We start from the raw sequence: 144179 nt of genomic DNA, 5'->3' as shown, positions 1-144179 counted from the left end.
GTCAGAATTATTACTGTTAGGTTCTAACCACAAGCAAGGCTCTATCCCAGTGTAGAACTCCTCCACCTTTCCTGGAGGGGGAGTGCAGCTACAGCAAACGGGTTTGGAAAGCACTCTGATTTAACATGGAATACCTGAATTGGTGAAACAATTCATTTTAGTGTGGTCAGGATGATCTCTTTAATACCAATGCATAGTTTAAAAACAACTCGTCCTTGGCACTTTTTTGTGAAGCAATAAGCATTATTCCCATTTTACCTATGGAGAAACGGAGATGGAGAAATTATGAATTGCCCAAAGCCACAAAAGGAGTCATTTTCACATCTAGGAATAGAACTCTAGCGTTCTGGCTCCTAGTCCCAAATTCTCTACACTCTGCTGACAGTGCTGCCTTAATTTTCCTAATCTTTCTGTTCTACTGTAGATCCTGAATGAGGTAATGGCACATTTCACACAATGGCAAATGTCTTTGCTTTCATTTCAACTTTAATGTAGGAGTATGCGAGAGAGAATAGTAACAAGTTTTTTGAAGTGCCTCTTTCATAGAAACAACTCTAGTGCCTGGTGATAAATTTTCCTGAAAACTCTGATCCTGCTAGAATCCATAGGGCTCCAGGTGAATCTTGAGTTGCATTTCACTGTGGTCAGTGGGTAAAGGATCTCCATAAGATAACCACCTCTTGATGTATTTGTAGGGGAACCACCAAGCTCTAATATTTATTTGTCCGTTTCCCTCCTCCTTCCATCTGAAAAACAGATGTTTCTATGATCCCCAACCCTTTCTGTTCTCTCTGCTGTCATTTGTTTTCTTTAAGCACTTGGAAAATGAATTCCCACTTGATTTTTGTTTAAATGTGCTCATACTTGGGGATTAAAAGCAGCCCACGTAAAGTAGTTGTGGTTGGGAAAACTGCCAGAACTTTTCTTAAAGTAGGATAGCTTACTAAACTGATATTCTTATTATTGAGGCAAAAACGCCAGCTGACCATCCAGGTGCATTGTTGGAAAACTGGTTGTGTGTGTGGTCCACATTTAAAAAAAATAAAATGAGAAAAAATTTCCAGTAATGTGGTGTGTATTAGGTGGGGGTTGGGGATGTCAGTTTTTGAGAGAGGTGCAGAAGAGCAACTCCCGCATTACTTAGAGTCCTCAGATTTCCTCAACCCACTCTAGGTAATTGTTTTTGGCCTGTGTACAAGACTGCAACTTTTTTTTTGCATCAGTGTCTGATTGCCTAGAAATGTGGGGCCCTGGTCTAGGCACTATGCTAATACAAATAATAGATAAGTGTCTATATAGATGTAAAAATGATCAGTCAGCAGCTTTTGATACCACTGACTTGTGAGGTTTAGTGACATAATTGCATCTTTAATGTGGATGTAGTTGCTGTGGAGTGGCTCTACTCTTTATGAGAAGCAGATTTTGGGCAACTGCTCTTCTTCTTTTCTCCCTCTCCCTGTGTCCTCCAGACTAGAGTGCTCGCCTGCAAAGTAGCTTAAGGTTTATTTTGGCCCTTCAATGTATCTTCTAATTACCCTCTTTTAGTCATTGAACAATATGGATGACATGAGTTGTGGAAATTCCTGGCAGGGCAGTTAGATTTTGGATTCTCCCTTACTCCTCCCTCCTCCCCCCCTTTCTGTGTGGTTTTTATTCTGTACTGCACCTGGAGAATTGGTATGGTGTCTTATTAAATTAAAATAATAAAAAAGACACCAAGATATGTTGCTGCTAAAGATCCATTCTTCTGTCATATTTAATGAGTAACAAATACCTAATAAAACAAAGGGGATTTATTCAAAAATACAAATCATAGGCAGAAGTCAAGCATTGTTAAACACGAGTGAGGATGAAAACAGCTCTCATGGTGATGGTTGCTTCTGCTCAAGTTTGTTGCTACTGGGGCTGAATGGCACAAGGCTGTGAGAAGTAGTGATGAACTATTCAAGAGGAGCTGAAACTAGGATGCAAATAGAGAAATCACTGTCCATCACATGGGCAGTAGAATTTGTCCTACTTATTAATGTCCCTGGGATGACACATGCTTAAGTATCTGATTATTATATGCTACAAAATTAAAATCTTGCACATTAGGTTAGCCACATAGAAGTAAAGCTGTCTCAAATGCTGTAGAACCACAGGGATCAGCAGTCTTGCATACACATGTATCACTTCGTAGCATTGATCAGGAAAGTACAGAGGGGTGTGTTGTCTTGATGGAACAAAGCCACATCTCACAACACGACCTGGGGTATTCTAGTGTAATTACTGTTAATCTTTGCAGTGTGACCTGTGCATATGTTTTAAAGTGCAGCAGTTTGTAATGACTTGCACTGAACCTGTTCAAGTGCAAAACAAAATTGGTTGAATTTTTTACCTTCATTTTGGTTACACAACTGATACTTGCCTTTTGTAACAATTTCTCCACTATCTGTCTGACCACTCTGGGCAGCCCCAAGGGTTGCTAAATCAGCTGCCTTGTGGAAAGTGCAGGACAATGCTTGAAGCCACTTGGAGATGTAGATTGGTGGCCTCACATTTCAGACTTACCACCACCATTCGGAGCACTGTCAGTCAGGTTTTCATAGTATCTGAGCCCAGGCCGAGAGCTTCCTTTTCCCCCATTGACAGAGCTCAATCAGCAGAGGCCACCAAACTCCATTTTGCTCGTCTGAATTTGAAAGTGAGGAACCTTAATTTCCCAATGGAAACAAGGAAGGGATGAGATGGACAGACTTGTTACACTAATAGATGAAGGGGGTGGTGGTTCTTTCCAGAACAGGAAAATCTGGGTGGCTAATGGGTGGCAGGTTAAATGCCTTTTGTAATTATGAACTTAAAATACAATAGAAGAGAAACATGTATGGTGCCAGTGTTGAACAAACCACTAAAGCTCCATGGTCAATTGGTTTATTCTTAAAGAAACTGAATCCATTGCAACACATTTTATGTATTAAAGGGACAGTTTTGTCTTAAAAATCACTTCAGAGTTTTTTGCCTATACTGTACTATAATTAGAAGTAACATTTCTCTTTTCAGTTTCTTTCTGTCCAGCAACCTTCCCTGTTTCCTCTGTATAGTCAATTTCCTCTGTGTGCAGAGTAGTGGTGGGGAGGGGAGAAAAACACTTTCCAGCGCGGGATAATGGGGTTTTAAAACCACAAAGGTCTATTATTTGAAATGACTTTAACTTGTATTTTGAAACTGGCTAGATTTCGAGTTGACAGAGTCCCTTTAAGAATTTTTCATACTATGTTATCCCTCTAGTATACAGTATCTTCATGTTTTTGCTACACCAGAAGATATTTGTAGTACAATTCCTCTTGGCTGAGGAAGTGTATGTGTGAGGGTGGTAGCAGGAGCGGCGCCAGGGTTTTTGCCGCCCTAGGCGGGGGGTCCTTCCGCGCTCCCGGTCTTCGGGGCACTTTGGCGGCGGGTCCTGGAGCGAGTGAAGGATCCGCCGCAGAATTGCCGCCGAAGACCCAGAGCGCGGAAGGACCCCCCGCCACAGAATTGCCGCCAAGGGCGGCAAAATGCCGCCCCCGAAATCCTGCTGCCTTAGGCGACTGCCTAGGTTGCCTAAATGGAAGCGCCGGCCCTGGGTGGTAGATAAGCTTCACAAAGAATAGTCTTATTTCTGGGAAACTCTGGGGTCTATCCTGTCACAAGAATTTGCTGTGCGATCTGTTCTACTTTTCTAATGATCAGAGTAGTAGCAAAAGCGAGCACTTGTCCAAGTCCTAAGGCTAAGAGCCTTTTATTTGACTTGGCAGTGATTCAGTACATAAAGCCCTTTAGTCTGAATCTTGTTATAAAACTAGTCTGGCAGTGTTTGTGTGCTGCAGGGTGTAACCCACATTATTTTAAGACACTCAACTAGATCAGTATCTTGGAATTATATTTGTACTCTGCTTTAATTTAGATAATATCAATTAAGTTACAGTGAGGCAATGTTCTCCGGTTACTGCTTGCTGCAACCTGTATGTACAGGGTTTAATTGATTAGTGCTTTGGGAAGAATTAACTATATATCAAGTAAAGGGATCATGAAGTAGTTTAGGAGCAATTTAGGGTGCTCTGAGAATTTTTTAAAAAGCTGTCACTGAATTTGAAGAAATCCATCTTTTTTTCCTGTTGTCATTCCCCTCGGCACTGTTTCCAATATACATAGAATAGCTTCATCCAATTCAGAACCAGGGAGTGAATCTGACTATAAACAGAAAGGGCCTGATCCAGCGCCCACTTATGCCAGCTCCCATTGAATTATATAGGCTTTGGATTGGCCCCGATATGAGTGACTAGGCTAGTTTCACTGCCCAAACTGAGCCAAGGGCAGAATGTATCATAAACAGTGACAACTATGTAGAGCTACCAGGTTACTGTGATCGCAGGTATGGCTAATTTATTTTAATGTTTTTTTTATATACCTTTAATTTTGTTGTGGGTCATTGCTGCTTTGTCAAATTTCATTTTTTAAATCAAAAGCAATATTTAAATTAAGGTTGCATATAAGGATCTGAAACTCTAATGTGCGTTTTCCCGCCCTGTTATACGTAGAGAGTCCAAAATAACTTATTTTGATGAACTAGCTGATTCTTTGGGGTCCTTTTGAAAATAAATGTGTTATGTTTGAAACCACAGCACAAGTGTAAGTAGCAGTGTGAATGTGTTGCTGCTATAAATCTTTGCTCTGCTGGCTTCAAGCCAGGTACTGTAAGTATTGGCACAACAATCCAGTGATTGTATTGTACTTTTTTCTAACTATTTGCAGTTAGAACAGATTTCTGTACTGTTGATATTTTTGCATATCCCTAGTGTTTGCATAGGGTTTCAAAGTAATTCTAACTATTTGTGGTATATACAATATATGTATCCAGTTCAAGAGGTGATGTGAGCTTTGAGATGAGGGAGCAAGAGAAGAACACAGGATTCAGGGATGAGCCAAACTGCGGGGGGGAACCAAGAATTGCTTGTCAGGTGCTCTGAAGGCTGGTTGGTTTGGAAACTTGCATTTGAATTGTCTTGGACTACAAGAAAAGTACTGTCTCTCTAATTATCTGGATTTTCAAGTGAAGAGAACCGCAGGTGGTGAACTGTCACTCCTTTCCCCACCAGAAGAATGTCTCATGAAAGCAGCTGATCAGGATTAGAATTGTTCAGTTCTCTTGAAAGACATTTTTCTTTTCTGGCATAATTTGTACTAGCTCTGGAGCCAAAGCCAAACCTTCTATCAGATGGAGGAAATGTGTGTTGAGAGCTGCATTTGAAATGTTCGTAGTCAACAAAGCTGTTTCAACATACTCCTTTGTTTAGAGCATTGGCCCTTTAAGGTTGGCTTTACAGAAGTGGACTGACTGGTGTGAGCTTGAATTGGCAGCTACTTCACTCACCCCTACCAAACAGCTCTGTTGGGACTCTGGTAAAGAAAGAAAAGGAGTAGCAGCTCTCAGACTGAGCTGGCAGTTGGAGTAAAACAGTTGAGTAGGGATGGGAAACAAATTTATTTTAGCGCTTGACACATGACTGAGTATGAAATGGGAAGGAGAAAGAGACTGGGAGCCCGGGGAATTGTTTTCTGACTTAAAAGTACTCAAAGGGGCATGGTTAACATCATGATGGAGACAGAAAAGGACAAGAACATCATTCTGGAAGTGCAAATTCCTATTGGACAGTACTCAGTCTAGCTTTGTTATTATGGTTCCTATCTTCTGAGTCACTTCCAGCCACCAGAAGGGCGGATCTGCTTGGGTTTTTAATCCAGTGCTTCAGCACTGTGGTTGACTGAGATGGAGAAAATGGCATCTTGTGGCTGAAAGAGGTGGAAGAGGCTGATTGGAGAGTCTCTAGGAAGATGGCTTCCCCCTGGCTAGGCCAGCAATCTCTTGGTATGTATGCCCACCATGGGGCATGAGGGAAAGTCAAGTTGTATCTCTTCCAGTGATTTTCTACCTTATTCCATAAAGGAGCTGTAATTTTTATGTTTGGGGTGTATGGATTTGTGGAGGGGGGAAGGAGGAGCTGCTCTCATTCATGTATGGTCACAAGGTCATTATGTAGGGAGGAAGCATGTGGCACCCTTCTTTTGTGCACAGGAGGACCCAGGAGTCTTAGTTTGGAAATTTAGGGTATGTCTACACTGCAATTAAAAACGCACAGCTGGCCCCTGCCAGCTGACTCAGGCTAAGAGGCTGTTTAATTGTGGTGTGGGGGTTCAGGTTCAGGCTTCAGCCTGAGCTCTAGGGCCCTGCGAACGGAGAGAGTCCCAGAGCTTGAGTTGCAGCCCAAGCCCAAATATCTACACTATAATTAAACAGCCCCTTAGCCTGAGCCTGAGTCAGCTGGCACGGGTCAGCTGCGGGTGTTTTGCAGTGTAGACATAGCCTTACTGCTCACCTGTTGAGGAAGTAATCTCTCAAAATAAGGCAAAAAACAAGCATGGTTGTTAGCTTCAACAACCTTCTGCTGTATTTTCTGTAACTGGGGACTTCAAGATTCATCACTGAAAGAAGCGTTCAATTGTATTTTATAGTAAATGTTAAGTCAGCCGCTTGCTTCCATACAGAATTCCTGTGCACGCACAGTGGCTGTTGCGCAGCATTTATTATTGGACTATCAGGAAGTTTTCTTATGCAATGTCAGTGAATGGGAGCAATTCAGCTAGGAGCCACATGTACACATCTAAAGACAGGACAGTTCATATCCAAGTCTCTTATAGCATGAGTTCAATACCCATTCAAAAGGTACGAGTAAATTCTTGTGGATGCAGAGATTGATGTTTGGCAGCTAAAATTCTAAATAACAAGAATGATAGAAAAGAGGAGCAATCCATAGGCTGCAGCCATTGGTTAAAAGATCAGTACCAGTCCACTCAAAGCTATTCTCAGAGCTATCAGAAGAACAAGGAGTGTACTTTTTCTAGTGTAATATTCTGGGAGGTGTATTTAATTAGCAGAAATTACCTGGTATGAATTTCAGACAAAATTGTTGAACAATAGGAATTTTGGTTTGTTATGTGGTGGAACATAGAAACATATGTGTCTGCCCTTGGAGGCATCTGGCCTTTTGATTTCATCCTGAGACACAGGGCGAGTTGCTTTGTGTTCGGGAAGCACAAGGCTTTCTGTAAACATTGAGATTACATTTGATAGCTAGAAACTTGGGATAGAGTCATAGAAGTGTAGGACTGGAAGGGACTTCAGTAGGTCTTCTAGTCCAGTCCTGTCAGGGTTCCTTCCCCAGTCTGAACTCTAGGGTACAGATGTGGGGACCCGCATGAAAGCCCCCTAAGCTTATTTCTACCAGCTTAGGTTAAAACCTGGTACGCTGCCACCACCAAGTGATTTAACAAGAAACAGGGAAAGGACCACTTGGAGTTCCGCTTCCCCCCCAAGCCCTTACACCCCTTTTCCTGGGTAGGCTTCAGAAATATCCTAACCAATTGGTTACAAAATGATCAAAGACCCAACCCCCTGGATCTTTGGACAATGGAAAAATCAGTCAGGTTCTTAAAAGAAGGATTTTATTAAAAAGAAAAGGTAAAAATCATCTCTGTAAAATCAGGATGGAAAATAACTTTACAGGGTAATCAGATTCAAAGAGCCCAGAGGAACCCCCTCTAGCCTTAGTTTCAAAGTTACAGCAAAACAGGGATGAACCTCCCTCTAGCAAAGGAACATTTACAAGTTGAGAAAACAAAGATAAAACTAACACGCCTTGCCTGGCTGTTACTTACAAGTTTGAAATATGAGAGACTTGTGCAGAAAGATTTGGAGAACATGGATTGATGTCCGGTCCCTCTTAGTCCCAAGAGGGAACACCCACCAAAACAAAGAGCACAAACAAAAGCCTTCTGCCGCCCCCCCCCCACCCCAAGATTTGAAAGTATCTTGTCCCCCTATTGGTCCTTTGGGTCAGGTGTCAGCCAGGTTACCTGAGCTTCTTAACCCTTTACAGGTAAAAGGATTTTGGTGCCTCTGGCCAGGAGGGATTTTATAGTATTGTACACAGGAGGGTTGTTACCCTTCCTTTTATAGTTATGACAAGTCCCCTGCACTCAAGGCAGGACTATGTAATAACTAGACCATTCCTGACAGGTGTTTGTCTAAACTGTTCTTAAAATCCTCCAATGACAGATTGCACAACCTCCCTAGGCAATTGTTCGAGTGCTTAACCACCTTGACAGTTAGGAAGTTTTTCCTACTGTCCAACCTAAACCTCCCTTGCTGCAGTTTAAGCCCATTGCTTCTTGTCCTATCCTTAGAGGTTAAGGAGAACAATTTTTCACCCTTCTCCTTGTAACAAACAACCTTTTATGTACTTGAAAACTGTTATCATACCACCCCCCCCCCAGTCTTTTCTTCTCCAGATTAAACAAACCCAATTTTTTCAATGTTCCCTCATGGGTCATGTTTTCTAGACCGTTAATCATTGTTGTTGCTTCCTCTGGACTTTCTCCACATCTTTTCTAAAATGTAGCACCCAGAGCTGGACACACTACTCCAGTTCAGGCCTTATTAGTGCATCTCGTGTCTTGCTTACAACACTCCTGCTAATGTATCCCAGAATAACCATTGCTTTTTTGCAACAGTGTGACACTGTTGACTCATACAGTATCTAGCTTGTGATCTACTATAACCCCCAGATCACTTTCCGCAGTACTTCTTCCTACACAGTCATTTCCCATTTTGTATGTGTGCAACTTATTGTCCTTTCCTAAGTGGAGTACTTTGCATTTGTCCTTATTGAATTTCACCTATTTACATCAGACCGTTTCTCCAGTTTGTCCAGATCATTTTGAATTTTAATCCTATCCTATAAAGCACTTGCAGTCTCTTCCAGCTTGGTATTGTCCACAAACTTAAGTGTATTTTTTATGCCATTGTCTAAATCATTGATGAAGATATTGAACAGAACTGGACCCAGGACTGATCCCTGCCGGACCCCTCTCAATATGCCCTTCCAGCTTGACTGTGAACCACTGATAACTACTTTCTGAGAACAATTTTCCAACCATTTGGGATACTCATTTTTCTTACTTATAAGACACTTAATAATAGAAGTTAAAAATAATACTTATCCAAAAAACATATATACAAGTAATGAAAATCTCATTAAATGGGGACCTGGATAGTTAGGAGAATGAGTCTTTGACCTCAAAGTTATTAGTCTGTCTCCCAGGGCGGTTGTCAGGGGCGGCTCTGTTTTTTGCTGCCCCAAGCACAGCAGTCAGGTGGCCTTTGGCGGCACGCCTGCAAGCGGTCTGCTGATCACGCGGATTCAGCGGGGTTTCTGCGGGTGATCTGCCGGTCCCGCGCCTTCGACGTACCTGCCACCGAATTGCCGCCAAAACCGCGGGACCGGTGGACCTCCCGCAGGCATGCCGCCGAAGGCTGCCTGACTGCCGCCCTCACAGCAACCGGCAGGCCACCCCCTGTGGCTTGCCGCCCCAGGCATGTGCTTGCTGCGCTGGTGCCTGGAGCCGCCCCTGGCGGTTGTGACAGTCATTTCTCTATCACAGCTGTCAGATGGCCTGTTTGAAGCAAGTTGATATTTTGTAGTCCATTTGTGGTGGCTAGGTAATACGGCCATCATTGTCCCCTTGCCAGCAGACTTATTGGAGACCTATTCAGACTGCAGTGTTCTCCCCCCAGAGGTGGTTCCTGCAGATCAGAGATTAATCTCACTGGCAGAGATTAATGTGTCGGGATATCCACACTCCAGTCTGTGCTGTACCTTTTCTTTGAATACATTGGACTTCAGCTTTCAGAGGGCTATTAGTCCAGCACCTTTACCACCATGAAATTCATGTCTTTTTTATTTTTTTTAAATAAAGTTCTTCGCATTTATATCATCCTAGTTGAGGCTCTTGTGTCTAAGGGGTAAGGGGCATATGTATAGGGATCGCTTCGCTTATCACTTGTATGCAGCCTCTACTGGCTTGAAACATGTCAGCTCTTAAAGAACAACAACAGCGCGGATCAGTTTCGGTCAGGAAATAGAGTTCCATATCTGGTGGAAATCAGAAATACTTTTTGGGTATTTTAAGTAAACACTGTGCCACAAGAGGATTCCACTTGATTAACATTAGACTTTATTTTACTTCTTTTGGCCAGAGAGAACACACAACAGGTCACAAATCCTCAACAAGTCACTTTCAGTTACATGGATAAAATAAAACTTAAAGCCAACCTCCTCTATGCACATTATATAAAGTACTGTAAGTTCCAGCTGTGGGCTTTCAGAGGGCTATGAATATAAAGGCACTCTGTGCATTAGGTTAGGGTTAGAGTACAGCTGCTTACTGGCTGTACTGAACATTGGGTTCAACTAAAGCAAATGTACCTATAGCATTTTCTTTTCTCTTGCACTCTGCATCAGTTTAATGTGTTTAAAGTTTAAACACAGTTTAAAGTTTAACCAGTGTACTGTGGTTTTAGGGGTATTTTTCTGAGAGAAGTTGTTTGTCAACTTATTTTGCAATGCCAGGATTGTTTTCCTTAGCAATAGGAAATGATTTTGCAGAGCATAATTCATGCTGTTTGGAAGTGCTGTTTTTCCTAAAGCAAGGCTGAGATGCATATCTGGTGATATGACAGGCGAACTCAGCACAGGGTGCAGTAGTGCCATTCTGCCAGCATTCGCAAGGGGAATCGCCTTCTAGCATGTACTCCCTTGCGCCATTTCTGCTGGGCTTACGGCACCTTTATACAGTTGGAGCAGTATGAAGGATTCACAATGGAGGAAAGAATCCAGCTTTGTAAATGCAAACACTTGAGAGAAGAAAAGCCCAACGTCTGTTTTTCGTGTTTGAGCGGTTAATGAGCAACATGTTACATTATTCTCCTTTTACAAAAAGATTACTATCTAGGGAGGTGAAGGCAGAGTTTATTCTGGCAAATGAATTGCTTTGCTGTCTTCCCTGTCTGGAAACACCAGGCTAAGGAACCCGCTATCTTTCACCCGCTGATAACAGTAGTGGTTTGTTAACCCCTCTTTGCTTGGGAATGTTCAGCAACCATGTGCGGCTTCTGAGTTACAGTGCAAATGTTCCTTGTCACCCTAGCCAGAACTTTGAAAATGAAATACACTATGTATTAACTTCTGCTACTGAGCTTTCTGATTCAGGTGAAGTGAAGGGTTTAGGATTCTGTAAATGATTATGGGCAATACAGAAATTCTAGGTTTCAGAGTAGCAGCCGTGTTAGTCCATATCCGCAAAAAGAACAGGAGTACTTGTGGCACCTTAGAGACTAACAAATTTATTTGGGCATAAGCTTTTGTGGGCTACAGCCCACTTCATCGGATGCATAGAATGGAACATATAGTAAGGATATATATACACACACACACACACACACACACACACACACACACACACACACACACACACACACACACACACACACACACGACATGAAAAGATGGGAGTTGCCCTACCAACTCTAAGAGGCTAATTAATTAAGAGAGAGAGAGAACTTTTGTAGTGATAATCAAGATAGCCCATTACAGACAGCTTGACAAGAAGGTGTGAGGATACTTAACATGGGGAAATAGATTCAATGTGTTGTGTAATGGCTCAGCCATTCCCAGTCTCTATTGGGTTTGATTTTTTGTTGTTGAAGCTGGTTCCCTCTGAGTTTGGGGTGTGTGTGTGTGGGGGGGGGGGGTTCAAAATCCATTTTAAAAACATGAGCATTTTAGTATTACACTTTCATGGCATCTCTACAAGTAACCAGGGTGGATTAAAATCAATTGTTAATTTAAATCAATCTTGTTTTGCATTTGTGCTATTTTGTTGGTTTTCTAAAGAGGCTTAGTCTCTTTGTTTGGTTAAAACATGTTGACATGTAAGCAAATTGTTGTGGAATCTCCATCTCTGGAGATATTTAAGAGTAGGTTAGATAAATGTCTATCAGGGATGGTCTAGACAGTATTTGGTCCTGCCATGCGGGCAGGGGACTGGACTCGATGATCTCTCGAGGTCCCTTCCAGTCCTAGAATCTATGAATCTATAAAATGCAGCCTTTACACTAAATTTGGTTCTTTTTGCTAACTAGGAGGATACGTTATATCTATGCATATTTATTTAAAGCTGTATAATAGCTTAACATACATTTATTCAGATTCTTAATTTGTTCATTTTTTGGTTAGAAAACGAATGACGCATCACAACGTTACTAAATGATTTTTTTTTACTCATCATTCCTCATGCTACATTTGGATGGTAACTGAAATTCAATTCAAAATGCACAATAACAGCAATTTCAAATGGTTTTTAATAGCTAAAATAAAACTACCTCAAATGTACTGGATACATAAACTTATTTCTATCAACATGTTTTGTATTTAAAACAGATTTATTAAACAGAAGTATTAACGGTTAGTGAATTGAACTGATTGTTTACGGTCACTGTGTCCTTTAAAATTTTAGAATGAGTAGGTCTTATCCACTCGCATCTCATTTTTCTTTGTAGAGTGAAAAAGGAAAACAAGCTTTCCTGCTTTTTCAGCTCCCAATCTGTTTCTCAACTTTGAGAACCAGTCATTGAACTGAACTAGTCAAACTAAAATGAAGAAAGTATTGTCTTTGCACCTGCACAAAGGACTATTGCTGTCAAAAGTTGGTTTATCACTTTACAAAACTCTGGTTCGTAGCCAGTGACTTCCACCAGTTCAATGGTTTGATTTTTTTTTTTTTTTTTTTTTTTGAACTTTGGCAGCAGACTTGTAGTGCTTGAATATTGCTTTTAATTTAATTTAATTAATAGATGATAGTAAGTTTAGGCTTTAATAGGTGGTTATAATTTCAAATTTAATATTAAATACATTCATTTGTAAAGAGATTTAAATCCAGTTTTTAAAAAATCACTGATTTTTATGCACCCTGCAGGTAACTCTTTGAAATGCTGTCCTCTTATTTCATGTAACTAAATCACTGTTTTTGGCCCATATGATAGCATGAAATATATCACAGGAACAACAGCTTGTAAATGTGGGAAATCCAGTCAGATCCCTGGGCTAGAACAGGCAGCTGTCATACTTCATGTAGGCTTGCCATATTGAAAAAATAAATGTTACCTCCCTTCCTGTATGTAGGATACCAGGTCTACCATTTTATTCCATTCAGTTAGTCAGACTGGATTAGCACATAGTCAAACATCAATTACTGTGGAACATAGGTGTACACATTGGTGTCTTCAACCTTATACTATGAAACTATCTTTTGTTTTCCATTCTAGGTTCAGAGGCTGTAGCCATGAATAATAAAGGCTTTCGACGAGGGAGTTTCCAGAGCAGCACCAGTGATGAAGACATGGTGGAGATAGCAGGAGGAGCTCTGGATTTCTCCATCACAGATGATGATCCCCCGCTGGATAGAGAGATGTTGGGAGGTAATGCTCATGTTGCCGTCTCCATTAAATTCCTCATCACTAAAATCTTTATGTAGATAATTTCAGGTTAATATGTATTACTTCGTGTGACTGTAGCAAGAGCCAGTTTCTTGATGGAGTGCCCAGGTTGTGGTGTAAGGGCCATATGCTTTGCTGTGTCACTCCTATTGTGACCTCAACACAATTCTCTACACTGCACTATTTTCACCTGAGTGGCTTTCTGTACAGGCTGCTGTAGTACCATATAGCAACCAAGTGTGCACTCACCTGCTTCCATTGGCTTCTGTCACTATAAGTAAACAGTGATTGAATTAGGACTTGGGTGCAGCACAAAGTAGCCGAGTGTTTCTTTAAAAGAGAAGGTAAGAGAGACTACAGAAGGTAGACTAGTGACTATTTGTAGGAGAGAAGCCAGGGCGTCTCCCCATCACAGTAAACTATCTAATCCTGGCTGTACACATTTAGTGAATTGTCATACAGGGAAAGTATTTTCTCTTCTCAATATATTTTTCTGTTCGCGTGATCTTTTAGTATATACAATAAATTAGCCTGCACTCTTTTTCTGTGTCTTCAAGGACTTTTTTCCTCCCCACAGTCCTTTCTAGGCACTTCACATATCACCGGGGGCAAGCAAGCAATTAATCAGTGGCTTGAGGCAGCCTGGTGTATGAGTAAAAGCAAACATGATCCCTGGGACAGTTATGACCCAGAAGCTCTATTACTCATAATTGTTCAGCCCCCATCCAAAGATCTTGGCTGCTCTTCTTTATAATGCAGCTGTTATTTGAGGCGCTCTTCAATCTCAGCAAAGCCATCTGCTCTGGTTTACTGTTTTTTAGATGTTGAAAATTGGGAAGTTCCCCTCTATCTTGTTCAACTGATAAATACAATGTACCTTTCACTCAGGGTGAAGTGACTCATTGAAACAGTTTGCATGTAATCTGCATTGCTACAGTGCAGCCACTTCAGTAAAGCAAAGAGATAAAGGTGTTTTGAGGTTCATCAATTTATAGAATGCAGAATAAAGAACAAGGAGAAGAGGGGCCCTGTCTATAGAGGACTTGTTAGAGAGAGCACGTAGAATACTCTTGGGACCTCCATACCAAAAAGATGTGCACAAATTGGAGGGGATTTAGAGAAGAGCCACAAAAATGATAAAGTGGACAAAGAGACTTGAAAGATCTAATTCTATATATCTTGGCTGATCAAAAGCTAAAGGAAATGGGGTATAATGGTCTAAAGTATTTAAGGGGCAAAATGGTAGGGAGGGAGAGAAATTGTTCAGGATAGTTGACTGGGATGTAAGTAAGAGTAAGGAGACTGAGCCAAGGAAAATTTAAGTTCTTCAGAAAGTATCTGAACAGGGAAATCTATTAGCTTGTGCCATCCCTGTTGCTGATGTCTTTTAAAACTGGGCTGAAGAAAGGATTTGAATACAACTGTGGAGACCATACTGATACTGACTAGAGGAGTTGTCTAAATCAGTGACTTCCAAACTTTTCCAGCCACATCTTCCTTTTAGACCATCAATATTTTCCATTATCCCCCTCCCATGGGAACACAAGAATTGCCATATTAGATTAGATCCAGGGACTGTCAAGCCAATACCTTATCTCCAACATTGGCCAGCATCAGATGTTTCAGAGGAAGGTTTAAAATCCCACAGTAGGCAGATGTGGCGTAATCTGCCCTATGAAGATTTCAATATCATCCCTAATAGAGTTAAACTCTGAAACATGAGATGTTGCATTCCTTCCAAAACTTGTATTATCTATAACTCTGGATACTCTTGTTTTCCATATAAATATTCAGTTCATCTTTTAATCTTGCTAAATTCTTTGTCTCTAACATACAGTGGCAATGAGTTCCACAGTCCATGTATTGTGTGAAAAAGTATTCCATTTTGTTTTGAATTTTCCACCTTTAGTTTCATTGAATGCCCCCTTCATTCTTGTTGCAAGCCTGGAAGAATAGAAAGTGTCTGATGCACCACCTCTGTACCATCCATTATTGTATTTACTTTTATCATGGCCCCTCTTACCTCCTTACTAAGGTAAATAATGCCAATTTCTTTCAAGCACTCTTCATATAAATATTTCAATGTCTCTAATCATTCTTGTCACTTCTCTAAATCTTTCCTAATTCTGCTATATCCGTGGAGTGATCAGAATAGAATTCCAGGAGAAGGTGTAGTATTGATTTATATGATGGCATTATATTTTCCATATTCTCAGTCTTGTTCTGTAATCCTCAATCCCCAGTTCCTTACCCCACAAATAAATACCTAGCTCTTGTATAGCACTGTTCATCAGTAGATCTCAGTGTTTTACAAAGGAGGTCAATATTGTTAAACTCATTTTATAGATGGGGAAACTGAGGCACAGAGGGCAAGTGACTTACCCAAGGTCACTCAGTAGATGCGTGGCAGAGTAAGGAATAGAACCCGGGTCTCATGAGACCCAGTCCAGTGCTGTATTCACTATGGCACACTGCTTACAATTACTAGACAAGACTTTTTGTTCTGCATATTGCTAACGTACACAAAAATGTGCATTTGTGTACATTTTCATTCAAAAGGTACTTCAGTTTTTATTAAGTGTAATAACTTTCTGTATTCTTGTTAATGATAAGATGCATGAGTCTATGAGGAGTTGCAAATCAGTTGTAAATGCACCGTGAAGGTTGTCAGACCCAAGTAGCTACTTCTCAACATTCTGGGGTGGTGGTGCTTGGTTTTTAATGGCAGCAATTCTTAAAACACTGAAAACAGGAAGCAAACAAAAGTATTACTCTTAGAGCCTATGAAAAAAGTGATGGACATTCACATTTCACTGAGTACCAAAACTGATTGATGTCTTCCCTTTCCAACCGTACCTCCAGTGAGTCCTTGCAAGACAAGTCCGTCAATACAGCGTGCACATCTGGTGGCAGTGTGGCTCAACAAAGGGGTTTCAAATCAATCTCCTTCCAGTTTGCCTCATCCTCAAGGAAGCATTCTTTTGGTTTTGATCTAAAGTTGTAGCATGCAGGGCCTATATTGAGCTGAGTGGAGCCGTTTACAACTCCTGGAGCTGTGGTGTCACGCTATCTGCAGATTCAGGCAAGCATTACTACATTGTAAAAAGCAACAGAGGGTCCTGTGGCACCTTTAAGACTAACAGAAGTATTGGGAGCATAAGCTTTCGTGGGTAAGAACCTCACTTCTTCAGATGTTAGTCTTAAAGGTGCCACAGGACCCTCTGTTGCTTTTTACAGATTCAGACTAACACGGCTACCCCTCTGATACATTACTACATTGTGTTAGCCTTGTAAACATGAGTGGATCCTTATCTCCACAACCCTGGGGGGGGGGGGGGGTGAGGGTGTCTGCAACTCTTCTGAAAAGTGTTTGCAGTGTCCCAACCCCTCACCGGGGCCACCTCCCCCACTTTGGGACTGGTGCCCACAGTTCAAGAAGGAGATTGATAAATTGTAGAGGGTTCAGAGAAGAGCCTCAAGAATGTTAGAAAACCTGCCTTATAGCGACAGACTCAAAGTGCTCAGTCTATTTAGCTTAACAAAGAGAAGGTTAAGGGGTGACTTGACTAGTCTATAAGTTTCTACACGGGGAACAAATATTGAATAGTCGGCTCTTCACTCTAGCAGAGAAAGGTCTAACATGATCCAATGTCTGGAAGTTGAAGCTAGGCAAATTCAGACTGGAAATAAGGCACATTTTAAACAATGAGAATAATTAACCATCAGAACAATTCATCAAGGGTCGTGGTGGATTTTCCACAGTGACGATTTTTAAATCGAGATTGGATGCGTTTCTAAAAGATCTACTCTAGGAATTATTTTGGGGAGGTTTTATGGTGTGTGTAATACAGAAGGTCAGACTAGATAATCACAGTGGTCCCTTCTGATCTTAGAAACTATAAATCTGTGAACTAGGCCCCATGTCTTTTGTGCTATTCATGAATCCAGGACTATATGTCTATATTATGGCGACTATAACAGCATACTTATGTTGGCATAGCTCCATAGTGTAGACACAACCTACCAACAGAGAGGTTTTTTCTGTTGATGTTGGAACACCCCCTCCCCAAATGAAGTTAACTATGTTGACAGAAGCCCTCTTCTGTCAACATAGCTGTGTCTACACTGGGGATTTTGTTGGCATAGCCGTGGGTCAGGGATGTGGGTTTTTTTCACACCCTTTACTGACGTAGCTATGCCAATATAATTTTTCTATGTAGATCAGGCCTAACTTGTAGTTCAGAACCGTCTGTCTAATGTTACTGTCCTTCAAGGTGGATATGCACACTTATCATGCAGCATAGACTTCATCTCACCCACTGGTGTAGAACTATAATATCTCACTATACAGTAACTTAGTCTGACTCTCAAAAATAAGACAATCAGACATGTCAGTTTTCAAAAGCATCAAAAATGATGTGGAATAAAAATTCAGGCTATCAAATTTGCTTTAAGGAGTATACTAGATGCACTTTTGGTAACATGTACAGAATTTTAAAATATAAAATCTTCTACTGAGTTTGGCGGTGGATTTATAGGTACCTTTAACTTATTACTAACATTTACGAACCAGCATGATTTGCCAATGGACTTGTAAACACTGCTTCTTTCCTATATCTTGGTGCTGTTCCATCTATGTCCATACTTGGATTTCAGCAGATTTCAAAAATGAGTAACTCTCTTTAACTACCTCTTGCAGAGCTAATTTAGTGCCTCTCAATGGACTAATTTTATTCTGTCCAGTTGGGTCCAATTCAGAAAAAAAGAAGGTAGAAGGAATAAAAATATTGTAATGCTTGAGATGCATTAATATTCTGAGTGGCTTTCCGCCCCCCCCTTGCTTTCCTGCACACTGATGGAGATGGTCAGCTGTAACTACTGTTGTTTTTTCCACTTAAAGGAGTTGGCTTGTACACAAACCACAACTGGGTGGAAAACCATACAAGAGATCCATAGATGATTAATGGAAACACTTTAAAGAGGGTGTCACTGAGACTTATATTTGCTTAGAGCTTGGGATTAACTTTAAAATGTCCTTTAATGTTCCCAAAATGTTTTTCTTAGCGAGCCTTTTCTTTTCCTTCCATGTGTCCCAGATTGAGCAGTATCTGGTGTTTTCTCTGTGTGCTGGTACTTTCCTCAACTCATTTTGCCCATTGTGCATCTCCCATGTACCAGTGTATGGCAGCACAGGGGGAAGTGGATAATTTTTGTTTTCTTCTTCAATCTCTTAATTAAAACAAAACAACAACACCAGTCCATGGAGCAGCTGTCTGGGTACACAAACAGCAATATGGCCAAACTTCTTTGGATTTTTCTTGGCTAATGTCCCTTCTAGAGCTGGGCAGGGAACCACATTAAAGTACATGATGGAACTTTTAATGGAAGGCAGAATGGTCCACGTGGACATTTAGTGCATGGCAGGCTAATGTGAGGTGGATTTAAATCCCGGCCTGTTGCAACCTAAAAGTCGTTTTTGTGAAGACAGGCCCAAAGGGTGTGGTGAGAAATCTTATGATATTTTGATAACGTACATAAAAATAAGCTGTATAGTAGATACAGGAAAGATGTTTAGTAACAGGGCCATCTTCAGGCAGCAGCAGAAATACCTCACCTTGTTCTGCTTTTTGTTACATCTGTCGGATAATCTAGATCTTTTCCTCACTCTTCCCACTGAAAGAAACCCACTGTCGGGCACTTCGTCCCTATTAAATAAACAAGCATTTTTTAATTCATGGAATCCAGTCTGCACTGACCCCATGTTTGATGGTAGACAAGTTCTTCAGCATGATAAAATTGTAGTTTTGCTAACTCTTACCATTTTATTGAGAATCTTATAATAGGAAGAACAAGAGAGCTGCCATATTGGACCAGATCACATATTCTTGCCGAGTTTCCTGTCTCCAGCAGTTGCTGGTACCAGAGCTTCACTGGGAGTGTACTGAATAGGGCAACTCTACAATGATCCACCCATGTCTTTGTGACGTTGTGCAGTCTACATGGTTTTATAAAAAAATTGATAATAAGTGACTATAATGCAAATGGGATATGCTTTGTGCAAAAGGTCTCTTGTAAGGTATCATTACAAAGCTCATAATCTACTGAGTGTGATCATCCTATTTGTAGAAATGTACCACTCTTGTATCTAAAACTAGAAATATAAAATGTAACTCTGAGGGCCTATTGTAATTATGTAAAGTGTGGGCCATTAATGATGGTTTGGAATCTTGATGACTCCCATTACCAGGACCATTGTCTGCAGATGGTTGTGTTTACCTGTTAGTCTTCCTGTATATGTGTGTGTGTGCTGGCAAGTGAGTAATGAAGTCTTGCAGTGACATGTGATCATGTCACCTGAACTGGAATCCATCTTTAACCTGGTGCTTTTCCAGTGGGGGGTGTGTGTGTGTGTGTGTGTGTGTGTGTGTGTGTGTGTGTGGAAACCCAGAGGGACAAAGGGTTCCCGCCTTATGCAAAAGATATATAAAGGGGTGGAAGAGAACAGAGGGGGAGAGAAGCCATCATGAAGAATCCCCTAGCTATCACCTAAGCTGGAACAAGAGCTGTACCAGGGGAAAGAATTGTGCCCAGGCCTGGAAGGTGTCCAGTCTGAGAAAAACTTACTGAAGCATCTCTGGAGGGTGAGATTATCTGTATTTGGTTTGATTAGACATAGATTTGCGCATTTTATTTTATTTTGCTTGGTGACTTACTTTGTTCTGTCTGTTACTACTTTGAACCACTTAAATCCTACTGTCTGTATTTAATAAAATCACTTTTTATTTAGTAATTTACTCAGAGTATGTATTAATACCTGGGGGAGCAAACATCTGTGCATATCTCTCTATCAGTGTTATAGAGGGCGAACGATTTAAGAGTTTGCCCTGCATAAGCTTTATGCAGGGTAAAACGGATTTATTTGGGTTTAGACCCCATTGGGAGTTGGGCATCTGAGTGCTAAAGACAAGCACACTTCTGTGAGCTGTTTTCAGGTAAACTTGCAGCTTTGGGACAAGTGATTCAGACCCTGGGTCTGTGTTGAAGTGGACTGGAGTGTCTAATTCAGCAAAACAGGGTGCTGGAGTCCTGAGCTGGCAGGGAAAACAGAAGCAGGGGTAGTCTTGGCACATCAGGTGGCAGCTCCCAAGGGGGTTTCTGTGATCCAACCCGTCACAGTCTTTCCTTCCCAGCTTCTGGTAGAGAGGTTTAGGGTCTCCCCATGTGTGGGGTTGCGTCCCTGACCATCTAGGCTAATAGCCATTGATGGATCTATCCTCCATGAACTTCTGTAGTTTTTTTTAACCCAGTTATACTTTTGGCCTTCACAACATCCCTTGGCAATGAGTTCCACAGGTTAGTTGTGCATAGTGTGAAAATTTTCTTCATCTTGTTTGTATTAAATCTGCTGTCTGTTCATTTCATTCCTTGACCCCTGGTTTTTGTATTGTGTGAAAGGGTAAAGAGCACTTCCCTATTCACTTTTTCCACACCATTCATTGTTATAGACCTCTCATATCATCCTTTAATCAACTGTTTTCAGATGCACAGCCCTAATCTTTAGTCTCTCCTCCCTTGATAGTCCTTGTTGCCCTTCTCTGAACCTTTTCTATTTCTTCTACACTTTTTTTGAGCTGGAGCGACCAGATCTGGCCACAGTATTTATATAGTGGCATTACAATATTTTCTGTCTTAATTTCTATCCCTTTCCTAATAGTTCCTAACATACTGTTAGCCTTTTTGAATGCTGCCGCCCGTTGAGCGGTTGTTTTCAAAGAACTATCTGTGGTGACTCCCAAGATCTTTCTTGGGTGTTTACTACTCATTTAAACCCACTGTATATGTATAGTTGGGATTGTCTTTTCCAGTGTGCGTTTCTTTGCACTTGTCAGTGTTGAATTTCATCTGCCAGTTTTGTTGCTCATTGAGGAGGAGTTGTAGCCATGTCAGTCCCAGGATATTAGAGAGACAAGGTGGGTGAGGTAGTATCTTTGATTGAACCATCTTCTGTTGGTGAGAGAGACAAGCTTTCGAGCTACTCGGAGCTCTTCTTGAGGTCTGGGAAAGGTACTCAGAGTGTCGCAGCTAAATACAAGAATGAACAGATAGTTTAGCGTAAGTAGTTAGCAATTATTCTAAGGGACCATTCAAGGTGAAGTGGCCAGTTAACACACCCCTAAGTCATAGGACAAAAGGGGGGGGGGGTTAGTGGGTTACAGATTGTTGTATTAACCCATACATTCAGTGTCTTTATTAAGACCATGATTTTAGTGTCTAGCAAAGTTATAGCCTTGTGTCTCATTTTGTTGCCCAGTCACATGGTTCTGTGAGCTCCCTCTGTAGCTCCCTGAGTCTGCTTTGGACTTAACTGTCTTTAATAATTTTGTATCATCTGCAAACTTTGCCACCTCACTGTTCACTCCTCCTTCTTCCAGATCACCAATAATTATGTTGAACAGTACAGATCCCTGGGGGGCTTTGCTGTTCACCTCTCTCCATTGTGAAAACTGATAATTTATTCCTACCTTTTTGTTTTCTATCTTTCAATCAGTTACTGATCCATGAGAGGACCTTCCCTCTTATCCCAAGGCTACATAATTTTCTTAAGAGCTTTTGATAAGGGACCTTGTCAAAGGCTTTCTGAAAATCCAAGTACACTATATTGACTGGATCACCCTCATCCACATGCTTATTGACTCCCTCGAAGAATTGAAATAGATTGATGAGGCATGACTTCCCTTTACAAAAGCTATGTTGACTCTTCTTGGACATACTATGTTTACCTTGGTGTCTGATCATTCTGTTCTTTACTATAGTTTCTACCAATTTGCCTGGTACTGAAGTTAGGCTTATCGGCCAGTAATTTTCAGGATCAGCTGTGGAGCCCTTTTTAAAAATTGGCATTACATTAACTACCTTCCAGTCATCTAGTACAGAGACTGATTTCAGTGATAGCTTACATGCCACCATTAGTAGTTATGCAGTTTTGAATTTGAGTTCCTTCAGAAATCTTGGGTGAATAGCATCTGGTCCTGGTGTCCTGTTGTTGTTCAGTTGATCAGTTGTTCTAAATTCCTCTTCTTATTGACATATATATTTGGGACAATACTTTGGATTTGTTGCCTAAAAATAATAGCTCTGATGTGGGTATCTCCCCCACATCCTCTGCACTGAAGATCAATGCGAAGAATTCAGTTAGCTTCTATGCAATGGCCTTGTCTTCCTTGAGTGCTTCTTTAACACCTTTGTCAGTTAGTGTGCTCTTTCACCAGCAGAAGTTGGTCCAATAAAAAAATATTGCATCACCCACCTTGTTTCTCTAATGTCCTGGGACCAACACAGGTACGAGAACACTACAAACAACAATGAAACAGAACAGAAAGGCAGCTACGTTGCTGTGAAAAGGCAGAACTGAAATGGAATGTTTCTTTCCTACTGATTTTCAAAGTGGGGAAACATTCAATATTGAGTTATTTCTGCAGCAAGATTCAGCAAGTATTTAATATTTTTGGAGGAGAAAGTGGGTAAATGCAGTTTTGTTCTCAGTTGGTCCTTGTAAGGAAGCTTTTGTTAGTCCTGAGTTAATTGGGATGGTAAATGTAATTGTCTAAGTTTATGCAAATACTTGCAGCTTGCATGGAATGGTACTCAATTGTCCTCTTCCTTATTTAATTAATAGGGAAATTTACTTTCCATCTCAGTTTTGTCTTTTTAGGGGAACATGGCTGCTTCTATGAGGAAAGCTCAATGGGATCAATCACTTCCAGTGAAATGTTGAAGCTTCCATGGGTATATCTTTAATATTAGTTTTGGATGTGCGTATATAACATGAAAATATAGGACACTTAATATGGTATAAATGTGGTGTTAGCACTCATTTGGTATGACCTGACTGGAGCATTGAATGATTTTTAACTACACCTCTACCCCAATATAATGCGACCCGATATAACACGAATTTGGATATAACGTGGTAAAGCAGCACTCCGGGAGGGCGGGGCTGCACACTCTGGCAAATCAAAGCAAGTTCGATATAACGCGGTGTCACCTATAACACGGTAAGATTTTTTTGGCTCCCGAGGACAGCGTTATATTGGTGTAGAGGTGTACTTATTTTCTAGCATTTTGTAGCTTGTGTAGATGAGATGAGGAGTTTAGCAACTTCAACTCTAGGCCAGGATAGCATATATAATACATAGAAACTGTGTGCATTTATTTATATATTCCCCCAATAATATATAGATATAAATGCACATAGTTGTCCTGAAACTACTTAGGTTCTTATATAACCATCGCTACAGGAAATCAGGTGCTAAGATACTACAAAGAATTCTTAAATCTGGAGTGTGTTAACATGGAAAGAAATAAAGCAGTCACCAAGAGGGGATTTTAAATATTTTGGTGATTGTTAACTTTACTAGCTTGTCCATTGAATTCAGGATTTTTTTGTTTAGGAATACAGTGAGATGTTTGGGCACCAGGTATATAACCTACCCTCTAAAACTGCAACAGCAGCACGTATCTTTGTGAACTAGGAGTTTTAATTATTGAACCTCTGTCTTAGCAAACCACCACTTGCAGATACTGGAGAACGCAGCAGCATGCTTGCGGGCAGAATTGAGCAGTGGTGATAATAATATACTTATCCTGCACTCTGTGCTGGCTGCCTGTAAAGAGATGAGCTGTTGTGTTTTAAAGCTTCTTAATTTAGAATCTAACTGGTGTATCTTCTCTGACACCACATCTCTTTTTAGGGGTCTACTATTGCAAATTACATTGGCAAGTAATGAGATTTTTGCTATGGCAGTTCCTATGGTGAAGAACTTATCCCAAACATCTGCTTTAGGTCATCCTTCCCCCCCTTTTTTTTATACATATAAAAACACTGGAAACTGCCTTTTTTCCCCTCAGAGGTGTTTTAGTTATATGTAGGACCTACACTAAGTATCTCATTTATTATTTAATTTTCAATATACTGAATTGGAACAAGGCATTTCTAGCAGTTCTTCGAGTGATTGCTCCTGTGTATTACACAGTAGGTGTGCGTGCTCGCCACGTGCACCGGTGCCGGAAGTTTTTCCCTTAGCAACATCCATAGTGGGGGAGCACCGCTGTGACCCCTGGAGTGGCGCCGACATATCGCGCTATAAAGGGGGCTGCGTGCTCCCCCCACCCTCAGTTCCTTCTTGCCGCCAGTGAAGGTAGTCGGAACTTGTGCTCCAGCTTTGCTGCAGCAATTCTAGCCTTAGTGGTATCCAGCTTTCCCTGAAGTTACTTATTGAACTTTTCTCTGTTCGTGCTGGGCTCGGGGCATATCCCGTGGCCCAGGCTTCAAGTCGTGCGACTCTTGTCGCAATCCTATGCCCAGAAGCGATCCACATACTCAGTGTCTTCGCTGTCTGGGCGAGGCTCACATTAGTGAGAAGTATAAAATTTGCCACTCCTTCAAGCCCCAAACAAAGAGGGAGCATGAGATCTGACTCCGAGCTCTCCTAATGGAGTCAGCATTGACCCCGGCACCGGCGCGTCGAGCCGACCCCGCGCCGGGCACCTCGTCCTCAGCGCGCAGCGAAGCGCCCCAGGCGCTCTGTCCTGATTCCGCGCCCGGTACCACGTCGTCGGTGCGCAGCGAGGACCCGTCGACGAGCCGGCACCGCTCCCCTTCTAAGAAGCAAGGGAAGACTCAGCGGCGCTGGGAGAAAGATCGGGGTGAGGCTAGACCCGCGTAGGGCAGCCCACAATCCCCATCGGGACCGAGACCTCCGACTCGGGTAGAGCGGAGTAGTCCGGTGCCGTCCACGTGCGCCTCGCCAGAGGTGAGAATGCCTTCGACGCCGGAGGCAGCTCAGGCTGCGTGCGACATCATGACGCTTCCGGTACCGGGAGCGCCGCTCCAGTCGGGCCCCCGATCCCGTGGGAAGCCTACGCTCAGTGCCCATCGACCCTCTCCGGACGTCTCTGAGGTCGAGATACCGTCCCGAGTTCAAGGGCTGAGCCGCGGACCTCGGCGCGCCTCCACGCCGCGAGCAGGATCGTCTGCGAGCAAGCTTTCCACCTCCACTCCGGGAGACCATATGGGAGGCACTAAGAGACGGCGCCGCTCCTCTTTGAGCCTTGACCGCAGGGACAGGTCTCGTCATCATCGGCACCGCCGTTCCCGCTCCGGCACCCGCCATGGAAGGCGCTACGCCTGGAGCTCGTCACGGGAATCCCAGGCACCGAGGCGTCGTAGTCTTGGGCGCCGGAGGCACTATGGGGACAGCACCCCCGACTCCTACCTGTCCTCCTCCAGGGGCTGGAGATGTCATGTACGGGACCGCTCCAGCCGTTCGTACGGCACCGTCCGCTCATCCCAGACTTTGGCTTCGGCACGCAGCCACCCCTCGTTGAGTCGCTCGGTGCCGCAGGACCAGCCAGCCCTTCTGGGCCACCTCGCATCCCAGGGCCAGGAGGCCGTTCCCTGGCAGGGACAGTGGTGCCAGTGGGCACTGTGGCCCCAGGCACCGGCACCGCCGGGACCCCGCTCCGTGGCGGGAGCGTCCCAGGCCCAGCCTATGTCACCGCCTCGGCACCGCGATGAGGCAGTGGGCACCGACCCTCCGACACCGACTCAGGCCCCGGGTCAGGACGTCGAGCTTGCGGTACAGCCAGGTGCAGACGACACTGCGGCACCGACCTCCTCGGCGCCGGACGACTCCGTGGCGCCACCACCTCCGGTCTCTCAGGAGGATTTCAAGGCCCACCAGGAGCTACTCAGGAGGGTGGCATGAAACCTCCAGCTCCAGGCCGAGGAGATGGAGGAGCCATCGGACACATTGTTTAATGTCCTGACCTCCGCGACGCCGGGGCATGTGGCCCTCCCGCTCCATCAGGGGGTGGCCAATATTACTACTGGCCTCTGGCAAACCCCGGCATCTCTCTGTCCGATCTCCAAAAAGGCCGAACGGAAGTACTTTGTGCCCACAAAGGGGCACGAGTACTTATACTCCCACCCAACTCCGAATCTCTAGTGGTGGAGTCGGTGAACCACCGAGAGAGGCACGGCCAACCCACTCCTACCCCTAAGGACAAAGACGCTCGCAGGCTGGATTCCTTTGGGAGAAAAGTTTATTAGTCTGCGAGCTTTCAGCTCAGAGTGGCCAACCACCAGGCACTCTTGAGCAGATATGATTTTAACCTGTGGGGGTCCCTTGCCAAGTTTGAGCCCTCCCTCCTCGAGAAGGACAGGAAGGAGTTCCGGGCCCTTGTCGATGAGGGTGCGGTGGCGGCTAAAGCAGCGCTCCAGGCGGCCTCCGATGCGATGGACACGGCTGCTCGTTCGATGGCCGCGGCGATCTCCATGAGAAGGGCGTCCTGGCTTTCGCTCTCTGGCCTATCGGCTGAGTCCCAGTTGATCATGCAGGACCTGCCGTTCGATGGTCGGGCCCTGTTTGCAGATCAAACAGATACGCGTCTACATGGGATGAGACTCCCGTACTACCCTGCAGACGCTGGGCCTGTACGTCCCGCCAGCCAAGGACAAGCCCAGGCCTCACACCTTCGCTTCACAGGCTCGGGGTAGATATGAGCCCCTGCCTAAGAAGCAGCGGGAGCAGAGGCGCCGGTCACAATGCCAATCCCGCTCGGCCCCTCATCCGGGGCCCTCTAAGGCCAGGAGGCCAGGGAAGTGGCGTTTTTGACTGCTTGCGGGGGGGTCACCGGGCCTGTTGCCAGGTTAAACCCCCCCCCCCCCCCAGTTAATAAAGTTCAGGTTTGCAAATCGTTTACCTGCCTTCCGTTTGCAATGGTCCCGTATTACTACGGACCGCTAGGTCCTCAACACTGTATCCCTGGGGTACAGGTTGCAGTTTGTTTCGCCCCCTCCCAATTGCCGTCCGGCCAGGGAGTCGGCAGAGGACCCGGAACATGCGCTCCTCCTAGGTCAGGAGGTACAGCGCCTCCTCTCCCTGGGAGCCGTAGAGAGGGTACCTTGGGAATTCCGGGGCAAGGGATTCTATTCCAGGTATTTCCTCATCGCGAAGGGCGGGCTTCAGCCCATCCTCGATCTGCGGAAGCTCAACCAGTTCTTGGTACGCTGCAAATTCCGCATGGTGTCCCTAGCCTTTTATTCCCTCCCTAGACCTGGGGGATTGGTTTGCAGCGCTGGACCTTCAGGATGCCTACTTCCACATCCACATTTTCGAAGGTCACAGGCGCTTCCTCCATTTCCTGGTGGGTCAGGACCACTACCAGTTTACGGTCCTCCCCTTTGGCTTCTTGACGGCCCCGAGGGTTTTCACCAAATATATGGCGGTGGTAGCGGCCCACCTCAGGAGGAGAGGGCTGCAGGTCTTTCCCTACCTGGACGATTGGCTGCTCAAGGGCAAGTCCCGGTCCCAGGTGCAGCAGCAAGTATCCCTCTTGCTACGCACCTGCTCCGCTCTGGGCCTAGTGGTAAACGAGGAGAAATCCACGTTAGTTCCAGTCCAGCGCATAGAATTCATAGGAGCGCTGCTGGACTCCCAGGCGGCCACGGCCTCCTTTCCAAGGGACAGGTTCGAGGCGCTCAGAGGCCTTGTTGCCTCGGTCACGGCCTTCCCGGTAACCACGGCTCGGATATGCCTTCAAATCCTCGGCCACATGGCAGCATGCACAACAGTGGTGCGACATGCCAGGCTCCGGATGAGGCCCCTCCAACTCTGGTTGGCCTCCCGCTATTCCCAGGCCAGGGACTGCCTGGACAAGGTTGTCACAGTACCGCCGACGGTGGTTGCAGACCTCCAATGGTGGTCCCTCCCGAGCAAGGTATCCCCTTCCGAGACCCCTCTCCCTCACTAGATCTAGTGTCGGATGCCTCGGACCTGGGCTGGGGAGCCCACGTGGGGGACGTCAGAACCCAGGGTATGTGGTCACCCGAGGAACAGACCCTGCACATAAATGTCAGGGAACTCAGGGCTGTGCGCCTGGCGTGCCTGGCCTTTTGCCAGCACTTGCAAGGGAAGGTGGTCAGAGTCCTCATGGACAACACCACCACAATGTATTACATCAACAGGCAAGGGGGCATGCGCTCCAGGGCCTTATGCCAGGAAGCCCAACTCCTGTGGGAGTTCTGTATAGCCCACAACATCCTTCTCCGAGCGTTCCACCTACCCGGCGAGAGCAACACGCTCGCAGATCGCCTGAGCAGGGTGTTCTCACATCCATATGAGTGGTCCCTGCACAAGGAGGTGGCAGAATGGATTTTCCTTCAGTGGGGCACTCCCCAGGTGGACCTATTCGCCACCGCCCAGAACCGCCTGTGTCCCAGGTTCTGCTCCAGGGTGATAGAAGGCGATGGGGCCATGACGGACGCGTTCCTGCTCGATTGGTCGGGGCCCCTGATGTACGCCTTCCCGCCCTTCCCCCTCATAGGCAGGGTCCTACAGAAGGTGAAGTCGGACGGGGCGAGAATTATCCTGATAGCCCCGGATTGGGCCTGTCAACATTGGTACGGGACCCTACTGCAACTCTTGGCGGCCCCCCCTCGCAGGCTGCTGCTCCGCCCGGACCTCCTCTCCCAGGAGGGAGGTAGTCTTCTCCATCCCAACCTGGCCCCGCTCCACCTGACGGCGTGGCTGCTCCGTGGCTAGATGTGGAGGAGGGGAGGTGTACCGAGGCTGTTAGACGGGTCCTGTTTGAAAGCAGGAAGTCATCCACACAGAGGACCTACCTGGCAAAGTGGTATCGGTTCTCCTCATGGGCGAGGGAGAGAGGTTCCTCCCCCGCGTCCGCTCCGCTCCAGCTGGTCCCTTAGGACCCAAGGGCTAGCCCCCTCCTCGATCAGGGTGCACCTGGCGGCCATTTCGGCCTTCCACCCTCCGGTGGCGGGACAGTCAGTGTTCTCCCACCACATGACTTCCAGGTTTTTAAAGGGTTTGGACAGAGCGTTCCCTTATGCTAGACCCCCGGTTCCCCCTTGGGACCTGAACCTGGTTCTGTCACGCCTCACGGGACCTCACTTTGAGCCCTTGGCCACTTGTTCCTGGTTCCACTTATCTGAGAAAGTGGCATTTTTGGTGGCTATCACCTCAGCTCTCAGGGTTTCGGAGCTTAGGGCGCTGACCTCGGAACCCCCGTACACTGTCTACCATAAGGGGAAGGTACAGCTTCGCCCGTACCCGGCCTTCCTGCCGAAGGTGGTCTCGGCGTTTCATATGGACCCAGGACATTTTCCTGCCAGTCCTGTGTCCTAAGCCCCATTCCTCCAATGAGGAATGCCGCCTACACATGCTAGATGTGCGTAGGGCGTTGGCCTTTTACTTAGATCGAACAAGGCCATTTTGGGCATCCCCTCAGCTTTTCATTGCTACGGCCGAGCGCATGAGAGGGCAACTGGTTTCCACCCAGTGGATTTCCCGCTGGATCACCTCGTGCATATGCATGTGTTATGACCTGGCTGGGGTTCCCCCATCTCCTATTGTTAAGGCGCATTCGATGAGAGCCCAGGCCTCGTCTGTGGCCTATGTGGCTCATGTCCCTATTCAGGACATCTGCAGGGCTGCTACATGGTCCTCTGTCCATACTTTTGCATTGCACTATGCGATCGTCTCCCAAGCAAGGGATGACGCCGGGTTTGGTAGGGCGGTGCGCCGCCCGGGTAACCCGTAACTTTTATCATTTAGAACTCCTATCCACCTCCGTCAGGTATAGCTTGGAGTCACCTACTGTGGAATACACAGGAGCAATCACTCGAAGAAGAAAGGACAGTTACCTGTTCCGTAACTGGCATTCTTAGAGATGTGTTGCTCCTGTCTATTCCACATCCCACCCTCCTTCCCCTCTGGCCTGGTCCACACTAACCCCCCACTTCGGACTAAGGTACGCAAATTCAGCTACGTTAATAACGTAGCTGAATTCGAAGTACCTTAGTCCGAACTTACTGCGGGTCCAGATGCGGCAGGCAGGCTCCCCCGTCGATGCCGCGTACTCCTCTCGCCGAGCTGGAGTACCGGCGTCGACGGCAAGCATTTCCGGGATCGATTTATTGTGTCTAGACAAGACGCGATAAATCGATCCCAGAAGATCGATCGCTTACATCCGGACCAGGAAGTAAGTATAGACGTATCCTCTGTGTCAGAGTTGTCTGGCAAGAAGGAACTGAGGGTGGGGGGAGCACGCAGCCCCCTTTATAGCATGATATGTCGGCGCCACTCCAAGGGTCGCAGCGGTGCTCCCCCACTACGGATGCTGCTAAGGGAAAAACTTCCAGCACTGGTGCACGTGGCGAGCACGCACACCTACTGTGGAATAGACAGGAGCAACACATCTCGAAGAACGCCAGTTATGGAACAGGTAACTGTCCTTTTTTAAAGGCAAATTTCGATCTGGGGCCTTAACATCTTGATGGGGAAAAAACAAAACAACTTAGGTTCAAAATGTTTCAGAAGTAGAATACTGTTATGAGCTGGTCAGAACCTTGTTATGGGTTGCATTAAAACTCTTTAAGCAGATGTGTGAATGAGACCTCCATTTAAATCCATTGTAAGAGATGGGCCACACCTAAAACAAAGTCTAATAATCTGCCCCAAAACTAGCACCAGGTGGGCAAACTGTTTGCCTGAGTATAGTGACCAGGTGGGTAGGTGTGAGAGCGCGCACATATACACACTGAGAACAGGCTGAGAGAGAGAGAGAGAGAGCCTGGAGGAAAAGCTGAAAGCTTGTGGCTGCCCTGGAAGAAACCAGGGGAGCTTTTGGGGTTGGGATGCAGGCTGAAAAGACTGCTCTTGGTGCTGTGAGCTAAAGGAGGGCTGGTCTACACTACACAGTTAGATTGACATAAGGCTGCTTATGTCGACCTAATTATGTCAGTGTCTACACTACAGCCTTCCTCCCGCCAATGTAAGTGCCCTACTACACTGATGTAATAACTCCTCCTCCACGAGAGGTGTAAGGCTTATCTCGGTGTAGTTAGGGTGACTGTGTCTGTGTAGACACTGCATCCCTTACATTGGCGTTTAGCTGTCTTGTCAATTTCACAGCAGGAGCATGAAATTGACAAGAAAGCGGGGCTGCTAGTGCCCAGGTCTTCTGGAGAGCTGGGTGGCTGGACCCCTCTCCCGTCTGGGAGCCAGGGCAAGAAGCCCTGGTGGCTTCCCCTCCAGCCCTGGCTGGGAGCTGGGACCAGAAGCCCCAGCAGCTTCGGTGAGCTGTGAAATTGACAAGGCTGCCCAGCTGCCAGTGGGAGCAGGTGGGGGGGGGTGGGGGGGGCTGAGAAGCAGGGGCAGTTGGACCCCACTCCCCTGGGGTGAGAAGCTCTGGGTGGCTTCCCTTGGCTCCTGCTGGGGAGCAGGGGTGGGGGCAGCCAAATGAGAGCCCCAGAGCCTGTGTGGCAACCAGGCTCCTGGCAGGGAGTTGCCAGTGGAGCTGAGAGACCAGGCTCTCAGCTCCCCCACACTGCCCTTCTTAGGTTGGTGGAAGCGCTCCTGGTGAGGATCCAAGGAGGAGAGATGAACTGCAGTGGCTGAAAGTCAACTTAATATAGGTTGACTTACATTTCTAGTGTTGACATACCTGAAGCTGTTTCCTGCTTCTAAGTTCCATCTGTGTTCAGAGAGTCAGGACTTTGTATGTCCTTTGTAAACAAGCAAAACTGCATCAGTGAAATATCTGGCAACCACCAATTTCCACTCCCAGCTGAAACACCCACAGGGCCCCAAACTTTGACTAACCACTTGGGTTGCAAAGGGGCAGAAAATGTGTTAGTTTGTCAGATTTAAGGTTTCTAATGCTGCACTAGCTTTGTTGCCAAGAAGTGACTCAGTGATTATATAATTACTCTGACTGCACCACTGTGACCTGAGTGAATCCTGTAACTTCCAATTTAGACTTTTGTGCAGGACTAAAGAGAAACGAGCCACATTCTCCTTGATTACCCACTCTGACAGTGAAGTTATGCCCGAACTGTAACTTCTACATTTGTTCTGCAGAAGAACCCACAGACACATTCATCCAGTTGTGCCAAATTCTAACAGCGTTTCTCATACCATGTGGCAAGCGAATCTTCAGCTCTAATTAGTCTAAGCTGTTGTTTGCACCCCGGCAGCTGTGCTAACCTGCCAGGCAGAGGGTTAGATTTGGAATGCTACATATTTCTGTCCGCCTCTAATACTCCATTCAACTTGCTTTCCTAAATGCTGGATGAATCCAGAAGAAAGCAACCTGGATTTTAATCTTAACCCTTTGGCTAATGGTGGTTGCTGCAGCCTCCTGGGACAGGGCAGCTTTTCTTTGATGCCTTCCAAGGGGATGCGCTGACAGTGTTATGCTCTGTTTATCAGGTACATGAGTCAGCATGAGGTTGCCCATGTCAGAGGTGAAACTAGATTTAGTAGCTTTGGTTTGGTTCATTAGTTTGCATGTGAAACGCCAGCCGCTCTCTGTCCCCGTACACTAGTCCATTGGCTCTGGTCTCATAAGCTTGTTGGGATAGTGATGCAAGCATGCTGTGTTTGAGTAGGAAATGTGAGGATGTGACATGAGTGCTCTTGGGACACAGATGTGCCTGTTCACTTAAAAAAACCAAACCAAACAAAAAAAAAGAAACCCTAGTGCCTTGGTGGTATGTATTAGGTTGCTGAGGAGGAAAGGTGGGGTTTTTCCATGGTTGGAAGGGTTGCTTGCTTTTGGTCTTGAATGGGAGAAAGTTGGTCTTTAAGGTGGGCTGCTGTTAAATTTTGAGCCCCCCCCCAAGAGTTTCGGAGAGATGCTTATATGGATAACAAGAATATCCAAAATGATGATAGCAAGGAATTCTGGAAGGGATATAAATCCTCCTGCTGCAGGTAATAAGTCCCAAATTCTAATGGGGGTTAGGAAGAAATTTCCCCTGCAAGCAGATTATTTCATCAATGGCCTTCTGCAAGACTTCTTGCACTTTCCTCTGAAGCAACTCGTGATTAGGGGCATGGAACAGCTTCCATATGAGGAGAGTTTAATAAGACTGGGACTTTTCAGCTTGGAAAAGAGATGACTAAGGGGGGATATGATTGAGGTCCTTAAAATCATGACTGGTGTGGAGAAAGTAAATAAGTAAGTGTTATTTACTCCTTCTCATAACACAAGTAGGGATCACCAAATGAAATTAATAGGCAGCAGGTTTAAAACAAACAAAAGGAAATATTTCTTCACACAACGCACAGTCAACCTATGGAACTCTTTGTGAGAGGATGTTGTGAAGGCCAAGACTGTAAACGGGTTAAAAAAAGAACTAGATAAATTCATGGAGGATAGGTCCATCAATGGCTATTAGCCAGGATGGGCAGGGATGGTGTCCCTAGCCTCTGTTTGCCAGAAGCTGGGAATGGGTGACAGGAGATGGATCACTTGATGATTACCTGTTCTGTTCATTCCCTCTGGGGCACCTGGCATTGGCCACTATCGGAAGACAGGATACTGGGCTAGATGGACCTTGGTCTGACCCAGTATGGCCGTTCTTATGTTCTTCTGATATTTTTCACCAGATGTAAAACTAATCAGTGTTTTATGGGCTACTTTTTAGTAGATCATCCAGTGACTACATGGCAGAATGTTGGGTAAAATATCTTAGGCAGAGCTTGCACACTCTGATCTATGCATATATCTGAGTCAAGCAAGGATTTGTGTATTGCATTGTGTCTTTTTCTTTTGCCTTGATTACCACTAAGGATGTGATGCTAGGAATATTCTGATTTTGAACAAGTGACAAAACTCTCTTACTTGAACAGACAGAGACTCTGGAGACATAACTGAAGAGGCTGTGTGTATCCATGCAGATGACTGTACTTAGGGTGTGCATATTCCAACGGGCCTTGTGACCCAAGAACACTTTAATGCCAGCTGGCAAGGGAGTTCACCAAAGAATGTCAAGTAAGGTCCTAAATGAAAGCTAGGGTCATACTGGTCATTGATAGCCTTGTGAAATGTACGGTTTAGCCTATAGAAGGAATTCGGCTTTTGCCTAAGTCTAGGGGAGTAAGGGAAATTGAGTTTGTTCATGTGAGCAAAAGTTAAGAGATAAGTTGGACACAGTATGACAGGAGAACTGCAGTTAGCAAGGATATGACCTAAGGTTATGTTGCGGATATATTTTGGTTATAGCTGGTTTTAGCATGGTTTTTTAATGAGCGTTTTAAAGAAGTTTGAATGTTTTTATTAAAATGCTGTCCATATTGGTAATATGGGAAGGATGTTGATGTAGATGTTTGTTTGTTTAATCAATATGTGATTTAAAAAGCCTATAGAGAGGTGGCAGAAATGTGACTATGGTAATGAATTAGTATGATAATGGATTATAAAAGGAGTAGCCATGCTAAATTGCAGGAGCACTCCATTTAGCATCAAAAAGGGTACCACTAGGTTACAGGATCATAGGGCTATACTTTCTGTGTCAGCGGACTGATTGCTTGTCGATACACCATTACATCTCTAAATGTGACTATAATTGTAGTACCTGTGTGAATGGTAATTGTATGCCTGTTTGCTTAACTAATCAGCTTTGTTTTAAATAAAGTTTGGTTCTATCATTTGAAGGGTCATCTGCTAAACTAAATTGTCTGTAACCTACATAAAGGCTTGACCCTGAGAACTAAGTTTGGTTTATTGCACTCTTAGTTTTAACTATTTAATACTGTTTGGGAACATTTAAAAGTCCAGGTTAAAGTGTACAGATATTATGTCAGGAGTTATGTATACTGAAAATATGTTAACTTTTGTATCACAATTGAGGTGGAGAAACGGGTTTCCTGTCAGACAAGATATTTATTCATCTGTCTCTGTAGAGGTGTTAATTAAGCATTGTAAGCTAACGAAATGGACGTCCATTTACATATTAAGTCAATGGGGGATCTGAAATCAACAAGGAATAGCTCACAGGAGAAGAAGCCGGGGGAGTTGTATTGTTTCTAAATACAGATGCACAAAGTGACTTTGGGAATATAAGGAGAAGACACCCCCTATTCCTGCATCTAGGAAATAAACAGGCAGTATGTTTACATTCATGAAAACAGGCTCTTCTTCGAGTTATTGCTCTTGTGTATTCCACAATAGGTGTGCATGCTCGCCACGTGCACCGGTGCCGGAAGTTTTTCCCCTAGCAGTACCCGTAGGGGAGCGCACCTAACGACACCTAGAGTGGCGCCTCTATGGTGTGGTATAAGGGACACTGCACACTCCCCCATCCTCAGTTCCTTCTTGCTGCCAGTGAAGGTGCATCGGAACTGCTCTGCTCCAGCTTGTCTGTAGCTTTCCTCTAGAACTCTTGTTCGTTCGTAGTAGTACCTGTAGTTGAAGTAGTTTAGATTAGTGTTAGTTTAGTTTAGTGCGCCCGGGTCGGGGCATGCTCCGTGCCCCGGGCTTTAAGTCGTGCGACACTTGCAGGTGGCCGATGCCAGTGAGTGACCCGCACGCGGACTGTTTACGCTGTCTGGGGGAAACCCATCTCAGTGATCGCTGCAAGATTTGCAGATCTTTCAAGCCTCGGACCAAGAAGGAAAGGGACATTCGGCTCCAAGCCATTCTGATGGAGTTGACGTTGACCCCGACTCTGGTGCACCGCTCCGAGTCAGCACCAGGTACCGCAGCGTCGGTACGCGGCGACCCCTCGGTGCTTTCCACCAGTCGGCACTGCTCCCCATCCACCGGGCACACCAAGAAGGCTAAGAAGAGGTCTTCTCCGCGGAGGCACTGGAGCAAGACCGGGGGAGAGACTAGACCCACGTTGGGCAGTTCTCTGTCCCCGTCGGCCTCCAGGCCTCTGACTCAGGTTGAGCAGAGTAGCCCGGCCCATTCGGTGCAGGCTTCCCCGGATGTCCGGGTGCCCTTTACGCTGAAGGCCCTGCAAGCGGCCCAGGACGTTATGTCCCTGCTTGTACCAGGGGCACCGCCACTGTTGGCTCCCTGGTCCAGAGGCAAGCCACCGCTTGGATCTCCGCAGTTGCCTCCTGATTGGTACCGTTCGCGATCAAGGGAATGTTCCTGACGCCGTTGGCCACTCAGCGACCGTCCCGTGCGTAGTCCACACTGGTCACCGTCGACCCCTACAAGGTTGTCTGGCTGGATTCCGACTGACGGGTTCCAGGCACTGCTCTGCCTCGAGGGACCGTAGACCTCACGAAGGGAGCAGGCCCCGTCGACACTGAGACAAATAGCACCGGAGGTCCTCGTCTCCGAGAGGCTACCGTAGCCCATTGCGATACGGGCGTTGATGCCGTTCCTGTTCTTTGTCTCGCTCCAGGACCCCGCTGCAGCACCGCTCCCGTTGTCCTGGGTGTCGATCGCCAGTGCCTCACTGTTGTGGATCCGCCCGCAGGAGCTGATCGCGTAGCAGCTGCTACCGGCGGTACCGTTCCTCCATGTCAGGATCATGGTCTCATGGTCGGCACCATTTCCGACGCCACCGCTCCTCCCGGTCCAGGATAGCGACAGGTTGTATGCCAGCCTGGCCTCCCTTCGTAGTCGTGAGTCGATGGGACAGGCTAGTCAGGCTGAACAGCCTGCTCTGCTGGTGCTTGGCTGGCACCGTGGTACCAATGGGCCCCGTGGCCCCCGACGCAGCTCCCAGTGGGAGTTCACTGGGTTGCCGGAGCCGCAGAATGACAGTCAGCCTCCTTTTCCCGGCCTCCCAGAAAGGAGTCGGTGGGACGTGCATCTTCGGTTCCATGCCCGGAGGGCGACCAAGTGGTGGCACTTCCGGTACCGGTGGGTACACAGAGTACCTCGCCCGCATCTTCACCCTCCCCTGATGAGGCGATTATGGCCCGTCCTCCCTCTGTTCCGCAGGAAGACTCTAAAGCCCACCAGGAACTATTAAAAAGGGTGGCATCGAGCCTCAACCTTCAGGACGAGCAGGTGGAGGCACCCTCAGACTCCCTCTTCAACGTCCTATCAGCCTCGGTACCGGCCCTCCCACTCCATGAAGGGGTGGAAAAATTTCAAATGCCTTGTGGCAAACCCCGGCTTCCTTGCCCCCCATCTCTAAGAGGGCAGAATGGAAGTACTTTGTGCCTGCTAAGGGGCATGAATACCTGTACACCCACCCTGCCCCCCACTCCCTACTCCAAAAAGACTCAAGGAGGCTGGACTTATTTGGGAGAAAGGTTTATTTGTCCTCAATTTTCTAGTTAAGGGTGGCGAACCATCAGGCTCTCCTGGGTCGGTATGAGTTCAATTTGTGGGGCTCTCTTCCCAAATTCGAGGACTCCCTCCAAGAGCGTGACAAGAAGGAGATCAAAGCTCTGGTGGAGGAGGGTACAGCGGCTGCCAGGGCAACCCTGCAGGCAGCATCGGATGCTGCGGATACAGTCGCAAGGTCCATGGCCTCCGCAGTGTCCATGAGAACGGAGTCGTGGCTCCTGCTGTCTGGGCTGTCCAGTGAGGTGCAGAACTCCTTGCAGGACCTCCCATTCGATGGCAAGGCCCTGTTTGCGGAACAGACGGATGTGAAGCTGTATGGCCTGTAAGATTCCCGCACTACGCTTAAGGCACTTGGCCTCTATGTCCCGGCTCTGGCTAGACCCAAGTTTAAGCCTCAGCAAGCTTCCACCCAGGCCATCCACTCTAAATACGAGCCCCCTTATAAAAAGTCGCAGGACTATAAGAAACGCCCGCAGAGGCAGTCCCGGTCTGCCCCCCAGCCTTGGTCCTCCAAGAGTAAACAGGCGGGGAAACGTCAGTTTTGACGGAACACCCGGGGGCAACCTACCAGTTCACACCAGGGATCCACCTGTAATAAAGCTTCCCTTCTCCAACTGGTTGTGTGCTTTTCTCCCTGAGTGGTCGCGGCTGACTTTGTACCATTGGGTCTTCAACACTGTCTCCCAGGGCTACACCCTCCAGTTTACCTCTACCCTGTCCAATCACCCTCCGTCCCTCCTGGGGGATCCCTCTCACGAGGTCCTGCTAGAGCAGGAGGTGGGGCAGCTCCTTGGCTTGGGAGTGGTGCCAGCAGAGTTCAAACGCAAGGGGTACTACTCCTGCTATTTCCTTATCCTGACGGCCAAAGGGGGGCTCAGGCCCATCCTAGACCTGCGAGGCCTGAACCAGTACATGGTGAAGTTCAAGTTTTGCATGATCTCTCTGCCCTCTATCATCCCCCTCCCTGGATCCTGGGGACTGGTACGCCGCCCTCGACCTGCAGGATGCGTACTTCCATATTCATATATTCAAGGGACACAGGCGCTTCCTCTGTTGGGCAGGAGCACTACCAATTTACGGTCCTCCCGTTTGGCCTGTCCACTGCTTCCAGGGTATTCACAAAGTGCATGTCTGTGGTGGCAGCCTACCTCTGACATCGTGGGGTCCAGATCTTCCCCTATCTGGATGACTGGCTGGTCGCAGGTGCGGGATCACGTGGCGCTCCTCCTGTCCATGGACCTGTTGGTGAACGACACCAAGTCCACGTTAGTTCCGATACAGCACATAGAGTTTATCGGGGCTGTCCTGGACACGATGTCGGCCAGGGCCTCCCTCTCATCGGAGAGATTCGAGACCCTGAAAGGGCTCATCGACACAGTCACAAGGTTTCCTGTGACGACAGCCAGAGCGTGTCTCCAGCTCCTGGGTGACATGTCAATGTGCACATACGTGGTTCGCCACACCAGGCTCAGGATGAGGCCCCTCCAGCTCTGGTTGGCCTCGGTGTTCTCCCAGGCCAGAGACAGGATGGACAAGGTCCTCACTGTGCCTGAGCCGGTGATTGCCTCCCTACAATGGTGGTCCTCCCCAGGGAACATGCTCCACGGGGTCCCGTTCAGGGGCAGTCCCCCGTCAGTGGTGTCAGATGCATCGGACCTGGGGTGGGGAGCCCATGTGGGGGACGTTCAGACCCAAGTTCTGTGGTCTGCGCAGGACTTTGCACTGCGTATAAATGTCGAGGAACTCAGGACGGTCCGGCTGGTGTGCGTAGCCTTCCGCTCGCATCTGGAGGGCAGAGTGGTCAGGGTTCTCACGGACCACACAGCCTCGATGTTTTACATCAACAGGCAAGGCGGGGCCTGCTCCTCTGCCAGGAAGCCCTCAGGCTGTGGGACTTCTGTATAGCCCACGATATTTGCCTACAGGCCTACTACCTACCGGGTGCCCGGAACTCGCGGGCGAATCGCCTTAGCTAAGACTTGTCCTCTCAGCACGAGTGGTCTCTATACCCAAAGGTGGTGCATAGACTTTTCCAAGAGTGGGGAACTCCCCAGGTGGACCTGTTCATGACTCAGCAGAACCGCTGGTGTCCCCGGTTCTGCTCCGGGGGGGGGCTGGGAGTGGGTGCGATCTCTGATGCCTTCCTCATGTCCTGGTCAGGCCAGCTTCTCTATGCCTTCCCCCGATCCCTGCTGATCGGCAAGGTCCTGGAAAAAATAAAGATGGACAGGGCCCAGGTCCTCCTGATTGCCCTGGTGTGGCCCAGGCAACATTGGTACGGGACCCTCACGAGCCTGGCGATCGCCCCACCGTGGCCGTTGCCGTCCCAGAACTGCTTTCCCAGGACCAGGGCCGCCTCCTCCACCCCACCCTAGCATCACTCCACCTCACGGCATGGCTGCTCAATGGTTAGGCCGGGAGGAAAGGACGTGCTCGGAAGGGGTTCAGCGCGTCCTCCTGGAAAGCAGGCGGCCCTCCACATGTCGAGCGTACTTGGCAAAGTGGTCTCTGTTTTCCCAGTGGGCGGCTGAGCAGGGCATTTCCTCCGTGGCTGCCCAGATCCAGGTCATTTTAGACTACCTCCTTCACCTTAGAGCCCAAGGCCTGGCGCCCTCGTCCGTCAAGATGCACTTGGCGGCCACATCAGCCTTCCACCCGCCGGCACAGGGGCACACGGTATTCTCCCATGCTATGACTGGCTGATTCCTTAAAGGATTGGATTGTCTCTTCCCGTACGTTAGGCCCCCAGTCCCACGGTGGGACCTGAACTTGGTGCTGTCCCGGTTGACGGGTCCCCCCCTTTGAGCCAATAGCTACATGCTCCTGGTCGCACCTCTCGTGGAAAGTACCCTTCCTGGTGACGATGACATCTGCTAGATGGGTCTCGGAACTCAGGGCCCTGACCTTCAAGCCCCCGTACACGGTGTTCCATAAGGATAAGGTCCAGCTCCTCCCACAACCTTTGTTCCTCCCGAAGGTGGTCTCCGCCTACCACATGGGTCAGGACATTTTCCTGCCGGTCCTCTGCCCCAAGCCCCATGCGTCCAGTGAGGCGCGACGCCTCCACACACTTGATGTGATACAGGCTCTGGCCTTTTACCTGGAGCGGACTAAGCCGTTCAGGAAGTCTTCGCAGCTGTTCATCGCCTTGGCCGAACGCATGAAGGGTCGGCCGATCTCCACTCAGTGGCTCTCCAACTGGATCACCTCATGCATCCGTACCTGTTATGACCTGGTGGGAATTCCTCCACCATGAATTGTGAGGGCACACTCGAGTAGGGCGCAAGTCTCGTCGACTGCCTTTTTAGCCCATGTCCTCATTCAGGACATTTGCAGGGCTGCCACATGGTCTGCAGTTCACACGTTCACCTCGCATTATGCGATAGTCTCCCAGACCAGGGAAGACGCCGGGTTCGGCAGGGCTGTGCTCCGTCCCGAGAGTTTGTGAACTCCTACCCACCTCCAACAGATATAGCTTGGAATCACCTATTGTGGAATACACATGAGCAATCACTCGAAGAAGAAAAGACAGTTACCTTTTCCATAACTGGGTGTTCTTCGAGATGTGTTGCTCATGTCTATTCCACATCCCGCCCTCCTTCCCCTCTGTCAGAGTTGTCTGGCAAGAAGGAACTGAGGATGTGGGGAGCGCCAGTGCCTCTTATACCGTGCCATGGAGGCGCCACTTCAGGGGTCACTAGGGGTGTTCCCCTCTGGGTACTGCTAGGGGAAAAACTTCCGGCACTGGTGCACGTGGTGAGCACGCACACCTATTGTGGAATAGACATGAGCAACACATCTCGAGGAACACCAGTTACGGAAAGGGTAACTGTCTTATCCCAGCCATCATTGGTTGAAGATGCTGCAGAAAAGGTTTTGTATGAAAGAAACTTCGTTAGACAAGAGAGTAATTTGTTACTTAAGTTTAGTCTCTAGAAAGCGTGTTATGATTTTGTTTTATATGTAACCTTTTGTTTCCAATGTCCTTACTATCACTTAAATCTTGAATCTTTCATAGAATCATAGAATATCAGGGTTGGAAGGGACCTCAGGAGGTCATCTAGTCCAACCCCCTGCTCAAAGCAGGACCAATCCCCAACTAAATCATCCCAGCCAGGGCTTTGTCAAGCCTAACCTTAAAAACCTCTAAGGAAGGAGATTCCACCACCTCCCTAGGTAACCCATTCCAGTGCTTCTCCACCCTCCTAGTGAAAAAGTTTTTCCTAATATCCAACCTAAACCACCCCCCACCACAACTTGAGACCATTACTCCTTGTTCTGTCATCTGCTACCACTGAGAACAGTCTAGATCTATCCTCTTTGGAATCCCCTTTCAGGTAGTTGAAAGCGCCTATCAAATCCCCCCTCATTCTTCTCTTCTGCAGACTAAATAATCCTAGTTCCCTCAGCCTCTCCTCATAAGTCATGTGCTCCAGCCCCCTAATCATTTTTGTTGCCCTCCGCTGGACTCTTTCCAATTTTTCCACATCCTTCTTGTACTGTGGGGCCCAAAACTGGACACAGTGCTCCAGATGAGGCCTCACCAATGTCGAATAGAGGGGAATGATCACGTCCCTCGATCTGCTGGCAATGCTCCTACTTATACAGCCCAAAATGGATTCCCATTCGCTAAGCCAGTGGTTCTCAAACTTTTTTTTTTTTCCCGCGGACCACTTGAAAATTGCTGAAGGTCTCGGCAGACCACTTAATGATCTTTCCAAATGTTTGTACCATTAGCTAACTATGGTAAAGTGCTTTGGATAAAAGCGCTATATAAAAAAAACTTTTTTGTTCTACAAATAAAAGCACACAACTCATATTTTCATATCAGTAGTTTTACCTTTCTAATGCGATAGATGTGCCCTCTCTCCCCCTCCGCGGCAGTCCATGAGCTGTGGCTGGGAAGGAGAGGGGTCTGTCCCCCCATCACAGCAGTCCCCAAGCTGGGGAAAGTCGCCTCTTTCTCTGGCCGCCGCAGCCCCGCATATCCCAAATTCCCCCCACCCTCTATTCCCCCCGAGGCCGCCACCTCACCACCACCATGTACGTCTTCTCCAGGGTCCAGGCACCTAATTAGTGGAGCCATGCAGGGCTGCCCAGAGGATTCAGGGGGGCTGGGGCAAAGCAATTTTGGGGGCCCCTTCCATAAAAAAAGTTTCATTACCATAGAATACTATATTCCCCTGTGGGGCCCGGGTCCTGGGGCAAATTGCCCCATTTGCCTCCCCCCCTAGGCGGCCCTGGAGCCACGCCTGCGCAGCTCCACTAATTAGGTGGGTCACCCTTCATTCTGTTGTGTGTGGTCACTCAGGCGCGCACCTTAGCGGGGACTATCTGCGGACCACCTGAATGGAGCTCGCAGACCACAGTTTGAGAACTTCTGTGCTAAGCCAAAGTTAGCCATGGCATAGAAAGCTTAAAAGCAAGATATGTTGGTCAAGAAGAGGATAATTTGCAAGCCAGCATAGCGGGAATGAGATGATACTACCCTGCTCTGTCCAACATGTGGAAAGGCCTGTAAATCAGATAATGGACTCCTTAGCAGTCAGTACTTCAGTATAAGCTTTTGTTAAAATGGCCATCTCTGACTCAAAGGATAATGGATGATGACATTAATTGGAAGAGGCATGTGGATTCCTAGGACTGGAATAGCAGGGATGTTGGGAATTGGAATGAAAGGGCACAGAAGTGTAGGAAGTTTGTCCTAAGTATGCAGCATGTACTTGGCACTAGCTGCCACAACTAATCACTCGCTTTCATAAGCACTAGCTTGCTCTCAGTTTAAAACCAATGAGCAGTCTCTTCAGCTGTTTAGGAGATGGGGTTGACAGTGAAATGTGCAGGCAGTCTTTTTAGTAATAGAGGATCTAATGTCTATAGGAAAGGAACGAAACCATTCATTCATTTAAACCTCTTCTGTGCCCCTGTTCCTCTCCCCCAAAACAAAGTTTTGTGTCTACTGTAGCTTTAGTTGCAGCTTCCTTCTGGAGGCTGTTTCCAATGACTGGAAGTTAAATTCTCTAGATGCCAGCTTCCTTTTGTCATTCCTAGCTTGCCCGCTGTGAAGGAAGGCAAGGGATACTGCATCTTTAACCTTCCTCTGTTCAGCTAAAATCCTCCCTCTTTCAAAGGAGGTCCAAGAGTCCGCTCATGTGACTGTCAGCTGGTGACGACATGCTCAGTGCAGAGAACCCGGCAGTGCTGGAAAGGGAGGAGAATGCAGCAAGTGCCACTGTAAAGGAAGTTACCCTACAGTCCCTTTCACCAATCTCCTGGAGCCAAATGGCCATGAGACAGGCTTCAAACGGTGCTTCTGTGGAGAGGAAAAAATCCAAGTGAGGGTAAGGAAGCTGCTAAAGGGAGCGTATGGCTTGGCTAATCGTATCAACACACTGCAGCAGCTGTTAGGGAGCAATGGGTAAACTGCTGGTCATCGTGCTAAAGCTGCGGGTCTGATTTCTCAGCTCCTAAGAAAGGAGGGTGGTTGCAAAGGGCTAAGAGTGAATATTGGATTTCTGTTCTCTAACAGTGTCATGCAAATTGCTGTAAACAAGTGATTCCTTTCCTTTATGCAAAGCAGTTCTGTTACCAGATTCCCTCTAACAGAGGAAGGATGGGGCATCCTGGAGAGAACTGTCCCTCCCAAGTGCTGTAACCTTTTTATTGCCTCATTAGTTGTGCAATGGACACTGAATGATGCACACTGTAGGTGCATATGCTGCTTTATTTTAAATTAGATTTGTCAGTATTGTTCACAGATTGAAAGATGTTAAATAAAAGAAAATCTAAAAATGGAGCATTGACCTTTTTTTGGCAGGTGGGGGGAGAGGGTAAACATGCTAAAATGTCTGTTAAAATGCCTAACTTCTGGCTACAGGGAGTCTTCCTGTTCTCATGTCAGCTGGTGTATTTGGCTGCAGTCCTGAGTAGTAATTGATGATCTAATTGTGCAAATTAGAGAAGGGGAAAGCCTGTTTGGTCATCTTGTCCATGCCATGACAGGGCAGGACTGTGCTCCTCCAGTCTTATGGCCCCTCCTTTCTATTTTGGATCTGTCCGTAATTAGCGTAGTGTTTTGATCTGTGATGAACAGGGACAGGAAATGCAGCCCTGGTAAATATTAATTACTACCAGCCATCTTCTAGTTCAATATTGCTCTTGGAAATGTAAGGATGTTTCTTTTTATATTGTGTTTAAAGATGAACATGTCCATTTTCATGTTCTTGCTGTGCTTTGTCAGGACTCTTGGATCCCATTTTCCAATGCAAAAATGAATAATTCTCTTCAAGATGTTCGAGTGATGCTCTGATGAATGAAATTTTCTATCCGTGAAACAGGAGCTGCCTGGAGAGCAGTACTATGCACACACATCCCTGACCCGGACAGGCTAGTTCTAGGGGTCCAAATGGAATGAACTATGAAGAGTGAATTTCCTACTTGGCCTTTTAACTGAGACGTCCAACATCCATTGTGGTGATGATGATAGTGCCTGTGATATGGGCAGGTATCTGCTTGTCTACACAGCAAGTTACTGTGTTGCAAGCTGAGGTTGTGACTCTCCAGCACACCAGCTTGCTGCATAATATCCTGTGTGCACGTTGCTACAGCGCATGTGGCTTAGTACACTAGGCTGTGCTCCGGGACTTTCACTGCAGAGTAGCAGCATCCACGTGGAATGTTCCTGTGCAGTGAGCTGGTGAGCTGTAGGTTCCCACCCCGGCTTGCTGCACAGTAACTTGCCCTGTAGGCGAGACCTTTATAACTTACCCGTGATGCATAGGTATCACAGGAGTCTCCAAAGAGCGGATGACTTAATCATAACTGAAGTTTATTACCTAAGGTCTCCTGCAATGCGTTCAGGCTGCATAGCATGCTTTGCTGTGCATATTCTTTGTGCTATTGTACTTTGGCTGCTTTGCGGTGATCCTCAGCTGGGAGAAGGTTCCGTGGCAGTTAGAAGCTGGGGGATATCCCAGGAGAGCGAATCTGATTGTGTCTTGGAGGGATGTAGGCTGAACAATAATAGCATTTTATTGATCCTTTCCAGTGACCCTTCAGCACTGGGAAGGGCTTCATGTTAAGTCAAAATACTGTGGTTTAATAGATGAGCTTTCCCAAGGACCATTGCACTGCTTTTGAAACTGGGGGTCACTTTTATTGAGCAAGAATTAATCCTTTACTTCCAGTCTTAAGTTTTAATCAGCAGAGTTTCCATGAGATTTTAATTTATCTGCCTCTCTGGTATTCACCAAGGATAGCATAGTTAGTTCTCTGTTCACTATTGCTGAACATAGTGACCCCATAAAACTCATACCAAAGTGTGTACATCAGGGCACTTCCTGGCACATACCTAAATCTGTCTCATTGCTTAGCTCTTAAAACCGTGATCTGAAGCTGTTTCATTCTTTGAGTCAATAATAGCAGAACAAAATGACTGCTTATTCCATTCCTGGGGGACATAGCAAGAACAGTTTTCTGATGCTCCACAAATGGTGTCTGGTCACATACTGAGATAAAAAGCCCATGGCATCGAGTCTCAGAGCCCAGGTCAGCTGACCCAGGCTGCAGAGCTAAAAATACCAGTGTAGACATTTGGGCTTGGGCTGGAGCCAGGGCTCTGAGACCCTTCCCCCTCGTGGGGTCTCCAAGCCCAGGCTCCAGCCCGAGTCTGAACATCTACACTACAATTTTATAGCTCCAGGAGCCTGAGTCAGCTGACCTGGGTCAGCTGCAGCTGGCTGCGGGTCTTTTATTGCAGTGTAGACGTACCCTTAGTTCAGGTTGTCCTCTAGTCTAGTTGTTAAATAGTAGTAAAAGCTAATAATACATTTTCCTAACATTACTTTTCCAGCTAAGCAATTGCTGTAGTTGCCAGAGGGATATTATGCAGTTATGTGGGGGGAAACTGTTTCCTTGATACAGTCTTTCTATTAAGATTTAGCCCATGCTATTAAAATTTGGGAAACCTTGAACTAGAATATTTAAGAGCATGCACTAGTTTTATTCCTTGTTGTTTTGAAGCTACTACTGTGACTGGAAGTATAGCCATTTGCATCAGTCACCTAAGTTGCATTATTTTACCTTTTTGCTTCCTCCATGTTTGTTTTAGTGCCCAGAGAGAGACGAGGGCGTACTCCTCTTTGGTGTATATTATAGGTGGTATTTCTTTTTTTGTGGTAGAAGTATACTTGGATCATACTGACTGCAGGTAGCTGCATACTGATTGAATGTTATCTGAAGGTTATGGCCTGTACCAGTTGTGTATGAGCTCCAAATGTTAGCAGTTTTTGTCCTTTATTTTCCAGGAGAGGGTAGTGCTTGGGATTTTTGTGGGGGTTATTTAAACAGCAAAGGCTATCAAGGCTGAAACCAGCTTACCCACTCTTTATTTTTAAGCTGCTATCCGTAAAGTGTAAAGACAGTGTCACAGATGACAGACAAAGCTAAATCTTTCTTTAATGCTTCCAATGGAAACTGGGTGTGCTCAGCACCTCTGCAAATTGGGCACAGGGGTTTCACATCAGGCTTACAAAATCTGTGAATGTTTCCAGAAAATTTGGCTGTAACCTAATCAGTTTTGTACCAAATGAAATGAAGCAAGATAAACAGGCCATTCTGCAGTGCTGGACAGGCATGCTACAAGTCTCACCTGGTAGTCTTTTTACTGGGGAGGAGGATATTGATTGTGGGGCTTTCTTGAGAACCTGTGGGAAGTGGGTTTGGGAAGATACTGTAGGTTTGTCTGGTTTGAGGATCATGCTTTTTTCTTAAAGTATTCTGTATAAACTGCAATGCAGTCTGATAAGTACAGTAAACACATCTGAATGCTTATTTCAACTGTTGTAATTCTCTCCCTCTTTTCCTCTCCTTCCCTCTCCCCTACGTTTTTTTTTTATTTTAATTTATGATTGTCCATGAAAAGTAGCTGAACTTTGACTTCTGAAACCATGGCTTGGTCTATTGGTACACACAAATTGATGGAAGATTGAGTGAATTCTCTCCTACTGCTACTCTTGCTGAACAAAATTAACCAAGGAAAGGAAGGACATAGAGAAGAAATTCTTTAATTGCCTATACTCTAATGCTCAGGGTAACAGACAAGAGGAATTGAAATTGCTCATTTATGAGCATAAATTCTATCTAGTTGGTATTACTGAAACCTGGTGGGATGATTCACATGATTGGAATGTTAAAATCAATGGTTATATAACCCATTTAGGAAGGATCTAGTGGTGGTGGGAAATGGGGAGGGTAGTGGCACTCTGTCACTGATAACTTTGAAGAAAATTATCCTGAATGCTTATGGATCAATGTCATAACAGATCAAGTACAATGTTTGCTACAGACCCCACTAGGGAATAGGATGACCACCACCTTATACACCTATCTGTAATGTGTAAGGAAAAAAACCCGTGTGATCATGGGGGACTTCAATTTGAGTAACATGCTGGAGGCCTCATGCCATCAATACTAAAACATCCTTGGAATTTCTAAACATTATAGATGATGATTTCTTAACTTAAAAAGTGTTGCAGCCAACATGGGAATTCTATATTCTGAATTCTGGAACTGATCACAGAACTAAAAGTAATTGTAGCTTAGGTACAAGTGATCATGACTTGATCAGTTAAAATGTCCAGGAAGAATAAAGTCCAGAACAGTGAGATATAGATATAGATATATAATTATACACACACACTTGGTGCTTTAATAGGGCCAATTTCACAAATCTGAAAACAATTCTGAGCCAAATTAGCTGGGAGGAAGAATTTAATAAGAAAAATGTGAATGATAATAATTGGGAATAATTTAAGAACACCTTACTAGGTGCCCCAAAAGCCCCAATCCCACAACTGAGGAAGAAAGCCATGCTGGTTAAAAAAACAACTTGCTTTAGGGAAAAAGTCGCTGTAAAAAACAAAAATAAAATAAATGGAAGAAAGGGGAAGATCATAGTAATGAATACACTGCTCTACAGCCAAAATGCTTCTGAAATAAATGTAGTCAAACTTTACTAATTCTGGGTCACTGAGAACGAAAATGATGCTTAAAATTGTTGATTGGCTCTAGTTTTCAAGATATGCTATTGGGTCAGTATATACGACCCTTGACTTGGGAATGGCAGAGGATAAGTGAGTTATAAAGGGAAGGGATCTCAATTTAAACCAGAAATGACTAAAATACATCTTTGACTGGATCTATGAATAAATCTATGACTGGGTTTGGACAGTACTTGCTTTTTAGGCAAAACAATGAATGATGCAATCTGAAGCTGGTATTGCGTCATACATGATATGAATTGCATCATGTTATTCCTAGAAGTCATGGATGATGCAATCATAACGAAGCTTACATCACTCTGCTGAACAAATTGCCCTATGTCAGCTCTAGAAATCATACGGTGTCGTGCTCTCTTATTTGTCAGTGTTTGATTTTGTAAAGGGACACATTTCTGTTTAGCCAAAGTGAGCAGAGATGCCTCGTACTTGTGTGAACAGTGCAGATAACTTCTGCTATGTTTGTGGTGAAGTGACTTTTGCATCACAAAAGCTCAGTATAACCACTATGGTGAAGAAAGCCTATCACCTTTATTTTGGCTGCAAAATTGGAGATCAGGACAAGAGGTGGGCCCCACACATATGCTGCAACACTTGTGCAACAAATCTTCGCCAGTGGTTGAACAGGAAAAGGAAATCTATGCCTTTTGCAGTGCCAATGATTTGGAGAGAGCCAACAGATCATACCAGCAATTATTACTTCTGCATGGTGCCTCCAGTTGGGAAAGGTGTGTCAAAGAAGAAAAAGTGGACTGTGCATTATCCAAACATTCCATCAGCTATACGCCCAGTACCCCACGGAGAAGGACTGCCGGTTCCTGATGCACCAGAATCATTCTCACTTGAGTCAGACGAGGAAGAGGATGAAACTTCTGGTCCTGAACCATCAAAGTCACAGGACCCACATTTTCTCCCATCCTCCTCCTCTGAACCACACCTCATAACACAAGGTGAACTGAATGACCTTGTCAGGGATTTGGAACTACCCAAGAGTAAGGCAGAGCTGTTGGGCTCCAGACTACAGCAGTGGAATCTCCTGGCAGGTGATGTTAGGGTTTCCATGTTCCGTGACAGTCAAAAGGATCTTGTCCCATTCTTCTTCATGGAAGGTGATCTTGTAGCCTGCAACAACATCGATGGTGTGATGGCAGCCCTCAACATCGTTCACGATCCAGATGAGTGGAGACTGTTCATTGATTTATCGAAGACGAGTCTTAAAGCTGTTTTACTGCATAATGGCAATGTTTTGCCATCAATTCCAGTTGGTCATGCAGTCCATATGAAGGAAACCTATGACAACATGAAACAACTTTTGAGGTGCATAAACTATGACCAACATCAGTGGCAGCTTTGTGGCGATTTGAAGGTTGTTGCTCTCTTGCTTGGTCTGCAGACCGGATACACAAAGTACTGCTGTTTTCTCTGCGAATGGGATAGTCGTGCAAGAGATTCCCACTACATCAAGAAAGGTTGGCCACTCCGACAGTCATTGGAGCCTGGGAGGAAAAGTGTTCAGCATCCACCACTTGTTGAATCAAGGAAGATTTTGTTACCACCCTTACACATCAAGCTGGGTCTGATGAAGAACTTTGTCAAGGCCATTGACAAAACACAAGCAGCTTTCAAGTACCTCCGTGGAAAATTTCCAAGGTTAAGTGAAGCTAAGATAAAGGAAGGTGTCTTTGTTGGTCCTCAGATTTGTGAACTTCTTCGAGATGATGCATTTGACCATGCACTGCGTGGCAAGGAAAAGACGGCATGGAAAGCCTTCCAGTTAGTGGCAATAAATTTTCTCGGAAACAACAAGGCAGACAACTACAGGTTGTTGGTGGAAAACCTCCTCAAGGCATACAAAAGCCTTGGTTGCAACATGTCACTAAAGATACATTTTTGGCACTCTCATCTAGATTTTTTTCCCACCGAACTGCGGAGCAGTGAGCGACGAGCATGGCGAGCGATTTCACCAGGACATTGCAACAATGGAGAAACGCTATCAGGGCAAATGGAGCCCATCAATGCTTGCAGACTATTGCTGGACAGTGACAAGAGATGCTCCATTTAATGAATACAAGAGACAAGCCAAGAAGCGCCGAGTAGACACTGAATAGGACTAAACTATGTACATAATCGTTTTTTGCCTTTTGTTTCATAATAAATTTTATTTATATAACACTTGCTGATTTTTAAAGTGTTACATAAAGAGGACAGGTGAAATATTATAAAACAACCATAAACACATGAAAAGACCTAGGTTTACAATTTATGATTAAAACTCTACTATCTGCACAATATACATAGACATAAAATGTAAAAACTTAAATATCTTAGAAACAGTAGCCAATCAGTTGTTTTAATTGTCATATTTGAATTCAGCACATCAAAATACATAATAAATAGCACATTTTATCTCTGAAGCAGACGACTTCTCAAAAATTGTAGACCAGTGATATTAATCAGAAGTTAAGAATTGTAGAAAATTGATAAGGGAAATATAGGGACACAAGATGAAATCAATGACCAGCTGAGTTAAGGTCAATAAGGAGTTTTTAAAATATTTTAGAAACAAAAAGAATCCTGACAATGGCACTGGTCCATTACTAGATAGAAATGGTAGAATTAGCAATAATGTAGAAAAGGCAGAAGTGTTCAATAAATATTTCTGTTCTGCATTTGGGGGGAAAAACAGGGATCGGTTCTTGGCCCTACACTATTCAACACTTTTTTTATTGATGACTTGGAAGAAAACAAAACCATCACTCATCGTTTGCGGATGACACAAACATTGTGGGAGTGGTAAATAATGAAGACAGGTCACTGATTCAGCACGATATAGTTCACTTGGTAAGCTGGGTGCAAGCTAACAATATGCATGTTATAACTGCTAAATGCAAATGTGTACATCTAGGAACAAAGAAAGTAGGCCATACTTATAGGATGGAGAACTCTGTCCTGGGAAGCAGTGGTGGATAATCTACAGAATATGAACTCCTAATGTGATGCTGCATCCAAAAGAGCTAATGCAATCCTGGGATGCATAAGCAGCGGAATCTCGAGTAGGAGCAGAGAGGTTATTTTACCTCTGTATTTGGCACTGGTGCAACTGCTGCTGGAATACTGTCTGGTTCTGATGCCCACAGTTCAAGAAGGATGTTGCTAAATTGAAGAGGGGTCAGTGAAGAGCCACGAGAAATGATTAAAGGATTAGAAAACATGCCGTTTTAGAATGATAGTCAAAGATCTATTTAGCATAACAAATAGACGGTTAAGGGGTAACTTTATTACAGTCTGAGTACCGACATGTGGAACAAGTATTTAATAGTGGGCTCTTCAATCTAGCAGAGGAAGGTATAACACGATACAATGGCTGGAAGTTGAAGCTAGACAAACTCAGACGGGAAATGAGACATACATTTTAAATGAGGAGTGTACTTAACCATTGGAATAATTTACCAAGGGCTGTGGTGGGTGTTTCACTACCAACTTTTAAATCCAGATTGGATGTTCTTCTAAAAGATACACTCTCTAGGAATTATTTTGGGGCATAACACTCTGGCCTGTGTTATACAGGAGGTCAGACTAGATCAGAGGTGGGCAAACCATGGCCCGCAGACGGTCCTGCCCGGCCCCTGAGCTCCTGGCCCGGGAGGCTAGCCCTGGTCCCCTCCCCCGCTGTTCCCCCCTCCCCTGCAGCCACAGGAGCGGCGGGTTGGATAAGGGGCAGGGGGTCCCGGGGGCAGTCAGGGGACAGGGGGCAGTTGGATGGGGCGGAGGTTCTGGGGGGGCAGGGGATGGGGAACAGGGGGAGTTAGCGGGTGGGGTCCCGGGCGGCGGTCAGGGGTCAGGGGACAAGGAGCGGGGGGGTTGGATGGGGTGGTGGGTTCTGAGGGGGGCAGTAGGTGCGAGGGGTCGGATAGGGGGTGGGGGCCAGGCTGTTTGGGGAGGCACAGCCTTCCCTACCCGGCCCTCCATACAGTTTCCCATCCCGATGTGGCTCTCGGGCCAAAAAGTTTGCCCACTCCTGGACTAGATGATCAAAATGGTCCTTTCTGGTTTCAGAATCTATGAACTCCTTATATAATAGGGCAGTACACCCTTTCTGGATAGCTCTTTAAGGGAGCTGTATCACAGTAGTGTGCTTGCGCTGGGTGAGCATATAATAGATTTACTAGCTGCTGAGTCTGTGTTCTGAGGACTGCATGGACTGGCACTTGCTTTGTTAAATGCTTCAGAGTTTGGGGGAATCCTGGGTGTTGATGGGCTGCTAAAGAGCAATTTGTATTACATATTTTTAAGGGATCTCCAGATTCTGTGTTCCAGTGACCGTTTGGGAGACTAATTTGTGAAACTTCCTTCTGCTTTATAATACATTTACATGTGCTGTGACTCTCCAAATTTAGAGTGCAGTGAGTGTGTCACCAATCTACCCCCCACATTCCCCCATACCTGGGCCAAAACACAAAGGGGCAGAGTTGCAGGGAAGTGTAAAGCTGGAGTGCAATCACTGGCATCCAGCACAGCTTTCTTTTAATGTCCCTGCCTTGTCCATTCTGTCCAGAGTCAGCATATTGGACATTCCACTGCATGAGATGCCTCCTTTTAGCAAAGGTATTGGAATGTTCTGCCATACAACCTGTCTGAGAATCTTTGGGTGCTTCTGTAAGTTACAAATCTTGATGGATGTTCTTGTAAGGACCCTAAAAGAAAATCAAGGGGTCCTAACACCTTACGGGTACTCTTACAGCCAACAGAGTACTCCAGAATGTGTGGTTCATAAATTAATTTCTGTAAGTCACGGTTTTAAGATATCAAGTATCAAAGGGGTAGCCGTGTTAGTCTGGATCTGTAAGAGCAGCAAAGAGTCCTGTGTCACCTTATAGACTAACAGACGTATAGGAGCATGAGCTTTCGTGGGTGAATACCCACTTCTTCGGATGCATGTAGTGGAAATTTCCAGGGGCAGGTATAAATATGCAAGCAAGAGTGAGTAAGGTTTTAAGGTAGAGTTTCTTCGGAAACATTTTCTCTCCTACAATAAGTGATCTTCAGAGGGCAGAGGAAAATGCTCTATACTCATTTATGAGCTTAATCTAGCACTCAGTAAAACTAGATCAGCATGTATGAAGTCATCTTACAGGGCTTCCTGACACTCACCATTCAGCAGCATTCATTAGCTGGTAACAGTTCTTCCAAGCAACCCTTCCAAGAGCACATTTTATTGTGCTTTGCCGTTAGCTTGGGATTAGATTTTTCACTTAATTAATGATTAAAAGCTAGTACCTGAGGCCTCAGTAAGAATTGGGAAGCCTTGAATTACTTGGTCTGTAGAGAAAACTTATGAGAGGGAATGCCTGTAACATGAAAGCTTCCTTAAAGGAGGCAAAACTGGCTGCAAAACCATTATTCATGGGTAAAATCTCCATTAACTAACTTAATTCTCATTGTAACCTGGGGAGTCCTTGCTGCTTGAACATCTGCGGGCTTTAGAAGAAAAATATATATGGAGTAAGTATTAAAGGAATCCACTGGTATTGACCAGGATCAAAGGTTTGTGCCTGCATACACAAAGGAATGAAGGCTTGGTCTGATTTACACAGGAATAATTTGTTCCACATATATTAATCTGTCAAAAAAGCCGCTTGATTTCCTTGGATAGGGTTTAAAAGACCTGTGTTTTACTTCCCCCCGCCCTTTGTTCTAGCCCCTTCATATCTTCAAATCATGTGAAAAAGCACTTTAAGAAGCACGTTTCAAAGGGGCAGAGAACAAATGTTAGGTTGATGTGTTTTAAGGCTCTTTTCGGATTAAAGGTGGTTTAAATTTTCTCTAAAACCGAATATTAATGTAGCAATGGATTAATGAATATTTTGTAGGTGGAGAAGAGTTAAAGTTTTATCACATAAGAAAAAATGCATTTCAGACTCGTTACAAAGTTATAAGGGGCACACTTTTCTTCTGTTGGCTTCATGTTCAGTGGCTTTATTCTTGGGAGAGAACGTGGGTAGGCCACTGGACCGAGAGTCAGGAGATCTGGGTTGTATTCTCATCTTTGTCATCTTGGGCAAATAATTTTACTTCCCCTCTGTGCCTGTTTTCCTTCCCACCCTTTGTCTTACCTTGTCTATTTAATGACAGGTTTCAGAGTAGCAGCCGTGTTAGTCTGTTTCCGCAAAAAGAACAGGAGTACTTGTGGCATCTTAGAGACTAACAAATTTATTTGAGCATAAGCTTTCGTGGCTACAGCCCACTTCTTCGGATGCATAGAATGGCTATATATACAAGTACTCCTGTTCTTCTTGTCTATTTAGGTTGTCAGCTCCTGGGGGCATGAACTCTTAGTATGTGTATATACAGTGGCTGTTATAACAAGGTCCCAGTCTCAGGGTATGTCTACACTACGGGATTAATCCGCATTTATATAATTCGAATTTAGGAAACCGATTTTATAAATTCGAATGTATTCGGCCACACTAGGCACATTAATTCGGTGGTGTGCGTCCAAGCTACCGTACTAGCATCGATTTCCAGAGCGTTGCATTGTGGGTAGCTTTCCCATAGCTATCCCATAGTTCCCGCAGTCTCCACCCCCCTTGGAATTCTGGGTTGAGACCCCAGTGCATGATGGGGCAAAAAACATTGTCGCAGGTGGTTCTGGGTACAGCCTCCCCCTCCCTCCCTGAAAGCAACGGCAGACAACCATTTCACGCCTTTTTTCCTGAGTGAACTCTGCAGACTCCATACCGCAGCAAGCATGGATCCCGCTCAGCTCCAGAACGCAGTCATGAACATTGTAAACACCTCGCGCGTTCTCGTGGAGTTTATGCTTACCCAGGACCAGAAAAAAGAGGCGAGGAGGAGGAGGCGGCGACTGCAGCGCAGCGACAAGCGTGATGAGGACATGGACATGGACCGTGAATTCTCTCAGACCGCGGGCCCCGGTGCTTTGGAGATTATGATGTTAATGGGCCAGGTTATAGGCTTGGAACGCCGATTCTGGGCCTGGGAAACAAGCACAGACTGGTGGGACCGCATAGTGTTGCAGGTGTGGGACGATTCCCAGTGGCTGAGAAACTTTTGCATGCGTAAGGGCACTTTCATGGAACTTTGTGACTTGCTTTCCCCTGCCCTGAAGTGCCAGAATACCAAGATGAGAGCAGCCCTCACAGTTGAGAAGCGAGTGGCGATAGCCCTGTGGAAGCTTGCAACGCCAGACAGCTATCGGTCAGTCGGTAATCAATTTGGAGTGGGCAAATCTACTGTGGGGGCTGCTGTGATGCAAGTAGCCAAAGCAATCACGGAGGTGCTGCTACGAAAGGTAGTGACTCTGGGAAATGTGCAGGTCATAGTGGATGGCTTTGCTGCAATGGGATTCCCTAACTGTGGTGGGGCGATAGATGGAACCCATATTCCTATCTTGGCACCGGAGCACCAGGGTACCCACTACATAAACCGCAAGGGGTACTTTTCAATGGTGCTGCAAGCACTTGTGGATCACAAGGGACGTTTCACCAACATCCATGTGGGCTGGCCGGGAAGGGTTCATGACGCTCACGTCTTCAGGAACACCAATCTGTTTAAACGGCTGCAGCAAGGGACTTACTTTCCGGACCAGAAAATAACCGTTGGGGATGTTGAAATGCCAATTGTTATTCTTGGGGACCCAGCCTACCCCTTAATGCCATGGCTCATGAAGCCATACACAGGCAGCCTGGACAGGAGTTGTTCAACTACAGGCTGAGCAAGTGCAGAATGGTGGTAGAATGTGCATTTGGCCGTTTAAAAGGTCGCTGGCGATCCTTACTGACTCGCTCAGACCTCAGCCAAACCAATATCCCCATTGTTATTACTGCTTGCTGTGTGCTTCACAATCTCTGTGAGAGCAAGGGGGAGACCTTTATGGCAGGGTGGGAGGCTGAGGCAAATCGCCTGGCTGCTGATTACGCGCAGCCAGACACCAGGGCGATTAGAAGAGCACACCAGGAAGCGCTGCGCATTAGGGAAGCTTTGAAAACCAGTTTCATGACTGGCCAGGCTACAGTGTGAAATTTCTGTTTGTTTATCCTTCATGAAAACCCGCCCCCTTTATTGACTCATTCTCTGTAAGGAACCCACCCTCCCCCTTCCCCCAGCTTGCTTTCAAAGGAAATAAAGTCACTATTGTTTAAAAATCATTTATTCTTTATTAATTGATTTATAAAAAGAGGGAGAGAACCTGAGTGGGGTTTGGGAGGAGGATCAGCGGGAAGGAAAAGCCCACTAAAAAAAGGTTAAAAAAATGGCAGCCTTTTGCTTGGGCTGTCCACTGGGGTGGAATGGGAGGGTGTACGGAGCCTCCCCCCCCGTGTTCTTACACGTCTGGGTGAGGAGGCTATGGAACATGGTGAGGAGGTAGGGGAGTTATACAGGGGATGTAGCGGCACTCTGTTCTCCAGCAGCCGTTCCTGAAGCTCCACCAGACGCCGGAGCATGTCTGTTTGCTCACGCAGCAGCCCCAGCGTTGCATCCTGCCTCCTCTGATCTGACGCCACCTCTCATCTCGAGCGTCTCTCCTCTCCTCACGTTGGTCCCTTCTGTCCTCACGTTGGTCCCTCATGTCCTCACGTTGGTCCCTCCTGTCCTCACGTTCACTGGCTTCTTTCCTATACTTGCAAACCGTGTCCTTCCACTCATTCAGATGAGCTCTTTCACTCCTGGTGGATTGCATGATTTCTGCAAACATCTCGTCTCCCGTCTTCTTTTTCCGACGCCTTATCTGGGATAGCCTTCGGGAAGGAGGAGGGAGGCTTGAAACATTTGCAGCTGCTGGAGGGAGTGAAAAAAGGAGAGAATTTTTTTAAAAGATACATTTTTTCAGAACAATGCTTATACGCTTTCACGGTGACAAATACTATTCACATTACATAGCACATGTGATTTCTGTGCAAGGTCGCATTTTGCCTCTTAATATTGAGTGCCTGTGGCTTTGCTGCTAGAGATCACAGACGCAGGTCCGGGCAACAGAATTCAGCTTGCATGCTGCCATGGTAAGCCACTGTCTTTAGGCTTCTGCGCCCTGCTTTCCCACATACCAAGCAAAGCCCGTTGTGCTGCAGTTTTCCTGTTAGCTTGTTTTCTGCTGCTGAAGGTTAACACCCCCCCACCATCCAGTTGTCTGGGATGAGTGCTTTATCCCTCCCCCCACCGCGTGGCTGGTATCAGGGAAGATCCCTGCAGGAACCAAACTAACACCCCCCCCCAACCCGCCATGAATTCTCTGGGATGAGTGCTTTATCCCTCCCCCCACCGCGTGGCTGGTATCAGGGAAGATCCCTGCTAGCAAAACGCGAAAAGCTCTGGGCCAATCCTCCCCCCCCCCCCCCCTTTGCACTTGGCTAAATGCAGGGAAGGATTTCTTTTCAGCCACAGGCAAACAGCCCAGTAGGAACGGCCACCTCTGTCCCCTTAATTAAATTCCTGTATTTCAACCAGGTTATCCTAAGCGATATCACTCTCCTGAGGATTACACAGCAAGATAAAGAACGGATGTTGCTTGAATGCCAGCAAACACCGGGACCATACGCTGCCAGGCTTTGTCATGCAATGATACCAGATTACTTGCTACTAGCATGGCGTGGTCAAGTGTCCTACCATGGAGGACGGAATAAGGCTGCACTGCCCAGAAACCTTGTGGCAAGGCTTTTGGAGTACCTCCAGGAGAGCTTCATGGAGATGTCCCTGGAGGATTTCCGCTCCATCCCCAGACATGTTAACAGACTTTTCCAGTAGCTGTACTGGCTGCGAATGCATCCCAAGTGCTCAGGGCAAATTAATCATTAAAAATGCTTGCTTTTAAACCATGTTTTATATTTTAAAAGGTAAACTCACCTGAGGTCCCTTCCATGGGGTCATGGTCTTGGGTACTGGCTTGGGAGGGTACTTCAGTCAGGGTGAGAAACAGATCCTGGCTGTTGGGGAGAACGGAGAGCTGGGTGCTCTCTGCCAGCTCGTCGTCCTCCTCCTCCTCTTCCCCTTGCGTGGAATCATCAGGTGTACCTGATGAGATTATCCCCATCTCGGAATCCACAGTCAGAGGTGGGGTAGTGGTGGCGGCCCCCCCTAGAAATGCATTTAGCTCGGCGTAGAAGCGGCATGTCCGCGGCTCTGACCCGGAGCGACCGTTTGCCTCCTTTGCTTTTTGATAGGCTTGTCTGAGCTCCTTGACTTTCACGCGGCACTGATCTGAGTCCCTATTGTGGCCTCTCTCCATCATGCCCTTGGAAATTTTTTCAAAAGTTTTGGCATTTCGTCTTTTCGAACGAAGTTCTGCTAGCCCTGAATCCTCTCCCCATATAGCGATCAAGTCCAGTACCTCCTGTACGGTCCATGCTGGTGCTCTTTTTCGATTATCAGCCTGCATGGTTACCTGTGCTGATGAGCTCTCTGTGGTCACCTGTGCTCTCCACGCTGTGCAAACAGGAAATGAAATTCAAATGTTCCCGGGGCTTTTCCTGTCCACCTGGCCAGCGCATCCGAGTTCAGATTGCTGTCCAGAGCGGTCACAATGGTGCACTGTGGGATAGCTCCTGGAGGCCAATAACATCGAATTGCGGCCACACTAACCTTAATTCGGATTGTCAATACCGATTTTGACGCTACTCCTCTCGTCGAGGAGGAGTACAGAAATCAAATTAAAGGGCTCTTTAATTCGAATTAAATGGCTTCGTTGTGTGGATGGGTCCAGCGTTAATTCGATTTAAAGCAGCTAAATCCGAATTAAAGTTGTAGTGTAGACCAGGCCTCAGTTGAGACCTCTTTGCTGTGCTCTAATACAATTCATACACAGCAGTATCTCTTGTTGGTTTTGTTTTTTTCTAGCATTATGTTGCTTGCTGCTATTGTCATCTTCATTATGGAGCTGTTTCTCTTTTCCCTACTTGCCTCCTGTTTTTAGCATGCATTTTCTTAAATGCCGCTCTGTATAGGTCAGTGATACTGACGGTTGAAGATGTCTAACACCAGGACTCGAAAAATCCAGCTTTCACTCCCCTCCCCCACCCCAAAAATAATTCTAGTCTTTACGTTTGGGGCGGGGGAGATTCTCTTCCAAATGTAAGCGAAGTGTAACCCAGGGCTGCTCCTCAGGGTCAGCTGCTCTAGGCACTGCTTTTAGCAGAGGAGTGTTCTGGGAGGAAGGGGGAGGGGTGGGTTTGCAGAGCGTGATGCAGGGATCCATCCACCAGAGCAGAGGGCTCTTAGACTTGCAGGGAGGAGGGAAGATCTATGATGAATGGATTTATTGCAAGGAAGGGGCTGCACAACACTGATTTGTGTGGGGAGTTGCTATAAATATATTTATTGTGGGGTGAGGGGCTGTTTTCACTTGATTTATTAGGAGCTACTGCTTTTTGTGATGGGGTGCAGCATTAATGGATTTAGTTGTGTTGGGAGGGATTGCTTTATCTGGGAGATCAGAGTTCAGTTGGTTGCAGACCAGGATTTTCCATTCCAGCCTGCAGGAGATTGGGCAGGACAGACAGTGGCTTGGGACACCACAGTGTATATCAGCCTGTTGAGGAATCTTGGGTTAGTGGTTTGTAGGGTAAATTTTTCAAGCCTTTTGGCTAATGCTTTTTTTGCTTCCTATGCCTCCCGCATCTCTCTCATCTGTTGGAGTAGCTACCAAATGCACACCTCACTCAGGACTTGCTCCCAGGGCTGCTCATCCTCTGCTCCGCCAGCTGTAACACTTTCATTTTTGATATTTTTTGAAAATATTTGCTGTAGTTTTAAATAGGACTAAGTTCCTCTCCACTTTCCCAGGACAGCAAGGTATAGTTATGAATCCCTCCACAGGGTATTGTTGGTCGTACTCATGAAAGCCAGGGACTAATACCAGTGGCTACTGCCAGACGTTAATGCCAACCCACTCCACTCTGTATTGTTCCTTGGTCATCCTTGGACAGACAATTGTGGTTATGTCACATTTCAGGGTGGTTTTATGATGTGAACCATTGTTCACTATGGTCTGGGATGAGTGTATCTAATGCATGAGTATATTGCGCTACTTAGTCACTGGTAGACTGACTTGTTCTCTCAACAAATCTGTGTGCTCAAGGAGTGATTGAATAACTACCTGCCTTTACCTAGGACTGCATTCATCACCTCTATTGGCATCCTAAGAGGTGGAGAATGTTGGAATTAATGCAGATGCTCTTGCCTTTCATTCGTTCTGATTTTCAGGGTTCTCCTTATACAATGGAGGAGGGATGAATGGCACAAGCAAGATGATGGATTTTCTGGAGGAACCTCTGCCTGGTGTGGGTACCTATGAAGATTTCAATACTATAGACTGGGTGAGAGAAAAGTCCAGAGACCGGGACAGGCACAGAGAGGTAAGTTTGTTTCTTGTTGCTTTGCTTTTCGCTGGTGGTGCAAAGCAGAATTGTCTGCATATAAACCTCTATCTCCTTGTCTCTGAATACTTTAATCTTGGGACACTTATAGGAGTATCTGAGGGTGGAGGGGTTTCTCCCAGTGAGTGACCCGAGCACTATTCTACAGGTGATCTTTTAGTCCAAGGAAACGTAGATACTAAATTTTACCAGACATCAAAATGTACCAGCTGTATGAGCCCTGCATCTCTGTGCAAGGATTGTTAGTCTCTCGGAATGGCACGTGGGATTGAGGAATTGAGCCAACTGAATTTATCCCATCTTTTCCTGAGTTTCTCTGCATCCAGGATGTGGGAGGTTTCTGGGAACTGCATTACTGTTATTAGGGGATAATATTTGAACTGGGGAAGATAGCGAACATACGATGTACATGGTTTTGTTTGTAAGGAAGAGCAAGATTTCTTTTTGATCACATAATGGCTATTATCAAACAATAAAAACATAGCCATTAATTTTCAGCCTTGAAAACATGTTCTCTGTTGGAGAAGACTAAAGTGAAGTAACTCATGAGTTCCTTCCCCAGCGCTTTCTGGCTATGTGTGGTGAAGGAATTGGTTTAGAATGGCAGAGAGTGCCTTAAATGGGGAATTAAGCTCACTGACATGCTCCTGTATCATAAGACACTTGTTGGCAAGCTTTTTATAGGACAGTGACTGGCCTAAGCATATTAAATATAACTCTGTTTGCCAAAGTATTCTTTTGAAAGTTACATTGAGCATGACACAGTAGCCTCTGTCTTAACAAGTGAGGAGTCCCCAAATCTACGACTGCCAGTCAGCACAGGAAAGGTGACAATCTTGCGTGATGCCCAGACTATCCCAAAGAGGAACAAGTACTCAAAGACCCTGTAAACGGCTGTGTAGATGCTACAAGCATGATTCCTCCCACCCCCACAGCTCCTTCATCGCTATCTATGATGGGAACTAAACCAAAGGGATTGCATAGAAAAGAAAATGAAAAACCGGTGATTGGCATGAATAGCCTTGTTGAGAAATGCCCAGACATGCTGCTAATAATGCTACCTCCTCTGTACAAACAACTTCAGACCAGGTCAAACCAAAAATTACTAACTGGCCAAAAAAATCAGATTGCAACCGTAAAAAGAAACCTACAGGAGTTAATTTATCCTTTCCAAAAACTCCATCCGCCAGCCTCACTGGGTCAGTAGTAGCTATGCTCACAAACAATCCGGCTTTTGCTGCTAAAAGGCAAAATCTAAAGAAACAAGTAATTAAAATCCTTCAGCCAGAAAGGTGTCTGCTAACCTTTTTTATTCCAGTTAATGGGGATTTGTTGTTTGGCCAATGGGTCTTTTACCCAGGAAGAATAATGGACTTGCATCAGAATTGTTAGTGCGCTCAATAGCCCCCATTTGATCCTTTCATACAGCCTTCAAGAGCAGTAAGATGAACAAACTTAAAATATCAGGGGGTAGCCCTGTTAGTCTGTATTTACAAAAACAACAAGGAGTCTGGTGGCACCTTATCTGTTAGTCTTTAAGGTGCCACCAGACTCCTTGTTGTTTTTGTAAACTTAAAATAGTCTCTCATGTTAGGTAAACTTTATAGGGCAGAGCCTTAGAAGAAGTTATCAACCTTGATCTTGAGACTCAGAACTGTGTCTAAGCATTAAGAGACCACCTCGGAACAGTTGAATACCTCTGAACCAAAATGTCTGGCCCGAAAAGCTGCATTGAAATAACCTTTCCATTAACGGGGATTTACACACACATGCAAGGTCTTGACAATCTCAGGAATTGAGCTTATTACAGATCAGAGTCTCCTTCAGTGCTCAAAGTAATGCCCAGCCTCTGTCATTCCTCCCCTGGTCAAGGGACTAGATTGCACACACAAAGCATTTGTACCTTGCTGAAAAATATGTATCTATCTAGGAATTAGTATACTAATTGAGGGTGCATGGCATGATGACAGGTGGACATGGAATGCTCTGAAGGTAGTTCTGTTTCCACAAACTGCTCAGGACAACAGTCCTATTAATAGTAAAAATGCTGGGTTTGAGAGAACTAAAGAATAACATGCAAGTTTGTGTGTTTAAATGGGAAAAGACATTTAAGGTGAAAGTTTGATTTAATCTTTTCTTTGATTTTCCTGGTTTTGGGAAGCTTAATTGTCCTTGATCCACGCTTTTGTACCTACTCTACATAATGCATTGCTTACAATACTGGATGTTTTGATTCTGGAAACCCTGCATTTCCTGGGTAAAATCACGTGATTAAAGGATAGAGTTTGAATCTTAACTCTGAATTTTTTGTATTGGTGGGAGAAGGTCAGACCCTAACGTTACTATTAGTATTTTTCTAGGATTAATTAAAAACATCTGCTTCTGAAATAGATCTGTCTATGTGTCTGCTAAAGAATGTTTAATGTCTGCCTTTTTAAACCTTTCCTCCAGATTGCTAGTAAAAGTAAAGAGTCAACATGGGCCCTGATTCACAGCGTGAGCGATGCCTTCTCTGGTTGGCTGTTGATGCTCCTCATAGGACTGTTAGCAGGTGAGAAGACAATACCGTTTAAAATGAATTCCCAGTCCTGCACTATAGTGTCTGCATTGATTCCTCGTAACCCACACTCTTGTGTGACCAGAGCCTGTGACTTTCTGGTCCAGAGATGAGTGCCGCCATTTCTGCTTACATGGTTTTACAGTGGAATATGAAATTATATTTAAGCACTTACAGCCATAGTGCCTGTGTGTCATGATACAAAAATCAAACAAGCTAGAATTCCCCTTACTGAGCATACTAAGTCTGCTGTTACCACTGCAAATAGAAGACTCAGCCCAACAAGGAGAAAATGCTAAATCAAAGAGAAACATCTCATCTTCATCATACCCTGTCAGTCACCAAAGAATGGCTCTGGCCAGCAGCCAAAGGGAGCAAGTTCCAAAGTTTGGGGCCCCGAGTTCTTCTGTCAGTACTGGAGAGGCCAACTCCAGGGACTGACAGCAGGAGATTTTTTTGCTCATTTTTAATTGCTGCAATGGGATAAAGGTGAGGGGGAGGGGCTCTCAGGTAGCCAGTTCCCAGACCTTTCAGATTTCAGAGTAGCAGCCATGTTAGTCTGTATCCGCAAAAAGAACAGGAGTACTTGTGGCACCTTAGAGACTAACAAATTTATTTGAGCATAAGCTTTCGTGGGCTACAGCCCACTTCATTGGATGCATAGAATGGAACATATAGCAAGGAGATGTGTATATACATACACAGAACATGAAAAGGTGGGGGTTGTCCTACCCACTCTAAGAGGCTAATTAATTAAGATGAGCTATAATCAGCAGGAGAGGAAAAAAAACTATTGAAATGATAATCAAGATAGCCCACTTCAGACACTTTGACAAGAAAGTGTGAGGATACTTAACATGGAGAAATAGATTCAATGTGTGGATCAACTCAGGTTTGAATAGAGACTGGGAATGGCTGAGCCATTACACACATTGAATCTATTTCCTCATGTTAAGTATCCTCACACCTACTTGTCAAAGTGTCTGAAATGGGCTATCTTGATTATCACTTCAATTGGTTTTTTTTTCTCTTGCTGATAATAGCTCATCTTAATTAATTAGCCTCTTATAGTGGGTAGGACAACCCACACCTTTTCATGGTCTGTGTATGTATATACATCTCCTTGCTATATGTTCCATTCTATGCATCCGATGAAGTGGGCTGTAGCCCACGAAAGCTTATGCTCAAATAAATTTGTTAGTCTCTAAGGTGCCACAAGTACTCCAGACCTTTCAGAGAGACAGATTTGCAGATAGCTTTAAACTACATCAGAAGCAATTGGAGCCAGTGGAGCAGTGATAAATCAACAGGCAGCAGCTAAACTCTTACAATAAACTATGCGGATATATTCATATTTACATAGATAATTTGCCTATTGACACATGGAAATTATACTTTGTTGTGGCCCTTTTTCATTAATGTGCTTTGGAAGAGTATTGCTAAACATCTAGCATGACCTCTGGAATATATTTTACCCAGACTTACTGATATAGATCAGATTGACTCCATTCATGGTTACCACCTTGGTAATTAAACACATGACGTTTCCTGCAGTGTTGGAAGTGGGGGACAACTCATCTGAAGGCATCTATTCTAAGGATGTTAAGGATCATGGGAGTATCACCCCAAAAACATAGACCTTGTTTCCTTACCAACTTTCTCCTATTTCCATTTGGCACGTGCCTGTGACTTTCTTGGTTTCTAGTGGCTATTGGAAATGGTTTCTTTCAAGTCCTACATTGCTCATGCCCCAGAGTCAATGTTGTTAGTATAACTGTAGATTTAGTGCTTAAGTGCTGTAGAGAGCACGAGACCTTTTTTGTTTAAGCGCTCCATAAATGTGATCTTACCCCTTCTGTACCTCAAAAATTATCTGCCACACCATATTGATGTTGGAAAAACTTACCTGCTAACCAAAATGAATTGTGTTCTGATGCCTGGGGTGGGACTTGGTGCAATTTTTGTCTGTCAAATGTTGAAATATTGGGGCACTTTTCTCCCACACACATTTAAAAACATCCGTAGGTGAATCTTCTCTTTAGCTCTTCAAAGAACAAACATAAATTGTATGTACACCTCTATCCCTATATAACACTGTCCTTGGGAGCCAAAAAATCTTACCGCGTTATAGGTGAAACTGCGTTATATCAAACTTGCTTTGATCCGCCGGAATGCGCAGCCCCGCTCCCCCGGAGCGCTGCTTTACCGCATTATATCCGAATTCGTGTTATATCAGGTCACGTTATATCAGGGTAGAGGTGTACATAAGTACTGCAAGGGTTGTGTTTGGCCGTATGGTAAATGTGCCAGAATGCCACAGGAAATGTAACATTCAGGAGATTCCAGCAGTCTGTGTGAGATAATTCCTAACTTTTTATCTTTGTTTTCACATTAGGTTCTCTAGCTGGTCTGATAGACATCTCTGCCCACTGGATGACAGATTTGAAAGAAGGGCTGTGTCTGTCAGGCTTCTGGTTTAACCATGAACACTGCTGCTGGAACTCCAATGAGACAACCTTTGAGGATAGGGATAAGTGCCCAGAGTGGGAGAGCTGGTCACAGCTTATAATTGGCCATGGAGAGGTGAGGTGTAAAAAGAATTGATTCTGTTGCTGGTCTGTTTTTTGCACATTTACTTAGTCACAGGGTTCATTGCTGTAAAGCAAGCATACTTCGAGCCTGAAGTGTCCATCAGTCTTAGCACCCAATGCTGGCATCTTTCAGTTGTATGAATAAAAATAACTTCACTACTTTATGTTTAGGCTTGGCAACTTTGATTTTTTTAAATATTTTTTTTCATAATTTTGATGGATAATATCAGTGTTTATTTTTAATCATTTTTTAAAATTTTCACAGTTGTGTAAAATTATGGGGTGTGTCAGACAATTGGATGTCAGACAATTATTTCGTGACACACTGAGATTCAAAACTTAAAGCTCACTAATTGTTGAGACGCAAATTTTCAAAATCAAATGGCAAAATATATGAAGTAAATATCCTCAGATCAAACTTCTCAAGTAGTATTTCTTTGCCTATCTGTACATTTTGATTATTATTGATAGAAATATTTTGTCAGTTTATGTGCATATAGTGAAATTGATGTTTACCAACATTTGCCAATAAAAATCAAATCCTTCCAAGCCTAGTTATGTTTATGTTCTATCCAGTGAGGGAAGCTGAAAGCTTATTACATTGTGTAAAGGTATCCGTGTGCTAACACACATTTGAGTTCTTAGCCTCGCGAAGGGTTTTTTGCATAGTTTAAATCTTTTTAGGGCAATGCAGAATTTGCTGTTTTGGGTTTTTTTTTTGGGAGAACAGGATTAAGAGCTTGTGTTCTGTACCAGTGTGTCTAATAAGTAGAACATTCATATTTGTTCAAATGGTGGTGTAGATCTTTATCCTATGTTAAGCCTGTCCTTAAAGCCACATGGTCCACTTTATTAGCCTACGTTCTGTATGCTCACAAGATATCCATTGGCTTGCCCCGTACTAAGTGGTCACCCGTATAAAACACAAATTCTACATGCTTCCCTTCTTCCCTGTCAATCTCTCTAAATATTTAATAGATAATGTGATTTTGATTGAGAGTGACAGTCTAAATCAAGCAATTTTTTTCTCCATTTCAGGGGGCATTTGCATACATTCTCAATTACTTCATGTATGTTCTCTGGGCCCTGGTATTCTCTCTCCTTGCAGTGTTGCTGGTCAGGGGATTTGCACCTTATGCTTGTGGCTCAGGAATCCCAGAGGTGAGTCTGACTGTCACTTTCCTCAAACAAAGCAGTCTGAAATATTTCCCATCATTTGGCCTAAGGTTGCTTCTGGGATAGAGGGATGTAATTGTTCATCAAAAGATGACAATACCATGGAAATTTAAGGAAAATTGCACTTTTTAAAAATGTAAAACTAGAAAAGAACAGAATGGTCTAACTTTTTGCTTCATTTCAAATTGCAGTATTCAAATATAACTAGTCTCACATGTCTCCAAGTAATGACTGCAAAAATATTTTAAAAAGCACCTTTCCCATCAGCATGTCATCACAGAAGTTAAACACTACTGTTTGTATAGCACGTAGTGTATGCCAGCCAGCAGCTCAGCAGAGATTAGCTGGTGTCAGTGACCAAACAGTTAACTTTGTTTCACTTTCGGTGAAAATATGAAAGAAATAAACTGTTTAGCAACTATAAAGTGTTTAATAAAGCTGTAAAACAAAGTCCTTGACAGCATAGTGGGCCTCTGATAAAATAGAGATCTAGTCAATTTGCAGACCAAATGTTTGAATGAAAGGCTGTAAAACTTTGCTTTGACTTTCAGATCAAAACGATCTTGAGTGGTTTCATCATTAGAGGCTATTTGGGCAAGTGGACCCTGATAATCAAAACTGTTACCTTGGTGTTGGCAGTATCATCTGGCTTGAGTTTGGGGAAAGAGGGCCCCTTGGTGCATGTAGCTTGCTGTTGTGGAAACATCTTGTGTCACCTTTTCACCAAATACAGGAAAAATGAGGCCAAGCGCAGAGAGGTAAAACAAAGATGCTGTAACCTTGTTAAAAACTGCAGGGCTTTGTGGGGCTTTGCACTAGGTGCTGAATGGCTTACTACTATTTCTAGACCAATTTGGAATATAAGTAGCCAATTTTTAAAAATTTTAGAATGGTGGTTCTGCAGATCATTGAGTAAAACAATTTATCTTTAGCATACAGTATGCAAACATACTAGTATGAAGGCTACTCTGTGCATGTGTAATGTGTTGAGTATAATATTGCTGTTTATATATAGATACATACACACACTGTCTGATAGGTAAGGAATCTAGCACCAACTTCTTAATCTAACGCAACACTTATTTGGAGCAAAAAATATTTGTGTTTGGCTTCCCTTGTGAAAATATTTCTACCAGGAAATGATACTTTTCCACAATGTACATAGGGTAGGGATTTTTCTGGTTTGTGAGATAAATATTAGCAAGTGATATAAACTTGCTTTGATTTGATTTGACAATTCTGCAGCCCTTAAGTTATAGTACTTGCACAAGTAATGTTCTGTGGACTTGGATAGGAGTAAACACTACTCAACCTAAGTACAGGCTGAGGTATTGGGCTATCTGACACTCAAATACCATGGAGATGGGTGCATGATAAGAGCCTAACTAGTTCAGGAGAGAATTCTAACATCTGAATTGGTTTAAAATATGACCACAGTAAACAGATGAACTGACCTAAATCAATTGAAGATATATTCCATAAGTTACTACAAAATGTTATCATAACATCCGATGACATTTTATGGCAACTCTTGGAAAGTGATGACTGAGATCCTAGTATCGCCTTGTCTGTATTATCTTTTGGTAACCATAAATACAACACTATTTTAAGACACAATTTAAGAATCATGAATGACTCCATGCAGTCTCTTGTTTAGAATTTCATGAATTAATTATTTCTAGGAAACTGGATAAAAGGTGTAAGGAATACAGATAGCCATGTGATTGTTGATTGTAGAATTAACAAGAAAATACCTTTTTGTGTTTATGCTATTGAGATGCGATTGTGACTTTGTACTGAACCTTTTTCCAAGACAAATATAGAACATGAAATCTGAGGAAGGAGGTAATTGTAAACTACATTGATACTACCAAGTTTGAGACTAGAGAGCTGTTTAAATGTTAATGATAACATTTTGTAGTAAATTATGGAATAATCTCCAGTTGATTTAGGTCATTTCACCTGTTTACTGTGGTTATATTTTAAATCAATTCAGATGTTAGGTGAGCTATACAATAGAAATCTGAGTTGTACAAAATGTACCTACTTGAACAAAGGAGTAATATAACTATTGTCCATGTCTGACTTCTAACCTCTTGATTTAGGTTTTGTCAGCTGCTGCAGCCGCTGGCGTGTCCGTAGCTTTTGGTGCACCAATTGGAGGGGTATTGTTTAGTCTGGAAGAGGTAATCTAAACTTTGTATTTACTCCTGGCATGTTATTTTGTTGCACACATACTAACTGCTTTAAACATACAGCATTTCAATCCCCACCATGGCTGTTTTGATGCAGAGGAAGCATACACAATTAACTATCATTTGGAGTATTTAGAAGAGTCAGCTAAGCAACATAAATGCTTGTGAGTGTCAGCTGAATGCTTCGAGTCTTGAAAGGTTTACTGCTGAAGGATGTGAATTAATGTCTTTATTTTTACAGCAATACTGATAATTCCCCCACACAACTGTGCCATTGCACGCTGGTACTAACCAGTGACCCCCCCCAGTTTTCATAGTCTTGTTTCCAAAACTCTGTCTCGCACTACTCCCCTGCCCTCCTCCCCCCCCCCCCTAAAAAAGATGACAGTGTACCTCAATCCTAATCTATATCCACCTTGATAATCCAGTCTTGGTTCTCTCCAAGGAGACTTTTAATTTAGTTGAGTTTTGGAGGGGTCACAAGCCACATAAATGGAATAGATCATTGCTACTCTTTTAAGAATTTAATGTTACGATTAGCAATCCTCTCATCCCTGTTCTGAGTGGTAAGATCGTGGTAGCCACTCTAGCAGCTATCTTACAGCTCAGCTCTGATGCAGCATGCCAAACTAATCAGTGATATGTAACCAGTCATTCAGCTCCAGCTGTCAGCAGTTTGTACCACAACATTCTCAAAGTAATATTCACTTACTTACCCTGCTGGGGATGGCTTTCTATGCAGCAAATGCCCACATATGATCAGATTGACCACAAAACTTATCTTCCATGCGACCAATCAAGAATGGAACTCAAGATCAGGCCTGGGTACCTGGTATAAGACATAGGTATTAATCAGTGAGGCCATCTAGATGCCCCTTTCCCCCTTACTAAATAAAAAGCATTGCCACCTTTATATTTTCAAGCCCAGAACCGTATACCATGTTTTGGAAAGAATTCTCCATTCTGCCTAGTATCTCTATCGATTGCACTTCTGAAATAATCTTTCATTAACATGTGTTCATTGTAAATACAGCTTGGAAATCCTATGACTTAATCCCAAAATGTGGAAGTAGTCTGAAGTCTCCAATGGATAGTATCAGTAGGGTACACACATGGTGCGCTCAGGGTTACTATGCCATTCACTGTACTATATAAAAGGGTGTTCCTTTTGAATGAAGCAGTAGCTTGACTGTTCCGTGGCTTATTACTAGGCCAATTTGGAATTTTAAATAGCCAATTTTTTTAAGTTTTAGAATGCTTGGTGGTTGTAAATTGAGTAAAACAATTTATCTTTAGCGTACAGTATGCAAACACTAGTATAAAGACTACTCTATGCATGTGTGTAATTCGTTGAGTATAATATTACTGTTTATATATACAGTACTGTGTGATAGGTAAGGAATCTCGCACCAACCTTCTACATTAGAGTCCTTAACCCTACTTTATACAACGGTAGCTCTTATTGGACAGTAATTAATGTCAGTTTACAATAAATGACTGAATCTGCCTTTTCCCCCTTTTTAGGTGAGTTATTATTTTCCCCTCAAGACTCTATGGAGATCTTTCTTTGCCGCCCTGGTAGCAGCGTTCACCCTGCGCTCCATCAACCCTTTTGGAAATAGCCGTCTGGTTTTGTTTTACGTGGAGTTTCACACACCTTGGCATCTTCTGGAGCTCGTGCCATTCATCCTTTTGGGAATCTTTGGTGGTCTTTGGGGATCTTTCTTTATTCGCAGCAACATTGCCTGGTGCAGAAGACGTAAGACAACCAAACTTGGCAAGTATCCTGTGCTGGAGGTGCTTGTTGTGACTGCCATCACGGCTGTTCTGGCTTTCCCCAATGAGTATACACGTATGAGCACCAGTGAGCTGATTTCTGAGCTGTTCAATGACTGTGGGCTCCTGGATTTCTCCAAGCTCTGCGAGTACGTGAATGACTTCAACAGCACCACAGGGGATGATCTGCCGGACCGAGCCGCTGGCCCAGGAGTCTACACAGCTATGTGGCAGCTGGCTTTGGCCCTTATCCTAAAAGTCTTCATCACCATATTCACTTTTGGCATGAAGGTGAGAATGATGTGTAAAATGATAGATATGCAGGTAGAAAGATTCAAATCCATGTCAGTCTTTCTAAATGTTAAGAATTAAGTCTAGTAATTTTCAAATGAGCCTTAATCACTTAATAGCCTACATCTCATGGACTTTCAGTGGGATGACCTCATGCAAAGTGACTAATATGCTCTTGCAAATTTTACCCCCATTCTAAACTCCTCTAATTGTGCCCAGTTATTGGTAGTTAGCAGTGTTACTCTTAGCAGTGTTTTGCAACACTCCACTGTCACAATTACTGGGCTAAGTGCATCTCTCATCCCTGCTGTTTTCTTTGAGTGCATCCCTCTCAGGCTGTGAGCCATCACCTGTCTTTAGAAGGATCATGTGATTCTTTCAAACCAGGCCTTGCCTGCAGTCCCCTGTGATCATCACAGCAGACCTGACTTATCTTCCGTGCCTGTGGATCTCTTTCCCCCAGGAGCAAGTGGTAACCGGTAACCAGGCAGCCTTTTCAAAGCGAAGGCATTTCAGAGAAAACAGATCTCAAAAGCAATAACCCAGTGTATATGCATGCCAGCCTTTCCCTGTGGCTTACCGTTTCCCTGGATCTGGGGGGAAGGCCTCAGCGCCTTCAGACTCCTCTGCAGAGTCTTTCCCTGTGCCAGCCTGTCTTCTTGACAGCTCCTGACAGTTGACCCATCTTCTCCTGAAAAGATTTTCACTGGTTAGTATCTTTTTGACCTATAGGCTCCCAGCCTGGCAAAACAGTTCAAAATACTTCACCCTAGAAGTATGCCACCGTCTTGTAATTGCCCCCAGTGTTTGCTGGGAGGCTGCTTATCTAGATCCATTGGGTTGCTTTCCTACTCGTTTTATCCATAGCCTCTATTAAGCGTATAAGTCTTATAACCCAATGTACAACAATCTCACCTCACTGACCAGGCTACATAGTATTCACACAGCATCTCCACCTCCGCCACACCCACTTCTTGAGATTACTTTAAAATGGAGCAACAAGCACAGTTCTGAATTGTCTTGGTTTTGGAGGCTTAGACTAGAACTTGTGTACCTCAAGTTGCATGTATAAAACATTAAGTTAATTGTATGCACAATCGCAACTTAATTTCTCACATCCTTCCAGCTTCTGCATTTTTTGCAGGCAGAATCAAAGTGCACTCTTATAAAAATGTAGCCCCTGGGAATTTTTTTCAGCTTGAGTTATTTTAAATGGTCATTTCTTAAGATAGTTAATTTGAAATACCCTCCTTTGGACATGATTTGCTTTGACACCGGTTGTGAGCTATTTTCATATTTAAAAAAAAAAAAAAAAAAAAAAAGCTTTTATTATCATAGAGTATCAGATATGAGACCCTTTCATGCTTATTCATTTGCAACCTTTTGAGCCACTAAAATTATAATGCGCTTGGAGGCTTCCTCATAAGAAAATGAAGGGGGGGAATTTGAGATGCTGGCTGTAGGACTGCAAACTAAGGTTCTTTTTCCCAGTATTTGAAAAGTGACTGATCATCTAATTCTACTAAAGGCAAACCTATGAATTACTAAATATATGCAAAACAACTTCCCCTTTAATGTTACAGTGAAGTGGTCCTTTGCTACAGTGGACAGTGCTCAAATGTATGAGAAAAAGGATGTGATGCTTTCAGCTAGTCTGACAGTTTGACTGAAAGCACTTTGTACTTTATAAGCCAAATCATGTCCGAGTAAATGATGTGAATATGGCTGTGAGAATCACTAATGGTCCCTGTAAGACCTTATTCTGGGGACCACTGTGGCAAGGCTCAGTTAGATTTTTTTCATGCTGGGGAGAGGGATTTTTCTATTTTTAGCGATGAAATTTTCACTCCGTTCGGGTGTTTCACATATGACAACACACAGCAGTTGTCCAGCTGGAAAGGCATAGGGGAACACATAATATACATTGTGTGTATAGCTATTTTGTTATTCTCAGAGGACAATGACTTATTAGAAACTTATTAAACAAAGCAACAGTAACCAGGTATGTATGGTAACAAATCCTGAGTGTAGGGGGGTACTTTATGTATGCAGGTATAATCCACCATAGTGTAAGTAAACCCCAACAAAGAAATGAAGACTGGCTCTGGAACACCCTACCTCACAATAAGACGTCCTTTTCAATCTGCAATTGTGTTTTGGTGCTGTGTCACCATAGAGTTATCATAAACAATGTACATGGCTTAAGATTTGAGCCTAGCATACACATTTTCATGGGAGTGCAAACTAATGGTGGAAGCGTAAGACAGGAAAGGGGGCAGTGTGTGGTACCTAAACCTTCCTCTGGGATGTTGAATGCCCCCATGTCTTTCCTTTAAATGGGGCGGGGGCTGGGGGTGATATTGTAAAGCACGGTGTCTGTTTCATTCAGTTCTTCTGCGTTTCCTGAAATGATCAGTTGTCGGCTCCTCAGGCTAAAGCAAGGTTCCTTACAGCAGAGCTCTTGCACGGTTTCAGGTGTGAGTGACAGGTAAGTACAGTTGATTACGTAGGGAGCTGAGAATGAATGTTACAATAAGGGCTGCATTATCCAGGCAGGCACCGTAGACATTGTATTTTACCTGTTCATTCAGGGCATCCTAGCAGTGTCAGTACAGTATGTATCCTTCCCTCTGCAGGGAGCAGATCAGTACATAGTTTAATGATTATCGCCAACAATCATAGTTGACGATGATTGCCAAACTGATTCTGCGTTCAATTTCTGTCTGTTACCCTCCGTGTATGTTGACTTACTGTTGCAAACATGCCTTTACCTTACACTGATGTGTTGGATTTTTTTGGTAGGTCCCTTCGGGTCTCTTCATTCCCAGCATGGCGGTTGGTGCCATAGTAGGCAGACTACTAGGTGTAGGAATGGAGCAGCTGGCTTATTATCACCATGACTGGACTATCTTCAGTGGCTGGTGCAGTCAAGGGGCTGATTGCATCACTCCTGGCCTTTATGCAATGGTTGGTGCTGCAGCATGTCTAGGTAAGCAATAAATATTTGCTGCTAGTTTAAAGCCAAAACTTAGTGTGATACTTTGTCAGTTATCTACAGAGCTGCCTTCGGAGTTACAGAGAAATGATTTTGTGCGAAATGCTACTAGTTTTGCGGACTTTGAAACTGCTTTTATCTAGAGAGAGGAAGCTCTTTGAAAATGTACTTTGTAATGCGTAATGTATTTATCATATTTCTGCCTGGTCTAATCTGCACCAGGATGTCCTTGGAAATTAGATGAAACACTTCAGTGGGAATTTCCTGAGTAAATACTTAAATCCCTGGTCAACCTAATTGATTTTAAGCCTTTCTTTAGGCTTTCAGTCCTTCTGTCAGCCTTTCTGCTTCATGGTACAATTCTTGTTTCATGTACTCTGTTGTGGGGTTTGGGGAGCATTTCATCCATTTAACAAAAATCCCTTTTGTGAAGTAGGAGTATATCTGACTGGGTTCTACCCTGGGACACAATTCCCAACCTAATGGGCTGCAATGTGCCTTATGCTTTCCAAAGATCTGTTGTGCCTTTGGTTTTCATCACAAGTCACACCAACTTCAGTTAACGCATCCAAGTGGAAGTAGTGGAGCAAACCCTGGAAGTTTAGATTTATCTCGGTCCTGCTGCTGCTGTTTTCAGAGAGGACACGTGTCTGAAAACTCAGAATACTTACTTTTAGCCCAGTGGCCCCCAAACTTTTTACGTTGCACCCTTCCCCCCTCCGGGAGCCAGGGCTGAGAGCAGGACCACAGTTGGGGCCGGATCTGCAGCTGAGGCCACGGTTGGGGCCATTGGCTGACGCTGGGGCTGGAGCCGTGGCTGGGCTGGGAGCCAGGGGCCAAGGCTGGGGCTGCACCTGGGGGCAGGTCTAGGGCCGGGAGCAGAACCGTGGGCGGATCTGGGGCTGGAACAGAGCAGAGGGCAGAGCGGAACTGGGTGGCGCTCCCTTCCCACCCCACTGTGGGGCCTGGCCTGGGCCCTGCTGTGCCCCCCAACATTCCTTTGCACCCCCCTAAGGGGGTACGCCCCACAGTTTGGGGACCATTGTTCTGGTGTTGGGGTTCTGTTAGGAAAAAGGAGTAATGCATTTGTTGAAATCTAAAATACTTCCTGGCTTTGGAGAAGCTGTGTAAAATAGGAGGCATGTAAACATGCTATTTTAGAACATTATCAATCTTCTTGGAAGTAGATCAGTCAGTCACTTCCACTGTTGTTGGCAGAGTACTCCATATGTTGTAATGAGCAATAGCATTAAATAAACATGGTTGTTTTTAATGGTCTTTGTCACTGGTGGACAAATGCTGAAGTGGAGATGTCACTTAAAGCAGAAGACCGTTACTGGAGGAAAAACTCCCATATTATTGTAAAATGTAAAAGTAAAAAACCAAAGCTTTAGAAGTAGCTGTGGGGACTCAGAACTCAAGAAGGCAGCTTCATTGGGTAAAATTTTCAAAGGAGCCTAAGTGCCATTTTCAAAAGTGACTTAGGAGCTTAGGTCACTCAGGCTCTTCTGAATGTTTTTTATCCATTTTGCTTTGAAAACCGATGTGTATGTATTTCCCAGTGTTCAAAATACCTGTGTGTAGCTAAACCAAAGCAGTTAAAAAGCCATTTGTATCCTCCCATGGCCATCCAAGGAACTGAAGATGGCAACAATGACAGAGTCAGAATGCCACCTGGCTTGGCGGTACACCAGCCTGAAAGAAAGTAATGGATCATAAACAGTTATCTGTCCTTGTGGTTATGAGGTGTTTCAGATCTGTACTCTGCGTGTGTGTGAACAGTTTTTGAACTCTTGTCAAGGAACAATGAACAACTTTCCAGCAAGCTGGGACTAAGAAACACCAGTTGGTACTTTATTTTTATATATAAAAATATATTAGTGTGTAGATGCATGTATATTTATTACTAACTAATGGTTCTCAGTTCCCGCTTGCTGGGAAATTGATAAATGTAAATCTAAACTGTCAAAGGAAATAATTTACTAAACCAGTGTAAATATCAGACACATTTCAGAGGTTCTGTTAGTTCTTCATGATAGCAGACCCACTGAATTGCATGATTCTGTCCACAAAAACATGAGGCAACAGTCCAGATCGGAAGTATGCCCGACAAGCTGATATGAATGTGTGTGGTTCCTTGAGGCTACTTCTGTGTTGTACTATGCTAGAGTCAAAGGGTACGTCTATACTTACCTCCGGGTCCGGCGGTAAGCAATCGATCTTCTGGGATCGATCCCGGAAGTGCTCGCCATCGACGCCGGTACTCCTGCTCCGCGAGAGGAGTACGCGGAGTCGACGGGGGAGCCTGCCTGCCGCGTGTGGACCCGCGGTAAGTTCAAACTAAGATAGTTCGACTTCAGCTACGTGAATAACGTAGCTGAAGTTGCGTATCTTAGTTCGAAGTGGGGGGTTAGTGTGGACCAGCCCAAAGGAACAACTCTGGCTCCTGGCTTCATGGAATTTAAGTGACACTGAGAAGCAGATCTATCCAAAACAAACTTAATGACTCCTATAATCCCAGACTAAAACGTATAACCAATCTGCTGTAAAGCATGGACATTTTGTAATTAAGTAACATTTACCTATATTCACATTTGTTTTACAGTGTAACCTTGAAAATGATGTCCTATCTGTCCGTAGAATGTGGAGACTAGGGATGTCCATCTGCTACATACTCATGATAGCAGAGCTGACTTTAGTGTAGTATGCCTACATTGCACATCAGAAACAAGGGAGCTCTTGTTGGGAATCCCTAGGAGTGTGTCAAACTCTGAGACTTGTGTTCTGCTTTGCAGGTGGAGTAACCCGTATGACTGTGTCGCTGGTGGTTATTATGTTTGAGCTTACCGGTGGACTGGAATACATTGTTCCTCTAATGGCTGCAGCCATGACTAGCAAGTGGGTGGCAGATGCAATTGGACGGGAGGGCATCTATGATGCCCATATTCGTCTCAATGGCTACCCCTTCCTAGAAGCCAAGGAGGAGTTCTCGCACAAGACTCTCGCCATGGACGTAATGAGGCCCCGCCGGAATGACCCTGTTCTGACTGTCCTCACACAGGACAGCATGACGGTAGAGGATGTAGAGGCCATAATCAATGAAACCACTTACAGCGGCTATCCGGTGGTGGTGTCCCGGGAGTCCCAGAGGCTGGTCGGATTTGTCCTCCGGCGAGATATCATCATTTCAATTGGTAAGAGAACCAAGGAGGAATGTAATGTGGATAAAAGCGTTGCAGTCAGAGACCTCTAAATGTCACCGGTTACAACTTGTTAAATAGAGTGCTGTAGATGTAAGCTTCAGTGAACGTTGCCGTTATGCAATGCCTGTGATCAGGGCATGTAACTTCCATCACCCCGAGTCTTGGTGTGCAAAGTGCTACTCAGCGTGTGTGTTTGACTAAATCAACACAGCGAGAGCACTGCCAGGGAGAATAAGGCTTTGGCCCAGCAGCAACTAAAAATATTTTATTTTATTGGCTGACTTATTTTTGAAAGACACTTTCTGCAGCTAAGCTTCAATGTGGTTGGAGTATTGTTGGTTCTGTGCACTTAAAAACAAACCCCGAGATGCACTTGAAAGAGTGGGTCTGGCTGTTGCCTTATACCGACTTGTTAGTGTTTCATCCACACCCACGGCCGTTTGAGATGGTGCTGCCAAACCTGCAGATGGAGGATCAAAGTCACGGGGTTCCCATCAACCTCCACTCCACAAGGGACAGGTTGAAAGACTAGTGTGCTATTTGCGTGTCATGCTTCAGTGCTGCTTGGTGGGCAGTGTGAGCAGCTTTGCGTTGACCCAGAGCTTGAGAAATAAGGATTACTCCTCCTTCATCACAGCACTGTCTGGGGCATGTTGCAAATTCCCCTTATCCTCCTGCTTATCAGGAACTCCCCACCTACTCTGTCCTCAACTTCATGAACACAGGCACTGTCTCTGGGCATACTACCTGTTGGTGCGCTCTGTGGGATGGAATCCTTTTGCCTGGCATGGCAGAGGAGTTTGAGCAGGCAGAGCAAACATTCTCTTGAGACCCCTAATGTAGCTTGTAAGGGGGGACCCAGATCTGTGTGAACCAGCCCTGTTCATGCTGGTGTTAGTGAGAGACTCTGTAGTGCACAAAAAACATTTGTTGATTTTGGTGGGAATCTGCAGGCTGTATGAAGTACAGATTTCACTCACTGGCTCTCAGTATGGGAATGCTTGCTCTTGATATGTATCTTACTAAATATTTCAGCCATTGACAATGGGAGGGAAGGAAATGCAGGAAAGGTACATTACAGCTTAATGATTTCCTTCCTTGGGCCTGACTGCACTGGGATACAACATGGTCTCATTTAGTCAGGACTGTGCAGAGATTTTCCAGTGGAGTAGTTCGTGCTTTCTGAAGATGCACAAAAAAGAATTCGTTCCCAGCAGTCTGTCTGATCTGATTGGCGAATGTCTAAGCTGGGCACCATTCTGAATCCTGACTTTTGGAAGTCAGGCCAGCCGCTCTCCTCATTATTTTAGGCAATAATGATAATTAAATGGTATCCAGGCACTGTGGTAGGTATGGCTAGTATCAGATTGGCCTGTTATGGTTGGGAGGTGAAGTCTGCTACTCTCATTAAAGTAAACTTTACAAAGGTGGAGAGTACCTTACCTGAGCCATGTCTTCAACGATTGGGGGGAATCATCTTTCTAATCAAGTATACATAGTGATCCCTATCTATTAAGTTGCTATAAAATATTGTTCTCTGCTAAATATGAAAGGGACCCAATTCTGTAGCCGGGTAAGGGCATTGAACATGTTGCATATCCCTGTGTGCCTCAGTTTGCCCATCTTAAAAAGTTCTGTCTAGATGGGTAGGTTGAAGGTCCTTTTATGACTAGTGCTACATAAAGGCAAACTAGTATCCCTCTCTCATTTCTCCTGAGCAGCAGATCTGTGCCCAGCATTGTCCTCTAGTCATGTCCAGAAATGCTCTTCTATAGGTAGGTTTCTTGGCAGCAACAAGGTAATGCAATTGGTCTGGCAGCACCAAAAAGTTAATCCAAACTCTGTTGTGAATGTAATGTGCTGAGCTGAAGTAGCGTTCAGGAGTGGGATGATTATGGTGCCCCGGGGGCTGGGATATCTTCAGCTGAAGAAAAGGGAGTTGGTGTCCAGTGTCCTCACCCCTCCCTCTCAGGTGGCTGGACAGATGGCTTGGGAGAGAGCATCTGCTATTCCTTTGCTTGAGTAGATGAAGGAATGGTTCTTTAAAGTTCTGTGAATGGAAACAGAGGGAGGAAAAACCTATGCTTTAAATGTCTTCCCTTTATAACCCACAATGTCTCTCACTCAGAAAATGCCCGGAAGAAGCAGGATGGAATTGTGAGCACTTCAATTATTTATTTCACTGACCACTCTCCTCCGCTGCCTCCGAGCTCCCCGTCCATGCTCAAACTCAGGAGCATCCTGGACCTCAGTCCATTCACAGTGACAGACCAAACGCCCATGGAGATAGTTGTGGATATATTCCGCAAGCTGGGACTGCGCCAGTGCCTCGTCACTCACAATGGGTGAGAACGTGAGAGGAATTTGGGCTGGGAATCTAATAGGGTAGCGCTGAATACAAAGCATTAAAAATTGCTTCTTGATCTCAGGGAGCCAAATTCTTCTCTCCTTTTCAACTGGTGTAAATCCAGAGTAACCCCATTGATTTAGTTGGAATCATTCTAGTTTTACATCCATATAATAGAGAATTCAAAGCATAGAAAAAGTAAAAAGCAGGGGTAGCTCACCAACAAGTTGCGTTAAAACAATAGACCTTGCTGGTAAAGGCAGTAAACCGTTTGGGAGGGGGTAAAGCCATTAGGCACAGCACCATGTCAGATCACCGCACCTGAGAGAGACAGTCTTCTTCCACTTGAGCTGTGTGGAGGAAGGGCAGAGGGGCGTGTGTGTGAGGACATTGGTTCTCTTCAGGACACTTTGGTGAATGTAAAATGGAATGTTTTTAGAAAAACCTGTGGAAGATGGGTGTGGGGGAAGAATTAAAATAAATTGTTGACTAATATTTGTAGATCTGCTTGCTTAGATAAGGATACCCAAAGCAGATTGACCAGTGTTCTGATCAGAAATGTAAATTCCACACTTTGCATAGAGTCTTAGCATTCTGAGCCATGGAAACATTTGATGATAATCATGGATTAGAATTGCCATCAGAGAAGCCAGGGTCATAGAGTCATTGTGGGAGGAAAATCAGGGAAAGGAGCTCATATGCTAACAATCTGTTAATTAACTTTTCAGGAAACTACTTGGGATCATTACCAAAAAGGATGTATTAAAGCACATTGCACAGATGGCTAATCAAGACCCAGATTCTATACTCTTCAATTAAAAACAGACTAATAAGTATTGGGTGTTTAACACAAAAACGAAACTTTATAAAAGACCGTGGATTTTCTCTTCTATTTTTATTAAGAAACTGGAGCTATCTTCAGAGTTTTCCTGTATGGAGCTGAAGATAATCATGTTTTTTCTACAAAATAACCAATTGCACTACGTAATCTGTGGAAATTAATCTTCTCTTTAGAAGAAAAGACTTTATTATAATGCTTTTGTGAAGTTGCATTGGAAAGATTCCATGAAGGAGTAAAAGCAAAATGCTACAGAATTAAATCTGTTCCCTTATTTTATTTGAACTTTGATAACTAATGTTGGGAGGGGAAGAAAAGACTATCTAGTTTTAAGTCTTCAAAAGCCATGGAGGAGGAGGAGGACTTTTGCACACAGCACTAAGATGCCTGAGAAAGAGATGCTCATAACTAAGGGCCACAATTCCCAGACAGCTGCTTGGTGAAAACACAAATTTGATCTTTTTTAGGTTTCTAAAAGCAATCAGCAAAATGTTAAGGGGGCTTTTTGAGTTCTATATTTGAACCCAAGGTAAATCTACATATTCCTGCATGCAGTGTCCAGCTAAATGAGGACTTGTTTTGGAAGCTCTGCTTCTAATCAGAGTGAAGCTTCATTTTAGACTTCTCTGAACGTATTAAGTTACCCTCTGATTTGCTCGTTAAAAGTACCCAAAGGGAGAGCAGAAGGGCTCACTGGTTATATTCTTGCAACTCTCCCCTAGTTGGTTAAGACCAAGGATTTCTCCTTCTCTCTAATAAGCAATGAAAGGGTTAAGACAGAGTCGTGAGTTATTGCCCAAGTTTTACTGCACTCCTTCCAAACGATCCCTGATCATGTTACAGATATTGCACAACTGACCTCTTTCTTAATCAGCAGTGTCTTATGTTGAAGGGTGTCTATTTTATTGGAGTTTCCCAGATCCATAATGTTTACATGTATGCATATTCTGTTCCCTTTTTCCATGCCCTTTACTGTGCCGAACTCAGGATGGAATCCTGTCTCTGGGAATGAGTAACACTGCCACTTTATGCACATTCTCCAGCTGCTGTCTGTTTTATTACCACTAACTATGCAATAAAAAACCCTTCCTGATCACTCCAGCAGGATAACTTATAACCTAGATGGTCCTTCCCAATTCTGTTTGTCCCAGATTCTAGCAAATTGAATTGGTGTCAATTAATGAGATCACTTGACCGTTTACTGACGCTTTCAAAGTACAGAAATACAACCAGAAACCAGCCTGTTCATCTTAGCACCCACCCCAGATCAATTTATAGACATGGCTAAGGATTAGCAATGGAATGCAGAGCTGCCATTCACCTCTGACTCACCGATTTGAATTCAGGGAAGTGGCCAAAATTGACTGAGCACCAAATACTTGGCCATTGCTTTTGGCAGTTCAACTATCAAGCTGCCTATGAGAAATGAGTTGTGTTCTTAGTCTAGCTCCTGATGGGCAATTATTGGGCCATTAAAACAGGCATTACATTTAGCACAAGTTGGCCATTTTTGGGGCAGTCTTGGCTAAGGACCTTGGGGACTGAAGTCCTCTCATCCTTAGACGAGGTCCATTCAGGGTAGGAGGCAACGTGGGAAGTTTACACCATCTAGGTTGCCTTTGATAAACCAGTTTTATGGATAAATCGGACTTCCATGAGCACTAAAAGTTCACTCCAGTGTAAATCAACTGATTTCTGTTTGAAGCACAGAACAAATGTTTTCAAAGCCTCTCCAGCAGTGGGCAGGTGTCACCGCTGCTTCAGCATCCTAACAAACAAGACAACAGCAGCTGCTACTCAAATCATATTGAATAGGAGAACATTCTGGTCAGCAGACTTGACTTATCACCACATTCAGTATCTTCTGCTTGGAAAATAAAAGCCTTGACTTTGTCTTCAGCATTTCCTGTTCAGCAGGAGACAGCTGTTTGTTCCCTCTTTTACAGGAGGAGTGGAAAATGTTTGCAATTCAGAACAAGTAGGTTTTAAATTCTGTTATCCTCAGCTCTATCAATGGGTTGCACTTGGAGTCTCGGTTTACCCTTGAAACAACTGTTTTGTCCTGTTTTCCAAGTGCTGTCCCTGATTCCTCAACAAACTAATGCTTTATGTGCCCAGTGTTTGTAAAGAACACCATGAAAAGCTATTTTTGGCTAAATTATAGCCTGCACCAAACAAACAAATCTATCTCAGCCGGAGAACAAATGTCATGTTGTGTACCCCATGCCATATTCCTAACACAGAACTTTGTTCCCTTCTCACACTTCCATTCCAGGAAGAGACAAATGGCTTTAAGTTCACATTTCTTGTAGTTTCCTTAGGTGTGGAAGACTCAAGCTCTCAAACATACACACCCCATGGTCCTAATTTAGTCTCTTTGAGAGCTGTTATCATTTGGACCACCATATTTAGAGAGGGTTTAAAATGGCTTGTAAGATTGCCCAGTCCTGTCAGTATGTTGTATTCAAATGGATTCACCTGTTGGGTTCCCGTGTCACGTGGGGAAAGGAACTGCTGTTCAAGCACACTGTGGGCCAGGGTGAGGAGATGGAAGGAAAAAACAGCAGCATGGAACATCGCAATGGGCTAGTCCAGTATCAGCCACGGCCTTGGCCCATGTTCCAAGGAGAATGGGCATCAGAGTCTCTCTGTTCCCCAACTGCCATAGGCGTATACCTGTTGAGTAATAAAAACTAACCAGGATAAGTTAAGGAGAGGAAAGGGTTTTGCTGAAATGCTGCTCACTAAATAAAATTTATGGCACTAAAGGGCTCTTGGGCTTAACAGCAGGAAATATCTGCCTGGCATCCATACAAGAACGAGGTGTGACCCGACAGATTGTTAGAATCTTGCAGCGTTTCATCCACCTTAGGTGAGTTTACTTTGGATTGCAGACTGCACCAGCTGGCGTCCCAGGGGAAGTTTGCTCACTGCATTACGCAGTAGATGCCTTTTGGTTCCTAAAGGCCGATGTGGTTGCCCAGTGTGGGTGGCACAGCCTGCAGTGGATTCTCAGTTCTGGGAGACCCTGCTTGATAAACATTCTATTGATAGAGCTGGGTGGAGGACCGTCTATGGCATCACAAAAGGAGTGGAAAAGATCTGGTTGTGTTGGCCTTAGATGAAGTTTGGTATTCCTCCCAAAATTCATGGGTCAGGGTATTTAGAGCCCCAAATTGAAGGAAGGCTAAGGTGGTGGTTTATCATAATGGTACAGAGCAAATGATGTAGGAAGGTGGTGGTAGGAGGGACTTAAAGATGACTTTCAAAGAAAAGGAAAAGTGTGCCCTTTTTTTGCTGCTTTCTGATGTAAAAAGACCTGAAAGATTTTTTTTTTCAATAAAGAGGGTGTGTTCGGGTTTTCTTATCAATCTCCCTGTTTTGTGGGAGGACTCTGGCGAGGGCTGGAGAACTGGTAAGAGACTAGAAATGAGTGAAGCATTAACAATTGAGAGAAGACATTTTTAGTCAAGGCTGTTCTTTAAAAATGTTTAATACCTCTGTCACACCCATTCCTGTCAAGCACTGGGATGAAAAGTTGTTTGTGCAAATGGCAGTCCCTGTGCCCCTTTAATGGAAGGCTGAGAGAGCTCTAGTCCTCCAAAAATCCACTACCAAAAACAGGGAAGGAGGAAAAGACTTTATATTTCTAAGGTAAAAAAAATAAGCAGAAACAATTTCTTAACTTTCCGGGCCTTCCCTCATGAGGAAGCAAGAAGAAGGCAGCGTGGGGAGAGGCAACATGATCTCTTTGCAGGATATCATCAAGATGAACTGTGATGACTGAAACATGGATGGTTCTTCTCCAACACAGTTGTTTTCCAGTCAGATGAGCTTCTGGCCTACAGTGGAGCAGCAAAAGGAACCTCAGTTTGTGTCAGTAACTGCCAACAGATAAGTGCCTGTAAATCATGTCTGAGCAGTTATGAATGAAAGAACAGGATCTCATGGGTAGTGATCTGTTTCTCAAAGGTTGCCTCCCTCTCTCTTGCCAAATATGCCCCAGATATGGTCAAGGAGATAACAGATTAACATCCTAAAAGTCCCATTTATGCACCAACTTTGTCTTAAATGATGAGCTGCAGCTAAAAGGGCATGAATAAACCATTGCCAACAAGAGAGTTGAGCCGTGTCTGCACAATGAAGCTGTACTCACTTAACTAAAGCCATTTCAAAATTAATTTATGGCCATTCTTCCTGGTGAAACTTACCAGCAGAATTATACTGATATGCCAGTATAATTGTGCTGATAAAATTCACCATGTAGACTAACACACTATATCTGCCTGGGTGAACACTTATTCTAGAAAGTGGCCATTGTGGGAGTTATGCCAGTTTAAATATAGTCACATAACTATACAGGTAGAGTTCTGCCAATAAATTTATCTTGCAAAATGCAGCAGTCTTGTGTTCTGTGATTGGTGTTAAAAGGAGTAAGAAGGATGCACTAGTGGATAGGGCATTGGGGAGCTTTATTTCCATCTCAGGCAAGTCCCTTAATTTGCGTTAGGCCTCAATTCCCCAGCTGTACAATGCGGAAAACGCTTCCCTGCTTCGCAGGGCTGGTGTGTGAGGAAAACATAATACTCCATTAATGAGGGTGAGGTGTCTGGATTCTATCATGATGAGCAACATTTTAAAAGGGCACCATTGACCAATTGCGGGGTGTTCATAATCCTTGTATACATTGGTGCCCAGCCCACCACACCCATGCTGCCTACTCAAGAGGAGGTGGTTGCCCTACTTCTGTACATATCCTGGATCCAGTCTGGCAAGAGGTGCTCAGGTCAGGCCTATCAGTGTGGGACTTGTATAAATTGAAACTGTAAATAGGGGCCATGGTGTTAATTTATTCTTAATATTCATTCTCAATACTCAGGATAAAGACAAATGAAATGTCCCTTGAATGTCATTCTCTAGCATGGGGGCTATAGCCTACTTTGGTAACATGGGTACTATGACTTTATAGGCCGCTTCCTACTCCAGTTTTGCACTTTTTAGATCTGTGCTCTTCAGGACAGGATATTATCATCATCTGTGTCTGTCCACCTTACTTTGAGCACTACCCCAATAGAAATCCTATACACTGCCCTGGATTTGTCTGAATGAAATATTGCAGCATGATGAAAATATCACTGCTTTCCTACCCAGGTCCCTCGTCTTGGAATTCTGTAGGGCTGTGCTCAAAACCTAAGGCAGGAAACTGATCAAGCTGCAGTGCTGAGGGAAGGCTGAGTTGTAGAATGCTGCTTTGAGGCTGGGGAGCTCTGGTTTGTAAAGTTTAGGGGAAAGATCAGCAACTGTTTTTTCTTGCCTTTGGAAGAGCTCACCCTGGAGGCCTCAGGTTTATGGCATCTTGAAGACACTCCCCTAGTACAGTAGCAGGTTTTGGGATTTTTTAGGTGGTAAGTAATAAGGATTGTGTGGATTTTGTTCCAGAAGAGGCTAGAATGTGCTCTCATTGGGGATTTTTGCAGACTAGATTAAATCAAACTGGAAAGAGAGAGGGGTAGATGAAAGGAGCAGCACAGAGGGAACCAAGTCTTCAGTGGTGTTGGCTGTCGTCCTGCTTGTACCGGTGGAGGGAACATGCAGGGCCTGTGCTGCAATGAGCAAGTGACTGGAACTGACACTTGCTTTTAGGGTGACCAGATGTCCCGATTTTATAGGGACAGTCCTGATTTTTGGGTCTTTTTCTTATATAGGCTCCTATTACCCCCCACCCCCTGTCCCGATTTTTCACATTTGCTGTCTGGTCACCCTACTTGCTTTATATTAGGTTGCAGCATCTCTCCCCCATGGAACTGGAAGGGGAAACACTGGCCAATTAGTTGGGATGTTGATTGCCTTTCTGAGTGGAGGTGCTAGGCTGGATTTAACCTGCTCCCGTGTTTTCTCCTATCTGCACTACTTTTATATTGCTAGCTCTGGGACAGGAAGTATTTGGAAAGCCAGCAGCAGCAGCCCACGTGGAGTATGATGCTGGCCACCAGATGGCAGTGCAGCCTGTGAAATGGGTAAGCCATAGGCATAGAAATGAGACGAAGAAGGAAGGGATGTTGTTTATAGGGGGGAGATTGAGACTCACAGGAGGGACCAGATAAAAAGGGCAATTTGCACTTCGAACTTCTGCAGTACTGTGAAAGCACTGAATCAACTGCAATCCATTCCTGCATCTGAAAAAGCCAGTGAACGTCTAAATTAACAGGGGCGGATCGCTGCCCCAATACTGGGGGAGGGCGGGGGTGTCGTTGAGCCTCTCGAGGAGCGCACACAATACCATGCTGCCCTGATTTCCCTGACACCAAGCAGAAGAGCATTGACCTCCTAGGGTTGCACTGTCAGATGCTCCAGAGGGTGAACCCTGAACATGAGCTCTGCGGCGTTCTTAGGGTGAGATTCCACCCTATACACTGCTTTACACAGGCCCTGGCATAGGGAGCATGTGCAGAGCAGGAGGGGACAGTTCTAGGACGCATTGTTATGGCTGTTCTGGTTTGTGCTGCATGCTGGAGGCTGCTGTAACTTAGAGCATCTGTTTGAAGCTGCTCAGTAGCTTAGAATGTTTCAAATAAGCCCTGAGGAGTCTGGGTTAGTGGGCAGAGTGCAAGGTGCAGGAGTCAATGTGATTTACCTGCCTATCGCCACATGTGTTGGGTGTTCAAGATTTTCAAAAGTGGATGCCTCAAATTTTAGGTGCCCAACATGACACCGCTATTAAGGGGCCTGATTCCAGATGGCAGTTTCAGGCCTCTTTACAGTGTCTAGAGTTAGGCACCTGAAATCCCTAATCTCACATTTACAAATCTTGCCCATAAAATACATACATACAGCTAAAGCAGTTTAGCGATGTAACTTCCCTCGCAAAAAATCATAGCTGAGCCCGTGGCAAGCATGCAAAGTTTTATAGCCAATGGAAAAATTGTGACCTCATTATGAGCAACTGACCATCCCAATCCATAACGTGGCTGGTAGCAACAGTATATTATGTTATCACAGTCCAAGCCTTTACCAGTTATGAAGGAATGCATGAGCAAGGCCATGAGATCCTACGCATCTCTGAGCCAAATGACTAAATCTCCCTGTGGATACAGATTGCACAATAACTGCACTTTGGCTGACAGTGGCCATTAATCATTAACTTTTGGCCAGAGGAATAGATACATTCTTGTTTTTCACCCTTGACTGCAGGGTTGATGATGGCAGATGCAGCAGAAAATAAAAAGTTTCATAAGCAATATAAGCAGTCATGAGCTGAAAATATGCTAGCATTGAATACATTTGAGAAGGGGCCAAATCATGCACGGTGTGACTGTATGAGATCTCTCCTCTGGTGCTTTAAATAGTAACTAGAACTAGAACGTCTCTGGTAAAGTCATAACCTCAGCAGCCTCAAATGGGACAATACTTTCTGTAAGGTTTATTTACACTGCTCCAAGAAATTTCCTGGAGTGTTGATGTGTTTTTTAAGTGGATTTCCTCCTTATCTGTGTGAGCTTCATGTTTGGGACCTAAGCCAGTTCAGTTTGGAAGGGAACTAAACAAAACAAAAGATCTGGCTGTTGAGGTGATTGGTTAGAAAAATCACAAAACGGGAAGGCTTTAGCTTGAGTATTTGTTTCTAGATAGAGGGCAAGCCGGCTGCAATGGCAGTTTGCCAGACAGCTGAGGGTGTTTGCCTGAACTGCATATGTGCTTACACACAGCGATTTCAAAGTCAACAGAATCCCAAGGCAATGAAGATAAAGACACTGTATTAGCAGCAGTAAAAGGAAAGATGCTTGTTGAATGGGTTAAACATTACGGGGCCACAAGAATTAAAGTTAATCTGAATTTTTTCATCAGAGTCCATGACTGAACCTCACCCCAGTTTCCTCTTATTTAAAAAAATAAAAAAATAAAAAAAAAAACAACTTTTCTCCCAAAATGTCTTCTGGGTGCTTTCTGACTACTGGCGAATTGTTTTTTCTAAGTTCAAGGCATATAAAATGAGACAGAATTAGAGAACTCAGAGGTTTCTGCTTTTGGAAAAACACTGTTTTAGGATTTTTATTTACTTTTAATGTCTCTGATACTGCAGGTTTGTGCAATCCAGTTGCTCCCAGTGAATTCTTCATGCTGTTGGCTGAGTGGTTGAATTCAGAATAATTTGCAAGGAACTCCTGAGCCTGTAAAATCTGTGTGGTTTGGGCAGAGATTAGAAATGTGTCTGTTTAAACCTTTTGGATATCAGTGCTCATCTCAGTTTTCACTTCAAACTGGAAGGTACACTTCTAGCCCTTTCCATTTCTGAGAGACCTTTGAAATTAACCAAGGGGTTAGGGGTGTGGATCTATCACCAGCCCAGTTTGTTGAAATTCACAGGTTATTCCTGGGCCTCCCATCTCTTCCCAAGCCCAGCTGTGCCGTTTTCTCTGCTGTTCAGAACTGTGGACAGGAAATCATTTTTAGTGCACAACCTTATTGACCCTACAAACATGAAAAACACAGCACACTGGATGGCGTGCACGTGTGTGTGTGCTAACTATAAACACACACACATAGATACTGCTTTTCGTATACAACTCTTGTAACATCTACTCCAGCTGGTGCCTTAGGGCTGGTCTACACTAACCCCCCCACTTCGGACTAAGGTACGCAAATTCAGCTACGTTAATAACGTAGCTGAATTCGAAGTACCTTAGTGCGAAGTTACCGCGGTCCAGACGCGGCAGGAAGGCTCCCCCGTCGATGCTGCGTACTCCGCTCGCCGAGCTGGAGTACCAGCGTCGACGGCGAGCACTTCCGGGATCGATCCGGGGCACTTCCGGGATCGATCCGGGATCGATTTATCGCGTCTTAACCAGACGCGATAAATCGAACTCAGAAAACCGATTGCTTACATCTGGACCCGGATGTAAGTGAAGACGTACCCTCAGACTGAACAAACAGTTAAATATACATAGAAACGCAACAGTCACTTTTATTGGGGCGACGGGAGACTTGACCAAAGCTTTGTTTTTAATAAAGCTTAAATGGTAAGATCCAGTTTTAAGTTGTGACCCTTTAAATTCCCATTCAGCCTTGTTAGCCAACTGGATTATCTTCTAGGGGTATGTCTATACTATACGCCGGATCTGCGGGCAGCGATCTCTCCAGCGGGGATCGATTTATCGTGTCTAGTCTAGATGCGATAAATCGACCCCCAAGCCCTCTCCCATTGGCTCCTGTACTCCACCACCGCAGAGTCGACGGGGATGGGGGAGTGGCAGCAGTCGACTCACCGCGGTGAAGACACCACGGTAAGTCGATCTAAGTACGTCAACTTCAGCTACGTGAATAACGTAGCTGAAGTTGCGTAACTTAGATCAATTCCCCCCCCCCCCCCCCCCCAGCGTAGACCAGGGCTAAATGCAGAATTGCAGCATGGATGGAAATTACTGTCATTTGCACTTCCCCTGTGCAGCGATGTCTGGGATTCAGACCCAGCAGCTAGATGGTTATCTATCTACATTTTATTTAAATTCAGAATAAAGTGTTGCCAACTCTCACAATAATTTCATGTTTTTACTTAAAGCCTCAGCATGTGGTTAAGGGACAATCTCAGCTTTCTTTTTCTTTTTTCTTTTTTTTTTTTTTTTTAATAAAAAAGGTTAATAGATTTCTTGGTTACAGTGAAAAGCCTGAAAACATGACCAATTAATTTCATGACTCAAATAAAAAACCAGATGGTTGACAATAAGACTAGCTTGTATATAGCACTTTTCATCTGTAGCTCTCAAAGCACTCTACAAAGAAGATCGGTATCATTATGTCCATTTTAGAGATGGGGAAACTGAGGCCACTCTAAATTTGGCTACAAAATCTTAAAATTTTAAAAATCTCATGATTTTTGGGGCGCTTCACTCATGATTTTTTAAGACTTGGGGTTGGCAATACTGAATATAGAATATCCATGCTGTAATATCACTTCAACTATGAGCTGCCTCAAAGAGCTGCCTTTTTTTTTTTTTTTTTTAACAAAGCTTAAATGTTGGTGCTAAGTTTTAAGTTGCAACCCTTTAAATTCCCATTCAGCCTTGTTAGAGAACTGTATTCTATATTAACAAACCAGAAATGCAGCATGGAAGGAAATGAAAGTTAAACCTTTAGCAAGTGGGGGTCAGATGTGTGATGAGCCAACAGGGTGGGCGCTGCTTGGCTGTTGGTGTCCTTTCTGTTGTGTTGGAAAGTATAAACTTGTCTGAGTTTGCTTTTAAGGTAGTATTGTTAAAAAGTCCACCTGGTTATACTGAAAAGTGGAAGTGGCTGCCATTAAGTGAATCTTTGATCTAAAGACAATCACATACCTACCTAAAGCGGATGGGTATGCAAAGCACCCTTCTTTCAGGCTAAATGGAAGAAGCAACTAAGCCCATTTTAAATAGTGATAACTGGAAACAAAAGAAGTCACTGCCCAAGGCTTGGGAATGCAGGGTAAAGCCTGGGCAAGAACTAATGCAGGGAATTCCCTGAGACTGGCTTCAAACACAGGAGCTAAGGAATTGTTTGGCAAGCTGTGTGTGTGAGAGAGGCAGTTGTGAGCTTGGTCCTGGGAGGGAGCACCAAGAGAGCTCCTGAGGACACAGGACTAGCTGAAGGGGCAGACTTGGAAATTGTGAGCAAGGAAACTGCTTTCTATTTGTTTCCTACTGTGTTCACGGCAACAGAACTTTGTGCACAGTCTTTGCAAATAAACAATCCCTAGCGCAATGGAGGCCTGGTGCGTGAGCAGGTCTCCTAAGGGCTATGGGGCAGGTCTTCCAGAATTCCCAGTTCATTTCTGTAACTCTTCAGTTGGTTCACCGCTATGCCAATCCAGAAAAGCCCAATCAGCTAAGATTTGTCTATCTGGAAAGTGGAACCAAAATAACCATATACACCTTTAGTTATCCCAGTGCAAGTCTGTATGTAGGCATTTATTTCAGAGCAAGTGTGTCCTGTAATTCACTGTAGTAAAAAAAAAATCAGTGTAAACTACATCAAAATAATCTTATCTAGCACTTTTCATCAGTAAATCTCAAAGCCCTTCACAAAGGTCAACATCATTATCACCCTTAGTTTCGCCATCTGAGCCATGGGATGTCTGCACTGCAATCAGAGGTGTGATTGCAGCATGCATAGACATACCCAAGCTAGCTTTGATGTAGCTAGATCAAAGCTAGCTCAAACAACAAGAGCAGCATACCCCTGGCAGCTATAGAGATTTGGCCTCCGACGTACAGCCCCGCCCAGGATCCTGGGTACGTACTAGAGCGCAGATAGGGATGATGAGTTTACATTTAAAAGGGAAGTTTTATAGCAGGGGTGAAATACTGGGGGCAGCTGGGAATAGCTCTCAGGAAAGGATGACTCAGCTAAGACAGCTGCCAGCCAAGAAAAGGCTTTGTGGACTAATGCTCCAAGCTTAACAAATCAGCCAGAATGGAGGACAAACCCATGTGGTGTTCCAGGGGGATGCTGTGATCTAGGGGGTTGCTGCGCTGGGGATGGGTGGAGGCAGGGTTGGCAGAGGGTGTAAAACATGTTGGGCAGTCTTGATGCAGCCAGGGAAGAGGAGCAGACTCAGGGTGATGGAGAACTGAGGCAATCCAGCTCCGCCTAAGGAGAGGCTGTGTGGGGAGACGCAGGAAAGCCATGTCACAGCGCTGCAGGAGCAAGCCAGGGAATCCGTTAACATGGATGTAAATCCAGGCTGGAGTCTGCCAACTGCAATTCTGTAGCTTGTCGGCTCTCTGGAGCAAGGACTGCCTGTGTGTGCATGCAGCACGCTGGAGCCTCTCTGCATTGCCCCATAAAATAATAACCCAAACGTTGCAGATTTAGGTTCAGCAGCATCATCCCATGCACTACAAACCTCATCCTACTATTGTGCCAGCCCAGGGCTTCTGCCCTCCAGTGGCATTCATTGACAGAGCATGGGAAGTATAGGCCCATTCATCTTCCTGTGCGGCAAGACCTATCCTTTCCCCCCTGCTCCAGGGTTGAACTTTTGCAGCGCAGGCTCTATGCTGGGATCATGGATGCAGGTGAGGACTTGGTTGGAGTTTGCTGAATGCAGGGATCCAGTGTAAGCAAATGACCTGCACCTAGTAATATTTCCTGGGAGTCATTCATTCCCATAGCACAGCTCCCAGATCCTTCCGGCACTGCTGTTTATCCCTTCTTTATATACATGCACCCTCTCCTTTTTCAAGCCATGTATCACAGCCACCTTCCCTTTAAGCACAGAGCACCGGATAGGAGGTCCTTGGCAGCCCAATGTAGTTCCTCCTGCTTCAGGCCCGGAGGTGACTGCTCAGTGATGTTCTGATTCCTTTGCTGCTCTCCTCCCAGTGGCTTTGCTTCTGCAGCATCCCCAGATCACCTTAGCTCAGAGCAAGGGCTCAGGACTGGGATCTGAACCCCCACCCTTCCCCATAGCCATGACATGGCCTATGTACATTCATTCTGAATCAGTCCTGCTTTATACGTGTACGAAAGACCTCCAGAGAAGGTCAGAGGAAGTGTTGTGAAGGGTTCAGTAGCAGTCAGGTTCTCAGGATCAGTATTAAACATATACCCAGGCAAAATGCTGCGGGGTACTCTGCTGCCAAACCCACTGTGAGACTTAGAACAGAGGCTCTCACCGCTTGTGATCATTAAAAGACCTCATGGTACTTCTGATAAGAAAATAGGGCTTAGTTATCTGCATGCTCTGGTCAATTCTAGTTTGAGTGATGATGTTCTGCTTCCCCAAAGTCCTATGCAGTTTTGATTGGCTGCCGTATTCCTTTCTTCCATTCTTAAAGCGTTGTGTTGATGTTCATGGTGAAAACGGCAGCTGCCTTCCACCCCAGAGGCAGCTGCATTCCTGTCTTTTCTTTCACTGCTGATTTTTTTTTATTCCGAGACTTCCAAGCTTTTGTATTTCCTTTCTCGCCAGTGGAGCTCTGGTTGGAATAAAATGTGTTTCCTGTGTTGGGAACAGAGCCAGCTGGTTCCTAGCTGGGGTTCATTGGCTGGAGCCAAGAAAGGCCGTGTGTGGCTGACATTCAGAGTCAGTAGTGGGTTGACACAGAATTTCTCTGTTCCAGGGGTTTGTATGGTTACCGATCTCCTGACTGGCAGCTGGATATCAGCGCCTGAAACTGATGAGAAGTCTGGAAATGGCCCTAACGACGTTTGGTGCTTTGTTTTACCCTGGGGTGCCCAGGCCTCTTTTTACTGCACCACTGACCCTGCCATGCTGTTCCACCAAACACCAATGTGAACCCCAGACACAGGGGAGACTTGGCCATTGACGAGCCAATGACAGCAGAGCTGGAGCATGACCATAGATTTATGGAGAGCCCCAGGCTGGGGATATGTAGGGGAGGGACAGCGTGGTGGGGCTCCCCACCCTTTTGGCTTTTCAGGAGAGCCTGACCTCATCCTACATGATACCAGATGCTCTCTCCCCTAACATGCTGTGTGTTGCTCAGCACGGTTTGAACTGCACCCGGCTGTAACTGTAGTCACATTACACTACTGATTGTTTGCCTTGCATTTCTACAGCTCTGCTTGTCCCCAAGGGTCCATCCACTAGGCACAGAAATCACTTTGCCTACCACTAAAGTGCCAGCCACCCATTACCCATACTGGAGTTTGGCCAGGGCTAACCCCCAGAGTCTTGCAAAAAAGTGCCATGGGATCTTTGACCAGGGCTCCTGAGAGCTGGCAGGCACCACCTCCAGTAACGTAGCACCTTCTACCACCATGCTGGGGCAACGCTTTAATATGGACTGGGAGGAAGTGCACCCCCTATCATCGGCGCTGACTTCTAGTTTTCCCCAGGGGTGCTCCACCCTCCCTCCATTCCGAGGCCCTGCCCCTGCCCTCAAGACTCTGTCCTCGCTCCGCCTCATCTCACCCCCACTCCACCGCCTCCCCAAAGTCCTGCCTGCCTGCTGCTCGTTGCTCTCCGCCCTCCCCCAAGCCCCTCCCTGAGCCTCCAAACACAGCTGTGGGTGGTCAGTGCTGAGCACCCACTTTTTTTCTGTGGGTGCTTCAGCCTCAGAGCACCCACAAAGTTGGCGCCTATGCCCCCTATGAATCACCAGGTCCACTTCCTGCAGCACCTCGATGTCTTTGGAGGTCTCTGATCCAGCACTGGGTAGCCCTGACCCTGCTGTGATCACAACCTGAGGAAGCATGGCAGCCAGCTGTTAAGAGACCCTAAAAGATTGAATCATTGGGGGGGGGGAAGGGGGAACAATTTGCCTGCAGGATTATGGGGTAAAACTCTCAAAAACATCTAAGTGACTTAGGAGCTGAAGTCGCAGTGAAAGTCACTTAGGTACTTTTGGAAAAAGCCTGAGGAAAAGTGGGTCTAAGCAGGGGTAGTGTATAGAACAGTGGTCCCCAAACCTTTCATGTGGGGAGTGGGGTGCAGACAAGGGTAAGGGAGCTGAGGCTGGGGGCAGGGCTGGGGCCGGCAGCTAAGGCTGGGGTGTGGGGCTATGTCTAGGGCCGGGTGCAGAGCCGTGGCTGGGAGCCAGGACCACAGCTAAGGGCAGAGCTGGGACAGGGTGCGGCTGGGTGGCCCTACTGGGCCCTCCCACGCAGTTTGGGGATCACTTGTATAGAACTATTTTAAGTACGCCATTAGTGCACGAGCCCTCTTGTGGTGTCCATCAGAAACCACCCCAAGCAGCAGTGTGAGCGTAGCTAGGCCTGGCAGGGGTGGGTCTATTTCCTAAACACGACTGTCAATCAACCCAGCAGTGCCCATGGGCGTTCCTTCACGTTGTTTGTGCAAAGAGCAACAGATTTGCCCATTGGCGGCAGGAATGGGCTCCTAACCCAGGCACGCTGGCATGGCCAGTACGTGCAGAGGCCCTTGTGAAATGGGCAAGGGCAGTGCAGCCGCAGCGCTGGGTGTGTGTGAGCTGCTTGTCTGGGGGTGAAAAATGTCTGGCTGTCTGAGGCAAATGGAGCTGTCTCATAGCTCAGGAGAGCGCTGGCCCAGCGATATCAATAGATGATGCTGAAGGTCTCGCCTGGGCTTGTTAAAGCCCAATCTGCAGAGGAACGAACGGGCACAGTCCGCAGTGCCTGCACTATTTTCATGGAGGAGAACGAGTTGGAAGAAACCACAGAGAATATGCAGGACCAGAATAGAAATAAAGGCCGTTTGGGCCCTGTATAGCACTGATGGGACAGAGCCAGGGCTGAAGGGGCAGCCATTGCCCCCTGTAGGAGCAGAGGGAATGAAAGGGAGGGATCCCTGTCCCTGGGCTCATCGGTTCCTGCAAGGTCTGAATCATGCACTTGGCAAATCTCTGCAGGAGGCGGTTGGCACTCTGTAGGCAGGTCCGGGCAGCCCCTACCTGCACTCTTTCCCCCAGCCACGGGCAGCCCTGGGACAAGCTCCCAAACAACAAACTGACTTTGCTGAGACAGGAAAATCTCCCAATGAGAACAAAGGAGCAGCACATGGATCCCTCAGGGCAAGGGGAGCAGGGAACCAGGGTGTGTTCCCTTGTTGGTGCAGAGGGCATCCTCCTCCTTCCACCTCCTGAGTCCTGTGTGTGGGATCCGGTAGAAGGGGTTTCCCATGGCAGACTCTCACCTTGGCATCTGAGCTGTTCCCTTCCCCAGTAGGCGGGAGGTGCGGGTCCTGCTCTGCCTGGGATCTTTAGGTAAGTCTAGTTCAGTGGCTTTTCTATCCTTTGGACCTATCCTATTGACGCACACACCCAATGCATGGATTCGCCTAAAGCAATTTACAAGGCTCCAAGAAAAGGAACCTGTTTGCTGAGCAGGAGCTGAGGACTTTTCAGGCTGGATGGAGGCTCTGAGAGAGGGGCTCTGGGCCTTGGTTTGGGGCTGTGTCAGATCATCACAAACTATAAATGCTTTGGACAAGGGTGTTAGAAACAAGCTCTTCACCTTTGCAGGTGCCAATGGACTTGGAGGCAGAGCAAATGCTGAGGACTCGCAGGAGCAGATTCCCAGGAGTTGAAGCTGGGTTACTGAGTGGACAGCAGATACCAAGTTGTGGTCACTGCAGGGGGCAGAGGTGAGAGAATTAGCCTGGGAGCAAGAACCACTCTGGGCACGGGATGCAGATTTAAATGGTTTGGCCCAAGGATCTCTGGAGCAAAAGGTTAAGGTGCAAAAGCCCTGGGCCCAGAGTACAGCTGCATTGGAACAGGCAAGCTGGAGCTGGAGTCCTGTTAGCAGAGGGATCAAATACACAATAAGAGGCATCTGGTTACTGCAGGCGCCTTTTAAAATCCATCTGCAAAAGTTAATCCTAATCAGTTGCTCCTATGCCATGCAGATGATCACAGCACGAACCCTTAGCTAGAAAGCTGTATCTAGCGAAGGGCTGGAGTGAGAGGCCACAGACTGATGGCATGTTTCCTCTACTCAGTCACCCCAACCCTACCTTCTCCCCCTTCCCAGCGGTGGTGAGACATTGGAGTGTGGCATCCCTCTTACACTGCAGGAGGATCTGCTCCCAACCCTGCAGCTTCACTGCTATAAAAACAGGGGTGCTGGTTTAGTGTGTGAAAATCTTGAAGGGCCAGGTACATTTGCAAGCTGGGTAAGTGCGGGGGAGGCAGCCAAAATGGCCAGTTATGCAGCTGATGCAGGCATTAGCACATCTGGACTGCCCAGGTTTGGAAATACCCAGACCTGGACTTGAGAGCCTATGGAGCATCACTGATTATTAATGTGTGGTTTTTCATGGTAGTTCGTACTATGTGCTTTCCAGACAGACAACTAGGAATGAGCCCACCCCAAGGAGCGTGCCATCTAAGGACAGACACACACCAGTAGGGATAATGAGAAACATCAGCTAGTGTCTAGCCAAGATTTGGGCCCTGTTACACACTGGTGCACACAGTGCCTGGCACATGCTGAGAGCCAGTCCCTGCCCCAAAGAGCTTGCAATCTAAATAGACAAGAGAGATGAAGAATGGGAGAAAGGAAGTGCTATTAGTGCCCTTTACCAGTGTGAAACTGCAGCACAGAGTGATTCAGGGACTTGCCCAACATCACCCAGGGAGCCTGCAAACCCAGATCTCCTGAGTCACAAACCAGCACCTTAACCACCAGACCAGACTTCCCACCTCACCACACCCCTCAAGAACAAGATTCCCTGTAAGCCCCACGGCCGAACTGGTGCTTAACTGAGGGCAGGGGAGCGTGTACCAGGCCTAGGGCTGCATGAAGGAAGGCAGCGGGCTGCTCCTGTGACTGAGTTCTCCCCAGGGGCAGCACCAGGCACCAGCGCATCAAGTGCGTGCCTGGGGCAGCAAGCCGCGGGGGGCAGCCTGCCGGTCGCCGTGAGGGCGGCAGTCAGGGAGCCTTTGGCGGCATGCCTGCGGGAGGTCCACCGGTCCCACGGCTTCAGCGGCAATTCAGCGGTGGGTACCGGCGGACGTCCCGTAGGCATGCCGCCGAAGGCTGCCTCACTGCCGTGCTTGGGGCGGCAAAATACATAGAGCCGCCCCTGGTTCTCCGCACGCATCCTTTCAGTCACAAGGGCCTGTGGTTGAGATTCAGAGAACAGCAAGACAAGCTGGAACAAACTCCCAGGACTGACATAGGCACTGAACCCGCTCAGCTCCCTCCTTAAAGATTGCAGGGAATTTCGGCGAGTAGAGGCGCTTGCCCTGGTCTCTGGCCCGCTGTGCACAGATTGATTCTGTAAGTGTCTGCGTTCCCAGGGTGCAATATGCATCCGTTTGGCCTCGGGCTGTGGAATTCTTTGACAAGAGAGATGGTCTTGAAGTGGGAAATACTCTTACACGCCACACCAAATTCGGGCTCTATGGAAGTCACAGGGAACTTCCCCATTGACTCCAATGCAGCCAGGTTTTTCACCCTCTGATTTCAATGGGCTTGGGATCAGGGCCCTTGTCTTGAGTTCCATGGCTACAAGTCCTGCTCTAGCATGGCTTCAGCCTGCGGCATTCCCACCTTCCCTTGTGGGCTGTGTTGGCTGGCCTGAGAGCACGACGTAGCACCAAATCCAGATTTCCATGTAACTTCCCCTTTACTGTACTAATGAAAAGCAGCCCAGAGGCACACCGAGAAGCAGCCCATTGCTAAGCATGGGGTTCAGTGATCACTCGGGCCCAGGCCCTCACAGGTATTTAGGCACCCAGCTGCCATTGATTTTGGTGGCAGTTGGACATCAAAATAACTTTGAGTATCTAAGCCTCCGTGGGGCCACGTAAGGTGTTTGCAGGAGCTCTGCTTTATTCTGAGTCCGGTGGGATGCCTGCTACCAACTGGCTGTGCATAACATGAGTGCCACAGCGCCCCACCCAGACTCTTTGTCTGGGAAGCTCAGCCCTTAAAGGCACAGTGCCCACTCTAAAAGCCTGATGAGCCTGAACTGGCTTTGGCGGGTTGGACGTCATGCAGCAACATGATCAGTAGAGCAGCTTTGCTCCGTATAAACAGATGCGAATGCAGTGATTGAATACAAGTTTTATTGAACAAGCACAGAAATCTCACATCAAAAATCCACCCTGCTGGGCAGCGTATACTCACGCCCTTCACTGGAGACGATCCTTCACTCCAGCATGTCTGTACCTATCAACAGTCTTAGTGGTGCTATTATGATACACAGAATATACAAGTAATTACACAGATGGAAGCTGGGTCTCCATCCTGCCTGCCCATTATCTACAAGTATCTTACACCTAGCGTGGGACGCGCCAATGAGCCTTGGTTCAGTGCTAGAGATTCAAAATCTGCATTCAGCTACACCTGTGCAACCCCACAGCCTTCAAGGTGTAATTGGGGGCAGAAGTGGGCTATGTAATTGAGACCTAGGCCTTGGCTATGGTGGGATTTTAGCCACCGAGCACCTGTACCAGTGCAGACCCCTAGTGTAAGGCATGATGTGCAGCCAAAGCAGTTTGTACTGGGGCAACAAACCCCAGGATAAACCGCACTGGTGTAAATTGTGTCTACACCAGAGGTTTTGCATAATTGCAGCTCTACTGCTGGCTGAAATCCCAGCGCAGACAAGGCCTTAGTTAACAATACTGGTCTTAGTGATGCATGAGCCAGGCTGGAATCCAGCTTGCACGCTCTCAGATGCGCTGTCTCAGCAGGGCTGATAGGAATAAAGCATATTTTGTTTCTGAAGCTCTCACTGATCCACATGGCAGGCAGATCTGCAAGTCAGAAGATGCTGTTTTCACGGAGTCACTTTCAGCCAGGGAAAGCCAGCTGTTAAGTGTTTCCAGGGAGAAACATTCATTGAAATCTGTTCAGCACAGGCTCTGTAACCGCTCCGTCTCCTTCCACTAAACCTACAGCTTGGCCCTAACAACTTTTTCTTTCCCTTTAAAAACTAACCCCACCTCGAATGGCATCTAAAACCAGCATTTCTTCTTTCCTGTCCATTAGCAGCCAGCCATACCAGCTCCGAGCTGGGTCACCAGGGCAGCAAATACCGAGGAGGGGATGTTAACCCAGAATCCTGGTAGCATCAAGTCCTTTCTGACAGGCGTGGTGTAAACCATGCGTCACTGAAGAGGGGAGGTGTGTGCTGAAATGGATGGGTGGGAGAGGGTCCTGTGGAGCTGCTGGCCCTCTCAGGGTTGCTTTGGGTTTGTCTATACGGCTCATGCACTCATTTAACTAAGCTGATTTAGAAGCTAATTTAGTTCCATCAGTGCCACCCCCCCCCCCCCACCATAGACACTCAAGTCCATTTCAGAAGGTCTCAAACCAGTTTCAATTAAGTAGATTACAAACTGACTTCAGCTAACATGAGTTAAGACCCTCTTACACAGATTTAGCGGTGTGCACCTGCAGAGTTGTATCGGATTAAAATCCCACCTTCGGTGAAAGCAGAACGTGTCTGTGCGTGGCTCAGACCCAGCTCTAGATACCTGCAGGCTGTCTCAGACCTACCTGTGCAGCAGGGCAGGAAGAGCAAAGAAGGGCGAACCCTATCCACTGACCTACATTCCCCGCCTACAGTGAGCACACTCTGCTGTCATCTCACTCCCTGGTCTCTGTTTTCCTACCTCTGGCTGTGTGTTGAGACAACATGCAGCTTGCTGTACTGCACAGAGGCAGATGCTCCGGACCCAGGTGACCTAGTGGGAGAAGGACCTGGATTCAGACCCACACTGGACTGTCACATCCTGGTTACGGGGACACCAAGGTGGCGACATGGTGTGGCACAGCCTCATGTGCAGATTTGATGCCATCACGCTGCACCATGTCACATTCCCCTCACACCGCTATGACGTGGCTGTGCGTGTGTCACATCATCTCAAGGCATCGTCGTCGTGTGTTTTGTGACGCCTGCTCCAAAGCTGGTGTTGGCTGGTCCTAACAGAGCAGACCCATGTTCCCTGGCCTGGCTCCTTCCCCCAGATAGGAGGCTGTATGCAGTGTGCTGACAGCTGAGTCCTTTCCACGTGTGGGGTGGGTGTGCTGGGGGGAGAGAAACGGACCCTCTTATTGCTCCCCCTGGGCTTTACCCCCTCAGGGATCTGAAGGGTGAGTTTCACAGCATGTAAGGGCGTCTCCCTGCGCCTACCCCTGGGGAAGGCACCAACACCCTGAGGACGGGGTGAGGAGCCCTGTTCTGCTCTCACTGGAGACCTCCACACAGTTTGCTGCCTCCTCCTATGGCTCTGACTCCATGATGGGGTGGGGGGTGCATTGGAGGTGCCCCCCTGGCTCTTCCACCCCACAGGGGACCACAACTGTTCTGCAGCTATGGGGGCAGCCCTCCAAAGGCAAAACCCAATGGGAACGGAATCAGGGCATCGACCCATAAGTCAAGGAGAGCAGTTGTCCTGGCCACCATCCATGGGCCTGGCAGCCGTCACAGCATCCATAACCTGCTGGGACAGGTGGATTTGCAAGGCAGAACAATGACCGGATCAAAGCCTTGACCAGGTTTGTCATAGCTGCCCCATGACGGGCAGCGACATCAACAGAGTCTGCAATGGGATCGTCCAATGGGAGGAGGATTTAAACACAGACCCCACCCCCTCACAGTTCAAGCCGGAAGGCCCCGAAATAACTGGCCGCTGTATCGTCGTAATCGATGGCCAGGGACGAGACGGAGACGAAAAGCTCGTCGCCGGCCTTGAGCTCGAAGAGGCCGCCCTGGTAGAGGGCATGCAGGCCATAGTCTGCCTCGGGTGCCCAGCACTTGGTGCCGACGCCCTTGAGCAGCAGGATGGGCTGCCCATAGGAGGTCTCGCGGTTGATGCACTGTACCAGCTGGTGCCCCGAGACGCGGGCTGCGACGCCCTCGCTGGGGTAGCGGAAGTAGATCTGTGAGTAGATGTAGTACTTGCCCGCCTGGCTCACCCGCAGCTTGCCATCCTGGTAGGTGATGTTCTGGAGATGTGAGTGCATGGTCTTGTCCTCCCACCTGGTGATGGGGTGTCGGCAGGACTGGGAGAGCTCCCCAAAGTGTGCTGAGCTTCCTAGGGGAGAACGCAGGCAGAGGTCACTGCGGGGCTGACGGGAGCAAATAGCATCCTACGCTTGGGCATCAACCTAGCTGATGGACTTCAGGCATAGATAATAAACAGAGATTGGCCTGAGACAGAAACAAAGCCAGGATCCCAGCCTAGATCGGGGGTGGGGGGGTGGGGGAGAGAACTGCCCAAAACCTGAAGCTCCACAGCTGACGTGGAGTTGCCAACAAAATTTTTCTACACCCCTTCCCTCACTGCCAAAATCCACAAGCCTGTCTTCTAATACCAGGCTAAGGCTTCCCCATTCCTCTGCCCTCCCTCCTGCCTCCAGGCTCCCATGGCTCTGGGCACCGCTGGTATCCTATCGGGAACCCAGACTCACCGTCCTGGGAAGGGCTCTGCTGCCGGAGGGTGAGGTGGGCAGAGGGCTTGCCAGGTGCTCTTGTAGCCAGCTGCCCACTGGAGCTGTTGAAATAGCTCCTCCTGGCTTCTGTGGTGAAATGAAAGGAACAAGGATCTGCAGAGGCTGTAAAGTGTGTGTGTGTGTCTCTCTCTGACATACATATGCCCCATGGCAGCACTCAGCACCTCAGTGCTGTGAAGCCAGCATGGGAAGTGAAAGGCACTTGTGAGCCCTGAGTTCAGGATTCCATGTTCCTCTTGCCACAGATCCCTTAGCCCTAAAGGAGAGAAAGGAATGCAGGTGTGTGTGTGTGTGTGTGTGTGTGTGTGTGTGTGTGTGTGTTAGGGGGCAGGCTGTCAGGGCCATTTAAACCCAAGAATGAAGGCTGGTGTTTGGAATGGAGCCTCAGGGAGTTGGCCACACACCCTCCATTGCAATTTCCTGGCATTTGAACACCAAACTCTGTTAGCACCTTTGACAAGCCCACCCCGTTTTTTGAAAAAAGAATGTTTCTATAAGAACATAAGAATGGCCATACTGGATCAGACCAATGGTCCATCTAGCCCAGTATCCTGTCTTCCGACTGTGGCCAATGCCAGGTGCATCAGAGGGAATGAACAGAACAGCCAATCATCAAGTGATGCATCCCCTGCCACCCATTCCCAGCTTCTGGCAATCAGAGGCTAGGAACACTCAGAGCATAGGATCGCATACCTGGTCATCTTGGCTAATAGTCACTGATGGACATATCCTCCATGAACTTATCCAATTCTTTTTTTTGATTTTTGTTGTTAGCTTTTTTGATTGCCCCTGCACATTGGGCTGATGTTTTCAGAGAACTACCTACAATGACTCCAAGATCTCTTTCTTGAGTGGTAACAGCTAATTTAGACCCCATCATTTTATATGTATAGTTTTGGCCTTCACAACATCCCCTGGGAACGAGTTCCACACTGTGCGTTGTGTGAAGTATTTCTTCCTTTTGTTTGTTTTTAAACCCACTGCCTATTAATTTCATTGGGTGACTCCCGGTTCTTGTGTTATGCGAAGAAGTAAATAACATTTCCTTATTCATTTTCTCCACACCAGTCATGATTTCATAGACCTCTATCATATCCCCCCTTAGTCATCTCTTTTCCAATCTGAAAAGTCCCAATCTTTTTAATCTCTCCTCATATGGAAGCTGTTTCATACCCCTAATCATTTTTGTTGCCCTTCTCTGTACCTTTTATAATTCTAATATATCCTTTTTGAGATGGGGCAATCAGAACTGTATGCAGTATTCAAGGTGTGGGTGTACCATGGCTTTATATTATTCATTATGATATTTTCTGTCTTATCGATCCCTTTCCTAATGGTTCCTAGCATTCTGTTAGTTTTTTTGACTGCTGCTGCACATTGCGTGGATGTTTTCAGAGAACGATCTGCAATGACTCCAAAATCTCGTCTTGAGTGGTAATAGCTAGTTTAGATCCTATTTAGATCCCATTATTTTGTATATATAATTGGAATTATGTTTCCCATGTGCATTACTTTGCATTTATCAACACTGAATTTCATCTGTCATTTTGTTGCCCATTCACCCAGTTTTGTGAGATCTCTTGGTAATTCTTCACAGTCTGCTTTGTACATAATTATCTTGAGTAATTTTGCATCAGCTGCAAATATTGCCACCTCACTGTTTACCCCTTTTTCCAGATCATGTGTGAATATGTTGAACAGCACTGGTCCCAATACAGACCAATGGGGGACACCACTATTTACTTCTCTCCATTCTGAAAACGGACCAATTATTCCTACCCTTTGTTTCCTGTCTTTTAACTGGTTACTGATCCATGAGAAGACCTTCCCTCTTATCCCATGACTGCTTACTTTCCTTAACAGCCTTTGGTGAGGGACTTTCAAATGCTTTCTGAAAGTCCAAGTATACCATGCGCGCACTGGATCACCCTTGTCCACATGTTTGTTGACCTGACCCCCTCAAAGAATTGTAATAGATTGGTGAGGCATGATTTCCCTTTACAAAAGCCGTGTTGACTCTTCTCCAACAAATTGTGTTCATCTATGTGTCTGATAATTCTATTCTTTACTATAGTTTCAACCAATTTGCCTGGTTATGAAGTTAGGCTTACCGACCTGTAATTGCCAGGATTGCCTCTGGTGCCTTTTTTAATAATTGGCGTGACATTAGCTATCCTCCAGTCACCAGAGACTGATTTAAGTGATAGGTTACATACCACAGTTAGTAGCTCTGCAATTTCATATTTGAGTTCCTTCAGAACTCTTGGGTGAATCCCATCTGGTTCTAGTGACTTAACACAGCAGCCCCAATCCTCCTCTCCCTAACACTGCTTTCATCCTGCTGTGACTCCAGTGAGAGCAGTGGAGATGCTGCTGCTGGTTTGCTTTGGGGTGAGCAAGCACAGCTGTGTGCCAGTGCACCCCCACCAGGAAGTGAAACTGACCAACCCCCAACCAGTCTAGTTTCACTATCCTCTGGCTGTGCATAAATCCGAGCATTACACGCACAGGAAGGTGGACGTGTAAAAGGCTGTCTGCTCTGTCACAGGCTGCTTTGGAAAATCGAGCCCTTTCCATCAAACTTAACAGGGACCCAAGCTGGCCAGATGGGTGAGATCTTCACACATTTAAAAGTAGATGTAGCCATTTCTATCCCCTGTACAGAAGGGCACTTGCCCTGCTCCCTCCTGCCAGGGCCAGAAACTCACCCTTCAGTGCGCTACTGTGGATAATGTTCTCTGTCACCTGGAAGGCAAGAGGAGAGGTCAGTGAGTAAACAGGAGACTTTCCCCAACTCCCTTGTGTCCTGTTGCCTCTTCCAGGCCCCCCACATCTGTCATTGCTTCTAGTCATGTCAACAAGCTCAATCGGACAATACGCCCCTCCTGGCAGTGTAAAGCACCAGGCACACCCTGCTGCCACCCCTCTGCTTTACTCTACCACTGTCCACCTGGGGAACTCAAAAATTGATAAGTGGAGCCTAAAAATCCCCCTCCCCTTGAGGTGGGTATTACAGATGGGGAAACTGAGGCACATTGGCAGCATCTGCACTAGGAAATTGACTCATTGCTGGCACTGGAATTGGCATTGGTTTGATGGCAAGTGCAGACAGGGACAGACCATGTCCAGCACCATCTCAGAAACCACATCACAGCCCTGTTCAGAGCAAGGTTTCTATCTGTGCCCATCCCCTTTAACCACATTCAGTTCTGGTTCGGCCACACTCTTCGCTGACACTCATTGGCAGTAGCAGGAAACCCTGTCAGGGCAGGCAAGGGTGGGAGTGAAAGAGGGAGTTGAACTAATTCCCTGGCCTCTCTACCGAGAGGGCCAACAAAGGCGTTCCCATTGATAGAGTGGCTTCTGTGATGTCGTCCATGAGATCCTAGATGGAGACACACCAACTCATTTCACATGGGCCACCAACAGCCACCAGATGGTACCAACTCTGAGTCCCTCCTGACCTGGGAACTGATTGGAATTAGTCACCTACAGGGACTGGCCCAAGACCTTCTGCTGGAATGTCACCCTTTGTGGTGTTCTAGGGTCTTCCTTGGCAAGTGCCTACCTCCCATTTCCCTTCCCTCCCCCCACCCAGTGTGTGGTTTGTCATGGACTCACCATGGTCACGTAGGATTTGATGCTGCTGGCCAGCTTGAGGCAGGACTGGTTGCCAATCAGTTCCTCCAAGTCTGAGACTTCCTGCAATCTGTTGATCAGCTGCAAACACTTCAGCTCCTCTGAGCTCCCCTGTGTCTGGGCTTTTAACTGGAAAATAAGATGAGTTGAATCGATTAAACAAAGCAGCCTCTTGAGTGTACAAAGGATTGCATGTGTGGCTGAGCTGTAGGGTGCAGAGGGAGGCCTCAGCTGATGTGATCCAGGCCTATGTACATATGGACTGTTGCTCTTCTTTTTGATACTCGTCCAGAGTAAGCCCTGTGCCGGGCTTGGATGCAGGAACTGAGAATAAGCCTGTGCTTCTCTGATCACAGTGCCAGAGGGGCTGAGATCTTGTGATGTGAATGTGATGCCCGGGTATTAACCAGCCAGTGGACGAGCCATGAGACCTGGATTCAATCCCCGAGCTCTGCCACTGACTTGCTGTGCAACCTCAGACAAGTCACCTCCCCTGTCTGGGCCTCAGGTCCCCTTGCTAGCTTCAGCAAAGCACTGGGAGATCTACGCATGATGAGTGCTATTGAAGTACAGTTCCTGGAATAGACTCCTGCACTGCTTGGCGCATTAGCGATCGATAGCTGAGCAGTGTTGCTATCTTATGCAATTTTATTGTTAGTCTTGTGATATTTGATGTCTTCATTGAACCTCCAGCTCCTGGAATCATGTGAAAACGTGAATCGGACAATTTATACATTCTAGCTTGATTTTATGAATTGTCTCTATCCTTATGACTGTTGTCTTTTGTGCGCTGCCTCATGCTCCTTGTGCTAAGGGGAGGGGAGTGGTGCCTACAAGTCTGTCTTTGAAAGATGATGTTGTAGCCGTGTTGGTCCCTGGATGTTAGAGACACAAGGTGAGTGAGGTAACAACTTCTGTTGGTGAGAGAGACAAGCTTTTGTGTTTACACAGAAATCTTCAGGTCTTCTTCAGCTCTGCGCAAGCTCAAAAGCTTGTCTCTCTCACCAACAGAAGTTGGTCCGATAAATCATATTACCTCCTCCACCTTGTCTTTGAAAGAGACAGTCATTCAAAGCTACCAACTAGTAAATAGACATAGCCCAGACAGAACAATGAGGCATCTGGGGGAAGCCAATTTTCTCCAACTTCTCTGCAGTGGGCTGGGGTTTGGAGTAGTGGAATTTCCCCAGCAGCAGAACCAGGTGTTGGTAGTAGGACTTCTAAACTCAGGCGACACAGAAACACCCAAGAAGCTGAGGCAGGAGAAAGAACATGCTTTTGTAGCAGGGGGATCTGTTTAACTCACTGCAGGACCACCCAAAGTCAAGAGAAACTGACATGGAGGAGAGAGAGACTCCACGATCCAGAGAAGCCGTGAGCTGCAGAAGGATCCTAGACATTCCAGAGAGCTCTGCCCTGAGCCCAGAAAATGCTCAAGCATGGTGAGGAAACGGCGGCAGGGAAACGTGCATGGGTGTTTCTTATTTTGCCTGGATCTGTGTATTTCTTGTGCTAGTTAAAGTAAAGAGTGATTGTGTTTAGAAACCCTTTCAAAACCTGTCTGTCTGCTTTCACTGCTGTGTGCCCCTGAAGAGGTAGCTGTAAAGCCAGGGTCCCATAAAGGTGGTCTCAGGGAGAGAGTGTGCTTACACCCCTGGGTGTCGGCGTGGTGGTGTCAGTGTTGGTCCGGAGGGCCTACAGCAGATGGGTTGCATGGTTCCATTTCTGTGACCTAGAGCCTGTGCCTAGGAAATGTGCCAAAGAGGCCCAGGGGAGAGAGTGCTGGAGGACTGCCCAAGAGAAGGGACGTGGGTCTAGCGTGGTGGGACCCAAACACAGCAAGCTGGTATGTGTCCAGCTGGGGCAGCTCTACTAGGGCTGTGTGTGACAGTAAGAATCTGAGCTTTCATTGGGAGGCAAGGGGGAAGACCTGCTAAGTTTCTAGCTCTCCTCGTTGCAGGGAAAACATTGAAAACATGACTCAAAGGCTCCAGAGGCAAAGATCCCCATAGCTATTAATTTTTAAATCTGATTTTTATCCCCTCTTGTGATTGTGGGGGGATTTGATTCAGGATTTTTGACCCCCTAGGGCTGCTGGCTTAGATACATATGGGGGGTGAAGGGAAGAAAGAGGGGGTGTTTCTGTTAAGCTAATGGCAGAGCTGAGATTGTCGGAGGCAGTTTCATGCCATGTTGTAGCCGTGTCGGTCCCAGGATGTCAAAGAGACAAGGTGGGTGCAGTCATATCTTTCATTGGACCAACTTCTGTTGGTGAGAGGGACAAGCTTTCGAGCTTACATGGAGCTCTTCTTCAGGGGGTTTCAGTCAGGTCTCTTGCTCAGATTGCAACCCAAGTCCCAGTGATCAAACCTAGGACGCCTGCTTGTCCATCAGCAAAACCCAGCCTGAAGCCCGTGATGCCTCATCCTGGGTTTGTAACCATGTTCCTCTGTTATAAATGTGTGTATGAACAGTCACGCAATGCTGCTAGGCAAAGCCGCCTGCAGGCCACATTACTGTGGCCGTGTGAATCTAACTGTGGTGAAAGATGCTGGTTTAACAGCCCTGGAGACCAGAGCCTTCCATCCACAGAACAAGTAGAGGCCAAGCAATGACAAGGCGAGGTTCCTGCAGGCTGCCCTGCCCTCCTGCCTCATCTCTGCCCTGGAGGGATCCCTGGTGAACAGGCCTGTTCAGCCCCTGGAATTAACTGTTCTCCCAAAACATTTCCGACTGTCTTGGAATCATTTTATTTCCGTGCTCAGTAGGAACAGTGGCAAATGCTTTTATGCTCAGGAGACAAGCTGGGACTCGGCTCCTTGCTGGAGAAACTCCTGGGGCTAAACTCCCCATCACTTATGGCCTGAACCTGCTAGGCACTGAGCACCCTCAACATCCATTGATGTCACTGGGAGTCAAGCGTCTCAGCACCTGGCAGGATCTGGCTCTTTGAGCTCTCTTTCTCATCTGCACAGGGCTCTTTCTCCTACTCCAGAGTCTCTGATACTCCTGCCTGGCAGCCCAAGCCCAGTGTAGTAGGAGCTGGGTGCTCCTTCTGGGCCCACTCTCCTCACAAACCCCAGCCCCTGCCTTAATCTGCCCCTTGTAAATATCTGCATCAACCCACAGGAGATGAACTGAACCATTTCCAGCTGAACACTGCTGCTAGCTATGCCCTCTTGAGACCAGGCATGGTGGTGGGGTGGCTATTTGCTGACATGGACGATGGCTGTGACAAATGAGACCTCGCTCCATTGTTGCAGTGAGGTGCTTGTGCTTAGAGTGTCCATGGAATTAGTGCTGAGACTGATCACCCTGCAGGTGAAGGGTGAATGCAGCCCATATTCCATTGGCAATAGGGGACACAGCAAGCAAGCAGCGTTGTGGGAAAGACAGCTTTAGTTAGCAAGCGGAGAGGCCCGTGCTACATGCTGAGATTCTAGAGTTTGATGTAGCAGCCAGGCCCTGCTTTGCATGCCTGAGTCCCATCGTCCCTCCTGGAAGTCTCTAAGGTCTGTTCAGTCCTTGCTCGCTGCTGAGGCTTCCAATTAGTGCCACTTCTGATGCAGGACCTAGCCTGAGGCCCCGAGTTATTTCTCATGGGCCTCAGAGGGTCAACGTTTGTGGTTACTCCCCAGCTGGGCTGAATTTGAACCAGTGAGCTAGAGGCAAAAGGCCCCACAGCCTAATTCTAAGCCTCAGCAGCATCCGACCCTGCACCTGTTTGTTAGCCAAAGTGTGCAATGGATGTTCTCCCTGGTGCAGAATCTCAGCCCCTGCAGCACTGTGTCCTTGGGGAACAGATGCCCCCAGCGCTGCAGAGAGGGCTGCCCCTGTTTGGGGCGGGCACAGATTTAGTGTGTCTTGCTAAGGAAATAAAGGAGAAAAGCTGGAATGCAGCACTGTACGGAGCCTACAGCTGTGCTGAGGCTGAAATGCCTGTCCATCCTGGCTCATTGCACTGAATGGGCAGCTCTCCCATTGCCTTATTACCACCAGAGAATTAGGTCAGGCATTGTGAAATTGACTCAGTCTGTAATAAACACCCAGGCCTAGCCTCCCCTCCAGCTGGTTAGATCTGCGGTGTCATGTTATTGTCTCCCCGCTCAGCATGACTCACCAGCCCAGACAAACAATCATGCTGGGGAGAGGTGCTTGGCTCACAGCCCTGGAGAATGGAGTCCTCTAGCTGCAGGGCATGTGTGGCCACCCAGCAGGCCAAATGTCCCTTTCACTGCCAGTCTGCCTCAACCCTGACCTGCAGGGATCCCCCACTACTGGCGAGAGGGGAGCTGGGTCACGGGAACAATCGGTCCTTGGCCTCCCTGCTCAGACTGCCAACCAGGGGGCCTGGTGAAGGGGTGGTTTTGAAACTGGGCTGGGGCCTGCCCTGCCCCCCCAATTCATTACACATGGGAAACCAAACAGCTGGAGAATTAAAATATTGTACCCAGCATGGTCCTTCGGGCATCCCTGTAGGGATAGTTACCCACCTAGGCAGCAGTTCAGTGCCCAGTCCCTGCTGGCTTTCCCCCAGGCTGAATCCTTTGTCTCATTCTAATCCTGTAGGAAGCGGGAGGGTTTCGTTTCGCTGTTTCTGTGCCCTTTAACTAGCCGCCGGGTCTCTCTTCTCACTGTGAACTCACAGGGGCAGAGGACTGCAGTGACATCTCCTCCAGATCAGAGAGACTCTTGTAGCTGGCTCAGACTAAGGTCTGGCGTACAGTGAAAAGTTAATATAGGCACACCCCTGACCAATTTAGTTATGCCGCCATGACCCCCAGGCTAGATGCAGCTGTGACAAAAGAAGAATGTTTCCATCAACACTGGTAACTTCATTTGGGGAGGTGGTGTTCCTACGCTGCAAGAAAAACTTCTATTGGTGTAGGCTGCATCTATACTATGGGGCTATAGCTCTGTGGGTCAAGTCCCCGTAGTGTAGATGCACCCTAAGGACTCATGAATAAGCAGTAACTTAGGATGTAATTATCCAGCTCTTGTACATTGCTAAAATATTGAGTAATTCTCCAAAACCTACTGAAGAATGTTGAATAGACTCAGCACTTTTCGGTAAACACATCTTTATCCCATGGCATGTGTCCCACTACCTGTCTAGTACATTTCATACAACCCTAGGAAATGAAAACTTCACATATCCTGGGGCAGGGAAAGGACACCAGCTTCTGGGAAAATGAAACAAAGCAAGTTCAAAACGCTTCCCACGCCATTCCAAAACTGCTCTGTGCAGCTGCCACAGGCCATACTGGCCAGAATTGTCTCATTCTTTCCTTGGGCAGCCCCCAGCTGTCTGTTTTTGTATCCCCCCCTTGTCTCTCATCTTAGATTATAAACTCTTTGGGGCAGGGACATTCTTTGGGTGCTGTGTTTGTATACAGCACCTAGCACAATGGGGCCCTGTAATAATAATAAATAATTATTCTCCCCCTCGCTGCCAACATACTCACTGATCATTACCACACTTCTCTCAAAAATACCCCAACCCAACCCTGGTTTAAGATGGATGGATTCTGATCTCACTAATGCTGCTTTTACATCACTGAACTCCAGCGCTTAGTTTGTAATGAAAGGGGTACCGGGGCTCCAGCCAGTTACTTTCAAAACTGATGTAGCAAGTCCAGAGGTGCTGGGACCGTGAACTGCCAGGCCCAGAGGTGCCGGGGCCGTGAACTGCCAGAGCCCAGAGATGTTGGGGCTATGAACTGGCAAGCTTAGAGGTGCTGGGGCTCAGCTTTGTCAAGCCCCAGCTCAAATGAAGCTCTGTTGAACTCCATTGCCTTCCAATGCCTAGAATAAATCTGCCAGCTAATGATAACTAGAGAGAAAGATAGAGATAGCTAGCACTGATTTTCTCTGTATATGATAATGATCCACACGTGCTATTGTATATCTCCCTATAACATTGTACATATTTGTTTGTGTCCCTGTCTCCTCACCCTTTCTATGTAACTTGGATTCTGTGTCCCTGAGGCTGTAAGCTGTTCTACACAGATGGTTTCTGGGCCAGCATGAAGTGCCAGTGAAGTAGACAGTGCTCAGCATGGGCAGAGGGGTATGCCTGTATTGGACGGCTTGCAGGATCCGGGTCCTGGATTGTAAACTCCTCGGAGCAGCTCCTAGCACTGTGGATTCAGCTTTTGATTGGGTGTACTGGATGCTACTCAAATAAAACTGTGTAATAGGACTGACACTCCTGATGGGAGAGGAGACTTGGGCTCAATGTTTGCGCAGCCCAAAGTGTAAATGCCAGATTTGAGGGTAATGTTTTACATAAGGTAACTGGTACAATTTCCAGTGGAGCTGAAGGCCCCATTGACTTTCAGTGACACTCCTGAGTGCCCAGAGTTCAGGTATTTAGGTGCCTAGTGGAAGACACAAAAATGCTTAAGCAGTGTAACCAATGGGAGTTAGGCATCTACCCTGCTTAGGCACTTACATTTGTCAATCTGGTCCTAAATCACTTTTGAAAATGGGACTTAGAATCCTTAGTCACTTGCATGCTTTTGAAAATTGTACCCAACCAGCATAAATGATTACTCACTACTCCAAACTGATTTTCCAACACCTGTTAATGGTTACTGTCAAATGGGTTTAGACACGTGGCGGGAACAAGTACAATGGATTCTACAGCTCTTCTGCTACTAGCAGCTTTTTTATGGGTTGTGAACAGCAGCAGCAGCTCAACATTTTAAATCATGCAGACGACTCCCTACAGTCTAGCATCTGATGGGAAGCTGAATTAGAGAAAAGCAGTTTTTTGACGTGGCTTATTTATTATGTTACATGTTTTTAAACTGTTGCCTGCACTGAGACAGATTTACTGCTTGATGCTGCCTTGTTTATGCCCTTAACTCCCAGTGAAGTCAATGAGAGTCCTGGGCCTGCAGGCAGTTCAGGGTCTGGTTCTTAAGGTCTCACCGAGTTCCCATTGCCAGATCAGATCACTGGCTCATATAGTGCAGTAGCCTGACTCCTGACATTGCAGATCAGACCCCTGCTCCACAGAGGGTCTGATCTAAAGCCCAACTGAGTCAACAGGAATCTTTCCATTGACTTTAATGGGCTTTGGATTAGGCCCCTAGTCAAGCAGCCCCTGTCTTGACATACCAGATCACAGGGTACTGACTCCAACAGTGGCCAGTACCCGATGCACTGAAGAAGACAAACCCCCTCCTCACCCAACACCGCCATATATAGGCAATTGTGCAATGATGTTTGTGGGAAGGGGGAAATTCTTCCCTGTCTCCTGCTGGGATAAGCTGGAGCCTGGCACCCAGAAGCATGAGACTGAATTACTCCTTATCTTCGGTCACTTAGCCATAAAAGTTTATTTTCTTCCTGGTAAAACTCTGCTCTCTATCTAGTCTTTCCTGGGGTCTTCATCATCGTAGCATCTAAGCACCAAACACACAATGAAAGATCTCCATTCCCCATCTTTTCCTGAATTAGCCTTATACTGTTGTTTAATAGGAGGTAATTTCTCTCCCTCTCCCCCTCTATCCAGGGGAATAAGACTGGGTCATTCCTCAGTCATTGTTATCAGCAAAGCTCTGCATTCTACAAAATAGGTAGATTCCTCCAGGTCTGTGTTGATCCAGACACACACAAAACCCCTTCATTCGGTGGGATTTGCCTATTCCTCAATTTGGCAAGACAGTAATGGATGCAAAAAAATAAATCTCATATTTAAAAGGGGAAAATATGTTTTGCCTGCTTGTACAAAATGTCCTGGTTCCATCGGGGGTTGGAGTGGGGGGTGCCACAAGGCAAAGTAGCAAAGGTGGCACCTCGCTCTATGTTTAGTACCCATCTAAAGTGGGTTTGAACTGGGTACATTGCAGCTCAGAGCCAGGCAGAGACCTGCGCTGCAGGGACTTATGCGCGAGAACAATAGTTTCGGGTTTGATCGTTATTAAGGCACCTTGCGTTTTCCTCTAAGGAAGGTGGAGACGCTTTCAGTTTCTTGTAAAGCTGTAATCGCTTTATTGGCATCGCTCAAATCACGGCTGGGATAATTAGGGAGCCCGCCCAGCCACTGGGGAAAAGAGTTGCCACATGCACAAACAAAACCAGGAGCTTTGACTACAAGATCCCGTTGCTAAAACTGTGCAGAACTTTGGCCAGAGAGGGAGAACATGCAAATCAAGGCTGCCCTATTCTTTCAGGGACCTGTGTTGCTTTCAGAATTACACCTACGCCTTTAAGAAGAGCTGCATCGCTCACCTGAAACGATATTTTTGCATTGATCAAGGAAGCGATTAGTCACATTTTCAAAGCTTCCTATAGAAGCTCAATAATTCAGTCCAACGGGGAAGGGCGGGGGGGGGGGGGGATGTGTAGCAAGGGGTTGGAGGCTAGTTCACATGATTTTCACAACTGCTTTGAATGCATAGCAAAAGGAGACCTCTGGAAATAAAACCCTCCTTGACTGTGCCAGTAGCTTTCTTAAGCAAAACCGTATTTTTGAATTTAAAATCACCCTGAAAAGAAACCAAAGGTTGCACCCGAAAGAGTTTGCAGTTCACAGCTCTTGTTGCTAGTACATATGAATCTCCCCGAAAGTGGGTTTAAAAGCTGAAATGCACAAAGAGCTCGCCTCCCCCCTTTGCAAACCAGAGCGAGTGAGTTTCGGTGCTACTACTTCTGACCTGGCCTCACCTTGGAAATCGACATGGTAAAATATACGAAGAGCCCCGTGGTAGAGGCGATCTGCAGAGCCAGGATGGACATCACAGCCATGGCGATCCACACCGGGCTACAATGCTTCTTTCTCCTCTTCCCGGAGCCTGGCTCGTCCTTGTGCCCTGCTCCGGACCCCATCATGCATGCTGAGGAGTCGCTGCTATCCGATCGGAAATACTGCTGGTTATTCTGCTGCTGGCTGTCCATTGCATTATATAAATATCCCAGAAACGAGAGCCCTGGTTTTACTTCCCCTCTAAGCCCCGTCTGGGTCTCTCGGATCCTCCTCCCACCTTCCCTTCCTCACACACCCACACAAGGAAGCAAGTTTAGAGAAAAGTTCTTGCCTCGAGAGAAGACTTCTCTCTCTGTGTGTGTGTGGGAGGGACAGGCAGAGCTAAACAGCTCCAGTCTCTTTCCAGGCGGTATTTGATTCCCTGCCATATCCTGATGCTAATCGAGTGTAAAGTTCAGTTCACCCTATAAACAAAGGCATCGCCGAGACACAACACGTGGAGACAGCCTCCACTCTCTGCCTGCCAGTCATTGTTTAAAATCCTATTGTTCCTGTGAGACATAAAACCAAGGACTTTACAACCTGTGATCTTCAGGGATGCAAATTTCCCTAAGAGGATGGCTTCTTAGCTGCAGTGTTCCCCTCCCCAGATTCCTCTCTGTTTCATTGGGATGTGGGACTCTTCTGTCCTTAAAAAGAACAGGAGTACTTGTGGCACCTTAGAGACTAACAAATTTATTAGAACATAAGCTTTCGTGGGCTACAACCCACTTCTTCGGATGCCGAAGAAGTGGGTTGTAGCCCACGAAAGCTTATGTTCTAATAAATTTGTTAGTCTCTAAGGTGCCACAAGTACTCCTGTTCTTTTTGCGGATACAGACTAACACGGCTGCTACTCTGAAACCTGTCTTCTGTCCTTATTCCTTCCCATCCCAAATGGTTGTCTTTAAGTGAAAAGTTAAACAGCTGCTGTGTGTTGCACCCCAGAGGTGGCTGCATTTCAGTAGTAGACGAAATTATCTCCATCCTGACTTGCAGAGGAGGGAATGAGCAATTTACTCAGCCTGAGAAAGAGCTCTGTGAAGCTCAAAAGCATGTCCCTTCCACCAACAGAAATTGTTCCAATAAAAGATATTACCTCCCCCACCTGGTCTCTCTGATTTCCTCAAATTAAGTAGTTCTAATGGATCTACTTTTGGGAATAAAAATTACTGGGGAGGTATCTGCAGCATTGAGCCCTTAATTTGTTTTGGGGCCCAATCTGCAGTATTGATGTAAACAGAATTCCTACAGAAAGATGTGCATGTTTTATTTGGATAGGGACTACAACATCAGGCCTTAGATTTCTAAAGTGCTTTAGGATTCCTGGTGATGAGGAGAGCCATATACATATAAATAAGAATAATTATAATGAGAGTAAATGCTACAAAAATAAGCTTTAAAAAACCCAAGGTATCAAAGTAATACAAAGAGCATAAAGTTTGAAAAAGTAAATACAAATTACTAAATAAAAGGCGAAGTAATTGTTTAATCTGAGTACCTGGGCCATCGGAAGGGAAGGGGTCCTGGTGCATGCCTGTACTGGGGCATGTGAAGAATGGAAGTGAAAGAGGAGTTAGGGAGGGTAGGCACTGAGAGATTATAATTAAATTAGAAATGCCATAGTGAAAGCACATAGACAAGCCCTTTGGGCAGGGATTTGCATTACAGGGATTGGACATTAACAAATACGTTAGAGTTTGCCAGCTGGGGTCATGTTTTTCCGTCCCTGAAGCTATTAAAGATGCCCTAAAAAATTAGAGGCAGTGATAGTAGATAGGGAACTGGGCTAGGAGTCAAGAGACCTTGTTCTGCCATCAACCTGGTGGCATAGCCAGGACATGTGGCAAGTCACCTCAGCCCAGGTGGTCAAGGGTATTTAGGTGCATAACTGCCTGGGGGTGAGGCACCTACATACTTCTGTGGATGTGGGGCCTTCTCCTCTGTGTGTCTCTGTTCCCCTCCTGCCATTTGCGATTTAGACTGCAGGTAGGGACTGTCTCTCACTACGTAGGCACAGTGCCCTCCAGAGCCTGAGCTTGGGTGAAGCCTGTGTGGAAGTTGGGAAAGCGCAGACATCTTAGTCTTCCAGGAAGAGCAAGAGTCAGGCTAATTCTTCTATTTAATAACGTGAGACTTGAAGGCCTAGGCAAATGGGAGCAGACTGTAAGAGATACTGTTTTGACCTTGTGTTAGATAAGAATGGAATGTAGACTGTGGCAGAAATTAATGAGAAAAAGTGAAATATCAGGAAGGAATATGTATAAACAAAATGCAGCCCGGGCCGCCCGGAGGGGGGGGGTGTAAGTGGGGCAATTTGCCCCAGGCCCCACAGGGGCCCCCATGAGAATATAGTATTCTATGGTATTGCAACTTTTTTTTATGGAAGGGGCCCCCAAAATTGCTTTGCCCCAGGCCCCCTGAATCCTCTGGGCGGCCCTGAATGCAGCTGTTGATCATTACTGTATGTGACAAAAGGTATATGCTTGCCTTAATTGTTTATCTAACGGAGACCTGCCTCGGGAGGGGATCCCCTGCCCATGAGTACTCTCCCCTTCCAAGTGTCAGGAAAATAAAGCTGCCTCTGGCTTGTTGCTTCAAACTCAGAGTGAGGACTCATTTTTCTCCGACACCTGTAAGTAGTATTGTAAGAATAATGTGACAGAGTGGTCAGCATCCCTTACAGGATTAGCCCTTCAAACGGAAACAACAGAGATTAATTGTCTTTTAAATAGTGAGAAATGTACAAACTGGAAACCTTCCAAAACAGGGTTGCCCTTTTCATTGTTAACTAGGGGAGATAACTCACCAGGCAAACACATACACAGAACAATCAAACAAGGAGCAGCAGGCGGGTTTTTTTCAATGCCCTTCACGGTTTCACTCTGTCTGTTACAGTGGCTGGTGATGTCTCCTGCACCGAGAGCTGCCATGTTCCTGGTACTTTGTCAGAATGAGCTTCCTGGTGGGAAGAAGCTCAATGGTTAGGACATAGGAGATACCGCTGCCCGTTGGAATGCGTAGGCAAATAAGTCATTCAAAGGTGTGGTAAGATATGTTCTACTCTTTTAAAAAAGAATCTAACCTCCCTTTTCTCATTCATTTGCATAATGAACTGCATTGACTCATTAACCTAGGATTTCAAGCAGCTTCCTATTTGATCGCTAATTATTTATTACAAGCTCTTTAGGCCAGGGACAGTCATTTACTATATGTTTCTATAGCACCTAGCCCAATGGGGTCTGGGTCTGGTTGGTCAGTAGCACTACCACAATTTAAGTGTTTCTTCTTCTTCATGATGTATTTCAGAATTATTTTTCCATTATTTTCTCTCTTTTATAAATCTATGTAGTGATCAGACTCTCTTGTATGTTATGCTGGCGTTTTCTTTAACCCTAGTTTCTATTTGGAAATAATCATAATTTGGCTGTGTCTCTGCTGCAAGGGGTGTGATTTGCAGCTCCTGTAGACATATCTGTCCTGGCTTTAGTTTGGCTAGCTTGATAAAATAGCAGTGAGAACAAGGTGGCATTGTCTGCAGTGGGAGCCTAGCAATGACCAGGAGGGTGAGGCAGCCTTGTACAGCCTACACTGCTGCATCCTTCTTGTTGTTTTTAATGAGCTAGCTAGATTAAAGCCGGAGCAGGTATGTCCAAATGGGCTGCAAATTAAACATCCGGGTAAAGTGGAGACATAGCCTTATTCAGCTCCCAGAAGTATCTGGGGACTTCACTGATGTCTCTGACGACAGCTGGTAGTGAAGGCAAAGCGTGACTCTACCTGATCAATGTCTAGCATGCAGCAGAACAAGAGATGAGGGAGGAAGGATGGTCCTGGACTAGGAGTTGGGAGGTTGACTGTTATTTATCATTTGTTTGTGGTAGCTCTCGTAATGTGCTAGGCATCTTGCAGACACCCAAGAAGGGATGATCCCTGCCCTGAGAAGCTTATGGTATAACCATGGGTTGAATTGGGGATCTACACTTTCAATTTCTTTAGCTCATAAAGAATTATATTATAAATTACTGTATCGATTGCATTTGACTCCAGTTACAATCCATCATATTTTTGCTACTAGCAAGATGCTCTGTTGGAGGGATTATGGGGAAAGGGGAACATACTTGCTCATGTGGTGGTTGTGTCCAGAAATTAGTCGGTTTGAGTAGGAAATTATTAAAGAGATTCATCTTATAACTAAATGCCAGCTTCCCAGAGATCCCCTGACCCCAATGCTCCAGTAAAGGAGCTACATTTTAAACAGAATGACAAAATTATTTCTTTTTTTATTGTTAGCAGCAAGACTTTGTATTGCCAAAATGTGACTTCTCCTCCTATTGAACTGTGCTATAGTAAAATATGGACTGTCCTTGTATGGGAAAGCTTTCATACCAAGTACGTACACCAAGTATGTACAGGTCTGTCGCATCTTACACGCATTTAACATGCGCGATTTCAACTTTACGCGGTCTGCAAAAACAAAAAAACAAAACAAAAAAAAAGAGAAAAACAACAGTTTTAATACTATACCTGTAGTGCGGGCGATTTCGCCCGCCATTGAACCCAATGGGGTTTTGGCTATACGCGGTTTTCGCTTTATGCGCTAACCGCGGAACGGAACCCCCACGTAAGATGAGACAGACCTGTACACAAGTGCCAAAAAGGTGAGTCTCTTGCACCAACAGAAGCTGGTCCAATAAGAAATAATACTTCATCTGCCTTGTCTCTCTCAAAAAGAGGACAGGTATATAGAAATTTGGTCACCCTTTTAGCGTACTCAGAGGAGGAGGACTTCCCAGCTAGCAAGCCAGAATCTTTAGCCAGGTTATTTGAATATTAACCTGAACCTGAATAAAGTAATGTACAATGTAGTATAGAAACATTATATTGTAACTCTATATTAATAAAAAGTTTTCAAAAGCCCCCTCAACTATGGGTTGTGTTACATCCAAGTCCCTGCCCCGGTCTGTGCCTCAGTTTCCCCATCTGTACAGTGGGAATGATCCACTCATCCACCTCCCCAGGGGAATTATGTGGCTGAATTCATTGATGTTTGGGCGGTGCTCTGTGACCTTCAGACAGGAAGCGCTAGAGAAGGGCAGACAGTGATAAAGGTGACTCTATATGAGTGACTCTGCACTGTGTCTGAACTTGATTTTCATGGTTCGGTCTTGCAGTCCTGCCGTGCAAGACAATTAGTCCTGAATTCATGCCAAGTATCATCTAGTTGCATCAGTAATGGGAATTATTTACTCATTTAGTCACAAATCCATTCCTACATCGAGCTGTTTAGGCACAAGTTACAGAGGTTTTAAAGGATAACTGTTAGTGAACTATCCCCGTTTGTGATCTGGGCTCTGCAAGTTCTAAGAGCTGCCACCCTTGGTTTCACTTGAAGCGCTTATGACTTATGTCTCTGATTCCTCGCTGAAGTGGCTGTAGCCTCCTGCCTGCACACTGTATGTACACCTCCACCTCGATATAACGCTGTCCTTGGGAGCCAAAAAATCTTACCGCGTTATAGGTGAAACCGCGTTATATCGAACTTGCTTTGATCCACCGGAGTGTGCAGCCCGCCCCCCTCCCCCCCCGAAGCACTGCTTTACCGCGTTATATCCAAATTCGTATTATATCGGGTCGCGTTATATCGAGGTAGTGGTGTACCACATCATTAGGCAATAGGCATGATTTTGCTGATCCTTCTGACCAGTGCTTTCCAGGAGCTGCTGGCCGAGAGCCAAGCATACGGCGGCAGTTCTTTCCCAAGGTAAGGATGGCTTCTGCATGGAGCATATAGAAGATTTGTGTGTTGGTGGGTAGAGGGGAAAGTTCCCTGTCTGTTGAGCAAAATGGCCAGGAGGATCTGGAGGAGGAGCACTGAAAGGATTGGAAGCTCCAGCCAGGGCCGGCTCTGGCTTTTTGGCCGCCCCAAGCAACAACAACAACAACAACAAAAAAACCCGCGGCGGCCAGAACGGCAAAGCAAAAAAACCAACCTGCAGCGTGGCCGGAGCCAGGGTGCAGGGGGAGGGGGAGGGAGCGGGGGGAGAGAGAGAAGGGGGGCGGCCAGGGCTTCAGCGGGGCGCTGCCACGCGGCCCCTCCCGCTGTGCCCCCTGCCGGGAGGGCTCCGCACCACTCCGGTCAGCTGGGAGGGAAGGACACAGGCTGCCCTGCCGGGCTTGCTGCAGGGCGCTCCCGTCCTCCATGCTGCCGTCCCCTACAGGGCGGCCGGAGCGGAACCAAAAAAAAAAAAAAAAAGCGGCCGTGCCGCCCTAGGATTGGGCGGAATGCCACCTCCTACAAGCTGCCGCCCCAAGCACCAGCTTGCTCGGCTGGTGCCTGGAGCCGACCCTGGCTCCATCGCAAGGACTTGCCAGGCTGGGGAAGACAAGGTGCTCCCTTTGCTCTGCTCTTCTGTTTCCTACAGCTGCTTTAGACGAATATGCAACTCCCTGTTCCCAAGACACCTCGGTGTGCGCCCCTAGTGAGCACACAGAGCAGATACCTAGCACCCCTCTTGTCACTCTCAGGCTGTGTCCGCACTAGCCCTTAGTCCCCACCATTGCGATAAGGTGCTGGTAGCCACCTTGAGCCAGAGTCATCCGTGTACGGCTGGCTCAGGCACTGGCATAGGGACAGAGGGGAGGCAGCATATGCCTCTGGGCTGCAGGGGCCAGTGTGGCCTTTGGGGCAGGCGTGGGCAGCCCTCCCCTCACTCTGGCCTGCTCCAGAATGCTCCCTGCACCCAACAGTCCTTCAGAGGTCCCCCCAGCACTGGGGATATTCCTTAGGAGGCCTGTGTGCCTGCCCTATTGCCCCTCTGCACCAGCCTCCCTCAAAGGGCCATAGGGTAATGATACATTGTCACCGAGAGCTGCTCTGAGCCAGGCCAGACAACCCAATGGAGCCCTTGTCCACACTAGCTCTTCCACCAGCAAAGCTGCCACATTTTAGGGAAAAAAGACTAGTGAAGGCAAGGCCCTAGAAAACTCCCACGACCTGCAGGAGTTCAGTTAGCGTGAAGTCTGTTCTACCAGTGGGGGAGGTGAGGCACAGAGAGAGCCAATGACATGCACAAGGTCTGAGTGAGTCAGCGGCAGAGCCAGGAACAGAACCCAGGAGTCCTAACTCCAAGCTACCTGCTCTCCCCGCTGCACATGCTGCGTTCTCACAGGCAGGAGAGTGAAGGAGAGTTGTTTATTACTTCACTAAAGTCTGAGCTACCTGGGAAAACGCTGCTGTTATAACCCCAGCACACTCCTTTATGGGGCTTGGTCAATATTTGTTTTCTCCTGGCAGTTTTGTCTTCTTGGGCTGTTTGCACACTGAGATCTCAGCCCTGTTCACCTGCTCCCTGGGCCCATCTCTTGCACAGCCGTGTTGTCAGCCTGCCTTGTTTGCAGGACAATGAAATATAGTTCGGTCAGTCCCAAAGAATCGTTCTAACCCGAATCTCGCCCACTTGGTTTCTTTTGGGGCTGGGGGAGAGGGCTGTTACCCTTTGAAGACGATCCCTGTTTCTCCCTGTAGTCTTGTGCCTCCCATATCCAAAGCAAAGGCCAATTTAACCCCTTGAGCAGCAGGTACAGTGGGCACTCAGGAGCCATGAGGTTTGGAATGGCACCCTCTACACTGCATGCAATGTCCATGGGATGTGCCAGCCTCCTCAGGCTAATACTTGGTGCTCGCCAACTTTGCCAGGATGCCTACATGCTTCAGGTACTCAGTCTACCTGGGTAGATGGAAGCTTCTGGCTTTTGACATTATGCCTGGCAATGCTCCTCTGGCATGTGAGAGCCTGGGTGACTACCATCTTATCTGCTTTTATTGCCTTTATAAACTAGATTATATAAGGTTTCACCCTGTTTCATGCAAACTTCCAATAAACCACAGCTCAGCCAATCAGTTATTTACAGGGAAACATTTCCAGGTGACCTGTTTGTTGGGGGTGGTGGGGGTGGGAAATGGGTGTGTGGCCCTTTTTTGTTTTTTTATGATCAGTGATAAAAAAAGTTTTTTTTCTTAATGTTTTTTGCATTAAAAATCCAGCTCTTGTCTATTGTGTTTTTCTTGGCAGTCTCTATGGATGACTGGAGAACCGGTAGATTTATGACACTTCAGGTACTGAGCAAGGGAAAACCCTTGAGAGGGAAAGTGATTGTTTAATTCAGACTGTTTAAAATTCTTTGGGCTGGTTTTTGTTTGTTTGATTTTTGCCCCTCAAACACCCAACAAGCCATTGGCAGGGGGGGAAAGACTGTTGAAGATTCAACACTGCAGCTCCCCTAGTTAAAGGCTGAAGAAACTCCTGATCCACATTTCTGGGTTCTCCATGGAAACCTCCAGCAAAATGAGGAAGACCAGATTTTAAGGCAAAATCAAACACAAAAAAACCGTAATAAAAGCAAATCAAACTTTTTTCAGGTGTCCTTTACATAAATCTAGTTCATTTTCCTCACCACCAGTTGGCTTTAACAGGGTGTTGCTCCCTGCCTCTTTGGGAACTGTTTACAAAAGAATAGTCCCCGTGGCGTGGTTAAAACAGTCGGCTCTTGTGGTGAAGATGGGACCGAATGAACCATTTGTTAACCACTTTCCCAGGTGGTGCCCGAGCCAAGTAAAGATCCAGTGTTTGATTTGGGAGATGCTTGAAACAGGATTCTGCCTTGCAGTGTAACCAGGACCAAAGAGTGTTTTATCTGTGTCGGGGGACTGCCACACTGTAGCCTGGTCCCATAACCAATTACATCCCAAATTACAGGGTAGCTGGCACCGTGTCTTTCTATAGCCCAGTCTACACTATAGTTCAAATTGAATTAGGCAGGTCCATGATAAAACATGCTGGAAATGTGTCACATCCCAGTGTAGACATGGCTTTTGCAAAGCATTTTATAGCCTCGGGCCAAGATTTTTTGCTGAAGTGACTAGTGATTTGAGCAGCCCAAAATTGAGACACCTCAAAAAGGCCTGACTTTTAGTGATGGGTGCTCAGCACTGTCTGAAAATCAGACCCTTTTTTGTCCCCCAGAAACGGAGACATGCACAATCACTAGTCACTTTTGGAAAGTCTATATAATGGCTAAGATGTATCTAGACTGGGATTTGGTCTCTTTCCAGGATAAGCTGTGTCTGAGCATGGCTCTGTCTAGGATGCTAGTCTAGACATTGGTTGTGGCTCTCTGCCCTCTGTAGCTAATTGCTGTATCTTAATGGCTTTGGCTGAACAGGGGTCACTGGCTGTATCCACTCTGAATCTGAACCCCCATACAATACCCTCGCTGTCCCCTAGAGAGATCAGCAGAAAGGCAGAATTGATCCTGACTGGGGGGGGGGGAAGGGAGCAGTTGGGGTGATGACTCCCATTGCTCTGTCTCTCCCATTGATGCATACACTGATTCTTTCACAGCAAAGGCCATGCAGTCTGAGAGCTCAGATGACAGGGATGGGAGAGGGAGAGAGGACTGGTAATGTTGTGCTCCTCGGCAGCCTGATTTGTGATTAGCAGTGCTAGTTGAAGCACTGTTGCCCTGTACCCTTGACCCACACATTTTCTCTGGCGTCAGCCCTATTTGCCTCTGTTGGGAGGAATGGGGAGGGGCGGGTGTGTGTGTGTGTGTGTGACATGACTCCTGAAATCGTAGTGACTTCTGTAGAGTCAGGAGGGAGTTGACGGCTGGGTCCCAGCCTAGGGCAATGGGCCTGATTCTTTTCTCACGCTGCTAAATCAGGAGGCACTTCATTTGTGTAGGCTCAAGCCCAGGGAGGTTCCCCAGAGCAGTTCCAGTGGTGCTGGCTGCCTCCATCACACCCTGCTCATGCATTGCACTCTCTGCCAGCTAAGTTTTATTATTTCTTCCGTTACAGTAGAGCCCTGAGCCCCAGCTGAGACCAAGGCCCCATAGTGCCAGGACTGTGTTCAGACACAGTGTGAAGCATTCCCCGCTCTGGAGAGCTACAATCTAAATAGGCAAAACCAAGCAAGTGGGAGGAAGAAAGATTGTTGCTCTGCCACTGACCTGCTGGGTGACTTTGGGCCAGGAATTGTACCCAGGTCTGGTCTCCTCATTCCTAGTCTAGGGCCCTATCTCCTGAGCTAGCTCCATTCACTTCTCCTCCCACTCTGGCCTCTGCCTTCTTTTTCCATGCTACTCCCTAGCATGGCAGGGTCCCTCTCCCCCACCCCAGCATCTCAGCCATTCTCTACTGCACTCTTTCTCTTCCCTCGGCAAGCTGCGATCTAGCCCCTGTGTTTCTAATGCAGTCAAAAGCTGTGAAAGTGCAACTTCTGCAGAGATGGTGGGAGGGGCGGAGTGATCCCTTTAGGCCATGGGGGTCAGAGACTGAACCTAGGGGATGTTCTGATCCAGATCTGAGCTTTGGGCATTCAAATCCAGAGTTCATGCCTGTCTCTCTCTAACCATTATCACGATATCATGACACTGCAGCATCATCTGCTAACTCAAATGCCGTGATTTTGTAATTCTTTATTGTTCCCATAGCACCCAGAGGGGCCAATCAGGATCAGGGCACCATTGTGCCAGGCACTGCCGAAGGCATGGTCTCACTCGGACGAGCGTATTGCTGAATTGGCACATTGGGATTTGGGGAAGAGGGGTGGGTTGTACAATCATTTTAGTTCATTCATAATTAAGGCTACGATTTTGTCAGAGGACTTGCCCTAGATGCCAATTCAGTCCCACTCAAAGCCTATTTGGAGGGCTGAAGTGGTGCACAGATCTTCTGTGAGCCCTCCGAAGAGGAGGTGAATTTGCCCCACAGGAATATATACTTGCTATTCACAGAGCGACACATCTTGGGGTGTGAGAAGGGATGTTTGTAGTGACCTGCAAGTCCTCAGAGCCAGGTGCTGACACAGCCTGCTGAGATCAGGATTATCCAGTGAAAATCACGGGGAGGGGGGCTGACAACAACATTCTGAAGGCAGCTTAGATGAGCATGGCTTTTCTTTTGATCGCTTCCTGCTTTGCAGGCTGGCAGCTTGGAGAGGTCAGCATGGCTCTGGGAGTCCTGCTTGTGCATTAACCATTGATGCAGAGCATGTGAAAGGAAATGAAACATGGATTTTTCAGGGGTCTCACAAAAAGCATGAGGGGAGCATGTGGCAGTGGGGATACTAGAAATAGATCAGTTAGACTGAGAGATAAGGGCCAGTTTTTCAAACAGCTTCAGGTATCCAATTAAGAGCCAGTTGTCTAGGTTTCAATTGCTGTTGTGGTAAATGTACATGCAAATAGAGGTGCAATTCACACATGTTCTGCATGCACAATCATGCCCCAATCTTTCTGAATATTTTTATTTATGATCCCTACATGCAAGAAATAAATCAAGAATCTCTATCTATATATTTAGGCTTGGGAGGACCTTCCTCACTGTATTACACCAGTTTTAATATGAATCAAATTTTAGGTGATGCTATCCCTTTAAGACAGACTGCTGCCTGCCTCAAACACTAAGCTGTGGGGTGATTTCTACCATATGTTGGCTATGTGACCCCTACACAGGAAACACACACCACCTGGGGATCTGAAATCATTCCATGCAATTCAGTTCAGCTCAGGCGATCCACGCCTCACCCTGCTGGTGTGTTTCATTAAATAACTTTTACTATGCATTTTTTCATTATTCCTTTTCATGTTCAGTTTTATTTTGAAAGTAAACTCTTCGCCGTTCTCTCCCATGGGATATTTCTTAATGTACAAGCCTCACCAGGTGACCGTTTTGGGCACTGTGGCTAAACATGTGCAAAACACCATGGGAAAATGACTAGGGGTGAAAAGCTCAGCTAGATCCCTGGTATCTAATGGCAAAGCCACCGATCCCAGAGAGACTGGTCAGCTGACCTGGATGAATTCATTCCGTTTGCTGGCCCAGGTGGCAGATGTTGGAGCAGCCAAAGGATAATCCGCATGAAACATTCGCTCCAGTCTGGTTTAGATGTTTCCTTGGTGCAGCATTTGTGATCTAATTGTGGAAGGCAAGATGATCTAGATCAGGGATACTCAGACTAAAGCTCATGAGCTGCAAGTGGCTTTTTAATGTTTCTCCTGCAGCTCTTTGCAGCACATGATAGTAAAACACTGTGTGCTTTAATTATTAACCAATCAGGATGCTTTTACTATTGTAAAAGCAATTGTAAATTGATAAAATAATAATACTTGGTCAGTCATTTTGCTGTGGGAATTACATATATGGTATAGTAAATGAAACAATGAATTCACATACTGTTGCTCATTTGGGTAATGTTAATTGCTAATTTGGCTCCTGAACCACTGAGGTCTGAGTATCACCTATCTAGCAGTTAGAGCACAGGGCTAGGAGGCAGGAGATCTGTGTTCAATTCCAGACCTTCCTGTGTGAGCCTGGGCTGCTCAAGTCTCGCTAGATTCTCCTTTCTATATGTTAGTTTGCTCACCTGTTTAACAACAGGGAGTCTGTGAGACTTAATTCATTGGTGCTTTTGAGGCACTCTGATATTGCAGTGATGAGCAGCATACAACTGGCTATAAATACAAAATATCTCCTGCAGAGGGTTAATTAAGTCATTCCTGTCAAGCTAACTGAGGTCTGCAACTGGAAAGAACTAGCAAAGGGCACAGTGTTATTACTGAAAGCAGCAGGAGTTGTAGCAGGGGAGTGGGAATCAAGAGACTGCCATTGAGGTGCTTTGGGCAGGTCATGTGCCCTCTCTGAACCTCAATTTCTCCATCTGTGGAATGGAGATTATGATATTCACCTGCCTCCCAATAGAGCTCTGAGAGTCATAGAAATATAGGGCTGGGAGGAACCTTCAGATGTCATCTAGTCCAGCCCCTTCCACTGAGACAGGACCAAGTTTATGTAGACCATCCCTGACAGGTGTTTGTAGAACCTGTACTTAGAAACTTCTAATGACAGGGATTCACAACCACCCTTGGAAGCCTATTCCACTGATTAACTATCCTTATAGTTAGAGTTTACTAATATCTAACTGAAATCTCCCTTGCTGCAGATTAAGCCCATTACCTTGTGTCCTATCTTCAGTGGACATGGAGAATAATTGATCACCATCCTCTTTATAACAGCAAACTTGAAGGCTATTATCAGGTTCCCCCTCAATCTTCTTTTTCAAGACTAAACATGCCCAATTTTTTTTAACCTTTCCTCATAGGTTGAGTTTTTAAATACCTTTATCATTTTTGTTCTCCTCTAGAGCCTCTTCAATTTGTCCACATCTTTCCGAAAGTGTGGCACCCAGACCGGGACACAGTACTCCAGCTGGGGCCTTACCAGTGTCGAGTACAGCAGGACTGTCATAACTATAAAGGGAAGGGTAACAGCTCTCCTGTGTACAGTACTATAAAATCCCTCCTGGCCAGAGACTCCAAAATCCTTTTACCTGTAAAGGGTTAAGAAGCTCAGGTAACCTGGCTGACACCTGACCCAAAGGACCAATAAGGGGACAAGATACTTTCAAATCTTGGTGGGGGGGGGGGGAAGGCTTTTGTTTGTGCTCTTTGTTTTGGTTGTTTTTCGCTCTTGGGACTGAGAGGGACCAGACATCAATCCAGGTTCTCCGCATATTTCTAAACAAGTCTCTCATATTTCAAACTTGTAAGTAAACAGCCAGGCGAGGCGGGTTAGTTTTCCTTTGTTTTCTCAACTTGTAAATGTACCTTTTACTAGAGTGTTTATCTCTGTTTGCTGTATTTTGAACCTGAGGCTAGAGGGGATCCTCTGAGCTCTTTAAGTTTGATTACCCTGTAAAGTTATTTTCCATACTGATTTTACAGAGATGATTTTTACCTTTTTCTTTAATTAAAAGCCTACTTTTTAAGAACCTGATTGATTTTTCCTTGTTTTTAGATCCAAGGGGGTTGGATCTGTATTCACGAGGAGTTGGTGAAAGGAAGGAGGGGGGATGGTTAGTTTCTCCTTGTTTTAAGATCCCAGGGGAGTTGGAACTGTATTCACCAGGAGTTGGTGGAAGGAAGGAGGGGGGATGGTTAATTTCTCCTTGTTTTAAGATCCAAGGGGTTTGGATCTGTATTCACCAGGGAATTGGTGAATGTCTCTCAAGGCTACCCAGGGAAGGGAATCAGCTTTGGGATGGTGGCAGCGGACCAGATCTAAGCTGGTAGTTAAGCTTAGGAGTTTTCATGCAGGCCCCCACATTTGTACCCTAAAGTTCAAAGTGGGGAAACAACCTTGACATGGTGGCATAGCGGTGGGAATCATTTTAAACCCAAAAGCCAGTACGATTTTTTTTTCCTTCTAGCTGCTTGGAAAGCAGAGCTGAAGGTAGATGCATATCTTATCTCTCCTTGCCTGAAGGCAGAGGTGTTAAGTTTTTTTAACAAGAGTCTTTGTTAAGAGAAGGGTTCAATCAATGAGCAAACTGGTAAAAGGAATTTACAAGCTGAATTGTTTTTTTTTCTTTTTACATCCTCGGGAGTAGCTAGTTAGAAAGTCTCTGTTAACTCAGCAGCAGCCTGAGCTGAGTATATCCCAGTTTCAGTCAACTGCAGAGGGGTGTGACCCAGCACAAGAAAACAGGAAAATGACTACAAAAGAAGAAAAAGCCAAAGAGGAGGCCCACAAGAGGGCTATGGAGCTGAAAGAAAAAGAGATAGAGTTGAGAGAAAGAGAAGAGAAAGCCAAAGAGGAGGCCCACAAGAGAGAGATGGAGGAGAGAGAAAAAGAGAGGAAGCATGAACTGGAAGTAGCAAGGGCTAGGCTGGATACAACAGCCAATCCTAACAACCCCGCTCCAGGTACCACTTCCCATCCCAGAAAATTCCCCACCTACAAGGCAGGCGATGATACTGAGGCCTTCTTGGATACAGGCCTATCCTGCCTTGGATACAGCCTCACTGCAGACCAGTACATGGTAGAGCTGAGGCCGCAGCTCAGTGGACCCTTAGCAGAGGTGGCGGCTGAAATGCCTAAGGAACACATGAACAGTTATGAACTTTTTAAAAACAAGGCCAGACTCAGAATGGGGCTAACACCCGAGCATGCCCGTCGGCGGTTCAGAGCCCTAAGGTGGAAACCAGACGTGTCATTTACCCGGCATGCCTACCACATTGACAAAAATTGTGATGCCTGGGTATCAGGAGCAAATGTTAATCTCTGGAAGATCTGGTTTCCCTAGTAAAAATGGAGCAGTTTTTAGAGGGTGTTCCTGAGGAAATAGAAAGGTACATCCCAGATAGGAAGCCCAAAACTGTAACCGAGGCGGGGGAGATTGGGGCCAAATGGGTGGAGGTGGCAGAAAAGAAAAAAACTAGTAGCAGTTGGAGCGAATATCAAAAGGGGCAAGCCGAAACAAAACCTTACCACGGGGGACAACCCAAGGCCCCACCCACATCCCAAGGGAAACCCTAGATGCCTTCTCACCCCACCACACCAGTCTCCACCAACCAACATCGCCCCGGTGATACCTTAGCAGGGCGATGTTTTAAATGTAATGAACTGGGACATATAAAGGCTCACTGCCCCAAGAACCCCAACCGATTACAGTTCATTACACCACAATCACACCAAAGATCCCCAGACCCAGATGTCTCTCTCATACCCTCGGAGCGAAGGGAAACCTTGAGAGTGGGCGGAAAGAAGGTTATCGCTTGGAGGGACACTGGGGCACAAGTGTCAACTATCCACCAATCCCTAGTGGACCCCAAACTCATCAACCCGGAGGCTCCAGTGACAATTCAACCCTTCGTGTCACAGTCTGTAACCTTGCCTACAGCCAAGTTGCATGTCCAGTACAAGGGTTGGTCAGGAATGTGGACTTTTGCAGTCTATGACAATTATCCCATCCCCATGCTGCTGGGGGAAGACTTGGCCAACCATGTGAAGCTAGCCAAGAGGGTGGGAATAGTCACCCGCAGCCAGGCTAAGCAAGCTTTCACCCCCATCCCTGTTCCTGAGCCGTCCACCAGGACCCCGTCTGTGTTACCAGAGACCCAAACAAAGGTGGTGGAACCGGATCCCCTGCCAACGACTGCAACAGCCGTAGTGGATCCAATCCCAGAGACCCAGCCAAAGCCAGTCCCAGAACCGGAACTGGCAACGCAGCCAGCACCAGAACCATTGCCAGCACTGAGTCCAGCGCTTGCAAACCCGTCTACAACTCCAATGCCAGAGGGCACCAGCGAGCCTGAACTGGCGGAAGCAGCAGATAACCCTACCCAAGAGGCTCAGCCAGAGCCTGAAATATCACATAGTGCACCAGCGGACAGTGGTTCACAGTCAATGGAAACAGCCCCAGCACCTGCATTGCTTCCAGAGGGGCCAAGCCCCAGTCCACAGTCCAAGGAGGAACTGATGTCTCCAGCATCAAGGGAACAGTTCCAGGCCGAGCAGGAAGCAGATGACAGCCTTCAGAAAGCTTGGGCGGCGGCACGGAGCACCCCACCGCCTCTCAGCTCTTCTAACCGATCCCGGTTTGTTGTAGAACAAGGACTTTTATACAAGGAGACTCTTTCTGGTGGGCACAAGGAAGACTGGCATCCTCAAAGACAGTTGGTAGTTCCCACTAAGTATCGGGTAAAGCTCTTGAGCTTAGCCCATGATCATCCCAGTGGCCATTCTGGGGTGAACAGAACCAAAGACCGGTTGGGGAAGTCCTTCCACTGGGAGGGAATGGGCAAGGACGTTGCTAATTATGTCCTGTCTTGTGAGGTGTGCCAACGAGTGGGAAAGCCCCAAGACCAGGTTAAAGCCCCTCTCCAGCCACTACCCATAATTGAAGTCCCATTTCAGCGAGTAGCTGTGGATATTCTGGGTCCTTTCCCAAAGAAGACACCCAGAGGAAAGCAGTACGTACTGACTTTCATGGATTTTGCTACCCGATGGCCGGAAGCAGTACCCTTAAACAACACCAGGGCTAAAAGTGTGTGCCAGGCATTAGCAGACATTTTTGCCAGGGTAGGGTGGCCCTCCGACATCCTTACAGATTCGGGAGCTAATTTCCTGTCAGGGACCATGAAAAACCTGTGGGAAACTCATGGGGTGAATCACTTGGTTGCCACCCCTTACCACCATCAAACCAATGGCCTGGTGGAGAGGTTTAATGGAACTTTGGGGGCCATGATATGTAAATTCGTAAATGAACACTCCAATGATTGGGACCTAGTGTTGCAGCAGTTGCTTTTTGCCTACAGGGCTGTACCACATCCCAGTTTAGGGTTTTCACCATTTGAACTTGTGTATGGCTGCGAGGTTAAGGGGCCATTACAGTTGGTGAAGCAGCAATGGGAGGGGTTTACGCCTTCTCCAGGAACTAACATTCTAGACTTTGTAAGCAACCTACAAAGCACCCTCCGACACTCTTTAGCCCTTGCTAAAGAAAACCTAAAGGATGCTCAGGAAGAGCAAAAGGCCTGGTAATGATAAACATTCCAGAGAACGGTCCTTCAAAGTAGGAGACCAAGTCATGGTCTTAAAGGCGCTCCAGGCCCATAAAATGGAAGCGTCGTGGGAAGGACCATTCACGGTCCAGGAGCGCCTAGGAGCTGTTAACTATCTCATAGCCTCCCCCACCTCAAGCCTAAGGTATACCATGTTAATTCTCTTAAGCCCTTTTCTTCCAGAGAATTAAACGTTTGCCAGTTTACAGCCCAGGAAACAGATGACGCGGAGTGGCCTGAAGGTGTCTACTACGAAGGAAAACAGGATGGTGGCGTGGAAGAGGTGAACCTCTCCAGGACCCTTGGACGTCTGCAGCGACAGCAGATCAAGGAGCTGTGCACAAGCTTTGCACCAATTTTCTCAGCCACTCCAGGACGGACCGAATGGGCATACCACTCCATTGACACAGGTAATGCTCACCCAATTAGAACCCCACCCTACCGGGAGTCACCTCATGCCCAAACTGCTATACAAAGGGAGATCCAGGACATGCTACAGATGGGTATAATCCGCCCCTCTAACAGTGCATGGGCATCTCCAGTGGTTCTAGTTCCCAAACCAGATGGGGAAATACGCTTTTGCGTGGACTACCGTAAGCTAAATGCTGTAACTCGTCCTGACAACTATCCAATGCCACGCACAGATGAGCTATTGGAAAAATTGGGACATGCCCAATTCATCTCTACTTTAGACTTAACAAAAGGGTACTGGCAAGTACCACTAGATGAACCCGCTAAGGAAAGGTCAGCCTTCGTCACCCAGGCAGGGGTGTATGAATTCAATGTACTCCCTTTCGGGTTGCAAAATGCACCCGCCACCTTCCAAAGACTTGTAGATGGTCTCCTAGCGGGATTGGGAGAATCTGCAGTTGCCTACCTTGATGATGTGGCCATTTTTTCTGATTCATGGACAGAACACCTGGAGCACCTGGAAAAAGTCTTCGAGCGCATCCGGCAGGCAGGACTAACTGTTAAGGCTAAAAAGTGTCAAATAGGCCAAAACAGAGTGACGTACCTGGGGCACCAGGTGGGTCAAGGAACTATAAATCCCCTACAGGCCAAAGTGGATGCTATCCAAAAGTGGTCGGTTCCAAAGTCAAAGAAACAGGTCCAATCCTTCTTAGGCTTGGCCGGATATTATAGGCGATTTGTACCACACTACAGCCAAATCGCCGCCCCGCTGACAGACCTAACCAGAAAGAAACAGCCAAATGCAGTTCAGTGGACTGATGAGTGTCAAAAGGCCTTTAACCAGCTTAAGGCGACACTCATGTCTGACCCTGTGCTAAGGGCCCCAGACTTTGACAAACCGTTCCTAGTAACCACAGATGCGTCCGAGCGGGGCGTGGGAGCAGTTTTAATGCAGGAAGGACCGGATCAAGAATTCCATCCTGTCGTGTTTCTCAGCAAGAAACTGTCTGAGAGGGAAAGCCACTGGTCAATCAGCGAAAAGGAATGCTACGCCATTGTGTACGTGCTGGAAAAGCTACGCCCATATGTTTGGGGATGGCGTTTCCAACTACAAACAGACCATGCTGCACTACAGTGGCTTCATACCGCCAAGGGGAATAACAAAAAACTTCTTCGGTGGAGTTTAGCTGTCCAAGATTTTGATTTTGAAATACAACACATTTCAGGAGCTTCTAACAAAGTGGCTGATGCACTCTCCCGGGAAAGTTTCCCAGAGTCAACTGGCTAAAAATTGTTCTTGAAATGGAACATATTGTTAGTTTTTATATAATCAGTAGTATGTCTAAAGGTACAGGTGTTTGTAGAACCTGTACTTAGAAACTTCTAATGACAGGGATTCACAACCACCCTTGGAAGCCTATTCCACTGATTAACTATCCTTATAGTTAGAGTTTACTAATATCTAACTGAAATCTCCCTTGCTGCAGATTAAGCCCATTACCTTGTGTCCTATCTTCAGTGGACATGGAGAATAATTGATCACCATCCTCTTTATAACAGCAAACTTGAAGGCTATTATCAGGTCCCCCCTCAATCTTCTTTTTCAAGACTAAACATGCCCAATTTTTTTTAACCTTTCCTCATAGGTTGAGTTTATAAATACCTTTATCATTTTTGTTCTCCTCTAGAGCCTCTTCAATTTGTCCACATCTTTCCGAAAGTGTGGCACCCAGACCGGGACACAGTACTCCAGCTGGGGCCTTACCAGTGTCGAGTACAGCAGGACAGTTACCGTTCATAAGACACTCCTGTTAATACACCCCAGAATGATATTGGCCTTTTTGCAATTGCATCGCATTACTGACTCATATTCAATTTGTGATCCACTATGACGCCCAGATCCTTATCTTTAGTTTTACTGCCTAGCCAGTTATTCTCCATTTTGTAGCTGAGTATTTGATTTTTTTCTTCCTACGTGTAGTACTTTGCACTTATCTTTATTGAATTTCATCTTGTTGATTTTAGACCAATTCTATGATTTGTCAAGCTCATTTTGAATTTTAATTTGGTCCACTGAAATGCTAGCAGTTCCTCCCAGCTTGGTGTCATGCACAAATGTTCTAAGCATACTCGCCAACATTTTCATTAATGATTTGGATAATGGAGTGAATAGTATTGGACCCCACTAGATACGTCCTTGAGTTTGACAGCAAACCATTGATAACTACTGTGACAGACCCTGACCAGTGGGGTACGGGAGTCTGGTAGAGGGCAAATATACTGGTCACTGGATGAGTAGTTTTCTGTTCCCTGAGTGACCAGAACAGGGGCTGCACTAGAGTAATCAGGAACCTGCTAGAACCAGTTAAGGCAGGCAGGCTAATTAGGACACCTGGAGCCAATTAAGAAGAAGCTGCTAGAATCAATTAAGGCAGGCTAATCAGGGCACCTGGGTTTTAAAAAGGAGCTCACTTCAGTTTGTGGTGTGAGTGTGAGGAGCTGGGAGCAAGAGGCGCAAGGAGCTGAGACGGTGTGCTGCTGGAGGACTGAGGAGCACAAGTGTTATCAGACACCAGGAGGAAGGTCCTGTGGTGAGAATAAGGAAGGTGTTTGGAGGAGGCCATGGGGAAGTAGCCCAGGGAGTTGTAGCTGTCATGCAGCTATTACAGGAGGCACTATAGACAGCTGCAGTCCACAGGGCCCTGGGCTGGAACCTGGAGTAGAAGGCGGGCCCGGGTTCCCTCCAAACCTCCCAATTGACCTGGACTGTGGGTTCTTCCAGAGGGGAAGGTCTCTGGGCTGTTCCCCAACCCACATGGTGAATCTCTGAGGCAAGAAAATCTGCCAATAAGCGCAGGACCCACCAAGATAGAGGAGGAACTTTGTCACACTACTCTTTGAGTAGGTTTTTTTCAACCAGTTGTCGCCCACCTTATAGTAAATTTCATCTAGACCACATTTCCCTAGCTTGCTTATGAGAATGTCATGTGGGACTATCAGGAGCCTTACTAAAAACAAGCTATATCATGTCTGTCACTTTGCCTCTATTCACTAGGCCAGTAACCCTGTCAAAGAAGGAAATTAGGTTGGTTTGGCATTATTTTACTTGACAAATGGTACTGGCTATTTCTTATAACTCTAGGTGCTTACAAATTGATTGTTTAATACTTTGTTTAGTATCTTTCCAGGTATCAAAGTTAGACTGACTGGTCAGTCTATAATTCCCCAGTCCTCTTTGTTCCCTTTTTTAAAGATAGGTACTATGTTTGCACATATCCTCTCCTTTGGGGCCTGACCCATCCTCCATGAGTTCTTGAAGATAATTGCTAACAGTTCTGAGATTGCTTCAGCTAGTTCCTTAAGAATCCTATGATGCATTTCATTAGGTCCTGCAGACTTGAAAACAGCTAACTTATCTAAATATGCTTTAACCCTTTCCCTATTTTGTCTTGCAATTAAAAAAATTAATCATGATTAATCGCACTGTTAATAATAGAATACCATTTAAATATTTTTGGATGTTTTCTACATTTTCAAATATATTGATTTCAATTACAACACAGAATATAAAGTGTACAGTGCTCACTTTATATTTATTTTTGATTAAGTATTTGCACTATAAAAAAACAAAAGAAATAGTATTTTTCAATTCACTTAATACAAGTACTGTAGTGCAATCTCTTTATCATGAAAGTTGAACTTACAAATGTAGAATTATGAACAAAAAATCCTGCATTCAAAAATAAAACAACTTAAAATTTTAGAACCAGCAAGTCCACTCAGTCCTACTTCTTGTTCAGCCAATCACTAAGACAAATATGTTTGTTTACATTTGTGGAGATAATGCTGCCTGCTTCTTGTTTACAATGTCACCTGAAAGTGAGAACAGGCATTTGCATGGCACTGTTGTAGTCGGCATCACAAGGTATTTATGTGCCAGATGCACTAAAGATTCATATGTCCCTTCATGCTTCAACCACCATTCCAGAGGACATGCGTCCATGCTGATGATGGGTTCTGTTCGATAACAATCAAAAGCAGTGCAGACCGATGCATGTTCATTTTCATTATCTGAGTCAGATGCTGCCAGCAGAAGGTTGATTGTGTGTGTGTGTGTGTGTGTGTGTGTGTGTGTGTGTGTTGCTTGGGTTCTGTAGTTTCCGCATTGGAGTGTTCTTTTAAGACTTCTGAAAGCGTGCTCCACACCTCGTCCCTCTCAGATTTTGGAAGGCACTTCAGATTCTTAAACCTTGGGTCAAATGCTGTGGCTATCTTTAGAAATCTCACATTGGTACCTTCTTTGCGTTTTGCCAAATCTGCAGTGAAAGTGTTCTTAAAATGAACAATACATGCTGGGTCATCATCTGAGACTGCTATAACATAAAATATATGGCAGAATGCAGGTAAAACAGAGCAGGGGACATACAATTCTCCCTCAAAGAGTTCAGTCACAAGTTGAATTAATGCATTGTTTTTCATCAGCATGGAAGTATGTCCTCTGGAATGGTGGCTGAAGTATGAAGGGGCATATGAATGTTTAGCATATCTGGCATGTAAATACCTTGCAATGCCAGCTACAAAAGTGCCATGCAAATGCCTGTTCTCACTTTCTGGTGACATTGTAAATAATAAGAGGGCAGCATTATTTCCTGTAAATGCAAACAAACTTGTTTGTCTTAGCAATTGGCTAAACAAGAAAGTAGGACTGAGTGGACTTGTAGGCTCTAAAGTTTAACATTGTTTTGTTTTTGAGTGCAGTTATGTAACAAAAAAATCTACGTTTGTAAGTTGCATTTTCATGACCAAGAGATTGCACTACAGTACTTGTATGAGGTGAACTGAAAAATACTATTTCTTTTGTTGATCATTTTTACAGTGCAAATATTTGTAATAAAATTAATACACACTTTGATTTCAATTACAACACAGAATACAATATCTATGAAAAAGTAGAAAAACATCCAAAATATTTAATAAATTTCAATTGGTATTCTATTGTTTAACAGTGCGATTAAAACTGCAATTAATCGCGATTAATTTTTCTGAGTTAATCGTATGAGTTAACTGTGATTAATCAACAGCCCTAATTCCTTCCCCCTAGATGTTAATATTTATTGTGTTACGTATCCGGTTACAATAAATCTTTTTAGTGAAGACTGAAGTAAAATCAGCATTAAACACCTCAACCTTCTTGATGTAGTCCGTTTAACTCTCCTTCCATGCTAAGTAGGAACCTACACTTTCCTTTGTCTTTTTTTCTTGCTCCTAATGTATCTGTAAAACATCTTATTGCCTTTAATGTCCCTTGCTAGATGTAACTCATTTTGTGCCTTAGCCTCCCTGATTTTATCCCTACATGCTTGTGCTAGTCTTTTGTATCCATGCTTAGCAATTTGTCCATGCTTCCACCATTTGTAGGTTTGTTTTTGATTTTCAGGTCATTAAACCTCATGAATGTTTGCCAAGCATTTTGAGATGCTTGGTTGGAAGGAACTAGATGAGGACAAAGTCCTGTAATTAATTCATCCCCATTGGGGGTGAGAGAATTGTTGTAAGCATTGGGTTGTGATATTGTTGGGTGAATCAGATGGGTGGAAGTTGGATGGAGGAAAAGGACAGTGATCTGCCAACATAGAACTCAGAAGTGATGGGAAAGGAAATAGCTAGAGGGGGCAGAGGATGCATACTAGGTGGGAGGGAGTGTGTGTCATGCAGGCCTATTCTACATTGATTTTTCTCACAGAATGATGTTGGTAGCCCATATCTGTTCTGGGGTTTGTCACATTCTCCTTACTGGAAGCTGCTAGCCCAGAACCTTAGCGGTAAATCAATGATTTCAGTGAAGCCAGTTCCCATCAGCTGAGGATCTGGCCTGTTATATCTCTTGGATGACATGTAAATGCTGGTGCTAAGTGCTCCTGGGATCTTTGATGACTACAGACTGCTCCACACAAATAGGATGTTAGCCCCAGTGTCCTGTCTAAATTCCATTTTAGGTGAATACATGCTTCTTACATGGAACCCCCATGTTTTTTCAACTGGATACAACATTATTTGGTTCCTCTCCTAAAAAGGGTTGGGTTTTGTCGTGCTGCAAGTGCGGGCGGGGACCTACCGCAACATACAATTTAGAGCTCCTGTAAAAGAACAAGTTGTTAACTTGCTGTGATGCTGATGATCAAAATTGTAGGCTGAGCTGCAAACTGACACATTCACAGCTGGAAGAGAGGCCAATTCACTTGTGTATTCATATAGATCAAAGTGTTCTTAAAGATTCATAGATTCATAGATTCTAGGACTGGAAGGGACCTCGAGAGGTCATCGAGTCCAGTCCCCTGCCCGCATGGCAGGACCAAATACTGTCTAGACCATCCCTGATAGACATTTGTCTAACCTACTCTTAAATATCTCCAGAGATGGAGATTCCACAACCTCCCTAGGCAATTTATTCCAGTGTTTAACCACCCTGACAGTTAGGAACTTTTTCCTAATGTCCAACCTAGACCTCCCTTGCTGCAGTTTAAGCCCATTGCTTCTTGTTCTATCCTTAGAGGCTAAGGTGAACAAGTTTTCTCCCTCCTCCTTATGACACCCTTTTAGATACCTGAAAACTGCTATCATGTCCCCTCTCAGTCTTCTCTTTTCCAAACTAAACAAACCCAATTCTTTCAGTCTTCCTTCATAGGTCATGTTCTCAAGACCTTTAATCATTCTTGTTGCTCTTCTCTGGACCCTTTCCAATTTCTCCACATCTTTCTTGAAATGCGGTGCCCAAAACTGGACATAATACTCCAGCTGAGGCCTAACCAGAGCAGAGTAGAGCGGAAGAATGACTTCACGTGTCTTGCTCACAACACACCTGTTAATACATCCCAGAATCATGTTTGCTTTTTTTGCAACAGCATCACACTGTTGACTCATATTTAGCTTGTGGTCCACTATAACCCCTAGATCCCTTTCTGCCGTACTCCTTCCTAGACAGTCTCTTCCCATTCTGTATGTGTGAAACTGATTTTTTCTTCCTAAGTGGAGCACTTTGCATTTGTCTTTGTTAAACTTCATCCTGTTTAACTCAGACCATTTCTCCAATTTGTCCAGATCATTTTGAATTATGGCCCTGTCCTCCAAAGCAGTTGCAATCCCTCCCAGTTTGGTATCATCCACAAACTTAATAAGCGCACTTTCTATGCCAATATCTAAGTCGTTAATGAAGATATTGAACAGAGCCGGTCCCAAAACAGACCCCTGTGGAACCCCACTCGTTATGCCTTTCCAGCAGGATTGGGAACCATTAATAACAACTCTCTGAGTACGGTTATCCAGCCAGTTATGCACCCACCTTATAATAGCCCCATCTAAATTGTATTTGCCTAGTTTATCGATAAGAATATCATGCGAGACCGTATCAAATGCCTTACTAAAGTCTAGGTATACCACATCCACAGCTTCTCCCTTATCCACAAGGCTCGTTATCCTATCAAAGAAAGCTATCAGATTGGTTTGACATGATTTGTTCTTTACAAATCCATGCTGGCTGTTCCCTATCACCTTACCACCTTCCAGGTATTTGAAGATGTAAGAAGGTATTTGGTATTTAAACTTCATGAAAACTAATGGGATGTTACATTCATTGTTGTCACTTATCTGAATCCCGTTATAGTGTAGCAGCAAACATTTGCATTGTATAAATCCCCGTAACTAAATAACCCATCAAAATGAGAAAGAAGCCTTGTGTAATACAAATGAGCACTTTCCTGTTAAAGTTCTTAATTCTTGCGCATTTGAAGGCAAGTGGTCCTTGCAATTGATGATCAGAGCTCAAAGACTCTAAGGGCACGTCTACACTTGCAAAGTTACAGTGCCGGCAGTTACAGCACCACTCAGAGCGCTGAAGAAAAACCGCTGTCTTGTGTTCACACTGAAAGCTGCCTGCGCAATAGCGTGTTCACACCTGCAGCACTTGTGGTGCTATTCGTAGCAGTGCACTCTGGGCAGCTATCCCACAGAGCACCTCTTTCTCTTTTGCCACTAAGACTTGTGGGAAGGCAGAAGGGGTTGCAGGGCATCCTGGGTCCTGTCCCAATGCCCCATGATGCATTGCTTCACATCCCAGCAATCCCTGTGCTTCTGTCTGCATTTGGCGCTATCTTTCAACAGTTTGTGTACTGTGTGCCCTGCCCTGCCTCTTTCTGGCTGCAGGAATGGATCCTGAGCTGTTGACCAGAACGCTGCTTGCACTGACCAACACGTCATGAGTGGCAATGGAGTTATTCCTTAAACTACAAAGGCAAGAGGAGTGTGACATTGATCTCGCCACACATACTAGCTATGACACGAGAATGCTTGTGGCATTCACGGAGGTGCTGACCACAGTGGAACGCAGCTTTGGGGCTCAGGAAACAAGCACTGAGTGGTGGGATCATATTGTGATGCATGTCTGGGATGATGAGCAGTGGCTGTAGAACTTTCACATGAGGAAAGCCACATTCATGGGACGGTGTGATGAGCTTGCCTCAGCCCTGCGGCGCAAGGGCACAAGAATGAGAGCTGCCCTGTCGCTGGAGAAGCACGTGGCAATTGCACTGTGGAAGCTGGTTACTCCAGACTGCTACCGATCGGTCACTAACCAGTTCGGAGTGGGAAAGTCGACCACTGGAGTCATGTTGATGGAAGTGTGCAGGGCCATTAATTGCATCCTGCTCTGAAAGACCATGATTCTGGGCAATGTGTGTGATATTGTCGATGGCTTTGCACAAATGATCTTCCCTAACTGCGGAGGGGTGATAGATGGCACACACCTTCCAATTCTGGCACCAGACCACCTAGCCACCGAGTACATTAATCGCAAGGGGTATTTCTCAATGGTTCTCCAGGTGCTTGTGAATCACCGTGGGCGTTTCACAGACATTAACGCAGGCTGGTCCGGAAAGGTGCATGATGCACGCATCTTTTGGAACACTGGCCTGTTCAAGAAGCTGCAAGGAGGGACTTTCTTTCTGGACCAGAAGATCACCGTAGGGGAAGTCAAAATGCCCATTGTGATCCTGGGAGACCCTGCCTACCCCTTAATGCTGTGGCTTATGAAGCCATACATGGGGCAACTTGACAGCAGCAAGGAGCGGTTCAACAACAGGCTGAGCAAGTGCAGAATGACTGTGGAGTGTGCATTGGGCTGTTTAAAAGCCCACTGGCGATGCCTGTATGGGAAGCTGGACATGGCCCATGACAATATTCCTATGCTTCTAGCCGCATGCTGTACACTCAGGGCTGGACTGCAGAGGCTCAGCGCCTGGAAGTGAGTTTGAACAGCCAGAGACCAGGGCTATGAGAGGGGCACAGCGCAGGGCCATAAGGATCAGGGATGCTTTGAGGCAGCAATTTGAAGCTGAAAGCCACTAATATTTGTTGCTCTGCTTGGGATTGCAGTGCTTGTAATGCTAGGAGGTGATTGGCGCACATGATGCAAGAAGGGGCATTAACATAATTGGTTATGATTATGCTATCTGTGTGCATGTATCATTTTTATATTGGAAAGTTATAAGTATTGGCTCTATACTGTCTGTATTTCAAACTTGTGCTATGCTGATGGGTGACACCCCAGACAATTTGGCATCAGCACTGCCTAGCCTGCTTGATGGCCCATTAAGGACCATCAGCTATATAATTGACCCATTGCGAGAAGGCAGATACACCTTGTGACTCAGCAAGGTATGCAGGGAGTTGCCTATGGACAGAACTCTAAGGTTTTTTTCTTGCCATGTGCCTGAATGCGTGTCTTTGGGACAAAGAAAGCAGAGACCACATGGCTAGAGACTATTAAAAAGCTGTTGCAGTTCCTCCATCTTGTCTTCAATCCTGCTTCTTACCTCTGGAAGAACTTTGCTACAAACTGAAGCTTTCAACACAGGACTGAAGGACCCATCCCAGCTGTGGATGTACTCTAGAGACTTGATTTAAACCTGCAGTTTATTCTATCACTGCTACAAGCCTGAACCAAGAACTTTGCCATTACTGTATGTAATTGATTCCATTTAACCAATTCTAGCTCTCATCTATATCTTTTTCCTTTTATGAATAAACCTTTAGATTTTTGGATTCTAAAGGATTGGCAACAGCATGATTTGTGGGTAAGATCTCATTTATATATTGACCTGGGGCTTGGCCCTTTGGGATCAAGAGAACCTTTTTTCTTTTACTGGGGTATTGGTTTTCATAACCATTTGTCCCCATAATGAGTGGCACTGGTGGTGATACTGGGAAACTGGAGTGTCTAAGGGAATTGCTCGTGTGACTTGTGGTTAGCCAATGGGGTGAGACCAAAGTCCTCTTTGTCTGTCTGGTTTAGTTTGCCTTAGAGGTGGAAAAACTCCAGCCTTGGGCGGTAACTGCCCTGCTTTAAGCAATTTGTCCTAAATTGGCACTCTCAGTTGGGTCTCACCAGAACCAGCATTGTTACAACCTCCCGGAGGCCAATCGCAGTGCTGTAATCACCATGGTGTCTACACTGGCACCGCAGCACTGTAGCTGCTTTACTGCGCACAAGCTTGCCAGTGTAGGCGGGGCCTAAATGCACTGCTCTCTCTCTCTCTCTCTCTCTCTCTGCCAATCAAAGAAAGATCCCACCTGCGTGGTGACCCTGTCAGCTTGTTTTCTGTGAGAAGAAGCTGTAAGTATGGACTCAGGGAAGAATCCTTCATCTCTGGACTGTTTGGATTCTAACAGGGCAGAATAACTGAACAAGGAGATGGAGATTACAGAGCTGTTCTGGGTAGCCCTGAGAGACTTCCGAGAAACTGGCAGATTACTACGTCTGTTACCATTTGAAATCATAGACTGTGATTCAGCTGTGCACATACTTTACCTGCTCTATCCTCTCATTTCTTAGCTAATAAGCCTTTAGTTAGTTTACTATAGAATTGTCTACTGGCATTGTCTCTGGTGTGAGATCTAGGCTGCAACTCGACCTGGGTGAGTGACTGGTCTCTTGGGACTGGGAGTAACCTGGAATATTTTGTGATTTTTGGTGTAAGTGACCATTTATCACATAGTCTGTTTTGCCTGAGTGGCAAGATATAATGGAGTCACAGACAGTACCCTGAGATGCTCCAGTCTAAGACTGTTGTAGTAT

At 45.9% G+C, this 144179-nt stretch overlaps 3 protein-coding genes across 4 annotated transcripts; 2 read left to right on the top strand and 1 right to left on the bottom strand.

The window, feature by feature from the left end:
- Positions 1 to 12979: 12979 nt before the first annotated feature.
- LOC135884083 (H(+)/Cl(-) exchange transporter 5-like) lies at positions 12980 to 13446 on the top strand. The gene has a single exon (XM_065411379.1). It carries the CDS (start codon positions 13255 to 13257, stop codon positions 13444 to 13446), a length of 192 nt encoding a protein of 63 aa, XP_065267451.1. The 5' UTR covers positions 12980 to 13254.
- A 47369-nt stretch (positions 13447 to 60815) lies between these two features.
- On the top strand, positions 60816 to 81200 carry LOC135883394 (H(+)/Cl(-) exchange transporter 5). Of its 2 annotated transcripts, XM_065410469.1 has the most exons (11): positions 60840 to 60959; positions 63432 to 63531; positions 65933 to 66120; positions 67167 to 67289; positions 67856 to 68062; positions 69410 to 69490; positions 71024 to 71566; positions 74369 to 74555; positions 77357 to 77755; positions 79893 to 80109; positions 80840 to 81200. In XM_065410469.1, exons 1-11 carry the CDS (start codon positions 60852 to 60854, stop codon positions 80928 to 80930), a joined length of 2244 nt encoding a protein of 747 aa, XP_065266541.1. In that variant the 5' UTR covers positions 60840 to 60851; the 3' UTR covers positions 80931 to 81200. The 2 variants fall into 2 exon arrangements, with proteins under 2 accessions (XP_065266542.1, XP_065266541.1); XM_065410470.1 differs by lacking the exon at positions 69410 to 69490 and having other exon boundaries at positions 60816 to 60959.
- Positions 81201 to 101976: 20776 nt separating this feature from the next.
- Positions 101977 to 115383, bottom strand: LOC135884162 (tumor necrosis factor ligand superfamily member 10-like). Its single transcript, XM_065411455.1, has 5 exons — positions 115153 to 115383; positions 106459 to 106605; positions 105546 to 105582; positions 102796 to 102903; positions 101977 to 102419 (listed from the first exon to the last, which is right to left on the bottom strand). Exons 1-5 carry the CDS (start codon positions 115381 to 115383, stop codon positions 101977 to 101979), a joined length of 966 nt encoding a protein of 321 aa, XP_065267527.1.
- Positions 115384 to 144179: the final 28796 nt, after the last annotated feature.

Source organism: Emys orbicularis, chromosome 9 (genome assembly GCF_028017835.1).
Source record: "Emys orbicularis isolate rEmyOrb1 chromosome 9, rEmyOrb1.hap1, whole genome shotgun sequence".
Taxonomy (NCBI): Eukaryota; Metazoa; Chordata; order Testudines; family Emydidae; genus Emys; species Emys orbicularis.
This window is presented reverse-complemented; position numbering and strand designations above follow the sequence as displayed.

What these genes read in the sequence shown, in the direction of transcription:
- LOC135884083 (XM_065411379.1), top strand. Translation starts at nt 13,255, where the DNA reads ATGAATAATAAAGGCTTTCGACGAGGGAGTTTCCAGAGCAGCACCAGT.
- LOC135883394 (XM_065410469.1), top strand. Translation starts at nt 60,852, where the DNA reads ATGATGGATTTTCTGGAGGAACCTCTGCCTGGTGTGGGTACCTATGAA. An exon ending in ATGAGGCCAAGCGCAGAGAG is followed by an intron (nt 68,063 to 69,409) that starts GTAAAACAAAGA and finishes CTCTTGATTTAG; the next exon opens with GTTTTGTCAGCTGCTGCAGC. An exon ending in TATTCACTTTTGGCATGAAG is followed by an intron (nt 71,567 to 74,368) that starts GTGAGAATGATG and finishes TTTTTTTGGTAG; the next exon opens with GTCCCTTCGGGTCTCTTCAT.
- LOC135884162 (XM_065411455.1), bottom strand. Translation starts at nt 115,383, where the DNA reads ATGGACAGCCAGCAGCAGAATAACCAGCAGTATTTCCGATCGGATAGC. An exon ending in TTACCATGTCGATTTCCAAG is followed by an intron (nt 106,606 to 115,152) that starts GTGAGGCCAGGT and finishes CTTATTTTCCAG; the next exon opens with TTAAAAGCCCAGACACAGGG. An exon ending in GCAGAGCCCTTCCCAGGACG is followed by an intron (nt 102,420 to 102,795) that starts GTGAGTCTGGGT and finishes GTTCTCCCCTAG; the next exon opens with GAAGCTCAGCACACTTTGGG.